This window comes from Electrophorus electricus, unplaced genomic scaffold (genome assembly GCF_041902795.1).
Source record: "Electrophorus electricus isolate QZ-2024a unplaced genomic scaffold, ASM4190279v1 Scaffold27, whole genome shotgun sequence".
Taxonomy (NCBI): Eukaryota; Metazoa; Chordata; class Actinopteri; order Gymnotiformes; family Gymnotidae; genus Electrophorus; species Electrophorus electricus.
Genome location: NW_027658550.1, coordinates 289,219 through 433,397, shown reverse-complemented (window position 1 = coordinate 433,397; position 144,179 = coordinate 289,219). Strand labels below are relative to the sequence as shown.

The 144,179-nt window shown below is 41.1% G+C and overlaps 1 protein-coding gene and 2 pseudogenes across 1 annotated transcript; 2 read left to right on the top strand and 1 right to left on the bottom strand.

Moving 5' to 3' along the window:
* The first annotated feature begins 75,587 nt into the window (after positions 1–75,587).
* LOC145655505 (TOG array regulator of axonemal microtubules protein 1-like) lies at positions 75,588–90,099 on the top strand. Its single transcript, XM_081709041.1, has 13 exons — positions 75,588–76,681; positions 82,299–82,362; positions 83,720–83,851; positions 84,102–84,436; positions 85,273–85,438; positions 85,534–85,746; positions 87,205–87,322; positions 87,540–87,645; positions 87,947–88,182; positions 88,565–88,723; positions 89,050–89,176; positions 89,647–89,759; positions 89,952–90,099. Exons 1-13 carry the CDS (start codon positions 75,647–75,649, stop codon positions 90,097–90,099), a joined length of 2,952 nt encoding a protein of 983 aa, XP_081565167.1. The 5' UTR covers positions 75,588–75,646.
* Positions 80,684–81,674, top strand: LOC145655549 (TOG array regulator of axonemal microtubules protein 1 pseudogene; annotated as a pseudogene).
* A 15,420-nt stretch (positions 90,100–105,519) lies between the features above and the next one.
* On the bottom strand, positions 105,520–113,734 carry LOC145655504 (cytochrome P450 2K1-like; annotated as a pseudogene).
* Between the last annotated feature and the right edge of the window lie 30,445 nt (positions 113,735–144,179).

The window sequence follows — 144,179 nt, the reverse complement described above, 5'->3', positions numbered from 1 at the left end:
GAAAAGAGTTACCTTGTTACCTTGCTAGCTAACAGTTAGCTAGTAACAATGCCATCAAAAGTAGTTCTCCACTGATACAAGATAGCTAAGAGAAGTTTGGCTCGGAATGTGACTGATTGAAAAACAAAAATACATCACAAATAGCGTTATGCAATAATACCTAACGTGCATACATCAAATACAAACAGTCCCCAATGCAAACCTCTTTTACAAGGCAGCTATTTAGCGTCTGCTACTTCTGCAAAACAAACTCAGTCTTGCATGTTAGTGTTAGCTATCCAGCTAGCTAGGCATTGCTCCAGGACAGGTTTTAGTATAGCCAAAATAATTTGATTGCCTGTTAATTTTTTTAAAAGGTTGATGTAGTGATGTGACGTTTTACTAAGCGTGCCCTGATAAAAAGCTAATAAAATAGCTAAGGGCCAGATTCTGTTATATCATTAGTTAATGTCGTGTCCGTTGATGCAGGAAAGAAGAGACAGGAACCAATGCGTTACCCTGTGGCCTTTTATTAATGCAGAGCTCTGGAGATGTCACTTCACAACACAGTGCGAGTGAGATCTAAAGCATAACTTTGCAACAGACAGACTTATATTTCTCTCGCCTTGTGACACTTCTGCTTTTGTGTTTTTCCATCTCAGCCGTCACCTCTGTTTGACCGTCTCGTACACGTGTCTTCTTGCATAATCACACATATGCACGTCTAGGGCATTTCCTGTTATGTCTGGACATACAGTAATTATTTTATTTATTCAAGGATTAGTCCTATTCCATTCTGCGCATTATTCTCTACTAGTGTAAGCTTAGCATTCATTTAATTTCTGAAACCCCACAATTCCCCCTTTTGATCTCTACAAAGAGATCACCAATCACACTCCTTTATTCTGGCATCTCCTGTCTCTACGTCCCTTTCCCCCTGTATCAGTGGCATCATCGTGGTACCCTCATGCACATCTTTCCTTTCTATCATAGCTGAGATTAGTCTAACCATTAACGCCCTAATACATGGAATACAGCAGCACCCGCATGTCACAGCAATTCCCGTGAATGTGGCTAATGAAACCATCAATGACACAATTAAGTCTTTCCACTGACCGAACCGGCTCACCATCCAGGATTCCAACTGGTTGTTTATGCCTGAATTCTCATGCATTTCCTCTGATAGGGTCTTCAAACCATCCAATGCTCTACTAACTGACCCATCCGGAGCGGTATTATTAGGAATGAATGTACAACACATATCCTCAAGCATAGCGCAGACGCCCCCCTTTTCCGCCAACAACATATCTAATGCCATACAATTTTGCACCGCTATCAGTGAGGTTGGTCCCAGCTGATCTCTAAGTCCTTGCACTGCATCCCTAGTCAGGTTGGCTAGCCTGAGGACATTATAATGTACATAGTTAATCCGATCCACATTTTTATTTGGAGTAATGGGGAATAATGCGGAAAGTATCGGAATATTCTCAAATCCCCCTGCTATCTGGTCTGCTAACTTATACCTGTCCGGAACTCCACGAGGTATTTCTATTGCATCTATGTATGTGGGGGTATTCCTTGTTAAATCAAAATGGTTTGCCTTTCGCTTCTGTCTTGCTGCATCAGTTACCGGGTCCCTGTGTAGTTTTTTGCCTATCAGTAATAAAGGAGCTGCTAACCTGACCATGGCGCATGTCCCCTCCGAGTTCTCTGGCATGTTAACAACCAAAGTCATCCTTCCACAATAATCATACAATCCTGCTCGTGCCCATGAACCCACAGACTCGTTCCCAGTGACTGTGCGGTTACACCGCCGGGATGTGCCCCAAGCGTACTTGAGGTGTGCTTGAACTTCTAACGAAGCAAGTGTAGTTCCCCTCCCCCTTTTTGGGTGAAAATAGTCCTGTTCTGGTTCTGTTACTGATGGGGGGGAAAATAACGCTCAAAGTGTCACAATTCTTAGGGTTTCTTTCCTTAGTCAGGCCAATCATGCACACATAACCCTTGGGGTCTTTTTGTGGGAATAGGGGTGCCGGGGTTGTTATAAGTCTGGGTCTTGTGGCTGCACATGCTACACATCCACCAATCTCTACCCCCATTCTGCTTCACCGTCTTGTTCTTAATGTTTTAATCCTTTCCTACTGCCATGCTATTATTTAACCCAAGCGTGACCAAACTGTAAATGGAAACACACAACACAATACACCAACAAATAATCAAACAACACAATTGTCCAGAAGTCATCACTGGTGTTCTGTTCTTCTTACTTCGGGGTCTAAGGGTGGACTACCTTCACCCTTTTGCTCCCGGGGATTATTCTGCCCCTTCTGTGTGGGAGTGAACACCTGACCCGTCCGGGTCAGGTGAGTTAGGTGATGTTTCAGAAAGGTCCCTTGCTGTCTCTTGCAGACTCCTCTGCCGTGACACTGTGGCGGCGCACTGGCTCAGATGAAACCATGTTTCCCCTTTACCCTTCAGGCCTACGGCGTGGCTGGTTCTTTCTGTCACCTGGAATGGACCTGTCCACCTCGGCTCACTCCATTTTCTCTGTCTGCTCCCCGTCCGGTCCCCCTCCTGCGTGGAGAAAGCTGAAACGATACTTTGCAATTCATTAAAGTATGATGTGTGTGTGAGATGTTTTTGTTTTCTCATTTATTGTTAAGGGTCCGTGGGGTCCTGGAAATCCTCGACCTGTCTGCAATTCAAAAGGGGTAAAACCAGTTGTTGCATTTACTGAACATCTCATTTGCATTAATGCCAAAGGGAAGGCGTCAACCCAATTTAATTTTGTCTGTGCACAGATTTTGGCCACTTTGTTTTTCACATTTAGATTCATCCTTTCCACCTTACCTTGAGACTGAGGATGATACACTGCCCCAAATGAATGTTTCAGACCCAGCATTTTCTCTAACTCCTGCAAATTGCGCGCTGTAAAATGAGTGCCATTATCTGATCTCACCTTTCTCGGAAACCCATGGTGAGGAATGTACTGGTTCACCAGGAACTTTACCACTGAAGCACTGTCTTCCCGTTTTGTTGGCCACGCTTCCGTCCACCCTGTGTAGTTGTCTACGCGCATCAATACGTACGTGTACCCCTGTGCTGAGTCCACCATGTCTGTGTAGTCATTTACTATCTCTTCCCCTGGTGTTAATGACAACGGATACTTACAGGGTGCCACCTTAATTGTAGGTTTGGGATTGTACTGTTGACATACTCTACATGTCCCCTGCACTTTATGATAGCTACTCTTTCTGGTCCCTGCAAGGCCTTTGCCAGCTCCCTCATTTCTGCCTCATGTTTAATTGGTTTGTTTCCCGCTGTCCTAAACCCTGCTCTCATCCATTGTCTTAGCTCCACATGTGCTGCCCCTACCGTGTAAGCAGAGTCAGTATAAATATTCACTTCCTTGCCCTTTGCTAACTTCAAGGCCTCCACTACTGCCATTACCTCAGCTCGCTGTGCTGATTGCTAACCTTTCAGCCTTTCTGCTTTCACCGTCCAAAATTCATCTACTTCTCCCTGTGTTTCTGCCACCACTGCACACCCTGCTTTTATATCCCCGTATGGTCCTCTAAATCCACATCCATCGGTGAACATGTTCCCTGCTCCTGGAATTGGTTCTCCTTCTAGGTCTGGTCTCACCTTCTCCTGCTTTTTGACTTCCTGTTCGCACTGATGAGGCTCTTCTCCTCCCATCATGTCTGCCATGTTGATTCGTTCATGCGTGTACGTGATGTGTGGTGCTTCCAAAATTTTGCTGATCCTCTGTTGCCTTAGTGCTGTCAAGGCGAAGGCTTGTGAGTTCACGTATGCTATTACACTGTGTGTGGTTAGTACCGTGATTGGATGTCCCATTACCAGATGCGCTGTTTTCTGTATGGCTTTAGCCACTCCTGCTGCATGTTGGGTGCATGTTGGGTGTCTTTTTTCCATGTTGTCTAGCTGTGTGCTCACATGCATGAGTACTTGTCTCTCTCTCCCTTTCTTAGCTCACAATCTGATTCCAGTTTTTTCAGTCCTATCAGGTAACATGGAAAGGATCCACTTCCAATCCATGTAGACTCTCCTCTGGTGTCCCCCAGGGCTCAGTATTAGGCCCTCTTCTCTTTGTATACCTGTTCTCTTGGTGATGTAATATCTTCTCATGGCTTTTCCTACCACTGCTATGCTGATGACACCCAATTATTTCTTTCTTTCCCACCCTCCGATACGCAGGTCTCCAGACTTATCTCAGCATGCTTGACTGACATTGTGTCATGGATGACAGCCACCACTTGAGGCTCAACCCCAGTAAAGCCGAGCTTATGTACATCGAGAACTCCCTGGTATCACTATCTGAAGCTGCTCGTAGCCTGGGCATAACTTTGGACAACCAGTTGTCATTCTCTACTCATATTTCAAATCTGACCTGGTCTTGCAGATTTCTCCTTTGTAGCATACGAAGGATTCGGCCCTTTCTTTCACAGGAAGCTGCCCAGGTAATTGTGCAGTCTTTTGTAATCTCAAAGCTAAGCTACTGCAACTCGCTACTTGCTGGTCTTCCTCTAAGAGCCATCAGCCCTCTACAGCTTGTCCATAATGCAGCTGCATCACTGGTCTTCAATCTTCCTAAATTCATATGTCACTCCACTGCTGCGCTCACTTCATTGGCAGTATGAAGTAACTGACCACATCAGATTTGAAATCTTGATGCTTGCATACAAAGCCAAAAATGGACCAGCCGCTCTATACATTTTGTCAATTGTCAAAGCCCGGTCCACATTCACCCCAAAATCCAATTACACCAACGACCCTCAAAACAGTCCCAACACATGGGAGTGGGAAAGCCACACAGGATAGAGGGCCATTCTTCCTTCTCCCTTTCACAGGTTAGTTTATAAAAGGGAAATGTGATGGCATAATCTAGCATTAGGCTATTAGCATCCAGATGCAGCTAGATTAAGGTAGAACCTGGTCCTTAACACTGATCTTGGACAATTTCATTCTTTTTTGAACCATAACATTAGCCATTATACAACAAAGGCCAAACTGGAGTCAGTGTAAAGGAGCCACTTCTACCAACATCTTAACAGATCAAAGTATAAATCCTTTCATATGTGTCAAAAACCAACCCTGGCATCACTGAGCCATCTCAAGAGGTGAGGGAGGAGCTTCACAGTATTTACACTACACAGAAGGTGCCCCTTCATAGGTAATGACATGATATCAGACAACAAATATGTTCCTTTTTGTTCCCTGCAATGTTGACAGGAGTCAGTCCAGAACAGGGCTGCACAAATAAGTATACAGTAATGAGCAGTGAAGATGATGTCTTGCCACAACACAATGGCAATCCCAGTACGCCCTGCCTTATCCATTGTGCGTAAAGAGAGGCCAAACCTTTATTTTCTATTCTGTAGAACGCTTAAAGAAATAAAATAAACTCCTTCCACACTCTTTATTCTTTGCTCTCGCATAGTGTTAATTTATAAAATAAAGGATACAACATAGACATATGATGATATTAATGCAAAATACTCTCTTGGAGCCCATGTGTCTTGCAGGGGTCCCAGTGAAAAAGAACCTGAATTTGTTTAAGTCACCCATCCACACATTCCATAAGGCGAAGAGAGCCACAATCTTCGGTCAAGTTGACATGGGCTGATTATGGGTCCTCGAGCAAAATGGCACCTGTTGGGTTGCCAGTTTGTCACTGATGACGTGAGTGAGTATTAACATACATGTATTGGGTAAAGTGCTTGGGGGGGGGTCCCTTTAATGGGCAGATTCATTTCCTCAGCCATACATTTTCAGTCTCATTTTAGTTCCATTTCTTCATCTTCATTGACTAATTTTTTTTTTAAACTGTCACCTCAGTTCCCTTGTTCCAACTTTAGCTTTACCTAATAAAAAAAAAAACACCTCACATATCTGGACTTTCATTTGAATGCTTTTTATTCCAACTCGGTGCATGAGCTGAAGGTTCGTCTGTCCTGTCTCTCTTCTCAGTTGCAGACAATACAATATTTGCAGGTTTCTCCCAGGAGAAAGGCATGCTGGGATTCTAGTAAAGAGCTACACAGGATGTATGAAATGGCAGGAATGCCACACCCTTAGTATGTGTGTGTTCATGTTTCAAATGTGTAAGTAAAACTCTTTACAATGTCTCGTGTAATAAATCAAAATCCTGTAGAATGGATCTTGGGCTGAACTGGTTCTGTTGGCCCTTCTTCGTTACCTAAACAGGTTGGAAAGATGACCATACAATTGCCACAGTCTGCAGGGGTAGTACACCATAAGCAACATAATTACATCAACTCCAAAATCAATACTAAACATTATTCAAATAAATACATAAAATTCTTAAAGTTAAAATTGGGAATTGCTACAGGTTTGAAGGCCAGTTTTCAGTCTGGCAATAGCAAGACCCAAGATCTGCGGTGATGTTTTAATATTCAACTGTGTGCTCCATTTAAACTCAACCCCAAATTATTCTAGTGATTCCAGACTAGATCTTTTTGTTTGGTACAATCAAAAAGAATTGTGGTACAGCATTAAACAGGTTTAGCCCCAGTATTTATAAATGGCTTCTTTGACACACTTACCATCGCTCGACCCAAGATAAATAGATGGTGTCCTGATAATGGAGGAAGACCCATGGATGGTGTCATCTGAACTGACTGACAGGTGACTTTTTTCTCACCATTGTGAGCAGTCTACAGTGCTTCAATCTCCTATGAAAATGAAAACAAGGAGTTAACCAGGATCTCACAAGTGCACAAAGCCATTCTTTTAAAACATAACATGAAAGTGCTAGCTAGCTGCAATGATAGTGTGTGTGTGTGTGTGTGTGTGTGTTTGAGAGAGCGTGAGTAATATATCCACTTTACCCTAAGCTGATGCAGGTTTTTCATCAGCCCCTTCATTGATTGAAAGATTCCATCCACATTTTTTATCATGCGCTGCCGTATGCTTGCTCGTGATTGGCAGGGCCTCGTTTCATGCCTCAGCATCTCCAGGTGTGAACGGCCTTTTGGTGACTGGCAAGGCATCTCCTGCCCTTCTTGCTGTGAGGACAATGATGTCACTTTCTGCTTCTGACTGGCAGCCTCTAAAGGATCCAAGGATCCAAGGATCAACAGTCTTAGTGTCCTGACTGGCAGAACACAAAGGGTGCAAAAAAGTTGGTAAATATCTGAGCCTGCTAAAATTCTATTTATAAAAACACCACCACCACCACCACCAGAAATATACTGTTTAACTATCATAGTGCAACAATGACTGTGTAACGGAGTGTAACAAATTCTTACCATCTTGAAGAGCAGCATCAGCCATTTTAGCTCGTCCTCCCACATAACCCTGCCCACCAGTATGCATGTAGGCTTCTGATTGGTCAGTTGGGATAGCTGTTGATCCTTGCTTGGTGGCTTCACTGCCTCCAGAGGCCGAGGAGATGGTCTTTTCTAACAGGTTCTTCCATCTGTGGAAACATCGCTAAAGCCATCAGGTCCCAATTTCTACAACAGCACAATGTTGTTAAAATCATCTGAACATAAATGGCCTGACACCATAAATGTTATCACAAAACAGACACAGCAGTGCTGACTGGTTGACCTTGATGAGAAGATGGTGGGTCAGAGAGAGACAAAAAAACAAACTCACGTGTTTTTCTCAGAGGAAGTCCCAGCCACCAGCTCGTATATCTGTCTCTCTGATGTACTGATCACATACAAGGCCTTGTTATCTGATAGAGAAGAGCAGGTTGTCAAACAATGTATTCAAACTAACCCACATGCAATTTCTAACTGGCTTCTTAATTTTTTAAAAATAAAATAAAGACATAGTTATTCCAGACCCATTCATCTATTCTGGCTATTCATAGCTGTAAGAATAACTACAAATATACCTGTAGCCACAGATCTGACAAGAGATGAATCCAAGCGAACAACGGGGCAAAAGGGGGTTTTGAGGTCCGTGTTCCTACCCCAAACCCCACCCAGTGAGCGCGCTGGACATCGCAAGATCAAACGGTCACCTGAACCCCTTTGGAGCAGCACCAACATGTCTGAGAGAAGCAGAGCATGAATGTCTGGACACACACACACACACACACACACACACACACACACACACACACACACACACACACACACACACACACACACACACACAGAGTGAGAATGGACCTGTCAAGTAATCATTTGCAAGAGGAAAAACAAAAATGTATGCAAGCTTGCACACAGATCATTGAAAGCATCCATTCACATTAAAAGTCCTTGAAACATGTGTATACACACGTATGAACATACAGGCAGATGCAGGTGTACACACACACACACACACACACACACACAGTTATTCAGACCATGTCATGTGTGAGGTAGCAGGGAACCAAATAACTCCAAGTCAGCATAGCACCATGCTCTCAATAGCTGCATTCCCCAGAGTTAACAGTGATTTGTTCAGCTGTGATGATCTCTTACCTATAGCTTTATCTTTGTTAACTTTCCAAGTCAACGCTCCTTCGTGGATCAGTTTTTTAGTGGTCAGGTCCAGATTCTACATAGAAAAAGAATATAGTTAATAATTCATACTCTGGATCAGGTGCTCCAAGACCAGAGAAGCTGTTTGGAAGGCAGATGGTGGATACATAGTAAGGCCGTACCTTGAACTGAGCAGCGACAGGACTGGCCTGCCTCTCCAGAGGGGACAAGTCTAGCCTGCGCTGATAACGGCTGAGCTGTCGCCGGTGCTCCGTCTCCCTGACGACCTCATTGACAGCTCGTAGTATCCCACGGCAGCACGCCTGTGCCCTCAGCAATGGCTGCAGGTCTGGAGAACCAGCTGTTGTGGGGGCACATACTAGTGTTAATCCAGGAGAAAGGGTGTGTGTGCTTGCCTCCTTGGTAAGCTGGTATGTGTGTGTATACTGAAGTGTTTTCATGGTTCAATACATTGTATGTGAGTGTTTCTATACATGCCTTCTGTGTGTCTGATGATGTTATCCAGCAGCAAGGGGTATTTGGTGAGTCTCTGCATCTCAGACACTAGAAGGTCCTTTAACTGTAGTCGGCGGCAGTGAGGGCTGGCTTCACATTCCTAACACACACACACACACACACACGAATGAGCCAAGGACATCTAAGTCCAAATGTGGATTCTGTTGACTGCAACACCAATTTATACCTAAAACAGCATCACTAGAAGTTATGTGCTGCAATAAAAGTCAAATCTAAAAGACTGGATAGTCTCCAATTCAAAATATGGGTCAACCAATTCACAACCCAGCCCACTAACAAATATGGCAGAAGCTCTAGTGTTTGTAGGTTTGTCCAAAGGCTTTATACCTCTAAAAAGTGTTACCTGTATAAGGTGCGCGAAACGCGGGTCTTTGCGTTTATTTTTAATGAGCTCCAGTGCCTGACTCTGCTGACTGCACAGGTGAGACACCTGCTCCTGGAACTCCTCTCCTGCAGCGTCTTCAAACTAACACGCACACACACAAACACATTAGCTACTGACATATCAAGTAAAGCAACAAGTATATCCCACACTACACAGAACAACCACTTCATTTTAGACAGCACCAAAAGATGATGTGAACTAGAAAGGGAGTAACACTAGCCAGCTCTCACTCTAGACACCATGATGTCTCCTATGCCTTGAACTATAGGAGAGTCCCTCAGCCTCTTCATGGACTCACACAGATTCGCTGAAACACAAATGCAACACCACAAAACAGAATCTGTTTAAGCGAGCCAGTGTGTATGTGGTTTGTTAGAAAGTTGTGTCAGTGGGCAACAAAACTCTACTTGTGTCATGAAGGCCACCGCAGAAACAACATGTACAGCCTCCAGTCCATACCTGCTCACAGTAATGGCATGGTGCCAATAGCTGATATTGTTCTGTCATTAAATTCCCAGTTTGGGTGGCTTTTACACTTCTTTAATCTTGATTATGATTTAGACACCAAGTAGGCTTCAGAAATTTAGGTTTGAAAACACACTAAGACAAATGGAGCGGATTTGCACGCACGCACACACACGCGCACACAGAGAGACTGACCATGAAGACTGTAGACCTGGGGCAGGTTGGGGAAGATACAGGAAAGTTCTTCGACGGTCAAAAGGTTCCTCATCTTCTGGAAGAACACCTGATCGAGAACCCTGAGAGTCCGCAGGTGAGACGCTTCCGTTGTGAACAGCTCTGAGGAAGAGGATATAGCAAAGTCACTACAATTTCTTACAAACGTTACACAATTCAGAATTCCACATGTTCATGAGTCAGGATAGAATTACCATATGTGCATAATAAATAGAATACTGTATGTTCAAAAGATTTAGTAGCTATTTAGTTTAAGTTAGATCAGTAAATAATTTTTTTTCATTTTACATGTTAACTGTGTACTGGGAGTTGTCTTTTATAGTCAGTTGCTGTGCACCACATTTGCTGTTTTACCATATATGACAGCCTGCCGTTCGATCTCCCGGGAGCCGAGAGAGGCGAGTGTGTGCGGCTCCACTGTCTCCTGCCAGTTCTGACAGTGGACCGTGTCCTCTTCCAAAGGAGGTGCATCAGGCAACAACGCCAGTGGTGTATCCACACTCCTACAGGAAGAGAAGGAGGCATGGGGAAAGAGAGAAAGAGAGACAGAGCTTCAGCAGCAACTAACTAAGATAAATCAAGGTGATGGATATGGATGTTAAAGAACTGGACAGCAGGTGTGCATGTGTGCTCATTAGCATCAGACTAATGAGGTGTATATAGTTATAATTACATCTCAGTCATGCTCATGGATCTCTGCATCCTGGTGCAAGGCGGTGACATACCTGTCCAGAGTAGATGCTGTAGGCCGGAAATTCATGGCTCAGGAACCTCAGCAGCTCTTCCACTAGTGTGTCTAGTGAAATATGTTCAATGTTGGATGATCTCCTTAGTGTTCGTTTCAGTATCTGTTCATTCAGCTGAAGAACACCTTTTCTGAACGGGTTATCAGACGCAACAATGGTCCTTAAAAAGTCCACATTACCTATTATGATGTAATAAACGGAGGTGTGAGAGCTGCAGTAGTGATCTAAGCCAGTTAGCTAGCTAGCTATGTTCTTGTCCAGACACTTTAATGCCTCATGGCTGGTGCAATGACACAATATTCAACATTTCCTTCTGATTCTACTTTTAATTCTGTGACATTAGCTAAGCAACTATAAAGCTACTCGTCCAAAAATGCCAGTGTCGTTAGACGTATCAAAACGTATCAAACATAGCTTTAGCTAGGCTAGCTAATCAGACCTTCTATGAAACAATCACAACTTAGTAAATTCATAGTTGTTAATCACAGTAAAGTGTTTTTTCTTTTTGTTGTTTGAAAAGAGTTACCTTGTTACCTTGCTAGCTAACAGTTAGCTAGTAACAATGCCATCAAAAGTAGTTCTCCACTGATACAAGATAGCTAAGAGAAGTTTGGCTCGGAATGTGACTGATTGAAAAACAAAAATACATCACAAATAGCGTTATGCAATAATACCTAACGTGCATACATCAAATACAAACAGTCCCCAATGCAAACCTCTTTTACAAGGCAGCTATTTAGCGTCTGCTACTTCTGCAAAACAAACTCAGTCTTGCATGTTAGTGTTAGCTATCCAGCTAGCTAGGCATTGCTCCAGGACAGGTTTTAGTATAGCCAAAATAATTTGATTGCCTGTTAATTTTTTTAAAAGGTTGATGTAGTGATGTGACGTTTTACTAAGCGTGCCCTGATAAAAAGCTAATAAAATAGCTAAGGGCCAGATTCTGTTATATCATTAGTTAATGTCGTGTCCGTTGATGCAGGAAAGAAGAGACAGGAACCAATGCGTTACCCTGTGGCCTTTTATTAATGCAGAGCTCTGGAGATGTCACTTCACAACACAGTGCGAGTGAGATCTAAAGCATAACTTTGCAACAGACAGACTTATATTTCTCTCGCCTTGTGACACTTCTGCTTTTGTGTTTTTCCATCTCAGCCGTCACCTCTGTTTGACCGTCTCGTACACGTGTCTTCTTGCATAATCACACATATGCACGTCTAGGGCATTTCCTGTTATGTCTGGACATACAGTAATTATTTTATTTATTCAAGGATTAGTCCTATTCCATTCTGCGCATTATTCTCTACTAGTGTAAGCTTAGCATTCATTTAATTTCTGAAACCCCACAATTCCCCCTTTTGATCTCTACAAAGAGATCACCAATCACACTCCTTTATTCTGGCATCTCCTGTCTCTACGTCCCTTTCCCCCTGTATCAGTGGCATCATCGTGGTACCCTCATGCACATCTTTCCTTTCTATCATAGCTGAGATTAGTCTAACCATTAACGCCCTAATACATGGAATACAGCAGCACCCGCATGTCACAGCAATTCCCGTGAATGTGGCTAATGAAACCATCAATGACACAATTAAGTCTTTCCACTGACCGAACCGGCTCACCATCCAGGATTCCAACTGGTTGTTTATGCCTGAATTCTCATGCATTTCCTCTGATAGGGTCTTCAAACCATCCAATGCTCTACTAACTGACCCATCCGGAGCGGTATTATTAGGAATGAATGTACAACACATATCCTCAAGCATAGCGCAGACGCCCCCCTTTTCCGCCAACAACATATCTAATGCCATACAATTTTGCACCGCTATCAGTGAGGTTGGTCCCAGCTGATCTCTAAGTCCTTGCACTGCATCCCTAGTCAGGTTGGCTAGCCTGAGGACATTATAATGTACATAGTTAATCCGATCCACATTTTTATTTGGAGTAATGGGGAATAATGCGGAAAGTATCGGAATATTCTCAAATCCCCCTGCTATCTGGTCTGCTAACTTATACCTGTCCGGAACTCCACGAGGTATTTCTATTGCATCTATGTATGTGGGGGTATTCCTTGTTAAATCAAAATGGTTTGCCTTTCGCTTCTGTCTTGCTGCATCAGTTACCGGGTCCCTGTGTAGTTTTTTGCCTATCAGTAATAAAGGAGCTGCTAACCTGACCATGGCGCATGTCCCCTCCGAGTTCTCTGGCATGTTAACAACCAAAGTCATCCTTCCACAATAATCATACAATCCTGCTCGTGCCCATGAACCCACAGACTCGTTCCCAGTGACTGTGCGGTTACACCGCCGGGATGTGCCCCAAGCGTACTTGAGGTGTGCTTGAACTTCTAACGAAGCAAGTGTAGTTCCCCTCCCCCTTTTTGGGTGAAAATAGTCCTGTTCTGGTTCTGTTACTGATGGGGGGGAAAATAACGCTCAAAGTGTCACAATTCTTAGGGTTTCTTTCCTTAGTCAGGCCAATCATGCACACATAACCCTTGGGGTCTTTTTGTGGGAATAGGGGTGCCGGGGTTGTTATAAGTCTGGGTCTTGTGGCTGCACATGCTACACATCCACCAATCTCTACCCCCATTCTGCTTCACCGTCTTGTTCTTAATGTTTTAATCCTTTCCTACTGCCATGCTATTATTTAACCCAAGCGTGACCAAACTGTAAATGGAAACACACAACACAATACACCAACAAATAATCAAACAACACAATTGTCCAGAAGTCATCACTGGTGTTCTGTTCTTCTTACTTCGGGGTCTAAGGGTGGACTACCTTCACCCTTTTGCTCCCGGGGATTATTCTGCCCCTTCTGTGTGGGAGTGAACACCTGACCCGTCCGGGTCAGGTGAGTTAGGTGATGTTTCAGAAAGGTCCCTTGCTGTCTCTTGCAGACTCCTCTGCCGTGACACTGTGGCGGCGCACTGGCTCAGATGAAACCATGTTTCCCCTTTACCCTTCAGGCCTACGGCGTGGCTGGTTCTTTCTGTCACCTGGAATGGACCTGTCCACCTCGGCTCACTCCATTTTCTCTGTCTGCTCCCCGTCCGGTCCCCCTCCTGCGTGGAGAAAGCTGAAACGATACTTTGCAATTCATTAAAGTATGATGTGTGTGTGAGATGTTTTTGTTTTCTCATTTATTGTTAAGGGTCCGTGGGGTCCTGGAAATCCTCGACCTGTCTGCAATTCAAAAGGGGTAAAACCAGTTGTTGCATTTACTGAACATCTCATTTGCATTAATGCCAAAGGGAAGGCGTCAACCCAATTTAATTTTGTCTGTGCACAGATTTTGGCCACTTTGTTTTTCACATTTAGATTCATCCTTTCCACCTTACCTTGAGACTGAGGATGATACACTGCCCCAAATGAATGTTTCAGACCCAGCATTTTCTCTAACTCCTGCAAATTGCGCGCTGTAAAATGAGTGCCATTATCTGATCTCACCTTTCTCGGAAACCCATGGTGAGGAATGTACTGGTTCACCAGGAACTTTACCACTGAAGCACTGTCTTCCCGTTTTGTTGGCCACGCTTCCGTCCACCCTGTGTAGTTGTCTACGCGCATCAATACGTACGTGTACCCCTGTGCTGAGTCCACCATGTCTGTGTAGTCATTTACTATCTCTTCCCCTGGTGTTAATGACAACGGATACTTACAGGGTGCCACCTTAATTGTAGGTTTGGGATTGTACTGTTGACATACTCTACATGTCCCCTGCACTTTATGATAGCTACTCTTTCTGGTCCCTGCAAGGCCTTTGCCAGCTCCCTCATTTCTGCCTCATGTTTAATTGGTTTGTTTCCCGCTGTCCTAAACCCTGCTCTCATCCATTGTCTTAGCTCCACATGTGCTGCCCCTACCGTGTAAGCAGAGTCAGTATAAATATTCACTTCCTTGCCCTTTGCTAACTTCAAGGCCTCCACTACTGCCATTACCTCAGCTCGCTGTGCTGATTGCTAACCTTTCAGCCTTTCTGCTTTCACCGTCCAAAATTCATCTACTTCTCCCTGTGTTTCTGCCACCACTGCACACCCTGCTTTTATATCCCCGTATGGTCCTCTAAATCCACATCCATCGGTGAACATGTTCCCTGCTCCTGGAATTGGTTCTCCTTCTAGGTCTGGTCTCACCTTCTCCTGCTTTTTGACTTCCTGTTCGCACTGATGAGGCTCTTCTCCTCCCATCATGTCTGCCATGTTGATTCGTTCATGCGTGTACGTGATGTGTGGTGCTTCCAAAATTTTGCTGATCCTCTGTTGCCTTAGTGCTGTCAAGGCGAAGGCTTGTGAGTTCACGTATGCTATTACACTGTGTGTGGTTAGTACCGTGATTGGATGTCCCATTACCAGATGCGCTGTTTTCTGTATGGCTTTAGCCACTCCTGCTGCATGTCGGGTGCATGTTGGGTGTCTTTTTTCCATGTTGTCTAGCTGTGTGCTCACATGCATGAGTACTTGTCTCTCTCTCCCTTTCTTAGCTCACAATCTGATTCCAGTTTTTTCAGTCCTATCAGGTAACATGGAAAGGATCCACTTCCAATCCATGTAGACTCTCCTCTGGTGTCCCCCAGGGCTCAGTATTAGGCCCTCTTCTCTTTGTATACCTGTTCTCTTGGTGATGTAATATCTTCTCATGGCTTTTCCTACCACTGCTATGCTGATGACACCCAATTATTTCTTTCTTTCCCACCCTCCGATACGCAGGTCTCCAGACTTATCTCAGCATGCTTGACTGACATTGTGTCATGGATGACAGCCACCACTTGAGGCTCAACCCCAGTAAAGCCGAGCTTATGTACATCGAGAACTCCCTGGTATCACTATCTGAAGCTGCTCGTAGCCTGGGCATAACTTTGGACAACCAGTTGTCATTCTCTACTCATATTTCAAATCTGACCTGGTCTTGCAGATTTCTCCTTTGTAGCATACGAAGGATTCGGCCCTTTCTTTCACAGGAAGCTGCCCAGGTAATTGTGCAGTCTTTTGTAATCTCAAAGCTAAGCTACTGCAACTCGCTACTTGCTGGTCTTCCTCTAAGAGCCATCAGCCCTCTACAGCTTGTCCATAATGCAGCTGCATCACTGGTCTTCAATCTTCCTAAATTCATATGTCACTCCACTGCTGCGCTCACTTCATTGGCAGTATGAAGTAACTGACCACATCAGATTTGAAATCTTGATGCTTGCATACAAAGCCAAAAATGGACCAGCCGCTCTATACATTTTGTCAATTGTCAAAGCCCGGTCCACATTCACCCCAAAATCCAATTACACCAACGACCCTCAAAACAGTCCCAACACATGGGAGTGGGAAAGCCACACAGGATAGAGGGCCATTCTTCCTTCTCCCTTTCACAGGTTAGTTTATAAAAGGGAAATGTGATGGCATAATCTAGCATTAGGCTATTAGCATCCAGATGCAGCTAGATTAAGGTAGAACCTGGTCCTTAACACTGATCTTGGACAATTTCATTCTTTTTTGAACCATAACATTAGCCATTATACAACAAAGGCCAAACTGGAGTCAGTGTAAAGGAGCCACTTCTACCAACATCTTAACAGATCAAAGTATAAATCCTTTCATATGTGTCAAAAACCAACCCTGGCATCACTGAGCCATTTCAAGAGGTGAGGGACGAGCTTCACAGTATTTACACTACACAGAAGGTGCCCCTTCATAGGTAATGACATGATATCAGACAACAAATATGTTCCTTTTTGTTCCCTGCAATGTTGACAGGAGTCAGTCCAGAACAGGGCTGCACAAATAAGTATACAGTAATGAGCAGTGAAGATGATGTCTTGCCACAACACAATGGCAATCCCAGTACGCCCTGCCTTATCCATTGTGCGTAAAGAGAGGCCAAACCTTTATTTTCTATTCTGTAGAACGCTTAAAGAAATAAAATAAACTCCTTCCACACTCTTTATTCTTTGCTCTCGCATAGTGTTAATTTATAAAATAAAGGATACAACATAGACATATGATGATATTAATGCAAAATACTCTCTTGGAGCCCATGTGTCTTGCAGGGGTCCCAGTGAAAAAGAACCTGAATTTGTTTAAGTCACCCATCCACACATTCCATAAGGCGAAGAGAGCCACAATCTTGGGTCAAGTTGACATGGGCTGATTATGGGTCCTCGAGCAAAATGGCACCTGTTGGGTTGCCAGTTTGTCACTGATGACGTGAGTGAGTATTAACATACATGTATTGGGTAAAGTGCTTGGGGGGGGGTCCCTTTAATGGGCAGATTCATTTCCTCAGCCATACATTTTCAGTCTCATTTTAGTTCCATTTCTTCATCTTCATTGACTAATTTTTTTTTTAAACTGTCACCTCAGTTCCCTTGTTCCAACTTTAGCTTTACCTAATAAAAAAAAAAACACCTCACATATCTGGACTTTCATTTGAATGCTTTTTATTCCAACTCGGTGCATGAGCTGAAGGTTCGTCTGTCCTGTCTCTCTTCTCAGTTGCAGACAATACAATATTTGCAGGTTTCTCCCAGGAGAAAGGCATGCTGGGATTCTAGTAAAGAGCTACACAGGATGTATGAAATGGCAGGAATGCCACACCCTTAGTATGTGTGTGTTCATGTTTCAAATGTGTAAGTAAAACTCTTTACAATGTCTCGTGTAATAAATCAAAATCCTGTAGAATGGATCTTGGGCTGAACTGGTTCTGTTGGCCCTTCTTCGTTACCTAAACAGGTTGGAAAGATGACCATACAATTGCCACAGTCTGCAGGGGTAGTACACCATAAGCAACATAATTACATCAACTCCAAAATCAATACTAAACATTATTCAAATAAATACATAAAATTCTTAAAGTTAAAATTGGGAATTGCTACAGGTTTGAAGGCCAGTTTTCAGTCTGGCAATAGCAAGACCCAAGATCTGCGGTGATGTTTTAATATTCAACTGTGTGCTCCATTTAAACTCAACCCCAAATTATTCTAGTGATTCCAGACTAGATCTTTTTGTTTGGTACAATCAAAAAGAATTGTGGTACAGCATTAAACAGGTTTAGCCCCAGTATTTATAAATGGCTTCTTTGACACACTTACCATCGCTCGACCCAAGATAAATAGATGGTGTCCTGATAATGGAGGAAGACGCATGGATGGTGTCATCTGAACTGACTGACAGGTGACTTTTTTCTCACCATTGTGAGCAGTCTACAGTGCTTCAATCTCCTATGAAAATGAAAACAAGGAGTTAACCAGGATCTCACAAGTGCACAAAGCCATTCTTTTAAAACATAACATGAAAGTGCTAGCTAGCTGCAATGATAGTGTGTGTGTGTGTGTGTGTGTGTGTTTGAGAGAGCGTGAGTAATATATCCACTTTACCCTAAGCTGATGCAGGTTTTTCATCAGCCCCTTCATTGATTGAAAGATTCCATCCACATTTTTTATCATGCGCTGCCGTATGCTTGCTCGTGATTGGCAGGGCCTCATTTCATGCCTCAGCATCTCCAGGTGTGAACGGCCTTTTGGTGACTGGCAAGGCATCTCCTGCCCTTCTTGCTGTGAGGACAATGATGTCACTTTCTGCTTCTGACTGGCAGCCTCTAAAGGATCCAAGGATCCAAGGATCAACAGTCTTAGTGTCCTGACTGGCAGAACACAAAGGGTGCAAAAAAGTTGGTAAATATCTGAGCCTGCTAAAATTCTATTTATAAAAACACCACCACCACCACCACCAGAAATATACTGTTTAACTATCATAGTGCAACAATGACTGTGTAACGGAGTGTAACAAATTCTTACCATCTTGAAGAGCAGCATCAGCCATTTTAGCTCGTCCTCCCACATAACCCTGCCCACCAGTATGCATGTAGGCTTCTGATTGGTCAGTTGGGATAGCTGTTGATCCTTGCTTGGTGGCTTCACTGCCTCCAGAGGCCGAGGAGATGGTCTTTTCTAACAGGTTCTTCCATCTGTGGAAACATCGCTAAAGCCATCAGGTCCCAATTTCTACAACAGCACAATGTTGTTAAAATCATCTGAACATAAATGGCCTGACACCATAAATGTTATCACAAAACAGACACAGCAGTGCTGACTGGTTGACCTTGATGAGAAGATGGTGGGTCAGAGAGAGACAAAAAAACAAACTCACGTGTTTTTCTCAGAGGAAGTCCCAGCCACCAGCTCGTATATCTGTCTCTCTGATGTACTGATCACATACAAGGCCTTGTTATCTGATAGAGAAGAGCAGGTTGTCAAACAATGTATTCAAACTAACCCACATGCAATTTCTAACTGGCTTCTTAATTTTTTAAAAATAAAATAAAGACATAGTTATTCCAGACCCATTCATCTATTCTGGCTATTCATAGCTGTAAGAATAACTACAAATATACCTGTAGCCACAGATCTGACAAGAGATGAATCCAAGCGAACAACGGGGCAAAAGGGGGTTTTGAGGTCCGTGTTCCTACCCCAAACCCCACCCAGTGAGCGCGCTGGACATCGCAAGATCAAACGGTCACCTGAACCCCTTTGGAGTAGCACCAACATGTCTGAGAGAAGCAGAGCATGAATGTCTGGAACACACACACACACACACACACACACACACACACACACACACACACACACACACACACACACACACACACACACACACACACACACACACACACACACACACACACACAGAGTGAGAATGGACCTGTCAAGTAATCATTTGCAAGAGGAAAAACAAAAATGTATGCAAGCTTGCACACAGATCATTGAAAGCATCCATTCATATTAAAAGTCCTTGAAACATGTGTATACACACGTATGAACATACAGGCAGATGCAGGTGTACACACACACACACACACACACACACACAGTTATTCAGACCATGTCATGTGTGAGGTAGCAGGGAACCAAATAACTCCAAGTCAGCATAGCACCATGCTCTCAATAGCTGCATTCCCCAGAGTTAACAGTGATTTGTTCAGCTGTGATGATCTCTTACCTATAGCTTTATCTTTGTTAACTTTCCAAGTCAACGGTCCTTCGTGGATCAGTTTTTTAGTGGTCAGGTCCAGATTCTACATAGAAAAAGAATATAGTTAATAATTCATACTCTGGATCAGGTGCTCCAAGACCAGAGAAGCTGTTTGGAAGGCAGATGGTGGATACATAGTAAGGCCGTACCTTGAACTGAGCAGCGACAGGACTGGCCTGCCTCTCCAGAGGGGACAAGTCTAGCCTGCGCTGATAACGGCTGAGCTGTCGCCGGTGCTCCGTCTCCCTGACGACCTCATTGACAGCTCGTAGTATCCCACGGCAGCACGCCTGTGCCCTCAGCAATGGCTGCAGGTCTGGAGAACCAGCTGTTGTGGGGGCACATACTAGTGTTAATCCAGGAGAAAGGGTGTGTGTGCTTGCCTCCTTGGTAAGCTGGTATGTGTGTGTATACTGAAGTGTTTTCATGGTTCAATACATTGTATGTGAGTGTTTCTATACATGCCTTCTGTGTGTCTGATGATGTTATCCAGCAGCAAGGGGTATTTGGTGAGTCTCTGCATCTCAGACACTAGAAGGTCCTTTAACTGTAGTCGGCGGCAGTGAGGGCTGGCTTCACATTCCTAACACACACACACACACACACACATGAATGAGCCAAGGACATCTAAGTCCAAATGTGGATTCTGTTGACTGCAACACCAATTTATACCTAAAACAGCATCACTAGAAGTTATGTGCTGCAATAAAAGTCAAATCTAAAAGACTGGATAGTCTCCAATTCAAAATATGGGTCAACCAATTCACAACCCAGCCCACTAACAAATATGGCAGAAGCTCTAGTGTTTGTAGGTTTGTCCAAAGGCTTTATACCTCTAAAAAGTGTTACCTGTATAAGGTGCGCGAAACGCGGGTCTTTGCGTTTATTTTTAATGAGCTCCAGTGCCTGACTCTGCTGACTGCACAGGTGAGACACCTGCTCCTGGAACTCCTCTCCTGCAGCGTCTTCAAACTAACACGCACACACACAAACACATTAGCTACTGACATATCAAGTAAAGCAACAAGTATATCCCACACTACACAGAACAACCACTTCATTTTAGACAGCACCAAAAGATGATGTGAACTAGAAAGGGAGTAACACTAGCCAGCTCTCACTCTAGACACCATGATGTCTCCTATGCCTTGAACTATAGGAGAGTCCCTCAGCCTCTTCATGGACTCACACAGATTCGCTGAAACACAAATGCAACACCACAAAACAGAATCTGTTTAAGCGAGCCAGTGTGTATGTGGTTTGTTAGAAAGTTGTGTCAGTGGGCAACAAAACTCTACTTGTGTCATGAAGGCCACCGCAGAAACAACATGTACAGCCTCCAGTCCATACCTGCTCACAGTAATGGCATGGTGCCAATAGCTGATATTGTTCTGTCATTAAATTCCCAGTTTGGGTGGCTTTTACACTTCTTTAATCTTGATTATGATTTAGACACCAAGTAGGCTTCAGAAATTTAGGTTTGAAAACACACTAAGACAAATGGAGCGGATTTGCACGCACGCACACACACGCGCACACAGAGAGACTGACCATGAAGACTGTAGACCTGGGGCAGGTTGGGGAAGATACAGGAAAGTTCTTCGACGGTCAAAAGGTTCCTCATCTTCTGGAAGAACACCTGATCAAGAACCCTGAGAGTCCGCAGGTGAGACGCTTCCGTTGTGAACAGCTCTGAGGAAGAGGATATAGCAAAGTCACTACAATTTCTTACAAACGTTACACAATTCAGAATTCCACATGTTCATGAGTCAGGATAGAATTACCATATGTGCATAATAAATAGAATACTGTATGTTCAAAAGATTTAGTAGCTATTTAGTTTAAGTTAGATCAGTAAATAATTTTTTTTCATTTTACATGTTAACTGTGTACTGGGAGTTGTCTTTTATAGTCAGTTGCTGTGCACCACATTTGCTGTTTTACCATATATGACAGCCTGCCGTTCGATCTCCCGGGAGCCGAGAGAGGCGAGTGTGTGCGGCTCCACTGTCTCCTGCCAGTTCTGACAGTGGACCGTGTCCTCTTCCAAAGGAGGTGCATCAGGCAACAACGCCAGTGGTGTATCCACACTCCTACAGGAAGAGAAGGAGGCATGGGGAAAGAGAGAAAGAGAGACAGAGCTTCAGCAGCAACTAACTAAGATAAATCAAGGTGATGGATATGGATGTTAAAGAACTGGACAGCAGGTGTGCATGTGTGCTCATTAGCATCAGACTAATGAGGTGTATATAGTTATAATTACATCTCAGTCATGCTCATGGATCTCTGCATCCTGGTGCAAGGCGGTGACATACCTGTCCAGAGTAGATGCTGTAGGCCGGAAATTCATGGCTCAGGAACCTCAGCAGCTCTTCCACTAGTGTGTCTAGTGAAATATGTTCAATGTTGGATGATCTCCTTAGTGTTCGTTTCAGTATCTGTTCATTCAGCTGAAGAACACCTTTTCTGAACGGGTTATCAGACGCAACAATGGTCCTTAAAAAGTCCACATTACCTATTATGATGTAATAAACGGAGGTGTGAGAGCTGCAGTAGTGATCTAAGCCAGTTAGCTAGCTAGCTATGTTCTTGTCCAGACACTTTAATGCCTCATGGCTGGTGCAATGACACAATATTCAACATTTCCTTCTGATTCTACTTTTAATTCTGTGACATTAGCTAAGCAACTATAAAGCTACTCGTCCAAAAATGCCAGTGTCGTTAGACGTATCAAAACGTATCAAACATAGCTTTAGCTAGGCTAGCTAATCAGACCTTCTATGAAACAATCACAACTTAGTAAATTCATAGTTGTTAATCACAGTAAAGTGTTTTTTCTTTTTGTTGTTTGAAAAGAGTTACCTTGTTACCTTGCTAGCTAACAGTTAGCTAGTAACAATGCCATCAAAAGTAGTTCTCCACTGATACAAGATAGCTAAGAGAAGTTTGGCTCGGAATGTGACTGATTGAAAAACAAAAATACATCACAAATAGCGTTATGCAATAATACCTAACGTGCATACATCAAATACAAACAGTCCCCAATGCAAACCTCTTTTACAAGGCAGCTATTTAGCGTCTGTTACTTCTGCAAAACAAACTCAGTCTTGCATGTTAGTGTTAGCTATCCAGCTAGCTAGGCATTGCTCCAGGACAGGTTTTAGTATAGCCAAAATAATTTGATTGCCTGTTAATTTTTTTAAAAGGTTGATGTAGTGATGTGACGTTTTACTAAGCGTGCCCTGATAAAAAGCTAATAAAATAGCTAAGGGCCAGATTCTGTTATATCATTAGTTAATGTCGTGTCCGTTGATGCAGGAAAGAAGAGACAGGAACCAATGCGTTACCCTGTGGCCTTTTATTAATGCAGAGCTCTGGAGATGTCACTTCACAACACAGTGCGAGTGAGATCTAAAGCATAACTTTGCAACAGACAGACTTATATTTCTCTCGCCTTGTGACACTTCTGCTTTTGTGTTTTTCCATCTCAGCCGTCACCTCTGTTTGACCGTCTCGTACACGTGTCTTCTTGCATAATCACACATATGCACGTCTAGGGCATTTCCTGTTATGTCTGGACATACAGTAATTATTTTATTTATTCAAGGATTAGTCCTATTCCATTCTGCGCATTATTCTCTACTAGTGTAAGCTTAGCATTCATTTAATTTCTGAAACCCCACAATTCCCCCTTTTGATCTCTACAAAGAGATCACCAATCACACTCCTTTATTCTGGCATCTCCTGTCTCTACGTCCCTTTCCCCCTGTATCAGTGGCATCATCGTGGTACCCTCATGCACATCTTTCCTTTCTATCATAGCTGAGATTAGTCTAACCATTAACGCCCTAATACATGGAATACAGCAGCACCCGCATGTCACAGCAATTCCCGTGAATGTGGCTAATGAAACCATCAATGACACAATTAAGTCTTTCCACTGACCGAACCGGCTCACCATCCAGGATTCCAACTGGTTGTTTATGCCTGAATTCTCATGCATTTCCTCTGATAGGGTCTTCAAACCATCCAATGCTCTACTAACTGACCCATCCGGAGCGGTATTATTAGGAATGAATGTACAACACATATCCTCAAGCATAGCGCAGACGCCCCCCTTTTCCGCCAACAACATATCTAATGCCATACAATTTTGCACCGCTATCAGTGAGGTTGGTCCCAGCTGATCTCTAAGTCCTTGCACTGCATCCCTAGTCAGGTTGGCTAGCCTGAGGACATTATAATGTACATAGTTAATCCGATCCACATTTTTATTTGGAGTAATGGGGAATAATGCGGAAAGTATCGGAATATTCTCAAATCCCCCTGCTATCTGGTCTGCTAACTTATACCTGTCCGGAACTCCACGAGGTATTTCTATTGCATCTATGTATGTGGGGGTATTCCTTGTTAAATCAAAATGGTTTGCCTTTCGCTTCTGTCTTGCTGCATCAGTTACCGGGTCCCTGTGTAGTTTTTTGCCTATCAGTAATAAAGGAGCTGCTAACCTGACCATGGCGCATGTCCCCTCCGAGTTCTCTGGCATGTTAACAACCAAAGTCATCCTTCCACAATAATCATACAATCCTGCTCGTGCCCATGAACCCACAGACTCGTTCCCAGTGACTGTGCGGTTACACCGCCGGGATGTGCCCCAAGCGTACTTGAGGTGTGCTTGAACTTCTAACGAAGCAAGTGTAGTTCCCCTCCCCCTTTTTGGGTGAAAATAGTCCTGTTCTGGTTCTGTTACTGATGGGGGGGAAAATAACGCTCAAAGTGTCACAATTCTTAGGGTTTCTTTCCTTAGTCAGGCCAATCATGCACACATAACCCTTGGGGTCTTTTTGTGGGAATAGGGGTGCCGGGGTTGTTATAAGTCTGGGTCTTGTGGCTGCACATGCTACACATCCACCAATCTCTACCCCCATTCTGCTTCACCGTCTTGTTCTTAATGTTTTAATCCTTTCCTACTGCCATGCTATTATTTAACCCAAGCGTGACCAAACTGTAAATGGAAACACACAACACAATACACCAACAAATAATCAAACAACACAATTGTCCAGAAGTCATCACTGGTGTTCTGTTCTTCTTACTTCGGGGTCTAAGGGTGGACTACCTTCACCCTTTTGCTCCCGGGGATTATTCTGCCCCTTCTGTGTGGGAGTGAACACCTGACCCGTCCGGGTCAGGTGAGTTAGGTGATGTTTCAGAAAGGTCCCTTGCTGTCTCTTGCAGACTCCTCTGCCGTGACACTGTGGCGGCGCACTGGCTCAGATGAAACCATGTTTCCCCTTTACCCTTCAGGCCTACGGCGTGGCTGGTTCTTTCTGTCACCTGGAATGGACCTGTCCACCTCGGCTCACTCCATTTTCTCTGTCTGCTCCCCGTCCGGTCCCCCTCCTGCGTGGAGAAAGCTGAAACGATACTTTGCAATTCATTAAAGTATGATGTGTGTGTGAGATGTTTTTGTTTTCTCATTTATTGTTAAGGGTCCGTGGGGTCCTGGAAATCCTCGACCTGTCTGCAATTCAAAAGGGGTAAAACCAGTTGTTGCATTTACTGAACATCTCATTTGCATTAATGCCAAAGGGAAGGCGTCAACCCAATTTAATTTTGTCTGTGCACAGATTTTGGCCACTTTGTTTTTCACATTTAGATTCATCCTTTCCACCTTACCTTGAGACTGAGGATGATACACTGCCCCAAATGAATGTTTCAGACCCAGCATTTTCTCTAACTCCTGCAAATTGCGCGCTGTAAAATGAGTGCCATTATCTGATCTCACCTTTCTCGGAAACCCATGGTGAGGAATGTACTGGTTCACCAGGAACTTTACCACTGAAGCACTGTCTTCCCGTTTTGTTGGCCACGCTTCCGTCCACCCTGTGTAGTTGTCTACGCGCATCAATACGTACGTGTACCCCTGTGCTGAGTCCACCATGTCTGTGTAGTCATTTACTATCTCTTCCCCTGGTGTTAATGACAACGGATACTTACAGGGTGCCACCTTAATTGTAGGTTTGGGATTGTACTGTTGACATACTCTACATGTCCCCTGCACTTTATGATAGCTACTCTTTCTGGTCCCTGCAAGGCCTTTGCCAGCTCCCTCATTTCTGCCTCATGTTTAATTGGTTTGTTTCCCGCTGTCCTAAACCCTGCTCTCATCCATTGTCTTAGCTCCACATGTGCTGCCCCTACCGTGTAAGCAGAGTCAGTATAAATATTCACTTCCTTGCCCTTTGCTAACTTCAAGGCCTCCACTACTGCCATTACCTCAGCTCGCTGTGCTGATTGCTAACCTTTCAGCCTTTCTGCTTTCACCGTCCAAAATTCATCTACTTCTCCCTGTGTTTCTGCCACCACTGCACACCCTGCTTTTATATCCCCGTATGGTCCTCTAAATCCACATCCATCGGTGAACATGTTCCCTGCTCCTGGAATTGGTTCTCCTTCTAGGTCTGGTCTCACCTTCTCCTGCTTTTTGACTTCCTGTTCGCACTGATGAGGCTCTTCTCCTCCCATCATGTCTGCCATGTTGATTCGTTCATGCGTGTACGTGATGTGTGGTGCTTCCAAAATTTTGCTGATCCTCTGTTGCCTTAGTGCTGTCAAGGCGAAGGCTTGTGAGTTCACGTATGCTATTACACTGTGTGTGGTTAGTACCGTGATTGGATGTCCCATTACCAGATGCGCTGTTTTCTGTATGGCTTTAGCCACTCCTGCTGCATGTCGGGTGCATGTTGGGTGTCTTTTTTCCATGTTGTCTAGCTGTGTGCTCACATGCATGAGTACTTGTCTCTCTCTCCCTTTCTTAGCTCACAATCTGATTCCAGTTTTTTCAGTCCTATCAGGTAACATGGAAAGGATCCACTTCCAATCCATGTAGACTCTCCTCTGGTGTCCCCCAGGGCTCAGTATTAGGCCCTCTTCTCTTTGTATACCTGTTCTCTTGGTGATGTAATATCTTCTCATGGCTTTTCCTACCACTGCTATGCTGATGACACCCAATTATTTCTTTCTTTCCCACCCTCCGATACGCAGGTCTCCAGACTTATCTCAGCATGCTTGACTGACATTGTGTCATGGATGACAGCCACCACTTGAGGCTCAACCCCAGTAAAGCCGAGCTTATGTACATCGAGAACTCCCTGGTATCACTATCTGAAGCTGCTCGTAGCCTGGGCATAACTTTGGACAACCAGTTGTCATTCTCTACTCATATTTCAAATCTGACCTGGTCTTGCAGATTTCTCCTTTGTAGCATACGAAGGATTCGGCCCTTTCTTTCACAGGAAGCTGCCCAGGTAATTGTGCAGTCTTTTGTAATCTCAAAGCTAAGCTACTGCAACTCGCTACTTGCTGGTCTTCCTCTAAGAGCCATCAGCCCTCTACAGCTTGTCCATAATGCAGCTGCATCACTGGTCTTCAATCTTCCTAAATTCATATGTCACTCCACTGCTGCGCTCACTTCATTGGCAGTATGAAGTAACTGACCACATCAGATTTGAAATCTTGATGCTTGCATACAAAGCCAAAAATGGACCAGCCGCTCTATACATTTTGTCAATTGTCAAAGCCCGGTCCACATTCACCCCAAAATCCAATTACACCAACGACCCTCAAAACAGTCCCAACACATGGGAGTGGGAAAGCCACACAGGATAGAGGGCCATTCTTCCTTCTCCCTTTCACAGGTTAGTTTATAAAAGGGAAATGTGATGGCATAATCTAGCATTAGGCTATTAGCATCCAGATGCAGCTAGATTAAGGTAGAACCTGGTCCTTAACACTGATCTTGGACAATTTCATTCTTTTTTGAACCATAACATTAGCCATTATACAACAAAGGCCAAACTGGAGTCAGTGTAAAGGAGCCACTTCTACCAACATCTTAACAGATCAAAGTATAAATCCTTTCATATGTGTCAAAAACCAACCCTGGCATCACTGAGCCATTTCAAGAGGTGAGGGACGAGCTTCACAGTATTTACACTACACAGAAGGTGCCCCTTCATAGGTAATGACATGATATCAGACAACAAATATGTTCCTTTTTGTTCCCTGCAATGTTGACAGGAGTCAGTCCAGAACAGGGCTGCACAAATAAGTATACAGTAATGAGCAGTGAAGATGATGTCTTGCCACAACACAATGGCAATCCCAGTACGCCCTGCCTTATCCATTGTGCGTAAAGAGAGGCCAAACCTTTATTTTCTATTCTGTAGAACGCTTAAAGAAATAAAATAAACTCCTTCCACACTCTTTATTCTTTGCTCTCGCATAGTGTTAATTTATAAAATAAAGGATACAACATAGACATATGATGATATTAATGCAAAATACTCTCTTGGAGCCCATGTGTCTTGCAGGGGTCCCAGTGAAAAAGAACCTGAATTTGTTTAAGTCACCCATCCACACATTCCATAAGGCGAAGAGAGCCACAATCTTGGGTCAAGTTGACATGGGCTGATTATGGGTCCTCGAGCAAAATGGCACCTGTTGGGTTGCCAGTTTGTCACTGATGACGTGAGTGAGTATTAACATACATGTATTGGGTAAAGTGCTTGGGGGGGGGTCCCTTTAATGGGCAGATTCATTTCCTCAGCCATACATTTTCAGTCTCATTTTAGTTCCATTTCTTCATCTTCATTGACTAATTTTTTTTTTAAACTGTCACCTCAGTTCCCTTGTTCCAACTTTAGCTTTACCTAATAAAAAAAAAAACACCTCACATATCTGGACTTTCATTTGAATGCTTTTTATTCCAACTCGGTGCATGAGCTGAAGGTTCGTCTGTCCTGTCTCTCTTCTCAGTTGCAGACAATACAATATTTGCAGGTTTCTCCCAGGAGAAAGGCATGCTGGGATTCTAGTAAAGAGCTACACAGGATGTATGAAATGGCAGGAATGCCACACCCTTAGTATGTGTGTGTTCATGTTTCAAATGTGTAAGTAAAACTCTTTACAATGTCTCGTGTAATAAATCAAAATCCTGTAGAATGGATCTTGGGCTGAACTGGTTCTGTTGGCCCTTCTTCGTTACCTAAACAGGTTGGAAAGATGACCATACAATTGCCACAGTCTGCAGGGGTAGTACACCATAAGCAACATAATTACATCAACTCCAAAATCAATACTAAACATTATTCAAATAAATACATAAAATTCTTAAAGTTAAAATTGGGAATTGCTACAGGTTTGAAGGCCAGTTTTCAGTCTGGCAATAGCAAGACCCAAGATCTGCGGTGATGTTTTAATATTCAACTGTGTGCTCCATTTAAACTCAACCCCAAATTATTCTAGTGATTCCAGACTAGATCTTTTTGTTTGGTACAATCAAAAAGAATTGTGGTACAGCATTAAACAGGTTTAGCCCCAGTATTTATAAATGGCTTCTTTGACACACTTACCATCGCTCGACCCAAGATAAATAGATGGTGTCCTGATAATGGAGGAAGACGCATGGATGGTGTCATCTGAACTGACTGACAGGTGACTTTTTTCTCACCATTGTGAGCAGTCTACAGTGCTTCAATCTCCTATGAAAATGAAAACAAGGAGTTAACCAGGATCTCACAAGTGCACAAAGCCATTCTTTTAAAACATAACATGAAAGTGCTAGCTAGCTGCAATGATAGTGTGTGTGTGTGTGTGTGTGTGTGTGTTTGAGAGAGCGTGAGTAATATATCCACTTTACCCTAAGCTGATGCAGGTTTTTCATCAGCCCCTTCATTGATTGAAAGATTCCATCCACATTTTTTATCATGCGCTGCCGTATGCTTGCTCGTGATTGGCAGGGCCTCGTTTCATGCCTCAGCATCTCCAGGTGTGAACGGCCTTTTGGTGACTGGCAAGGCATCTCCTGCCCTTCTTGCTGTGAGGACAATGATGTCACTTTCTGCTTCTGACTGGCAGCCTCTAAAGGATCCAAGGATCCAAGGATCAACAGTCTTAGTGTCCTGACTGGCAGAACACAAAGGGTGCAAAAAAGTTGGTAAATATCTGAGCCTGCTAAAATTCTATTTATAAAAACACCACCACCACCACCACCAGAAATATACTGTTTAACTATCATAGTGCAACAATGACTGTGTAACGGAGTGTAACAAATTCTTACCATCTTGAAGAGCAGCATCAGCCATTTTAGCTCGTCCTCCCACATAACCCTGCCCACCAGTATGCATGTAGGCTTCTGATTGGTCAGTTGGGATAGCTGTTGATCCTTGCTTGGTGGCTTCACTGCCTCCAGAGGCCGAGGAGATGGTCTTTTCTAACAGGTTCTTCCATCTGTGGAAACATCGCTAAAGCCATCAGGTCCCAATTTCTACAACAGCACAATGTTGTTAAAATCATCTGAACATAAATGGCCTGACACCATAAATGTTATCACAAAACAGACACAGCAGTGCTGACTGGTTGACCTTGATGAGAAGATGGTGGGTCAGAGAGAGACAAAAAAACAAACTCACGTGTTTTTCTCAGAGGAAGTCCCAGCCACCAGCTCGTATATCTGTCTCTCTGATGTACTGATCACATACAAGGCCTTGTTATCTGATAGAGAAGAGCAGGTTGTCAAACAATGTATTCAAACTAACCCACATGCAATTTCTAACTGGCTTCTTAATTTTTTAAAAATAAAATAAAGACATAGTTATTCCAGACCCATTCATCTATTCTGGCTATTCATAGCTGTAAGAATAACTACAAATATACCTGTAGCCACAGATCTGACAAGAGATGAATCCAAGCGAACAACGGGGCAAAAGGGGGTTTTGAGGTCCGTGTTCCTACCCCAAACCCCACCCAGTGAGCGCGCTGGACATCGCAAGATCAAACGGTCACCTGAACCCCTTTGGAGTAGCACCAACATGTCTGAGAGAAGCAGAGCATGAATGTCTGGAACACACACACACACACACACACACACACACACACACACACACACACACACACACACACACACACACACACACACACACACACAGAGTGAGAATGGACCTGTCAAGTAATCATTTGCAAGAGGAAAAACAAAAATGTATGCAAGCTTGCACACAGATCATTGAAAGCATCCATTCATATTAAAAGTCCTTGAAACATGTGTATACACACGTATGAACATACAGGCAGATGCAGGTGTACACACACACACACACACACACACACACAGTTATTCAGACCATGTCATGTGTGAGGTAGCAGGGAACCAAATAACTCCAAGTCAGCATAGCACCATGCTCTCAATAGCTGCATTCCCCAGAGTTAACAGTGATTTGTTCAGCTGTGATGATCTCTTACCTATAGCTTTATCTTTGTTAACTTTCCAAGTCAACGGTCCTTCGTGGATCAGTTTTTTAGTGGTCAGGTCCAGATTCTACATAGAAAAAGAATATAGTTAATAATTCATACTCTGGATCAGGTGCTCCAAGACCAGAGAAGCTGTTTGGAAGGCAGATGGTGGATACATAGTAAGGCCGTACCTTGAACTGAGCAGCGACAGGACTGGCCTGCCTCTCCAGAGGGGACAAGTCTAGCCTGCGCTGATAACGGCTGAGCTGTCGCCGGTGCTCCGTCTCCCTGACGACCTCATTGACAGCTCGTAGTATCCCACGGCAGCACGCCTGTGCCCTCAGCAATGGCTGCAGGTCTGGAGAACCAGCTGTTGTGGGGGCACATACTAGTGTTAATCCAGGAGAAAGGGTGTGTGTGCTTGCCTCCTTGGTAAGCTGGTATGTGTGTGTATACTGAAGTGTTTTCATGGTTCAATACATTGTATGTGAGTGTTTCTATACATGCCTTCTGTGTGTCTGATGATGTTATCCAGCAGCAAGGGGTATTTGGTGAGTCTCTGCATCTCAGACACTAGAAGGTCCTTTAACTGTAGTCGGCGGCAGTGAGGGCTGGCTTCACATTCCTAACACACACACACACACACACACATGAATGAGCCAAGGACATCTAAGTCCAAATGTGGATTCTGTTGACTGCAACACCAATTTATACCTAAAACAGCATCACTAGAAGTTATGTGCTGCAATAAAAGTCAAATCTAAAAGACTGGATAGTCTCCAATTCAAAATATGGGTCAACCAATTCACAACCCAGCCCACTAACAAATATGGCAGAAGCTCTAGTGTTTGTAGGTTTGTCCAAAGGCTTTATACCTCTAAAAAGTGTTACCTGTATAAGGTGCGCGAAACGCGGGTCTTTGCCTTTATTTTTAATGAGCTCCAGTGCCTGACTCTGCTGACTGCACAGGTGAGACACCTGCTCCTGGAACTCCTCTCCTGCAGCGTCTTCAAACTAACACGCACACACACAAACACATTAGCTACTGACATATCAAGTAAAGCAACAAGTATATCCCACACTACACAGAACAACCACTTCATTTTAGACAGCACCAAAAGATGATGTGAACTAGAAAGGGAGTAACACTAGCCAGCTCTCACTCTAGACACCATGATGTCTCCTATGCCTTGAACTATAGGAGAGTCCCTCAGCCTCTTCATGGACTCACACAGATTCGCTGAAACACAAATGCAACACCACAAAACAGAATCTGTTTAAGCGAGCCAGTGTGTATGTGGTTTGTTAGAAAGTTGTGTCAGTGGGCAACAAAACTCTACTTGTGTCATGAAGGCCACCGCAGAAACAACATGTACAGCCTCCAGTCCATACCTGCTCACAGTAATGGCATGGTGCCAATAGCTGATATTGTTCTGTCATTAAATTCCCAGTTTGGGTGGCTTTTACACTTCTTTAATCTTGATTATGATTTAGACACCAAGTAGGCTTCAGAAATTTAGGTTTGAAAACACACTAAGACAAATGGAGCGGATTTGCACGCACGCACACACACGCGCACACAGAGAGACTGACCATGAAGACTGTAGACCTGGGGCAGGTTGGGGAAGATACAGGAAAGTTCTTCGACGGTCAAAAGGTTCCTCATCTTCTGGAAGAACACCTGATCGAGAACCCTGAGAGTCCGCAGGTGAGACGCTTCCGTTGTGAACAGCTCTGAGGAAGAGGATATAGCAAAGTCACTACAATTTCTTACAAACGTTACACAATTCAGAATTCCACATGTTCATGAGTCAGGATAGAATTACCATATGTGCATAATAAATAGAATACTGTATGTTCAAAAGATTTAGTAGCTATTTAGTTTAAGTTAGATCAGTAAATAATTTTTTTTCATTTTACATGTTAACTGTGTACTGGGAGTTGTCTTTTATAGTCAGTTGCTGTGCACCACATTTGCTGTTTTACCATATATGACAGCCTGCCGTTCGATCTCCCGGGAGCCGAGAGAGGCGAGTGTGTGCGGCTCCACTGTCTCCTGCCAGTTCTGACAGTGGACCGTGTCCTCTTCCAAAGGAGGTGCATCAGGCAACAACGCCAGTGGTGTATCCACACTCCTACAGGAAGAGAAGGAGGCATGGGGAAAGAGAGAAAGAGAGACAGAGCTTCAGCAGCAACTAACTAAGATAAATCAAGGTGATGGATATGGATGTTAAAGAACTGGACAGCAGGTGTGCATGTGTGCTCATTAGCATCAGACTAATGAGGTGTATATAGTTATAATTACATCTCAGTCATGCTCATGGATCTCTGCATCCTGGTGCAAGGCGGTGACATACCTGTCCAGAGTAGATGCTGTAGGCCGGAAATTCATGGCTCAGGAACCTCAGCAGCTCTTCCACTAGTGTGTCTAGTGAAATATGTTCAATGTTGGATGATCTCCTTAGTGTTCGTTTCAGTATCTGTTCATTCAGCTGAAGAACACCTTTTCTGAACGGGTTATCAGACGCAACAATGGTCCTTAAAAAGTCCACATTACCTATTATGATGTAATAAACGGAGGTGTGAGAGCTGCAGTAGTGATCTAAGCCAGTTAGCTAGCTAGCTATGTTCTTGTCCAGACACTTTAATGCCTCATGGCTGGTGCAATGACACAATATTCAACATTTCCTTCTGATTCTACTTTTAATTCTGTGACATTAGCTAAGCAACTATAAAGCTACTCGTCCAAAAATGCCAGTGTCGTTAGACGTATCAAAACGTATCAAACATAGCTTTAGCTAGGCTAGCTAATCAGACCTTCTATGAAACAATCACAACTTAGTAAATTCATAGTTGTTAATCACAGTAAAGTGTTTTTTCTTTTTGTTGTTTGAAAAGAGTTACCTTGTTACCTTGCTAGCTAACAGTTAGCTAGTAACAATGCCATCAAAAGTAGTTCTCCACTGATACAAGATAGCTAAGAGAAGTTTGGCTCGGAATGTGACTGATTGAAAAACAAAAATACATCACAAATAGCGTTATGCAATAATACCTAACGTGCATACATCAAATACAAACAGTCCCCAATGCAAACCTCTTTTACAAGGCAGCTATTTAGCGTCTGCTACTTCTGCAAAACAAACTCAGTCTTGCATGTTAGTGTTAGCTATCCAGCTAGCTAGGCATTGCTCCAGGACAGGTTTTAGTATAGCCAAAATAATTTGATTGCCTGTTAATTTTTTTAAAAGGTTGATGTAGTGATGTGACGTTTTACTAAGCGTGCCCTGATAAAAAGCTAATAAAATAGCTAAGGGCCAGATTCTGTTATATCATTAGTTAATGTCGTGTCCGTTGATGCAGGAAAGAAGAGACAGGAACCAATGCGTTACCCTGTGGCCTTTTATTAATGCAGAGCTCTGGAGATGTCACTTCACAACACAGTGCGAGTGAGATCTAAAGCATAACTTTGCAACAGACAGACTTATATTTCTCTCGCCTTGTGACACTTCTGCTTTTGTGTTTTTCCATCTCAGCCGTCACCTCTGTTTGACCGTCTCGTACACGTGTCTTCTTGCATAATCACACATATGCACGTCTAGGGCATTTCCTGTTATGTCTGGACATACAGTAATTATTTTATTTATTCAAGGATTAGTCCTATTCCATTCTGCGCATTATTCTCTACTAGTGTAAGCTTAGCATTCATTTAATTTCTGAAACCCCACAATTCCCCCTTTTGATCTCTACAAAGAGATCACCAATCACACTCCTTTATTCTGGCATCTCCTGTCTCTACGTCCCTTTCCCCCTGTATCAGTGGCATCATCGTGGTACCCTCATGCACATCTTTCCTTTCTATCATAGCTGAGATTAGTCTAACCATTAACGCCCTAATACATGGAATACAGCAGCACCCGCATGTCACAGCAATTCCCGTGAATGTGGCTAATGAAACCATCAATGACACAATTAAGTCTTTCCACTGACCGAACCGGCTCACCATCCAGGATTCCAACTGGTTGTTTATGCCTGAATTCTCATGCATTTCCTCTGATAGGGTCTTCAAACCATCCAATGCTCTACTAACTGACCCATCCGGAGCGGTATTATTAGGAATGAATGTACAACACATATCCTCAAGCATAGCGCAGACGCCCCCCTTTTCCGCCAACAACATATCTAATGCCATACAATTTTGCACCGCTATCAGTGAGGTTGGTCCCAGCTGATCTCTAAGTCCTTGCACTGCATCCCTAGTCAGGTTGGCTAGCCTGAGGACATTATAATGTACATAGTTAATCCGATCCACATTTTTATTTGGAGTAATGGGGAATAATGCGGAAAGTATCGGAATATTCTCAAATCCCCCTGCTATCTGGTCTGCTAACTTATACCTGTCCGGAACTCCACGAGGTATTTCTATTGCATCTATGTATGTGGGGGTATTCCTTGTTAAATCAAAATGGTTTGCCTTTCGCTTCTGTCTTGCTGCATCAGTTACCGGGTCCCTGTGTAGTTTTTTGCCTATCAGTAATAAAGGAGCTGCTAACCTGACCATGGCGCATGTCCCCTCCGAGTTCTCTGGCATGTTAACAACCAAAGTCATCCTTCCACAATAATCATACAATCCTGCTCGTGCCCATGAACCCACAGACTCGTTCCCAGTGACTGTGCGGTTACACCGCCGGGATGTGCCCCAAGCGTACTTGAGGTGTGCTTGAACTTCTAACGAAGCAAGTGTAGTTCCCCTCCCCCTTTTTGGGTGAAAATAGTCCTGTTCTGGTTCTGTTACTGATGGGGGGGAAAATAACGCTCAAAGTGTCACAATTCTTAGGGTTTCTTTCCTTAGTCAGGCCAATCATGCACACATAACCCTTGGGGTCTTTTTGTGGGAATAGGGGTGCCGGGGTTGTTATAAGTCTGGGTCTTGTGGCTGCACATGCTACACATCCACCAATCTCTACCCCCATTCTGCTTCACCGTCTTGTTCTTAATGTTTTAATCCTTTCCTACTGCCATGCTATTATTTAACCCAAGCGTGACCAAACTGTAAATGGAAACACACAACACAATACACCAACAAATAATCAAACAACACAATTGTCCAGAAGTCATCACTGGTGTTCTGTTCTTCTTACTTCGGGGTCTAAGGGTGGACTACCTTCACCCTTTTGCTCCCGGGGATTATTCTGCCCCTTCTGTGTGGGAGTGAACACCTGACCCGTCCGGGTCAGGTGAGTTAGGTGATGTTTCAGAAAGGTCCCTTGCTGTCTCTTGCAGACTCCTCTGCCGTGACACTGTGGCGGCGCACTGGCTCAGATGAAACCATGTTTCCCCTTTACCCTTCAGGCCTACGGCGTGGCTGGTTCTTTCTGTCACCTGGAATGGACCTGTCCACCTCGGCTCACTCCATTTTCTCTGTCTGCTCCCCGTCCGGTCCCCCTCCTGCGTGGAGAAAGCTGAAACGATACTTTGCAATTCATTAAAGTATGATGTGTGTGTGAGATGTTTTTGTTTTCTCATTTATTGTTAAGGGTCCGTGGGGTCCTGGAAATCCTCGACCTGTCTGCAATTCAAAAGGGGTAAAACCAGTTGTTGCATTTACTGAACATCTCATTTGCATTAATGCCAAAGGGAAGGCGTCAACCCAATTTAATTTTGTCTGTGCACAGATTTTGGCCACTTTGTTTTTCACATTTAAATTCATCCTTTCCACCTTACCTTGAGACTGAGGATGATACACTGCCCCAAATGAATGTTTCAGACCCAGCATTTTCTCTAACTCCTGCAAATTGCGCGCTGTAAAATGAGTGCCATTATCTGATCTCACCTTTCTCGGAAACCCATGGTGAGGAATGTACTGGTTCACCAGGAACTTTACCACTGAAGCACTGTCTTCCCGTTTTGTTGGCCACGCTTCCGTCCACCCTGTGTAGTTGTCTACGCGCATCAATACGTACGTGTACCCCTGTGCTGAGTCCACCATGTCTGTGTAGTCATTTACTATCTCTTCCCCTGGTGTTAATGACAACGGATACTTACAGGGTGCCACCTTAATTGTAGGTTTGGGATTGTACTGTTGACATACTCTACATGTCCCCTGCACTTTATGATAGCTACTCTTTCTGGTCCCTGCAAGGCCTTTGCCAGCTCCCTCATTTCTGCCTCATGTTTAATTGGTTTGTTTCCCGCTGTCCTAAACCCTGCTCTCATCCATTGTCTTAGCTCCACATGTGCTGCCCCTACCATGTAAGCAGAGTCAGTATAAATATTCACTTCCTTGCCCTTTGCTAACTTCAAGGCCTCCACTACTGCCATTACCTCAGCTCGCTGTGCTGATTGCTAACCTTTCAGCCTTTCTGCTTTCACCGTCCAAAATTCATCTACTTCTCCCTGTGTTTCTGCCACCACTGCACACCCTGCTTTTATATCCCCGTATGGTCCTCTAAATCCACATCCATCGGTGAACATGTTCCCTGCTCCTGGAATTGGTTCTCCTTCTAGGTCTGGTCTCACCTTCTCCTGCTTTTTGACTTCCTGTTCGCACTGATGAGGCTCTTCTCCTCCCATCATGTCTGCCATGTTGATTCGTTCATGCGTGTACGTGATGTGTGGTGCTTCCAAAATTTTGCTGATCCTCTGTTGCCTTAGTGCTGTCAAGGCGAAGGCTTGTGAGTTCACGTATGCTATTACACTGTGTGTGGTTAGTACCGTGATTGGATGTCCCATTACCAGATGCGCTGTTTTCTGTATGGCTTTAGCCACTCCTGCTGCATGTTGGGTGCATGTTGGGTGTCTTTTTTCCATGTTGTCTAGCTGTGTGCTCACATGCATGAGTACTTGTCTCTCTCTCCCTTTCTTAGCTCACAATCTGATTCCAGTTTTTTCAGTCCTATCAGGTAACATGGAAAGGATCCACTTCCAATCCATGTAGACTCTCCTCTGGTGTCCCCCAGGGCTCAGTATTAGGCCCTCTTCTCTTTGTATACCTGTTCTCTTGGTGATGTAATATCTTCTCATGGCTTTTCCTACCACTGCTATGCTGATGACACCCAATTATTTCTTTCTTTCCCACCCTCCGATACGCAGGTCTCCAGACTTATCTCAGCATGCTTGACTGACATTGTGTCATGGATGACAGCCACCACTTGAGGCTCAACCCCAGTAAAGCCGAGCTTATGTACATCGAGAACTCCCTGGTATCACTATCTGAAGCTGCTCGTAGCCTGGGCATAACTTTGGACAACCAGTTGTCATTCTCTACTCATATTTCAAATCTGACCTGGTCTTGCAGATTTCTCCTTTGTAGCATACGAAGGATTCGGCCCTTTCTTTCACAGGAAGCTGCCCAGGTAATTGTGCAGTCTTTTGTAATCTCAAAGCTAAGCTACTGCAACTCGCTACTTGCTGGTCTTCCTCTAAGAGCCATCAGCCCTCTACAGCTTGTCCATAATGCAGCTGCATCACTGGTCTTCAATCTTCCTAAATTCATATGTCACTCCACTGCTGCGCTCACTTCATTGGCAGTATGAAGTAACTGACCACATCAGATTTGAAATCTTGATGCTTGCATACAAAGCCAAAAATGGACCAGCCGCTCTATACATTTTGTCAATTGTCAAAGCCCGGTCCACATTCACCCCAAAATCCAATTACACCAACGACCCTCAAAACAGTCCCAACACATGGGAGTGGGAAAGCCACACAGGATAGAGGGCCATTCTTCCTTCTCCCTTTCACAGGTTAGTTTATAAAAGGGAAATGTGATGGCATAATCTAGCATTAGGCTATTAGCATCCAGATGCAGCTAGATTAAGGTAGAACCTGGTCCTTAACACTGATCTTGGACAATTTCATTCTTTTTTGAACCATAACATTAGCCATTATACAACAAAGGCCAAACTGGAGTCAGTGTAAAGGAGCCACTTCTACCAACATCTTAACAGATCAAAGTATAAATCCTTTCATATGTGTCAAAAACCAACCCTGGCATCACTGAACCATTTCAAGAGGTGAGGGAGGAGCTTCACAGTATTTACACTACACAGAAGGTGCCCCTTCATAGGTAATGACATGATATCAGACAACAAATATGTTCCTTTTTGTTCCCTGCAATGTTGACAGGAGTCAGTCCAGAACAGGGCTGCACAAATAAGTATACAGTAATGAGCAGTGAAGATGATGTCTTGCCACAACACAATGGCAATCCCAGTACGCCCTGCCTTATCCATTGTGCGTAAAGAGAGGCCAAACCTTTATTTTCTATTCTGTAGAACGCTTAAAGAAATAAAATAAACTCCTTCCACACTCTTTATTCTTTGCTCTCGCATAGTGTTAATTTATAAAATAAAGGATACAACATAGACATATGATGATATTAATGCAAAATACTCTCTTGGAGCCCATGTGTCTTGCAGGGGTCCCAGTGAAAAAGAACCTGAATTTGTTTAAGTCACCCATCCACACATTCCATAAGGCGAAGAGAGCCACAATCTTGGGTCAAGTTGACATGGGCTGATTATGGGTCCTCGAGCAAAATGGCACCTGTTGGGTTGCCAGTTTGTCACTGATGACGTGAGTGAGTATTAACATACATGTATTGGGTAAAGTGCTTGGGGGGGGGTCCCTTTAATGGGCAGATTCATTTCCTCAGCCATACATTTTCAGTCTCATTTTAGTTCCATTTCTTCATCTTCATTGACTAATTTTTTTTTTAAACTGTCACCTCAGTTCCCTTGTTCCAACTTTAGCTTTACCTAATAAAAAAAAAAACACCTCACATATCTGGACTTTCATTTGAATGCTTTTTATTCCAACTCGGTGCATGAGCTGAAGGTTCGTCTGTCCTGTCTCTCTTCTCAGTTGCAGACAATACAATATTTGCAGGTTTCTCCCAGGAGAAAGGCATGCTGGGATTCTAGTAAAGAGCTACACAGGATGTATGAAATGGCAGGAATGCCACACCCTTAGTATGTGTGTGTTCATGTTTCAAATGTGTAAGTAAAACTCTTTACAATGTCTCGTGTAATAAATCAAAATCCTGTAGAATGGATCTTGGGCTGAACTGGTTCTGTTGGCCCTTCTTCGTTACCTAAACAGGTTGGAAAGATGACCATACAATTGCCACAGTCTGCAGGGGTAGTACACCATAAGCAACATAATTACATCAACTCCAAAATCAATACTAAACATTATTCAAATAAATACATAAAATTCTTAAAGTTAAAATTGGGAATTGCTACAGGTTTGAAGGCCAGTTTTCAGTCTGGCAATAGCAAGACCCAAGATCTGCGGTGATGTTTTAATATTCAACTGTGTGCTCCATTTAAACTCAACCCCAAATTATTCTAGTGATTCCAGACTAGATCTTTTTGTTTGGTACAATCAAAAAGAATTGTGGTACAGCATTAAACAGGTTTAGCCCCAGTATTTATAAATGGCTTCTTTGACACACTTACCATCGCTCGACCCAAGATAAATAGATGGTGTCCTGATAATGGAGGAAGACCCATGGATGGTGTCATCTGAACTGACTGACAGGTGACTTTTTTCTCACCATTGTGAGCAGTCTACAGTGCTTCAATCTCCTATGAAAATGAAAACAAGGAGTTAACCAGGATCTCACAAGTGCACAAAGCCATTCTTTTAAAACATAACATGAAAGTGCTAGCTAGCTGCAATGATAGTGTGTGTGTGTGTGTGTGTGTGTGTTTGAGAGAGCGTGAGTAATATATCCACTTTACCCTAAGCTGATGCAGGTTTTTCATCAGCCCCTTCATTGATTGAAAGATTCCATCCACATTTTTTATCATGCGCTGCCGTATGCTTGCTCGTGATTGGCAGGGCCTCGTTTCATGCCTCAGCATCTCCAGGTGTGAACGGCCTTTTGGTGACTGGCAAGGCATCTCCTGCCCTTCTTGCTGTGAGGACAATGATGTCACTTTCTGCTTCTGACTGGCAGCCTCTAAAGGATCCAAGGATCCAAGGATCAACAGTCTTAGTGTCCTGACTGGCAGAACACAAAGGGTGCAAAAAAGTTGGTAAATATCTGAGCCTGCTAAAATTCTATTTATAAAAACACCACCACCACCACCACCAGAAATATACTGTTTAACTATCATAGTGCAACAATGACTGTGTAACGGAGTGTAACAAATTCTTACCATCTTGAAGAGCAGCATCAGCCATTTTAGCTCGTCCTCCCACATAACCCTGCCCACCAGTATGCATGTAGGCTTCTGATTGGTCAGTTGGGATAGCTGTTGATCCTTGCTTGGTGGCTTCACTGCCTCCAGAGGCCGAGGAGATGGTCTTTTCTAACAGGTTCTTCCATCTGTGGAAACATCGCTAAAGCCATCAGGTCCCAATTTCTACAACAGCACAATGTTGTTAAAATCATCTGAACATAAATGGCCTGACACCATAAATGTTATCACAAAACAGACACAGCAGTGCTGACTGGTTGACCTTGATGAGAAGATGGTGGGTCAGAGAGAGACAAAAAAACAAACTCACGTGTTTTTCTCAGAGGAAGTCCCAGCCACCAGCTCGTATATCTGTCTCTCTGATGTACTGATCACATACAAGGCCTTGTTATCTGATAGAGAAGAGCAGGTTGTCAAACAATGTATTCAAACTAACCCACATGCAATTTCTAACTGGCTTCTTAATTTTTTAAAAATAAAATAAAGACATAGTTATTCCAGACCCATTCATCTATTCTGGCTATTCATAGCTGTAAGAATAACTACAAATATACCTGTAGCCACAGATCTGACAAGAGATGAATCCAAGCGAACAACGGGGCAAAAGGGGGTTTTGAGGTCCGTGTTCCTACCCCAAACCCCACCCAGTGAGCGCGCTGGACATCGCAAGATCAAACGGTCACCTGAACCCCTTTGGAGTAGCACCAACATGTCTGAGAGAAGCAGAGCATGAATGTCTGGAACACACACACACAGTTATTCAGACCATGTCATGTGTGAGGTAGCAGGGAACCAAATAACTCCAAGTCAGCATAGCACCATGCTCTCAATAGCTGCATTCCCCAGAGTTAACAGTGATTTGTTCAGCTGTGATGATCTCTTACCTATAGCTTTATCTTTGTTAACTTTCCAAGTCAACGGTCCTTCGTGGATCAGTTTTTTAGTGGTCAGGTCCAGATTCTACATAGAAAAAGAATATAGTTAATAATTCATACTCTGGATCAGGTGCTCCAAGACCAGAGAAGCTGTTTGGAAGGCAGATGGTGGATACATAGTAAGGCCGTACCTTGAACTGAGCAGCGACAGGACTGGCCTGCCTCTCCAGAGGGGACAAGTCTAGCCTGCGCTGATAACGGCTGAGCTGTCGCCGGTGCTCCGTCTCCCTGACGACCTCATTGACAGCTCGTAGTATCCCACGGCAGCACGCCTGTGCCCTCAGCAATGGCTGCAGGTCTGGAGAACCAGCTGTTGTGGGGGCACATACTAGTGTTAATCCAGGAGAAAGGGTGTGTGTGCTTGCCTCCTTGGTAAGCTGGTATGTGTGTGTATACTGAAGTGTTTTCATGGTTCAATACATTGTATGTGAGTGTTTCTATACATGCCTTCTGTGTGTCTGATGATGTTATCCAGCAGCAAGGGGTATTTGGTGAGTCTCTGCATCTCAGACACTAGAAGGTCCTTTAACTGTAGTCGGCGGCAGTGAGGGCTGGCTTCACATTCCTAACACACACACACACACACACACACGAATGAGCCAAGGACATCTAAGTCCAAATGTGGATTCTGTTGACTGCAACACCAATTTATACCTAAAACAGCATCACTAGAAGTTATGTGCTGCAATAAAAGTCAAATCTAAAAGACTGGATAGTCTCCAATTCAAAATATGGGTCAACCAATTCACAACCCAGCCCACTAACAAATATGGCAGAAGCTCTAGTGTTTGTAGGTTTGTCCAAAGGCTTTATACCTCTAAAAAGTGTTACCTGTATAAGGTGCGCGAAACGCGGGTCTTTGCGTTTATTTTTAATGAGCTCCAGTGCCTGACTCTGCTGACTGCACAGGTGAGACACCTGCTCCTGGAACTCCTCTCCTGCAGCGTCTTCAAACTAACACGCACACACACAAACACATTAGCTACTGACATATCAAGTAAAGCAACAAGTATATCCCACACTACACAGAACAACCACTTCATTTTAGACAGCACCAAAAGATGATGTGAACTAGAAAGGGAGTAACACTAGCCAGCTCTCACTCTAGACACCATGATGTCTCCTATGCCTTGAACTATAGGAGAGTCCCTCAGCCTCTTCATGGACTCACACAGATTCGCTGAAACACAAATGCAACACCACAAAACAGAATCTGTTTAAGCGAGCCAGTGTGTATGTGGTTTGTTAGAAAGTTGTGTCAGTGGGCAACAAAACTCTACTTGTGTCATGAAGGCCACCGCAGAAACAACATGTACAGCCTCCAGTCCATACCTGCTCACAGTAATGGCATGGTGCCAATAGCTGATATTGTTCTGTCATTAAATTCCCAGTTTGGGTGGCTTTTACACTTCTTTAATCTTGATTATGATTTAGACACCAAGTAGGCTTCAGAAATTTAGGTTTGAAAACACACTAAGACAAATGGAGCGGATTTGCACGCACGCACACACACGCGCACACAGAGAGACTGACCATGAAGACTGTAGACCTGGGGCAGGTTGGGGAAGATACAGGAAAGTTCTTCGACGGTCAAAAGGTTCCTCATCTTCTGGAAGAACACCTGATCGAGAACCCTGAGAGTCCGCAGGTGAGACGCTTCCGTTGTGAACAGCTCTGAGGAAGAGGATATAGCAAAGTCACTACAATTTCTTACAAACGTTACACAATTCAGAATTCCACATGTTCATGAGTCAGGATAGAATTACCATATGTGCATAATAAATAGAATACTGTATGTTCAAAAGATTTAGTAGCTATTTAGTTTAAGTTAGATCAGTAAATAATTTTTTTTCATTTTACATGTTAACTGTGTACTGGGAGTTGTCTTTTATAGTCAGTTGCTGTGCACCACATTTGCTGTTTTACCATATATGACAGCCTGCCGTTCGATCTCCCGGGAGCCGAGAGAGGCGAGTGTGTGCGGCTCCACTGTCTCCTGCCAGTTCTGACAGTGGACCGTGTCCTCTTCCAAAGGAGGTGCATCAGGCAACAACGCCAGTGGTGTATCCACACTCCTACAGGAAGAGAAGGAGGCATGGGGAAAGAGAGAAAGAGAGACAGAGCTTCAGCAGCAACTAACTAAGATAAATCAAGGTGATGGATATGGATGTTAAAGAACTGGACAGCAGGTGTGCATGTGTGCTCATTAGCATCAGACTAATGAGGTGTATATAGTTATAATTACATCTCAGTCATGCTCATGGATCTCTGCATCCTGGTGCAAGGCGGTGACATACCTGTCCAGAGTAGATGCTGTAGGCCGGAAATTCATGGCTCAGGAACCTCAGCAGCTCTTCCACTAGTGTGTCTAGTGAAATATGTTCAATGTTGGATGATCTCCTTAGTGTTCGTTTCAGTATCTGTTCATTCAGCTGAAGAACACCTTTTCTGAACGGGTTATCAGACGCAACAATGGTCCTTAAAAAGTCCACATTACCTATTATGATGTAATAAACGGAGGTGTGAGAGCTGCAGTAGTGATCTAAGCCAGTTAGCTAGCTAGCTATGTTCTTGTCCAGACACTTTAATGCCTCATGGCTGGTGCAATGACACAATATTCAACATTTCCTTCTGATTCTACTTTTAATTCTGTGACATTAGCTAAGCAACTATAAAGCTACTCGTCCAAAAATGCCAGTGTCGTTAGACGTATCAAAACGTATCAAACATAGCTTTAGCTAGGCTAGCTAATCAGACCTTCTATGAAACAATCACAACTTAGTAAATTCATAGTTGTTAATCACAGTAAAGTGTTTTTTCTTTTTGTTGTTTGAAAAGAGTTACCTTGTTACCTTGCTAGCTAACAGTTAGCTAGTAACAATGCCATCAAAAGTAGTTCTCCACTGATACAAGATAGCTAAGAGAAGTTTGGCTCGGAATGTGACTGATTGAAAAACAAAAATACATCACAAATAGCGTTATGCAATAATACCTAACGTGCATACATCAAATACAAACAGTCCCCAATGCAAACCTCTTTTACAAGGCAGCTATTTAGCGTCTGCTACTTCTGCAAAACAAACTCAGTCTTGCATGTTAGTGTTAGCTATCCAGCTAGCTAGGCATTGCTCCAGGACAGGTTTTAGTATAGCCAAAATAATTTGATTGCCTGTTAATTTTTTTAAAAGGTTGATGTAGTGATGTGACGTTTTACTAAGCGTGCCCTGATAAAAAGCTAATAAAATAGCTAAGGGCCAGATTCTGTTATATCATTAGTTAATGTCGTGTCCGTTGATGCAGGAAAGAAGAGACAGGAACCAATGCGTTACCCTGTGGCCTTTTATTAATGCAGAGCTCTGGAGATGTCACTTCACAACACAGTGCGAGTGAGATCTAAAGCATAACTTTGCAACAGACAGACTTATATTTCTCTCGCCTTGTGACACTTCTGCTTTTGTGTTTTTCCATCTCAGCCGTCACCTCTGTTTGACCGTCTCGTACACGTGTCTTCTTGCATAATCACACATATGCACGTCTAGGGCATTTCCTGTTATGTCTGGACATACAGTAATTATTTTATTTATTCAAGGATTAGTCCTATTCCATTCTGCGCATTATTCTCTACTAGTGTAAGCTTAGCATTCATTTAATTTCTGAAACCCCACAATTCCCCCTTTTGATCTCTACAAAGAGATCACCAATCACACTCCTTTATTCTGGCATCTCCTGTCTCTACGTCCCTTTCCCCCTGTATCAGTGGCATCATCGTGGTACCCTCATGCACATCTTTCCTTTCTATCATAGCTGAGATTAGTCTAACCATTAACGCCCTAATACATGGAATACAGCAGCACCCGCATGTCACAGCAATTCCCGTGAATGTGGCTAATGAAACCATCAATGACACAATTAAGTCTTTCCACTGACCGAACCGGCTCACCATCCAGGATTCCAACTGGTTGTTTATGCCTGAATTCTCATGCATTTCCTCTGATAGGGTCTTCAAACCATCCAATGCTCTACTAACTGACCCATCCGGAGCGGTATTATTAGGAATGAATGTACAACACATATCCTCAAGCATAGCGCAGACGCCCCCCTTTTCCGCCAACAACATATCTAATGCCATACAATTTTGCACCGCTATCAGTGAGGTTGGTCCCAGCTGATCTCTAAGTCCTTGCACTGCATCCCTAGTCAGGTTGGCTAGCCTGAGGACATTATAATGTACATAGTTAATCCGATCCACATTTTTATTTGGAGTAATGGGGAATAATGCGGAAAGTATCGGAATATTCTCAAATCCCCCTGCTATCTGGTCTGCTAACTTATACCTGTCCGGAACTCCACGAGGTATTTCTATTGCATCTATGTATGTGGGGGTATTCCTTGTTAAATCAAAATGGTTTGCCTTTCGCTTCTGTCTTGCTGCATCAGTTACCGGGTCCCTGTGTAGTTTTTTGCCTATCAGTAATAAAGGAGCTGCTAACCTGACCATGGCGCATGTCCCCTCCGAGTTCTCTGGCATGTTAACAACCAAAGTCATCCTTCCACAATAATCATACAATCCTGCTCGTGCCCATGAACCCACAGACTCGTTCCCAGTGACTGTGCGGTTACACCGCCGGGATGTGCCCCAAGCGTACTTGAGGTGTGCTTGAACTTCTAACGAAGCAAGTGTAGTTCCCCTCCCCCTTTTTGGGTGAAAATAGTCCTGTTCTGGTTCTGTTACTGATGGGGGGGAAAATAACGCTCAAAGTGTCACAATTCTTAGGGTTTCTTTCCTTAGTCAGGCCAATCATGCACACATAACCCTTGGGGTCTTTTTGTGGGAATAGGGGTGCCGGGGTTGTTATAAGTCTGGGTCTTGTGGCTGCACATGCTACACATCCACCAATCTCTACCCCCATTCTGCTTCACCGTCTTGTTCTTAATGTTTTAATCCTTTCCTACTGCCATGCTATTATTTAACCCAAGCGTGACCAAACTGTAAATGGAAACACACAACACAATACACCAACAAATAATCAAACAACACAATTGTCCAGAAGTCATCACTGGTGTTCTGTTCTTCTTACTTCGGGGTCTAAGGGTGGACTACCTTCACCCTTTTGCTCCCGGGGATTATTCTGCCCCTTCTGTGTGGGAGTGAACACCTGACCCGTCCGGGTCAGGTGAGTTAGGTGATGTTTCAGAAAGGTCCCTTGCTGTCTCTTGCAGACTCCTCTGCCGTGACACTGTGGCGGCGCACTGGCTCAGATGAAACCATGTTTCCCCTTTACCCTTCAGGCCTACGGCGTGGCTGGTTCTTTCTGTCACCTGGAATGGACCTGTCCACCTCGGCTCACTCCATTTTCTCTGTCTGCTCCCCGTCCGGTCCCCCTCCTGCGTGGAGAAAGCTGAAACGATACTTTGCAATTCATTAAAGTATGATGTGTGTGTGAGATGTTTTTGTTTTCTCATTTATTGTTAAGGGTCCGTGGGGTCCTGGAAATCCTCGACCTGTCTGCAATTCAAAAGGGGTAAAACCAGTTGTTGCATTTACTGAACATCTCATTTGCATTAATGCCAAAGGGAAGGCGTCAACCCAATTTAATTTTGTCTGTGCACAGATTTTGGCCACTTTGTTTTTCACATTTAAATTCATCCTTTCCACCTTACCTTGAGACTGAGGATGATACACTGCCCCAAATGAATGTTTCAGACCCAGCATTTTCTCTAACTCCTGCAAATTGCGCGCTGTAAAATGAGTGCCATTATCTGATCTCACCTTTCTCGGAAACCCATGGTGAGGAATGTACTGGTTCACCAGGAACTTTACCACTGAAGCACTGTCTTCCCGTTTTGTTGGCCACGCTTCCGTCCACCCTGTGTAGTTGTCTACGCGCATCAATACGTACGTGTACCCCTGTGCTGAGTCCACCATGTCTGTGTAGTCATTTACTATCTCTTCCCCTGGTGTTAATGACAACGGATACTTACAGGGTGCCACCTTAATTGTAGGTTTGGGATTGTACTGTTGACATACTCTACATGTCCCCTGCACTTTATGATAGCTACTCTTTCTGGTCCCTGCAAGGCCTTTGCCAGCTCCCTCATTTCTGCCTCATGTTTAATTGGTTTGTTTCCCGCTGTCCTAAACCCTGCTCTCATCCATTGTCTTAGCTCCACATGTGCTGCCCCTACCGTGTAAGCAGAGTCAGTATAAATATTCACTTCCTTGCCCTTTGCTAACTTCAAGGCCTCCACTACTGCCATTACCTCAGCTCGCTGTGCTGATTGCTAACCTTTCAGCCTTTCTGCTTTCACCGTCCAAAATTCATCTACTTCTCCCTGTGTTTCTGCCACCACTGCACACCCTGCTTTTATATCCCCGTATGGTCCTCTAAATCCACATCCATCGGTGAACATGTTCCCTGCTCCTGGAATTGGTTCTCCTTCTAGGTCTGGTCTCACCTTCTCCTGCTTTTTGACTTCCTGTTCGCACTGATGAGGCTCTTCTCCTCCCATCATGTCTGCCATGTTGATTCGTTCATGCGTGTACGTGATGTGTGGTGCTTCCAAAATTTTGCTGATCCTCTGTTGCCTTAGTGCTGTCAAGGCGAAGGCTTGTGAGTTCACGTATGCTATTACACTGTGTGTGGTTAGTACCGTGATTGGATGTCCCATTACCAGATGCGCTGTTTTCTGTATGGCTTTAGCCACTCCTGCTGCATGTTGGGTGCATGTTGGGTGTCTTTTTTCCATGTTGTCTAGCTGTGTGCTCACATGCATGAGTACTTGTCTCTCTCTCCCTTTCTTAGCTCACAATCTGATTCCAGTTTTTTCAGTCCTATCAGGTAACATGGAAAGGATCCACTTCCAATCCATGTAGACTCTCCTCTGGTGTCCCCCAGGGCTCAGTATTAGGCCCTCTTCTCTTTGTATACCTGTTCTCTTGGTGATGTAATATCTTCTCATGGCTTTTCCTACCACTGCTATGCTGATGACACCCAATTATTTCTTTCTTTCCCACCCTCCGATACGCAGGTCTCCAGACTTATCTCAGCATGCTTGACTGACATTGTGTCATGGATGACAGCCACCACTTGAGGCTCAACCCCAGTAAAGCCGAGCTTATGTACATCGAGAACTCCCTGGTATCACTATCTGAAGCTGCTCGTAGCCTGGGCATAACTTTGGACAACCAGTTGTCATTCTCTACTCATATTTCAAATCTGACCTGGTCTTGCAGATTTCTCCTTTGTAGCATACGAAGGATTCGGCCCTTTCTTTCACAGGAAGCTGCCCAATGTGTAATAATATTTCTTGTTTTTGTTCAGGAGATGTGCAGACATTATCTGCTGTATTATTTTTGTGGCTGCCATTGTCACCTATATTCTTATTCGCTCCCTGGGTAAGAAACATTTCCAACTACACTTTCATTGGGGAAAAAAATCATTATTATTGTGGGCTCAAGCGGAAGGTGTTTTACCCATGTATGGCTTGTGAGATATCCTTCTAACGGAGGTTCTAACACAGCGTGGCTGCTTGGAGACTCTCGTCATGTCGTGTTGCCCCAGAACTCCACTGGGATGTTTTGTGGAGCTGGAGTCAATGTGTAAGTCCCTCACATACTGGATTGGTATTTATATCTTCACAGGAATACCAAAACAGCACACCCAGTATGTAAGGAACACCGTCAGTATTCTTTCGAATGGACTTTAGTGAGTCGGACTAGGGTTACAATGGAGCTGTGCAGGTGCAAATCATGTGGAAACATGAAACATCAACAAGACAAGATGGGTTAGACTTTAGCTTTAAGATTTTCATGATTGGCACTGCACAGCAACAAGTGGAACCAATCAAATCACTTGTGTTTAATGATTGTCTCTAAACCAAGGGGTCCAAACTCATGTCTAGGAGTGTCACAACACTGCAGAGTTTATTGGTTACCCCTGTCAAATTCACCCTCGAAGAAAGAACACTTAGCTGGGTAGTGTTGTGACTCTTCAGCACTGAATCCTGATACACATACTCAAAAAATTGAATAAAAATTGTTTATTTAATTGGCTAATATTCATGTGTCAAGCTGCATTTGTTTCCTGCATCCTCTCGTGTTTCAGTGACAAACCAAACGTCCTCTACTTTGACCTTCTGAAGTGTGCCAGAGCAACGACAGAAATGGACGCCACTCTAGAGGGTCTCCAGTGTCCAACCACTCAAGTGAGATTTCCATACAAATGTCCTGTTGACATTGTACAGAAACCAAACACGTATGTCAGTAGCCTTTTAGAAATATGCACATGAGACTCATTTATTACAAAACAGTTTAGCATGTAATATGTGAATGCCAGTTTGTAATTCTGGGGGCTTGGGTCTCTTTTCGCTGCTTGGTTTGGGAGCCTTTTGCTGTATCATGCAATGAACAATGTGTAAATAGTGTAGATAGAAATTAAAAAAAGCAACACTGTGTTTAGCTACTCAAATAAGATCTCCTTCACTCTGTGTGTTTGTGCGTTGGTTTGCAGGTCTGTGTTAAAAAATGCCCTTCAGAGTTCTGGAAGTTGCCCCCAGAGGCGTATGCCCCAAATGCCCTGCCTAAAGACTTCTTTCAGCAGCAGTATTGTGACCCTAGACTTGACCTCGCCCAAACCACATTGGTAAAACCTCACACTGCAAATAAGCAATGTAACCAGCTTCATCTCTGAGAAATAAACCTTCACCTCACTCTTGACAGAACAGAATTTGTCGTATCAAAAGTCTTTGCAATATGCAACTCTTTGTACATGTAATTCATGCATTGGCTTAGCCACTCACGCATACATAGCATTTGTGCATACATAGCATTCTGCATGTTAATGAGATTTTCACATGCATTTCCACTACAGAGTGTCCAAGACATCCTCAATCAAGAGCTTTGTCCATATTTCTACACCCCAAGTAAACCAGGTACAGACAGCAGGATTACACAACTACCTGTCTATTTGTCCATTCTGTTTTGTAACAGTTTGACTATGCTATGTACCAAAACATAACCAAACCACCAGGAAAGTACTTATACCTGCAGTGATAAGTCAGCAGGTTTAATTGTTAGTCATATTATTTTCTGTCTCTCCCTCCACCCAGAACTAGGGAGATGTCTGCCTAGCTTTGACTGGCAGGACGTTCCTCCAGACTTCTCTCTCCCTGGATTCGCTTCCGTTTATGAAACAGTCGAGCACATAAAGGGATCTATGGAGTAATCCTTCACACACACTCACACACACATTTCACTCTCAAGCTACTACACATATGCCAATCATCAGGACTATATTGTTTTTATTTCCACTGTGATGTTTCTGTCTCCTCTAGTGGAGGGTCTGGAGCGTAACGACGGCACCGTGCAGAGACCATACCACATGCCCAGGTCTCTGTGGCAAATCCTTCACAAGAGAGACAGCTTTCTCCCTTAATGAATAAACCATCCAGCATATATTTGAGTCTTTTTTCTGTTGTTGTAACTGTAAAACTGTTCTCAACAGCATTTCGACCACTGTTTTGTTCAAGAGAGATCTGACGGGGCGGCCTCTGGACTGATCCAGTTTTGACCGAACGGCAGACACACACTGGATGTTCTGGCAGACATTTACATATCTGGCTGGACCTTAACCATGTTGCTCTGTTTATTTGATACGCCTGCTCTTTTCATATACCGCACTGCTTATTGTGTAGGAGTAGGCTTGTTCCTAAATGTGGAGTATATGAGAGGCTTAAGGGGAAGTTGATATATTTAATTGAGTTTTAGTTCATTGCCAACTGCTCTCATTATGTGTGAAAGATCACATTTCATGGGATGCTACAATATATTTTTTTTAATTCCTGAGTGTAATAATGTCACGATTGGCCACCCTCCTGGACTCCCTGTTTCCGTGGTTTCACGTCTTGCGCTGCAGGCTGCTCCCCCCTGCAGCGTTGGTCAAGACGGGTAGACGCTTACCTGGGATCTCGTCGTTATCAAAATAAACGTGACCCTGCTTCTTCCGGGAACGACGAGATGCCCGTGTACAGGCAGCCACGACCAAGGCACACAGCAGGGTTTAAATACATGAACTAGAAACGAGGGACAGGTGTACGCAATCAGTGTGAGGACAAAATGAAACCGTGGAACGGAACAAAACACAAGACATGGAAAACACGGAACACGGAAGGGACTGATCGTGACAATCAGCATAGATTATTTAACACAAAGATTCAGAACTGCTGGTGCGGTGTATTTAATCATCTAATATAGACACCAGTACCTCCACTAAATCCTGCCATAATGATATCAACATCAAATGCAAAAAAAGTAATTTTGTTTACAATAGTGAATCTAACACCAAAAAAAAAGCCAAACAAATGTGAATGTGTGGAAGCTTGACTTGGAAAAAAGACAATGAATCGGCCATCAAGTCTACAACAAAAGCATGCCAGCTAACATTGGTACTCACCCCAACCTGCCTTTGCACTGTGCAATTCCAGCAGTCTTAAACATTGTTTTGCATTTCAAACTGTACAAGACGATGCATCTGAAACCTTGACCAAACTCCATGGCACAGTGCTCCATCGATAGTTGTTCTCAATATCGGACTACATGATACAGATTTTCTGGAAACTATCATGCTAGATCATTAAGATATTGTGCTTTTGTCACAAAAATGTGACATCAAAAAGGCATTCTATCTGCTGCCACAACTGCACAAAATATTTTTGTGTCCCACATACTTCATGCTCATTTTGCTATACCACTGTTATTTGTAGTTGGCATGTGAGCTATGGCAGGCTGTTCCCTATTGGTTGTTTTTATACGCGTGTTGCGTATATGTGTACTGCGAGATTTTAGAGCAAAATTTCTGACACTGCATGAGGAGACATGAGATGCCCAGTCCAACATTTCAGTAAAAAAAAAAAAAAAAGTCAATCATTCATATTTTGAAGCACTATAGACTTTTTATGGTCTGAAGCTATAGTGGAATGGTTTTCCAGGCTGGAGGAGGTATGAAGTGAAAACATGGACTCGATCATCTCCACGTGTGGACTCTGTGTCCAGCAGGGCCTCTCCAGGAGCCTGGATAGTGACCGATTTGTCCCCTCTGCTGTCCCTGCTCTTAGAGCGGTGCCTGTCTCTCCGATCCCTGAAACACCACCACACACGCATGCGCACACAGATGTATATAAACATTTATATACACAGTATACTCCAAGTTGGTACATAAAGCAACATAAAATGGATAATCGTTAAATAACGATACGGTGGTACCCTCAGTGTTTGCAGTAGTGTACATTCACATTTGTATGTTCTAGACAAAACATCAATGCCCACCCACATTTAGGCAAAAGGGAAGAATGTCGGGAAATGGCATACGCACCTGTGCTTGCGAGAGCTACGGGAATGGGAGGACTTGTAGGAGTAGCCCGAGTACTGTGACTCGTTGTCCATGTCTGGGGCCAGTGGGCGGGGTTTGTGGACCCCAGCTCCGCCTCCTGGAACATTTTGTTGCTATGCCCAGTTGAGTTTTGCGCTCTGAGATAGATTTAGAGGATAGAGCCAGCGGCAGCTGCAGCAGTTCAACCTTACTCCTGAGAGAATCTATTTTGAAGGCTGAAGAGGAGGAGGAGGACTAACCTGAGGGAGGAAGAGTAATAAGTATACCTTTAAAGCAAATACCATAATCCAGAGCAACACATCTCAGAGTGAACACGCTCCCTGTTAATCAAACCAAAGACTGGTGGTGTCAGCACAAAGCTCTATCTGCTCTTAAAGGTGAGCTACAAGTGCCCACAATTTCACTACAATCTGTTCTCATTCAGAATGAACAAGTGCATATAAAATCAGAGCAACACCATAATATGTAGAGATCTATAAAGATCTGTTTTTATATATTTCAATGAATCCATTAATGTCCCAGAACAGTGATAGTATAAAATTGAGTCACATTTTGAAAATGAACATCTTGAATACACACTGAAAATTGAAACAAAGGTTGTAGTCTTCATCTATTAATTGAACTGTGCAAGAATAATGAACAAACCAGAAAATAGCATTACACACCACTTCACCTTCAAGGTATTAAATGTTTTTCACCCTAAGGAAGCAATTTACAAAAACAGGCTCATCGTTCAACAACTTTGTGAATCGGTACTTTCACAATTCTCACACTCACCACAAGGTCTCATCACTCTCTCACACACACACACACACACACACACACACACCAGCCATCTCCCATCATCTCCAGGGTTACCAAGCTTGGCTCTTACCAAAGGAATGAATAAGAGGGTACAGGAGCAGTGAACAGTGTGGGGGCTAGGTTTCTATGGTTACATGACCTTTAACCACACAACCCTATTTCTGGGGAGAGCAAAAATATGTCAGTGAGCTGTTCGTATGTTTACCTGGGTCTGTGTGTGTGGTCAGCTCTAAAATAACAGCAGCAACTGTCATTGAAGAAGCTGTTGTGTGTGCCTGAGTAGGTACTAAACACATTCTTAAGAATAGTGACTCTTAATCCAATTCCTTTAATGAAGAACCACAACTTTCCTCACTTTCTATTTCTAAATGTCTGTCCCCTTCTCTCTGATTGGCTGTATATGAAGGGAACGCAAGCTTTCCTGATTAGGAAGCCAAAAACACAGACCTCCTCTTTCTGCTGTGTCTGTGTGCATGCACTTCTTACTCACCCACTTGTCAGGGATTGTTTACAAAACTGGTAATACAGTCAAGGATACCATTTGTCGAGGGCAGACTCCCAACACATGCCACGCATCAATCTCAAATAGGGGCTCTTGGATTCTCTCACACACACACGCTTCTCACAGGAATTGTAAAAACAGTAGGCCTACGTTTGAACAGAATAGAATGGGACCATAACCCCATGCATTTTATAATAAAGGTTAGAATAAAAACTCATATATAAAAACATAACTCTCGAAGAAAATTAAGAGATCAGTCCCAATCAGTATCTCTGCATTTGGCAATGATTTCAATTCCACAGTCTGTTGAATTCCACCACATGTACAGCTCTTTGTATTTAATGAGATTCTGATTAGGTAATCAAAGCTTATTTAACAAGCAGTGTGAAAGACTGGTGGAGAACACCTGAAGATGCATGAACAAGCTGCAATCAAAATCTGAGATATTCCACCAAATACTGATTTCTTAACTAATCCTAAGTTAAAACATTAGTACCATGAATGTGTTTTCTTTGCATTATTCTGTGGTTTGGAAACAATGCATTTTTTTTTTTGACCCATTGTCATTTTGTAGGTAGGTGTAAACCATCAACAGTGATCTCAAATTACTTGTCGCCAAGCGACGTAACCAGCTCAGCGGATCATTGTCTGCACAGGGTAAGGCCTAAATGCCTCAGAGTAACAGTGGACAAGAATTGCAGGGGAGGTACTCAGGGCGCCCCCAACACCCACGCAAAGACAGGCCGAGGCTTAGAGGCCTTCATTGAAAAGCTCGAATGCTGGGACTGGACCAAGTTTGGTACAGTAATCAAAATATCCATGAATCTAAGGCAGTTTACGCCGCACCTACATTTAAGAAAAGTTTAAGTTGGTGTTCGATTGTAAATACATAACCAGGACTATCTACATCCCAGCTTTTGCAACAACTTAAGTCGCTGCTTGACACACAGTATCGGTTCTCTCTCGCGTTTACTGGAGTTAGGCGAGCTAAGGATTAAATCGTAGCCAAACCCATTTTCCAATGAAGACTGCAATAAGGTATGGTGGAAACAGTTTGCGTCTACTGATACAAAGATTACTGCTGTAAGCATACATTAAAACATGCACTTCAAGCCACCAAAACAATAAACAAGTGAAATGAGTGGAAACATTAAGAATTATTTTATTGAAATCAAGTATTTGGGTTTAAGAAACAATTTGACGAGACTCCACACAAAGGAAATGAAAGAATACCCAGCAGGGTTCATCAATCCGGTTCCATTTTGTTTGCATGTCAGCACCGAGTTCACCGTATTCCAATAACCCGATCCACCAATACGCCAAGAACTATTAAATTACTGCAGGCTTAGAGCACAGCGACGCGGACAGGACAATGCGACGCTTAAAATGAGTTTTACTTGGCTCCAAAAGTTAAAAGGTGAAAAACACAAAGCGAAGACAGGCGTCGTTCCCTCAATTCGCTGTGAGGGGAAAAAAGACTACAAAAATTAGGCGACTTGCCTTTCTTTGCGAGGGGCTACATCCGAATGCTAAGGACCTTGCGGCACAAAGAAAATCCAAGCGCAGGGGTTTTCCAGACTGGAATAAAATGCACTTTTCAACATCCACGTCGTGAAATTTTGCAAAACACTGCCCAGTTCTATGGAAATAAAGAAAGTAATCCTTAAAGGCAATACGTTACATCTTAAGATCAGTGCAATGTAAAATCCATGATCCGTTCCCAACTCTTCCACTATGCGTTGGTTCAATGCCTTGAGCCCCGCTGCGTGTGTGAATACTATCATTCATCACCCAGACACTTGCGAATCAGAGCTATTCGGCTGGAAAACCATCCAAATGAAGAGCGTTAAGGATCATGGAGAGAGCATAAAACGTATGCTTTACTTTCCATTACGGCATGCATAATATTGTTTCACCTAAGCATATAATTTATCCTCACTCTTATACGCTTGAGCAGTTTTAACGCCACGTTTCTTTACACTCACTATTAGACAACAGGCGTACTCGTCGCACTTTCTTGTCTGTTCCTTTGGCCGTGCACCTTCCCTAAACCAAACAATTCCACTCCGTTTTCCCCTGTTTTGCCTGCGGGAACAGCTACTCATCTGTTATTCACAGAAACACATATTTCCGTCTCCTTCATTCAAACCGTGGCTACTACACCGACTACGCCCCATGCCAACACTTCTCCTCCCCCATGTTCCTTGTGTCGCCCCGCCGTCCCAAACTCCCGATCCCTTTCCTCAATATTCTACAGGTTATCACTCACCGAATATACAGCTTTCAATCGTTGTTCACCCTATTCTACCATACTACTTCAGATCATAGTTTAGGTCATTATTTAACCGCCTGCTTCAGCTTCATTTTTTTTTTTTTTTTTGTAGATTTGATTCTTTATTGATCGTTGACCGACTGTTATCTGGGTTGCGGGCCACCTTCAATACAGCAGCGTTGTATTTAGAAAGCGATCCTAGAGAATTAGGACAGCTAACGTAAACTGCATGGCGCAAAAGATGGCCTGTAGTCCTTTGGGTTTTTCTCCGGGATCATTCTCTGATTGGGTATGGTAGGCTCTGAGTTTAATTATTTTTGCCTTAGATTCTGTTAATTCAAGGCTTCTTGTCTGAACCTTGTCTGATCCTCTTCTTTGAGGAGAAGGTTGCAGCAATCCGCCGGTCCTTTTCCTCTGTTCCCATTCTTCCAGCCAGTGTTCATTCCTGTACATCCAACTCTCTGGCTTCTTTTTCCCCTCTCTGCTCAGAAAAACTCTTCAACTCCTGACTTCCAGCAATCCGACATGTCCGCTGGATCCCATTGCCTCCACTCTGTTCTAGACGATCTCAAGAGATCTGCATTCTGCATTCAGAACCACCAGGGTGGTACCAATCCTCAAGAATGCCACACTCAACAGCACCAACATAACCAGTTACAGACCAGTATCACTTCTCTCTTTCCTCTCAAAAGCCCTTGAACGAGAAGTTTACAATTCATTATCTGGTTTCCTCACACAGAAGTAGCTGCATGATCCCCATCAGTCTGGCTACAATCCAGCACATTCAACAGCCCTCATAGCAGTGACTGCGAATCTTTATGCTGCTAAAGCTGCCAAACTGTCTTCTGTCCTGATTCTTCTGGACCTTTCAGCAGCCTTTGACACAGTAAACCACAACATTCTCCTCTCTGTTCTCTCCAGCCTTGGTGTGACTGGCTCTGCATGGAAATGTTTTCAGTCCATTTAGGTAACATGGAAAGGATCCACTTCCAATCCATGTAGACTCTCCTCTGGTGTCCCCCAGGGCTCAGTATTAGGCCCTCTTCTCTTTGTATACCTGTTCTCTTGGTGATGTAATATCTTCTCATGGCTTTTCCTACCACTGCTATGCTGATGACACCCAATTATTTCTTTCTTTCCCACCCTCCGATACGCAGGTCTCCAGACTTATCTCAGCATGCTTGACTGACATTGTGTCATGGATGACAGCCACCACTTGAGGCTCAACCCCAGTAAAGCCAAGCTTATGTACATCGAGAACTCCCTGGTATCACTATCTGAAGCTGCTCGTAGCCTGGGCATAACTTTGGACAACCAGTTGTCATTCTCTACTCATATTTCAAATCTGACCTGGTCTTGCAGATTTCTCCTTTGTAGCATACGAAGGATTCGGCCCTTTCTTTCACAGGAAGCTGCCCAGGTAATTGTGCAGTCTTTTGTAATCTCAAAGCTAAACTACTGCAACTCGCTACTTGCTGGTCTTCCTCTAAGAGCCATCAGCCCTCTACAACTTGTCCATAATGCAGCTGCATCACTGGTCTTCAATCTTCCTAAATTCATATGTCACTCCACTGCTGCGCTCACTTCATTGGCAGTATGAAGTAACTGACCACATCAGATTTGAAATCTTGATGCTTGCATACAAAGCCAAAAATGGACCAGCCGCTCTATACATTTTGTCAATTGTCAAAGCCCGGTCCACATTCACCCCAAAATCCAATTACACCAACGACCCTCAAAACAGTCCCAACACATGGGAGTGGGAAAGCCACACAGGATAGAGGGCCATTCTTCCTTCTCCCTTTCACAGGTTAGTTTATAAAAGGGAAATGTGATGGCATAATCTAGCATTAGGCTATTAGCATCCAGATGCAGCTAGATTAAGGTAGAACCTGGTCCTTAACACTGATCTTGGACAATTTCATTCTTTTTTGAACCATAACATTAGCCATTATACAACAAAGGCCAAACTGGAGTCAGTGTAAAGGAGCCACTTCTACCAACATCTTAACAGATCAAAGTATAAATCCTTTCATATGTGTCAAAAACCAACCCTGGCATCACTGAGCCATTTCAAGAGGTGAGGGACGAGCTTCACAGTATTTACACTACACAGAAGGTGCCCCTTCATAGGTAATGACATGATATCAGACAACAAATATGTTCCTTTTTGTTCCCTGCAATGTTGACAGGAGTCAGTCCAGAACAGGGCTGCACAAATAAGTATACAGTAATGAGCAGTGAAGATGATGTCTTGCCACAACACAATGGCAATCCCAGTACGCCCTGCCTTATCCATTGTGCGTAAAGAGAGGCCAAACCTTTATTTTCTATTCTGTAGAACGCTTAAAGAAATAAAATAAACTCCTTCCACACTCTTTATTCTTTGCTCTCGCATAGTGTTAATTTATAAAATAAAGGATACAACATAGACATATGATGATATTAATGCAAAATACTCTCTTGGAGCCCATGTGTCTTGCAGGGGTCCCAGTGAAAAAGAACCTGAATTTGTTTAAGTCACCCATCCACACATTCCATAAGGCGAAGAGAGCCACAATCTTGGGTCAAGTTGACATGGGCTGATTATGGGTCCTCGAGCAAAATGGCACCTGTTGGGTTGCCAGTTTGTCACTGATGACGTGAGTGAGTATTAACATACATGTATTGGGTAAAGTGCTTGGGGGGGGGTCCCTTTAATGGGCAGATTCATTTCCTCAGCCATACATTTTCAGTCTCATTTTAGTTCCATTTCTTCATCTTCATTGACTAATTTTTTTTTGAAACTGTCACCTCAGTTCCCTTGTTCCAACTTTAGCTTTACCTAATAAAAAAAAAAACACCTCACATATCTGGACTTTCATTTGAATGCTTTTTATTCCAACTCGGTGCATGAGCTGAAGGTTCGTCTGTCCTGTCTCTCTTCTCAGTTGCAGACAATACAATATTTGCAGGTTTCTCCCAGGAGAAAGGCATGCTGGGATTCTAGTAAAGAGCTACACAGGATGTATGAAATGGCAGGAATGCCACACCCTTAGTATGTGTGTGTTCATGTTTCAAATGTGTAAGTAAAACTCTTTACAATGTCTCGTGTAATAAATCAAAATCCTGTAGAATGGATCTTGGGCTGAACTGGTTCTGTTGGCCCTTCTTCGTTACCTAAACAGGTTGGAAAGATGACCATACAATTGCCACAGTCTGCAGGGGTAGTACACCATAAGCAACATAATTACATCAACTCCAAAATCAATACTAAACATTATTCAAATAAATACATAAAATTCTTAAAGTTAAAATTGGGAATTGCTACAGGTTTGAAGGCCAGTTTTCAGTCTGGCAATAGCAAGACCCAAGATCTGCGGTGATGTTTTAATATTCAACTGTGTGCTCCATTTAAACTCAACCCCAAATTATTCTAGTGATTCCAGACTAGATCTTTTTGTTTGGTACAATCAAAAAGAATTGTGGTACAGCATTAAACAGGTTTAGCCCCAGTATTTATAAATGGCTTCTTTGACACACTTACCATCGCTCGACCCAAGATAAATAGATGGTGTCCTGATAATGGAGGAAGACCCATGGATGGTGTCATCTGAACTGACTGACAGGTGACTTTTTTCTCACCATTGTGAGCAGTCTACAGTGGTCTGCTTCAATCTCCTATGAAAATGAAAACAAGGAGTTAACCAGGATCTCACAAGTGCACAAAGCCATTCTTTTAAAACATAACATGAAAGTGCTAGCTAGCTGCAATGATAGTGTGTGTGTGTGTGTGTGTGTGTGTGTTTGAGAGAGCGTGAGTAATATATCCACTTTACCCTAAGCTGATGCAGGTTTTTCATCAGCCCCTTCATTGATTGAAAGATTCCATCCACATTTTTTATCATGCGCTGCCGTATGCTTGCTCGTGATTGGCAGGGCCTCGTTTCATGCCTCAGCATCTCCAGGTGTGAACGGCCTTTTGGTGACTGGCAAGGCATCTCCTGCCCTTCTTGCTGTGAGGACAATGATGTCACTTTCTGCTTCTGACTGGCAGCCTCTAAAGGATCCAAGGATCCAAGGATCAACAGTCTTAGTGTCCTGACTGGCAGAACACAAAGGGTGCAAAAAAGTTGGTAAATATCTGAGCCTGCTAAAATTCTATTTATAAAAACACCACCACCACCACCACCACCAGAAATATACTGTTTAACTATCATAGTGCAACAATGACTGTGTAACGGAGTGTAACAAATTCTTACCATCTTGAAGAGCAGCATCAGCCATTTTAGCTCGTCCTCCCACATAACCCTGCCCACCAGTATGCATGTAGGCTTCTGATTGGTCAGTTGGGATAGCTGTTGATCCTTGCTTGGTGGCTTCACTGCCTCCAGAGGCCGAGGAGATGGTCTTTTCTAACAGGTTCTTCCATCTGTGGAAACATCGCTAAAGCCATCAGGTCCCAATTTCTACAACAGCACAATGTTGTTAAAATCATCTGAACATAAATGGCCTGACACCATAAATGTTATCACAAAACAGACACAGCAGTGCTGACTGGTTGACCTTGATGAGAAGATGGTGGGTCAGAGAGAGACAAAAAAACAAACTCACGTGTTTTTCTCAGAGGAAGTCCCAGCCACCAGCTCGTATATCTGTCTCTCTGATGTACTGATCACATACAAGGCCTTGTTATCTGATAGAGAAGAGCAGGTTGTCAAACAATGTATTCAAACTAACCCACATGCAATTTCTAACTGGCTTCTTAATTTTTTAAAAATAAAATAAAGACATAGTTATTCCAGACCCATTCATCTATTCTGGCTATTCATAGCTGTAAGAATAACTACAAATATACCTGTAGCCACAGATCTGACAAGAGATGAATCCAAGCGAACAACGGGGCAAAAGGGGGTTTTGAGGTCCGTGTTCCTACCCCAAACCCCACCCAGTGAGCGCGCTGGACATCGCAAGATCAAACGGTCACCTGAACCCCTTTGGAGTAGCACCAACATGTCTGAGAGAAGCAGAGCATGAATGTCTGGAACACACACACACACACACACACACACACACACACACACACACACACACACACACACACACACACACACACACACACACACACACACACACACACACACACACACACACACACAGAGTGAGAATGGACCTGTCAAGTAATCATTTGCAAGAGGAAAAACAAAAATGTATGCAAGCTTGCACACAGATCACTGAAAGCATCCATTCACATTAAAAGTCCTTGAAACATGTGTATACACACGTATGAACATACAGGCAGATGCAGGTGTACACACACACACACACACACACACACACACACACACACAGTTATTCAGACCATGTCATGTGTGAGGTAGCAGGGAACCAAATTCCAAGTCAGCATAGCACCATGCTCTCAATAGCTGCATTCCCCAGAGTTAACAGTGATTTGTTCAGCTGTGATGATCTCTTACCGATAGCTTTATCTTTACTAACTTTCCAAGTCAACGGTCCTTCATGGATCATTTTCTTAGTGGTCAGGTCCAGATTCTACATAGAAAAAGAATATAGTTAATAATTCATACTCTGGATCAGGTGCTCCAAGACCAGAGAAGCTGTTTGGAAGGCAGATGGTGGATACATAGTAAGGCCGTACCTTGAACTGAGCAGCGACAGGACTGGCCTGCCTCTCCAGAGGGGACAAGTCTACCCTGCGCTGATAACGGCTGAGCAGTCGCCGGTGCTCCGTCTCCCTGACGACCTCATTGACAGCTCGTAGTATCCCACGGCAGCACGCCTGTGCCCTCAGCAATGGCTGCAGGTCTGGAGAACCAGCTGTTGTGGGGGCACATACTAGTGTTAATCCAGGAGAAAGGGTGTGTGTGCTTGCCTCCTTGGTAAGCTGGTATGTGTGTGTATACTGAAGTGTTTTCATGGTTCAATACATTGTATGTGAGGGTTTCTATACATGCCTTCTGTGTCTGATGATGTTATCCAGCAGCAAGGGGTATTTGGTGAGTCTCTGCATCTCAGACACTAGAAGGTCCTTTAATTGTAGTCGGCGGCAGTGAGGGCTGGCTTCACATTCCTAACACACACACACACACACAGACGAATGAGCCAAGGACATCTAAGTCCAAATGTGGATTCTGTTGACTGCAACACCAATTTATACCTAAAACAGCATCACTAGAAGTTATGTGCTGCAATAAAAGTCAAATATAAAAGACTGGATAGTCTCCAATTCAAAATATGGGTCAACCAATTCACAACCCAGCCCACTAACAAATATGGCAGAAGCTCTAGTGTTTGTAGGTTTGTCCAAAGGCTTTATACCTCTAAAAAGTGTTACCTGTATAAGGTGCGTGAAACGTGGGTCTTTGCGTTTATTTTTAATGAGCTCCAGTGCCTGACTCTGCTGACTGCACAGGTGAGACACCTGCTCCTGGAACTCCTCTCCTGCAGCGTCTTCAAACTAACACGCACACACACAAACACATGAGCTACTGACATATCAAGTAAAGCAACAAGTATATCCCACACTACACAGAACAACCCCTTCATTTTAGACAGCACCAAAAGATGATGTGAACTAGAAAGGGAGTAACACTAGCCAGCTCACTCTAGACACCATGATGTCTCCGATGCCTTGAACTATAGAAGAGTCCCTCAGCCTCTTCATGGACTCACATAGATTCACTGAAACACAAATGCAACACCACAAAACAGAATCTGTTTAAGCGAGCCAGTGTATATGTGGTTTGTTAGAAAGTTGTGTCAGTGGGCAACAGAACTCTACTTGTGTCATGAAGGCCACCGCAGAAACAACATGTACAGCCTCCAGTCCATACCTGCTCACAGTAATGGCATGGTGCCGATAGCTGATATTGTTCTGTCATTAAATTCCCAGTTTGGGTGGGTTTTACACTTCTTTAATCTTGATTATGATTTAGACACCAAGTAGGCTTCAGAAATGTAGGTTTGAAAACACACTAAGACAAATGGAGCGGATTTGCACGCACACACATACGCTCGCACACAGAGAGACTGACCATGAAGACTGTAGACCTGGGGCAGGTTGGGGAAGATACCGGAAAGTTCTTCGACGGTCAAAAGGTTCCTCCTCTTCTGGAAGAACACCTGATCGAGAACCCCGAGAGTCCGCAGGTGAGATGCTTCCGTTGTGAACAGCTCTGAGGAAGAGGATATAGCAAAGTCACTACAATTTCTTACAAACGTTACACAATTCAGAATTCCACATTTTCATGAGTCAGGATAGAATTACCATATGTGCATAATAAATAGAATACTGTATGTTCAAAAGATTTAGTTGCTATTTAGCTTAAGTTAGATCAGTAAATAACTTTTCATTTTACATGTTAACTGTGTACTGGGAGTTGTCTTTTATAGTCAGTTGCAGACTAAACCATTCATATAGGATTATATGATGGAAAGTATTAACATGATTATATATGAATCATTACATATGAATCACATGATAATACATGATCAAATAATATTTTCCATCACACAAGCAACTGAACAAGAAGGTCGGTGTGGGCCATGGCGACCCCAGCAAGTACTACAACAAGGAGCTGAAGCTAGCCAAGTCGCTTGCGCTTGTGCTTGTGTTGTTTGCCGCCAGCTGGCTCCCACTGCACATCCTGAACTGCATCACACTCTTCAGCCCTGGTTGCGAGAAGCCCATGTTCCTTCTCTACATCGCCATCCTGCTCACCCACGGCAACTCCCCCGTCAACCCCATCGTGTATGCATTCCGCATCAAGAAGTTCCGCACGGCGTTCCAGCGGCTCTGGAAGCAATACTTCTGCTGTAAGGAGGCTCCTCCGATCGACACACAGATGAGTGAGAGACTAGACAAAGATCACTTCTGTCCTGGTACTCCGCTGGAGCACAACATTTGACTGGATCCAGGGGACTTTCTGAGCAAACTGAAATGCTTGCTTCTATAAATCATGTCTATTTTGAATGTAATTCAGTGCTTTACTGCAAATGCCACTGAGTGCATTTACCCCTGCAAAGGGAAATAAGACTCCTATGTAAAATGTCACGTAAACGTTTATCAGTGTTCGGCTCTACATCGCACAAAGCAAAACCCAGATTAATTAATTAATTAATCTGGGCAAATGAACAGCTTTATCAGATTTCTATTTTTTTTTTTTTATGTCAGTGTAAGTGGAATATGGGCTCTCTTGTTCTGCAGCCGGGCAAAGAGGACAAGGTTTTAAGATCAGGTCCATTGTAGAGAATTCCCCCGATTTCACTGATCCCATATAGCAATTTGTTTGTTTGTTTGTTTTTCATATGCTTTTTTGTCCTTTTTTACATAATCACATTATTATTATTGTGCATGTGAACACTTCAGTTCACTTATTGACAAACTGATTTTTACCAGTAATCAGGATCTTGTAGATGTATACATGCTCAGAGTGTGCTGTTGTCAGAGTCTGCTCCCATTGTAACTTATTATGAAACATTATAACTCCACTGGGACAAGAGGGGGAGGCTAGAATATGGAATTAAATCATTTATAGTGGCAAACAGATATGTGGTGTACAAGACATTTTTAAATAATTCTTTACTCAGTGATCAAAGTAGTTCTTTCTAACTAGTCCACAGGTATCATACAAATATGAAAAACAGTATTCTTTGCACCACTCTGCTATCCAAAGTGTGCAATCATGATGGTGCATCATCTCATTATAAAATATTATTTATAGTCATCATGATTTTTTATTTATCAGAACACACTTAAATGAGTAACTTTGAATGTGTACAATATACATTAATAGTAGTTAATTTCAAGCATTTATTTGATACTAACTTCAAAATGCAGTTTTAATGAGGATATGTTAGGAATGTTAAAGACAATGCACACTATACAATTATATATATATATATATATATATATATATATATATATATATATATAAAAAAATAAAAGGGCTGCTCATTAATCACATAAAAATACAAATTTGGTTTCCACAATAACTACTCACCAATGATGTACTTCATTTATTCATTTGCCTACTACATACAATGAAGTATTTATAGTTATGACATTGCTTAAGAATTGCACTAATGGAACAATACATTTATATAGTCTGACATTGATTAATAGCATTATAGGCCATTATAGTGTAGCATTTCTAATAGGCAAAATTAAGGCCATGCAAACGCACACAGACATTTCCCAAACATTTTATACAGGCACCAGAAACAGGTTTTGACATCCAGATTTTGCCTTTCAGCTCTGTGTTTGTAAGGGAGGAGCAATGCATGCAAGTAAGTAGTGCTGGATGACTTCAGGAAATGATCACTTAATTCATGTTTATTCAGCTCTTGTCTCCACAGGACATCAACTAGCCCATTTGACTTTTTTTGTAACTGCTGTATAATTTATGTTGTATTCAGGGTTCAAACGTTAAATAATTATATAATCCAAAACAGTAATATTCAGTTATACATTTTCTCTAATTTAATATCCCCTTTGCTATAACATTCAAATGAATACTGGAGCCATGTATTCTGGAGGCATTGTAAGCTTTTTCAGTATAGTAGCCAACATGTAGCCATGTTGAAAACAAAGCTTTCTCTATGAAACACACCAAGACTTGGACAAAGTCACCAAGATATTTATGTCCTCTCTGACTAAAGCTTGTCAGTAATGCACTTATGAAGATGCATCAACCATAAAAAAATAAAGTGAAATCATAACTAGGAATTTTTTTTAACATACCATTTTTTTTTTATACTTGACTCAGTGTTTGCTAGTGTTCCTCACTTTATTATGTTTCATTAGCTCTCTGCCCAAATACAGTGTGAATGAAGGAATCACACCAGTATAAAGTACAGTATGTACATAATTGTTGGTAAACAACTGTGGGATTGCAATCAGTACAATTGTACATTATTTCTTATTTCATTATTTCTGAGTAAATGGAAATAATGAACTAAGTCTGTTTCTGGTTTTCACTTTATTTGTGCCTTTTATCCTTATTCCTCTGCATGCGTTTAAGCATCTCTGCTTTCTTGAGACACTGCTAAGACATAAGGTAATGCTCCAATGGTGATGGTAATGATGATGATGTTAAAATAATAATAATAATAATAATAATAATAATAATAATAATGCCTGATCAACAAAGCTATGAAGGTTGGGTGTAGAACAGTAAGGAGCCCGGCAGAAGAAGATCTGATAGAGCGATTGGGTTTGTAGTCAAGAAGATCAGATAGTTTAGGTGTTGGACGATGGAGAGCTTTGTATTTGAAAAGGAAGATTTGAAATGAATGTGGTACTTAACAGGAAGCCAGTGAAAATCCTGGAGGATGGGTGTAATGTGCTGGTGTACCTGGGATTGAATGAGAAGACAGGCAGCAGATTTCTGACCCATCTGAAGCTTGTGAAGGAGAGAAGGGCTAATGCCTGCAAGGACAGTGTTTCAGTAGTCTGAGAGGCTAGAGATGAAAGCATGAATGAGAGATTTATTAGCAGACGGATTTTGGATTTTAGTAATATTACAGGTGAAAGAAGTACATCTTAACAGTAGCATGAACATGGGTGCCAAGTTCAAGTTCAAGTTCGGTTTATTCGTCACATACATAGTCATACACAGTATAACACGCAGTGAAATGGTGGAGAGTGCTCTGTCCAAACTGAGGAAGAGAACCAGGGGTGCATAGAGAAAAAAAATATATATACAGATAAATATATATTTTCTATGTATGTACAAAATATATTAACAATGTATGTACAATATATGTATATTATGATTATATACACAATGTACAATGTACAAATGAAAGAATTGCACTGAGGATAACACCCAGGTTTCTAACCAGGGGAAGGGGACATAGCTATATCATCAGTGGTTAGAGTGAAAGAACCAGTTTTACTCAGGATTGATTTTGAGCCTATGATAAGCTCGGTCTTGTTGCTATTTAACATAAGAAAGTTGTGTTTCATCCAGAGTTTAATTTCTGAAAGATATGCTTCTAAGTGATTGAGTGGTAGATGTAACTGATTTGGTCCTGAGAAAGATCTGGGCTTAGCGATGGAAGTCCAGTTTGAAATGATGTTTGATATGTCTGAGAGAGAGTATGTAAACTGATAGAAATTCAACTGAGGTATAGGTGGTTCTTGTACAATGCTTGATTTTATAGTTTCAGAAAGGCCCAAATAAACTGCTTCTCACAAACTTCCACAGGGCATAATTATTAATTAACTCTTTAACTCTAAAACCAAGCATTTGACAAAAGCACCTAAAAAATTCTAACTACTCTGATTGCTAAATAAAACAGGCTTTTGGGGTTTGGCACTGGTCTATTCCTTTTTTCTCTTATTTAGGTTTTATTTTACCAATATCCTCTATTTACTGAAATCTTCTATCTGCTGCATGCTCTTAATAACTTATTAAATACTAGTTGCGGAGGAAGTCTATTGTGTTTGACAGCCATTTCAGAAACGCCCAGTGTAAAGTCAAGAAAGGCAGACGTGCGAAATTTGCATGACCCACATTTCATTTAGTTGACGAATTGGTCAAGTGTGGCTCATTCAGAATAAATGCGTTTTATTGCCCTCTAGTGGATAAGCAGAGAATAGCACCCTACAACAAAAACGTCAAGTAATTCCTAATGGAAACAACAGGCCAATAGAGCACAAAGGAGTAAACCCGAGTTACCTGGTTGCATATATAACTCTTGGTGTCAATACCAAAGTCAACTTTGCATCATGCTTCTACCTAGCTATATGTTGGTTTTTTTCACGAAAGGCTCCAACACACGTTTCTTGATTTCCTACTACAGTGATCCCTGTATTTCTACAGTAGTCTAGATCATTGGTATATTGGACTCTAACCTACTGTACTGGGAATACTAGGACGTATTCTATGAGAAAATGACAAAGCACTTTTGTAAGTCGCTCTGGATAAGAGCGTCTGCTAAATGCCGTAAATGTAAATTTACTGGAAGAAAACATGTTTATTTTTATTAGGCGTTATTAACCGTCAAATGTCTACCATAGGTGGTGGCACGTATTTAATATATCCCTGAAGTGATTTTTCACAGCAATGTTTGGATTTGCTTAAGGTAGACTAATTGTAGGATTCTGTGTAACTTTGTTGCATGGACTATATAAAACAGGTCTACATTTATTGCATTACATTACATAACTAGCTCCGTTGTGAATGTAGTTTCATAGGTAGCATCTTCGTCAAAAATATAATCGATAGTTGTTTTTTTTTCCACCAAGGCTGTACGTTTCCGAATTTGATGTAAAACATACTTATAGAAAAGAAGAGAACTGGTAATTTAAGATAATTTCAAAAGCATCGAAAACAAAAGAAAAGCATCGGACGTAGTCTAAAGATCCTATCAGAAACTAATAAAAAAATAGCAGCTAAATAGACACTGACATGAGATGGAGTACTGTAGCTTTAACGAAAGCATCAGCGGACTATTTTGTTGTCTTGGCAGCCCAACCAAATCAACGAAACGGGGATCCTGGCTGTGTTTTGTAGCCAAGATATAATTTTAAATATTACATTGTAAATGCTACTGTGTTACTTACAAACACTACAGCCAGCAAATGACTTTTGCCGCTGTGTAGTTAGCTCGCTAGCTAAGGCAAATACACTCAGCACTGATGGCGTGTTTGGCTTTACACCGTCTAACGTTAGCTAACCTATCTATCCTGGTTCATTAGGTTAACGCTAGCTAACTAGCTACTTACAGTTGCACTGGATCTGACTGTCTAGGTTTTATTATTGTAGCTACTCCGTAACAAAAAGTAATCTCAGAATTGTATAGGTAGACCTAATATACCTTCAAATACTTTATTACTTTGACGGTAATAGCATGGAACAGTCACACAAGAGAGTAGTTAGCGCTGGGAAGGCGAAAAACAAGCTACCCTGGGAGAGGTCTTGCCTCCCATGTTTAGTAAACAAGCAGCCTTGCAGTGCATCAAATGCAAAGGTATCTGATAATGTGAATGATTGCCTCATGAAGTTAATTTTACATGCACACACAGAATTACAAAAAAGGAAAAATAAGGTTAAAAATTAGAGAATGTACTATTTTGAATGCAGCTCCAAACTCAACAAGCTACTTTACCTTTTTTTTTCTTTATGTAGCTGTGAATCTTATTTATTTGTGTTAGGCTACAAGTTGTTTTCTATTCCATATTCCAATTTCCATCAATATATTGTAGTATTTGTGTGAAACCACCAAATTGATAAATCTTGGAATAGCCTACTGTCTTCTCCCATAGCTGTATTGGAAGGATTTAAAAATGAAAGAACCTGAAATACTAAATTGCAGTTGAATAAAATAACCTAACCTAAACTTTGTATTCTTTTAGACAGGATTAATGTACTGTCAGGTGTTTTATCTTCAAACTCAAGTCTTCACCATATCCAGATTCCCCCCTGATTTAACAGACTGGTCAGAGAGTAGGACCTAACAAATAGAAAGGATTCACTAGAGAGGGTCGGTTGTCAGAGAAAAGAGAGACAGTGTGCTGTTCTGGTTACAACCTCCCACGAAGCAGAAAGGGACCAGTGGGTTAAAAGGGTATGACATATCTTGTTCACCTGAAAGTAATTCATGACATGTGCTGACCCCAAAACTCTTTGGTAAACTGCACAACATGGGGCATTATAGTAGATATAACAGGGAAGATAAAAACACTTTCAAAATCGCAGACACAGATGTAATCAAACGCCTAATGTTCCAAGCATTAGTGCAAGATGTTTAAAATATATTTTACATACAGCTGAATTGGTAAAGCTAGGTATCTATCTTAGATTAATTTTCTTGCATGGTGTAGCTAACATTATAACATTGACTCACACTAAAATGATCTTTAAAATATCTACAAAGTGTTTGTAACACTACATGTTTCTTGGCAACATATCTACAACATTTAGTTTCCATTGTTAGAAAGGTTGTCTTGTTTGGCGTTAAGAGATAATTTATCATATTCCCAAAGCAGACATTGTGATAAAGGTCTCACTGTTCCCTGTGCCTGCATGTGAAGTTTGTCTTAATTAAGCTGTTGAAACCTTAGGGAACTGTTTCTTCCTTGCCACTGAAAATCACCTTGCGTGTTTACTTCAAGCTCAGCGAGGCAATGGCATCCTGTTGACTTATTTCTCCTTTGTAAGCACGCAAACAGTAAAAAGGTGGGGTTTTGTGCAAAACATATGTAACTGTTTTTAATAATCTGGGGTCAGTGTGTGCTTTTCTAGAGTTGTTTCACAAGCATTTTAGTGAAAAATATATTCAAACTGAATTCTATCCAATCTATCTCTCTAATGTCTCTAATAATAGGGCCGTGTGGTTTTGCTTATGGAAACCAGGCAGTTAGACAGTGTGTTGAATGTTTAATGAAGGGAGAAGATTATGAAGTCTTGGGTAATGTTATCACTGTGGAATTAGACACCCGTCTTGTTTTTATACCTCTTGGTGAAAAAAAATGACCCCTGAGAAGTTCTGATCAAAGGAATCTAGAAATTTTATAGACAAAATTTAAGATATAACCAAAGATGAAAGTTACAGCCTTACATTTCTTACATTACTGCCCTTCTGCAGACCTGAACTGTTTTGCCTAATGTGTAAGTTTTGAGTCACTTCATTTTTATAACATGACCCCCCCCCCATTATTTTTCATGTTGAACTGTTTCAGTACTATTTTCATTGTAATTTAGTTGCATAAAATTGCACAATGTCCTGTACATTTTTGTTAAGAAAGCATTGTGTACTGAGCTACAACAGAACAGATGTCCAATTAAAATAAAGGAATATCATGGTTAGCTACATGCTTACTTATAAATGTTCAATAATAAGGGACTGTTTTTTGTTGTTGCTGCTTTAGTTTAGTGTGGAAGATCTCACTACCTCCTTGAGGCTGAATCAGTTAGTTAGCCAACAACTTTAAAAACGACTAATACGTTAAAGTTAAATACAAGCGGAAATATCGTACCTACTCGGTTAGAACGCATTGGCTTCTGATGAAACGTTAACACATTGAGTGAGCTGGCTAAAATAGCTAAGTAGCTAGCTAACAGTAATGTTTATTACCGCCGTAGCTAGGTTAGCTAGATAGAACCAAGTTAACGTGATTATACAGCAAGGAGACCATAAATAATTGTTAAGCTACCAGCACTTTAAGAAAACCATAAACATTCTAAGTATCTTGCTAAAAACGTTTACTTCTTAGTTCTTTGCTCAACCTAGCTATTGACCTTTACAAAGCTATCTATCTATCTATTTATCTATCTAATAATACTTAAGTCAAATGTTAAAAATCAGAAGGTCATTCACAGTAGCTGCTCATGGCCGAGATCAAATCACCTGTCTGAATCCTGATGATGCTAGCTAGGTAGCTAGCTAGACGGGTACCATTAGCTTGATGACATGCTAACGGCTCGCTATTGTGGTTAATGTTCGCAAGCTCGCTAGCTAACTACAGTTGCTGCTAAAAATAAACTTTGCCAGGATGTGCCGACTGTCTATGTAACGTTAGCAACAAACTAGTCCAGCGCGCTCTACTACAATCAAGCAGTGTGAAAATATTACGAAACTGATGTTAATTACCTGTATTCAACCTTTTGGATGTGCCAACGAGGTCTAATGTATCGCAGTAGCGGAGATCAACACGCTAGTGACAGAAGCCTTGAGCGTTTGTCAGGAAAAACAAACACAAAAGAGGTTCTGTCTGCGTAACTTCCGGGAGAAGGGTGCACTAAATAGCACTCCAGAAAAAAACAACAACCCAATCACATTACCATTTCAAAATGTGCATGTCACAAATGTCATTTTCCCTATATAGTATGTGTTTATAATTCAATTTGCTTTATACCACGCGCCTCTTTCTCTTTAATCTCTGTTCCACTACACAATAAGGTAGTGGTGTGATTAGTTGTGGTAGGCTGTAAGAGCTTCTTTGTGGATGTTGAGACAAGATTTGTTTTTGTTATTGATCTTTTTCATGTATATACAGTCTTTGGCATATGATAACTGCTGCTGGAAACTAGAAATGTAATATATTTCAATCGCCTAGCATATTTACATAACTGTTCTGTTAACTGAGTGGTACAATTTTTATCCTATACTGATCGCACATCAGACTGGAGCATATTTATGCTAGATTCCAGTTTGGCATGGCATGAATGAGAAAGCATGATTAGTCTATCCAACATGCTGTTTCATAAATTGTAGTGTGACGAAATGTGTGCATTTGTTAGTGAGGGCAGAAGTTAAACACACAGCCATGTTGCATGAGTTACACGTCATTGTCACTAATTACTTGGGAATGGGCCACCAAAAAATCCAGCTAGAAGCAGCCCTGTTATCAAAAGCGTATTGATGAAAGACTAGAAAATAGCTAACCCAAATACAACATGCACACTACAGTATAAATGGCAGTATATACATTTCACTGGGGATAAATATCAAGATGTAGACGTATACAATATGTAGAAGTAAATGAAACATTTTACAGTATACAATTCTATTTGCAAAATGAATTAAAATTTGTGACATGTAAGGTACAGTTTTGTAAACATGACAGTTCACTAGGCTGTGTGAATTGCTTCAGCAGTAATTACATTTCTAAGTTTTTCCTAATTCCTAATCACTATTTGCTCCTAAATGACTCCTTTCTTACTGATATTTTGATCTCATTGCTTATTTTGTTGTTGTGCTGTCTGGTGTTGACCATTTAAGGACAGATACCTCCTTCAAGTCTTGATTCCTCTTGAGGATTCTTTGTTACACCCATAGTTTTACCTTGCCAATGTCACCTTTGGCTTGCTCAGTGGGGGGTCCAGACTCTGACATCAGTAAAGCTGTTTTGTTACAATGAATGTAGTAAAAGGTGCTACAGAAATAAATTTGAATTCAATTGAACTGGTTTTCATCAGGACTGCAGAGGATTGTGGTTCAGCAAAGATATGCCATTGGGAAAGAAACAGGTCAGATGCTGGTTAGTATTGGTTTTGAATGCTTTAAAGTGTTTTCCATTGGGGAGTTTCTGAAATAAGTGACATCCAGGTGAAGGGATTTGCAGAACTTTTGGAGTTTCTAGACTGATGAAGCTCAGCAAGGAATGAGAAAGAGAAAAGAGAGAAAGAGAAAGATGACTTTCTGAGCGCACTCAATGATATGCTGCAGCTGGTTTCTGGACTGTGCATTAGTGGAGCCTAAAATGTAATTAAGCTTTTGATTAAGACATACCTGCGCTTCTGTACTTTCTTTGTAATAGTAGAATCCTGCATCTGAAATGAATTTGCAGGATTCCACTGCATTGACCAGTTTCTTAATGACTAATGAGGAGGGTGCAAGAGGATGCTTCCTGAAGTACATTATAATTTCCACATCTTGGTGGTGTTGAGATCCAGGTTGTTTAAGACACAGACACACTAAATTAGGTATATCTGGGAAAGTTCACTATTGGCTCACTCTAGGCTTAATTCTAAAACTAAAATATATATTTCTTTAACTTCACTTGGGATTCTCTGAACCTATGTAGACCCAGAACTAATGTATGCATCTGGTGTCTACAAAAAAGCTACAGTTCAGAATTACAAAATAACTCTATTTAATACCAAACATAGTTTGGAATCTGGAGGGTTCCATACACCCTGGAACATAACATTGTTTTAGTGTGGATGCAAAAGATGCAAAAGATTTGAAATTACCCACAAACCACGGACATACGAGTGAAATTTAGAAAACCTGCTGAGCTTTTTTTTTAGAGTACAGACATCCATTGGGATTTTATACCATGTAAATGTCCTTAAACAGAGATATGGACGCAGAATAACGTTATTGTGAACAGCTACACATAAGAAGAGTTGTTGTATCGTTATAGGCCATTTGAATGAACATAATTTATGGTCCAATACGGTCAAGCATATTTGGTCACAATTCCCATATTTTCACGCGCGAGGTCGAATCTTCGCGGTTACGAGAACTCGCGTCACCATGGAAGCAGTTGTTTTTTGACATAGTGTTTTTTTGATTCCAGACGATGAACTGTGATGAACGATGGTCTGAGAAGAAAATTCCGAGCAAGTCTATGTGTTTACATATACCCAACTTTCAAGATCGTACTGGAATTCAAAAGAGGAAAGTGCTTTTTATTCTTGTTGGAGAACACAGTCTTTGTAAATATCCTAATTGTCAACAATACTGGACAGTGTTGCTTGAACTGTAGCGTTACTGCGATTGCGATTGCTAACCTAGGTTAACTAGCTTAGCTAGTTAGCTAACGGATTCTTTCCAAGTTGAGCTCCTGACAAACTGACTTGGTGATATAGCACCTATCCAACACGCTGCTGAAGTGCGCTAGCTAGCCAACTGGCTATATTGCTTTTCCAAATCAGTGATTGGATCAATGAGTCTGATCAATGATGATTTATGCGCTAATATCGCCGGAGTTACACGAACAACTCCTTGATCACGAGAACTACCAGAGCCGAACAAATGGGGTAGAAGAGCTGAAGAACATTATTTCAGAGCTGGACTTGAAAACCGTTTCCTCTGACAGTATTGTGGAATTCATCAATTTTTTACGTAGACTTCTGGATGATACAAACTTCAAAGTCTTGTATGGCACTTTACAGGTTATCAGCCTCCTGGTTCAAAACCTGGACTACGCCGTGGACAGACATTATAAACAGATTGTATGTGTGGCCCTCAAAACTTTGGGGGACGCACGGACTGTTCCCCGGAATGAGTACATGAATATTTTTCGTCACCTCATGAGGATTGTAGGTCCACAGAAAGTTTTGGAACTTGTAATAGGACAGCTAAGGCACAAAAATTCCAGAGTCAGAGAAGATGTCATCAACATCATCACAGCTGCTATGCTCACACACCCCAGAAAAGACTTCAATATCCCTAATCTGTGTTCTGTAGTGGCTCCTTATCTTGCAGACAATAAAAAGAGGGTCCGACATGCGGCTCTGGAGCTCTTTGCTGTTTTTGACTGCTGTCTTGACACAGGAAAAAAACAGCTACTCATGAAGGCCATTGACAGGTTGGACTTCACTGGAGATGTGGAGGGACTTATGGCTGCAGTACAGGCACGAAGAGCCAGACATATTCTCCCCCGATTGTCTGCAGATGGTATGGTGGAATACGCACTGGTCATCCCCAAGCCTGGTCAACGGCGAATACCTCAGTTTGGCTCTGGAGCTGACCTGAACTGGGTTATTAATGGAGGGAAAGTTAACAGTGCACAGAGCCACCACACAGAACCAGATTCGGATCGACTGAGTGGCTACGGCAGCTTTGGTTCTCTTACAGATGGCCTCCAGTCACACAAGAGAGTAGTTAGCGCTAGGAAGGCGAAAAACAAGCTACCCTGGGAGAGGTCTTTCCTCCCATGTTTAGTAAACAAGCAGCCTTGCAGTGCATCAAATGCAAAGTTATCTGATAAGGTGGGTGATTACCTCATGAAGTTAATTTTACATGCACACACAATTACAAAAAAGGAAAAATAAGGTTAAAAATGAGAGAATGTACTATTTTGAATGCAGCTCCAAACTCAACAAGCTACTTTACCTTTTTTTTCCTTTATGTAGCTGTGAATCTTATTTATTTGTGTTAGGCTACAAGTTGTTTTCTATTCCATATTCCAATTTCCATCAACATTACTTCTTACATTACTGCCCTTCTGCAGACCTGAACTGTTTTGCCTAATGTGTAAGTTTTGAGTCACTTCATTTTTATAACATGACCCCCCCCATTATTTTTCATGTTGAACTGTTTCAGTACTATTTTCATTGTAATTTAGTTGCATAAAATTGCACAATGTCCTGTACATTTTTGTTAAGAAAGCATTGTGTACTGAGCTACAACAGAACAGATGTCCATTTAAAATAAAGGAATATCATGGTTTGCTACATGCTTACTTATAAATGTTCAATAATAAGGGACTGTTTTTTGTTGTTGCTGCTTTAGTTTAGTGTGGAAGATCTCACTACCTCCTTGAGGCTGAATCAGTTAGTTAGCCAACAACTTTAAAAACGACTAATACGTTAAAGTTAAATACAAGCGGAAATATCGTACCTACTCGGTTAGAACGCATTGGCTTCTGATGAAACGTTAACACATTGAGTGAGCTGGCTAAAATAGCTAAGTAGCTAGCTAACAGTAATGTTTATTACCGCCGTAGCTAGGTTAGCTAGATAGAACCAAGTTAACGTGATTATACAGCAAGGAGACCATAAATAATTGTTAAGCTACCAGCACTTTAAGAAAACCATAAACATTCTAAGTATCTTGCTAAAAACGTTTACTTCTTAGTTCTTTGCTCAACCTAGCTATTGACCTTTACAAAGCTATCTATCTATCTATTTATCTATCTAATAATACTTAAGTCAAATGTTAAAAATCAGAAGGTCATTCACAGTAGCTGCTCATGGCCGAGATCAAATCACCTGTCTGAATCCTGATGATGCTAGCTAGGTAGCTAGCTAGACGGGTACCATTAGCTTGATGACATGCTAACGGCTCGCTATTGTGGTTAATGTTCGCAAGCTCGCTAGCTAACTACAGTTGCTGCTAAAAATAAACTTTGCCAGGATGTGCCGACTGTCTATGTAACGTTAGCAACAAACTAGTCCAGCGCGCTCTACTACAATCAAGCAGTGTGAAAATATTACGAAACTGATGTTAATTACCTGTATTCAACCTTTTGGATGTGCCAACGAGGTCTAATGTATCGCAGTAGCGGAGATCAACACGCTAGTGACAGAAGCCTTGAGCATTTGTCAGGAAAAACAAACACAAAAGAGGTTCTGTCTGCGTAACTTCCGGGAGAAGGGTGCACTAAATAGCACTCCAGAAAAAAAAAACAACCCAATCACATTACCATTTCAAAATGTGCATGTCACAAATGTCATTTTCCCTATATAGTATGTGTTTATAATTCAATTTGCTTTATACCACGCGCCTCTTTCTCTTTAATCTCTGTTCCACTACACAATAAGGTAGTGGTGTGATTAGTTGTGGTAGGCTGTAAGAGCTTCTTTGTGGATGTTGAGACAAGATTTGTTTTTGTTATTGATCTTTTTCATGTATATACAGTCTTTGGCATATGATAACTGCTGCTGGAAACTAGAAATGTAATATATTTCAATCGCCTAGCATATTTACATAACTGTTCTGTTAACTGAGTGGTACAATTTTTATCCTATACTGATCGCACATCAGACTGGAGCATATTTATGCTAGATTCCAGTTTGGCATGGCATGAATGAGAAAGCATGATTAGTCTATCCAACATGCTGTTTCATAAATTGTAGTGTGACGAAATGTGTGCATTTGTTAGTGAGGGCAGAAGTTAAACACACAGCCATGTTGCATGAGTTACACGTCATTGTCACTAATTACTTGGGAATGGGCCACCAAAAAATCCAGCTAGAAGCAGCCCTGTTATCAAAAGCGTATTGATGAAAGACTAGAAAATAGCTAACCCAAATACAACATGCACACTACAGTATAAATGGCAGTATATACATTTCACTGGGGATAAATATCAAGATGTAGACGTATACAATATGTAGAAGTAAATGAAACATTTTACAGTATACAATTCTATTTGCAAAATGAATTAAAATTTGTGACATGTAAGGTACAGTTTTGTAAACATGACAGTTCACTAGGCTGTGTGAATTGCTTCAGCAGTAATTACATTTCTAAGTTTTTCCTAATTCCTAATCACTATTTGCTCCTAAATGACTCCTTTCTTACTGATATTTTGATCTCATTGCTTATTTTGTTGTTGTGCTGTCTGGTGTTGACCATTTAAGGACAGATACCTCCTTCAAGTCTTGATTCCTCTTGAGGATTCTTTGTTACACCCATAGTTTTACCTTGCCAATGTCACCTTTGGCTTGCTCAGTGGGGGGTCCAGACTCTGACATCAGTAAAGCTGTTTTGTTACAATGAATGTAGTAAAAGGTGCTACAGAAATAAATTTGAATTCAATTGAACTGGTTTTCATCAGGACTGCAGAGGATTGTGGTTCAGCAAAGATATGCCATTGGGAAAGAAACAGGTCAGATGCTGGTTAGTATTGGTTTTGAATGCTTTAAAGTGTTTTCCATTGGGGAGTTTCTGAAATAAGTGACATCCAGGTGAAGGGATTTGCAGAACTTTTGGAGTTTCTAGACTGATGAAGCTCAGCAAGGAATGAGAAAGAGAAAAGAGAGAAAGAGAAAGATGACTTTCTGAGCGCACTCAATGATATGCTGCAGCTGGTTTCTGGACTGTGCATTAGTGGAGCCTAAAATGTAATTAAGCTTTTGATTAAGACATACCTGCGCTTCTGTACTTTCTTTGTAATAGTAGAATCCTGCATCTGAAATGAATTTGCAGGATTCCACTGCATTGACCAGTTTCTTAATGACTAATGAGGAGGGTGCAAGAGGATGCTTCCTGAAGTACATTATAATTTCCACATCTTGGTGGTGTTGAGATCCAGGTTGTTTAAGACACAGACACACTAAATTAGGTATATCTGGGAAAGTTCACTATTGGCTCACTCTAGGCTTAATTCTAAAACTAAAATATATATTTCTTTAACTTCACTTGGGATTCTCTGAACCTATGTAGACCCAGAACTAATGTATGCATCTGGTGTCTACAAAAAAGCTACAGTTCAGAATTACAAAATAACTCTATTTAATACCAAACATAGTTTGGAATCTGGAGGGTTCCATACACCCTGGAACATAACATTGTTTTAGTGTGGATGCAAAAGATGCAAAAGATTTGAAATTACCCACAAACCACGGACATACGAGTGAAATTTAGAAAACCTGCTGAGCTTTTTTTTTAGAGTACAGACATCCATTGGGATTTTATACCATGTAAATGTCCTTAAACAGAGATATGGACGCAGAATAACGTTATTGTGAACAGCTACACATAAGAAGAGTTGTTGTATCGTTATAGGCCATTTGAATGAACATAATTTATGGTCCAATACGGTCAAGCATATTTGGTCACAATTCCCATATTTTCACGCGCGAGGTCGAATCTTCGCGGTTACGAGAACTCGCGTCACCATGGAAGCAGTTGTTTTTTGACATAGTGTTTTTTTGATTCCAGACGATGAACTGTGATGAACGATGGTCTGAGAAGAAAATTCCGAGCAAGTCTATGTGTTTACATATACCCAACTTTCAAGATCGTACTGGAATTCAAAAGAGGAAAGTGCTTTTTATTCTTGTTGGAGAACACAGTCTTTGTAAATATCCTAATTGTCAACAATACTGGACAGTGTTGCTTGAACTGTAGCGTTACTGCGATTGCGATTGCTAACCTAGGTTAACTAGCTTAGCTAGTTAGCTAACGGATTCTTTCCAAGTTGAGCTCCTGACAAACTGACTTGGTGATATAGCACCTATCCAACACGCTGCTGAAGTGCGCTAGCTAGCCAACTGGCTATATTGCTTTTCCAAATCAGTGATTGGATCAATGAGTCTGATCAATGATGATTTATGCGCTAATATCGCCGGAGTTACACGAACAACTCCTTGATCACGAGAACTACCAGAGCCGAACAAATGGGGTAGAAGAGCTGAAGAACATTATTTCAGAGCTGGACTTGAAAACCGTTTCCTCTGACAGTATTGTGGACTTCATCAATTTTTTACGTAGACTTCTGGATGATACAAACTTCAAAGTCTTGTATGGCACTTTACAGGTTATCAGCCTCCTGGTTCAAAACCTGGACTACGCCGTGGACAGACATTATAAACAGATTGTATGTGTGGCCCTCAAAACTTTGGGGGACGCACGGACTGTTCCCCGGAATGAGTACATGAATATTTTTCGTCACCTCATGAGGATTGTAGGTCCACAGAAAGTTTTGGAACTTGTAATAGGACAGCTAAGGCACAAAAATTCCAGAGTCAGAGAAGATGTCATCAACATCATCACAGCTGCTATGCTCACACACCCCAGAAAAGACTTCAATATCCCTAATCTGTGTTCTGTAGTGGCTCCTTATCTTGCAGACAATAAAAAGAGGGTCCGACATGCTGCTCTGGAGCTCTTTGCTGTTTTTGACTGCTGTCTTGACACAGGAAAAAAACAGCTACTCATGAAGGCCATTGACAGGTTGGACTTCACTGGAGATGTGGAGGGACTTATGGCTGCAGTACAGGCACGAAGAGCCAGACATATTCTCCCCCGATTGTCTGCAGATGGTATGGTGGAATACGCACTGGTCATCCCCAAGCCTGGTCAACGGCGAATACCTCAGTTTGGCTCTGGAGCTGACCTGAACTGGGTTATTAATGGAGGGAAAGTTAACAGTGCACAGAGCCACCACACAGAACCAGATTCGGATCGACTGAGTGGCTACGGCAGCTTTGGTTCTCTTACAGATGGCCTCCAGTCACACAAGAGAGTAGTTAGCGCTAGGAAGGCGAAAAACAAGCTACCCTGGGAGAGGTCTTTCCTCCCATGTTTAGTAAACAAGCAGCCTTGCAGTGCATCAAATGCAAAGTTATCTGATAAGGTGGGTGATTACCTCATGAAGTTAATTTTACATGCACACACAGAATTACAAAAAAGGAAAAATAAGGTTAAAAATGAGAGAATGTACTATTTTGAATGCAGCTCCAAACTCAACAAGCTACTTTACCTTTTTTTTCCTTTATGTAGCTGTGAATCTTATTTATTTGTGTTAGGCTACAAGTTGTTTTCTATTCCATATTCCAATTTCCATCAACATTACTTCTTACATTACTGCCCTTCTGCAGACCTGAACTGTTTTGCCTAATGTGTAAGTTTTGAGTCACTTCATTTTTATAACATGACCCCCATTATTTTTCATGTTGAACTGTTTCAGTACTATTTTCATTGTAATTTAGTTGCATAAAATTGCACAATGTCCTGTACATTTTTGTTAAGAAAGCATTGTGTACTGAGCTACAACAGAACAGATGTCTATTTAAAAAAAGGAATATCATGGTTTGCTACATGCTTACTTATAAATGTTCAATAATAAGGGACTGTTTTTTGTTGTTGCTGCTTTAGTTTAGTGTGGAAGATCTCACTACCTCCTTGAGGCTGAATCAGAAAAACTGTGGCACAAACTCTGGTAAGTAAATGTCTCTTTGTTTTCTCTTTGTGTCCTCTATTTTAGATTTGTCCTATTTTCTTACTAGGTTTTCAACATACAACCTATAAATACATGTTGATTTGTATTCCCATGTCTCTTGTGTCTTTTACTGTTTCTGCCTTTACTCATGCTTTCATTTTCACACCTTAAATTAGCAGCTAATTATCTAGCTAATTAGTGTGTGTGTGTGTGTGTGTGCGTGCGCGTGCGTGCGTGTGTGTGTGTGTGTTAATTTATCTGGACATTTGTCCTTGAACATGCCACCCAGACTTGTAACATGTAGGTCAAGACATGAAATGAAAATGTTAACTCATTGTTAAGTTTTAAATGTGTATGAGTACATGGAATACATTGAAGTGGGTTTCTATCAGTATTCGGACTGCTGCTATTAATATGGGCGTTCTTCAGTACTTTTCAATATTCCTGTACTTTATGGAAAAAAAATTTGGCATCATGAAAAATATCCTAAAATCCACACCGAAGCATTAACACAATGTAGCAGTGTGTGGATTATGAAACATGGGAGTAGTATTTATTAGAAACACTAGAGGAAGTCTGAATTTGAGTGTATTTCATGCTCCAGTACTAATTTTAGCAGTGATATGTTTGTAGATGACTGAGTAGAGCACACTAGAGTGGGCACCATGACCACCCACATGCAGGGTGGGTTTACGGTGAAACACATTATTTGTTGGGCAGTTTTGTTTAGCCTAGGATGATAATGCTTCCTACCATTGATATAGAAGCTTAGTATAATACTGGCTATACATGTATATTGATTATAGTTGTCACTTTGTCATTATTTTAACCCGCCCCAACAAACAAACAAAACATTGTCATGTTGCTTTGCTGGCTTCTGATACCACATCTAGATGGCTGCAAACGCAATCATCTATATAACATGGCTTCTTTAATATGCTGGGTGAAACAAGGCCAGTGTTGAGCTCTGGTGTGCTGCAGCGGTCTGTGTGATGTAAGGAATTTGTGATTTTTACCAAGTCCTATTTTAGTTGGCATTGACATTATAAGACTGCAGGCAAGACTAGACTTGAATCTTTTATTGCAGTCTGTTGATAAAAGATCCCACCTGCACTGTTCAAATCCAAGAAGAGCCTACAGAGGTCTCCTGTAAACAATGTAACCATATGATTAAGTTTTCTTAAAATTATGTTAAAGTCTTTAGTTATAAAATCTAAATTGCTATTGCTCACTTTTTGTTTACCGCTTAGTTGTTTTTTGGTATGCATTTGTAGTCTGATGTGTGCCTATTAGTTACATATGCTGAGCTGATGCTTCAAATTGTCCTCAAGTTTCCTGTTTCTGTTTCATTCTCCAGATTCAGTAGAGCCTTTCCAGCCCGATGCTCCAGGATGGAAAAGAGAGACAGTGGGTAGACTTTGTCGAAGCGGTAGCCTTGGTGCGGACCCAGATATTTTAAAAGCAGCTAATCTCAGTGATTCTGACAGAGGTGACTTGTTGATGTTGATTTTACTTTATTTATATATACAAAATGTAGAAAATAGCACATTTGCATAATTTTTGCAATAGATTTGTTTTGTTGTAAAATATTGCTAAATAGAATAATTGGAATCAAGGCATCACTTGACCATAAACTTCACTCACTGAGTGTCAAATGAAAGGAGCTACTGAACATTATTTGCTGCCAAATGAATAGTCATGGAAGATTCTCTTGAGAATAGATGCTCTTTTCCATACAGGTTTGCCCAAAGCCAACCGCTTGCTGTCTGGTAACCCCAGTGTAGAGCGCACCTTTTCAGTTCCTTCCAATCCACCCCCCCCCGGGTCTTTTCTGCTGCCCTCCTACCCTCTGGCCACTCTTCCGGGAGTGCAGCTGACTCCCACCCTGCCTCGTAGATGCCATGCAAACTCCTCACTGTCCATGTCCAATACATGGCCCAACAAGCGAGATACGATCCCTCGTCACAGGGACCCCAGCTCATGGGGGGATAAAACAGGTGAGGGCATAGCTACATTGCTTAGAAAATGTGTCTTTGTTCAGTGGGAAACTGCCAAAGCATTTTTGGCTCTTCAGTATTTAGCAGTGTCAGAATTAAAAATGAATCATACTGAAATATCAAATTGTATTGAAATGTAAGATTTCAGGATTCAATTTAAAAAAAAAAAGAAACTGAATCATTGTTGGGTCACACATTTACATGAGCTCTACTTAATCTGGAATGGATGTCTTGCTTTCAGTTATTCTTTGTTATATCTTTGTGATATCTAATCACATTTTGAGTAAGAACTTGATAGTTGGTAACAAGGATGCCAATTACAGGATGAAAATGTAAACTGTTTACTGTGATTGTAATGCAGCTGCCTTCACTTTTGACTGGTGTGTTTCTCCATATGTGAAGTACACAGAGGTTGATGTGGCTTTGCCTTAAACTGACACTTTTTTACCACCATGACAGGAGTTTTTGGCTTCACTGGTGCTCCCTGCTACCCTGGAGTGACTCTGTCCCCAGAACAGGAGGAGTTGGTAAGAAAACCCCCCAGGGAGCCACTGATTGGGGTGTATGGCCATGCTGTTTCAGCTGGCCATATGGATTCGGAAGAAAGCACTGAGCCAGAAAAAGCAGCGGTGAGACAATGTTTATTTTGTTTTATTGAACAATCTGCTAATATTTATTGATTCCCTTTACTTTAATCTTTCCTAACTTCAGCAGTGGTTTTTGAATGTGCTGTTGATATGGAATGACTTTGTTGCCAGTTTGACAGTAAAATTTTGATAAAATAACGATTTGACAAGATTTTAATGCAAATTGACTCCTACGTTGCATAATTTCAGTCCGGTCCTCCAGGTTCTGATTGACAGTCTTGAATAGAGATGCTATGTGGTTATTCATGTATGTGTATTTGTTGGAGAGGGTAAAGCCGTTTAGGTTTGCAAGGGTTAAGATGCATCAACATCGTCTGGAGCAGCAAGAAGTTCCGCCTATACAGGGGGAGTGGCAGAACATGCAACGATTGAAGCAGAACTTTAGACACATGGCATTTGACGTGGGCTCAGACGACACGGCATCTCTGAAAGGTAACGGTTGACCTCAATGAATGCTCCTCCTCGTGCTTACTGAGACTCATGGAAGCTCTGTAGTCACCATAGCCTGTTAATCTCCTTCCCATCAGATTTGCAGCGCAACGGTAGTGTTCTAGCATCCACGAAGGCTGAACTCCTGGATGATTTGCCCTCGAGCCCCAACAGCACACACGCACCCAGAAGCCTGGTCAAAAGTTTCATTCATCCCAGCCCTCCCACGGCTCCTTCCAGACGCATGCTGCCACGACGCCAACAAGCCCCCAGTCTGAACAGAGCATGTCCACCCCTTTCAAACTGCTCTGGTGAGTGTCACCTGTTATTCTGCGCTTCATGCATGGTCACTGCTCTTGAGTAAATAGATTTGCTCTAAACGCTGTATCACACAATTGTGTTTTAAAGGCCCTGCACAGTTGTTTGTTTAAAAATGCAAAAAAACAAAAAAAAAAACAACCATATATATTCCAAAGAATGTTAAATATTCCAGTCACCTTCCTACTATCATTTTTTTAAACCATAAAACGACATTAAAAAGAGTGTTGTCCTTTTACCATTCTGCTGTTTGGGCGTGGACCTCAGAGGATTCATTGACAGCCTCTGTGTGAAAAGCTATTAGGGATTTTGGTCAACAGCAGAATCCTTGCTGTGTTTAAATAGACTAATCAATTAGAGGACACCACAGTTCGTATTTTAAGAATACATTTATAGCAATATCATCTGTGCATTTATTACATATTGATCATGTTTACATTAAAGCTATTAAGGAACGTTAGCTAACTAGCGTATATTCGGCTGGTTAATCAGGTCTAGCTAACAGGCTTTGACTACGCACGGAGAGAGCTAAACATGGGACAGGCAGAGACTGGTGGCAATTTCAAATAGTGTTGGTGTATCATAACGTTATAAAAAATACATTTGTTGACCCAAATTGCACAAAATTAGCAAACGTTTGCATGTACTAACGTTTTGTTATATTTTCCATTACTTGCTACGGTATTGAATAAAGTGTCGAATGAAAACAATGGCTGTTAATTAATATCAAAGACTTACTAACTTATCAATATTACCTCCAGTAAGTGTGGGGAAAGGTGTTGTGTTTCAGTTATAGTCGGCAGGCAAATCTAGAGCTGTATTGAGCTCAGTTTGCAAATTATTTCACAGTAAAATGCTTGCTACAAACTCTTGTATTGGGTGTCACTTAGACCCCAGAAAGAAATTTGAGCAACCTTGATTTGGTCTTGTTTTCTGGAATAAAATGTAGAGTAACCCTTTTCCCGTTTGTATACAAAAACTGAGCATTTGTATGTACATGTCATCTCTGTTCCTTGAAAAGAGCTATGTGCAGTGATTGAAGTGTAGTAGGGTCAGTTGATTTCACAGTTCATGTATATGCAATATTACATAGCTTATGATTCCCTATAGTCAATTAGTGTTATCTGTGACATCAAAGATAACACCACATAAAGTGTAAGTCCTAAATAGAAGTTAGGCGGTATAGAAAAAATAAAACAATTAGAGGTTGTTTTATGCACTCTACAATGCCCAATAACTACTGAACTGAAGCAGAAGTATGAAGATAATCACATACTTCCAGCTAATACAACATTTTGAGTAAGGAGAAAAAATACTGTGCAAGGCCATTAAATGTAGTTGGCCATCTTGAATAATGTTATGTTTTGCAGTCAAGTTGATTTGAAACAAAGTTGAACTGGTAGCCCTAAAATAAGTAGTCAGTTTGTTTGTGGTGCGGTATTCCTCTTTAGATGAACTCACACCAGGAACCCCCAGGAAGAATCCCCATGAGCAGCTGGCTTTGCGGCCGTTCTCTAAACCGGACCTTGCTGTCACTCAGAGCTTCAGACTGCTTAGCTCTGATGACTGGTAAATCTCATACCTGTAAAATTATGACGCATTTGGCTAGGGTCAAGTAAAACAGTTTAGTAATTTATGATTTTCTGCATATATGATACATATGCTTAGAAATTAGTAAAGTGATTTTATCACTATCACTTTTTTCCTTTTGTCCCCTCTTTCATAATCTTTTTTCAGTTATGATAACCTACTTTTACAGTTTGTGTTTGTCCAATATTTCATACAGGGAGAAGAAGATTGATGGCCTGATACTCATGCGTAGTTTAGCACGGTATCACTCTGATGTGCTTAGTAGTAGGCTTCATGATGTCTGCCTTGTTCTTAATCAAGAGGTAAGTGACTATATCTGCTCACTATTGCGTCTGACTCCTTGTAACTTCCTGTGAATCTGTCTGATTCCTAAAATTAACCTATAATACCATTAAATTTTTTGTCATACACCATCAGCCTATGTTATTGAGACATTGCTGCCAAAAACTACACAGATCTTTCAGTAAAGTTAGTATAATGCTTGAAATTATTATAAAAATAATTTTCATCTAAGGGCATTTTAGATGCCATATTTAACTGTAATAATGAGTGATGAAGCCATTTCTTGGCATAACACAAGCTGGAATGTCTTCCTTCCCCCAGGTTCAGAACCTACGCTCTGGAGTGTCACGCGTGGCGGTGGTGACCTTGGGAGAGTTGTACTCTGGCCTGCAGAAAAGTATGGACCAGGAGGTGGAAGCTACAGCCAAGGTCCTCCTCCACAAAGCAGGAGAGTCCAATGCTTTTATTAGGCAGGATGTGGACACAGCCCTGGACTGCATGGTGCAGAACTGCACCCCCACCCGAAGCATGAACGCTCTTCTCGCTGGAGGACTCGGGTCAGTTAACTTGCAGTTAGCTTTCAGCTATAGCTTTCATCTAGCTGCAGCAGTCAAGAGGCCAACAAATGAGAGCGCTTTGGCTGCTGTTTGCTATTATTTTCACTTATCCTTTGGTGTTTCGAAATGTTTTTTGGCATTGGACAGTATTTTTGTTGATTTATCCTCTTAAAGATTTTTTTTAAAGCCATCAAATAGAATAGGATAATTTGATTATGCCTTTAGTTCATAGATAAGTGTATTAAGTTACTTTAAAGATGAAAGAGTTAAACATTGCACTGTATACATTGACTAGATTACTACATATTTGTTATTATGTCATACTTTTTTGAGTGCCTTTAAATATTTCCTTCTCTTTTCTCGTTTGTGTTCTCCTCAAAAGTCATTTGAATGCTGCAGTAAGAAAGTGCACTTCTCAGCATTTGGCTACTTTGATAGAAAAGATTGGCGCTGACCGCTTATTGTCTGGGACAAAAGGTGTGACTAATCGAATTCTACCTGCAGTCTCCAAATTGGCGCAAGACTCTTCCCAAGAAACCAGGTTGGTACCAGGATCAGATGGAAAACTATCAAAGCTTTTCACATGCCCAGATAGTAATCTTTTGGTTTATTCTTTTAGTCTCCCAACTATGACACTCTGAAGTCAGCAAATGCAGCTAAATTGTAGAGTAATAGAAGTTTTTTAGACACAGAGTGTCTTGGCAACTGGAATTGTGTCCTGGTAAAATAAATATACTAATAAATATTGGACTCTGCTTAATTGTAGTAAATGTAGTAGACTGGTACAATTTGTTGGTGTGCTGTGAGTCACCCTTAAGTTCCTCCCTCATGGTTCTCTCATGGGAACGGGGCTGTTATTTGTCTCAGGTACTTTGGTCGCCGCATGCTACTGTTCCTTTCGTCTCATCACGACTTTGATAAGATGGTGGAAAAGTACATCCCTACCAAAGACCTGCCCACCATCAGGGCCACTGTCCTCACTCTGAAATCCAAGGTGACAATTCAGCACATATATTTGTATATATGATTAGGATTTTTAATTCCATTCAGCCACTATGCTGTAAGCTTACTGACTAAACAAAGCTTATTCACTAAACTTATTCACAGTATTAGTGAAACCCACCTCAGAGCTGACAAGGTAGACAAATGTTTTAAACAAATACTAAAGTACAGAGCAGTGCAAGGCACCACACATTGTACACAGCAGTATGTATATACAGCAAATATATTAAGCCAAAATCATATATTAAAGATGTCAGTGTACAAAAAGATGAGGCAATACAGTTGTCTCCTAGTAAATAGTTTGTGATCTCCCATTATAATAGTTCAAATATTGTATTTACAGTAAGGTATAGATATTGCACAGTGCAGTCCCAGACCCAGTAGTTAGAAACAAAGTATGAAAGAACATTTGGTCTTCATTATCTGGAGAGTCATCACCCAGTGATGCTGATGTGGATTTAGGTCCCGGGTGAGAAGCCTCAGGATACCCCTTCAGCTCGAGGCAGGCGCTATATCCCTTGCGGTGGAATGAGGTATGCCTCCTCTATAAACCGTCAACCTCAGATTGTCAGCAGGTGAATTTTTAAACAATCAAAGCAAAAAACATGAGTTCCTATTGAAACTGCTTTAATCTTTCTACTTTTTGATGGTGATTATGTTGTTGTTATTGTTGTTGTTGTTGTTTTAAATTTATTGTAACCACATTAAATTTCTTTTTATTACAATAAACCAATCCTTACATTTTCTCTCTTGTTGTGTGTGTTCAGCAAAGATGCCAGCAAAGCACAGGTCCACAGCATTGCAGACAAGACCAAGTACATCAAACAGCTTAAATACACAGACAGGACAAGGTCCAGGTGTGGGATCCTCCCAACTGTACGTGGCGGGCCAAACCACATGACTCGCGGGAGATGAGCGTTCTGTGACACTTATTGCCAAGGTGCTATTTAAACAGACTGTGAGCACACAAGGGGTCACTGACTTATGGCATGAAGCTGAACTCAGAATCAGAACAGAATGACCTCAGCAGCACTCTAGGAAGCCAATCTGATATATTCAACACTTGCTGTCTGCAGAGATGCTGAGAAGTGCTTTGCCAATTCTGTTTGATGTGTTATGAGTTATGCTTAGAGTTATGATGCCCACAAGCTGCTGTCATTTGAGGTGCATTAGTGCTGGAGGACAGGTGGAGTTTAGCAAGTAAATATGGTTGTAGCCATATTATCAACAAGGATAATGGAGTTGAGCCTGTGCAGACTTTGCTAAGATGTTGTGTATACATTTGGCTGTCAGCTGGGCCATGCACTGAACTGACCAAGTATTTTTTCTTTAACTGGAATAAAAAAATGTAAATGTTTTCAAGAATAACACGCTTCATGTGATGTTTTATGGTTTATTGTTTAAAAAATTAATGATATAGAAGTCTATTTTGGTCATGACATCAGTATGGTAAAAAATTAAATACTGGAATTAATTAAAAAAATTAAATACATGGAACAGGATAATCACAACATGATTATACAACAAATTTAATTTATATATCCAAAATGTATTAATTTTATGAGATACAATCTAGTAGTTCCTTTCTTTGATATGAAAAATATTTTGTAAAAGGGTGCTATCTGTTGTAGTTACTGATTCTTATTTTCACTTCTTATATATATATTCCTGTTAGATCATATAGAAAATTGGTCATTGTTAGTATGGCATACTCCCTTGTGTAACCCTTTTCTTTGACACGCCACCCAGCACAATATCCTTAGATTCAGCCTTAACCTTTAGGTCCTTATATGTATTGACACCCACAGTATAAGCTGTGCAATGACTGATAAATTATTTTTGCTTTATACACACTACTCCAGTGTGACATTTATTTCTGTGTTCCTTTCAATAAAAAATAATCACATCATTGTGGTACAAAGTTTCTTCAACAAAATTCCCTTGCTAAACAAGAGAATTCATTCTAAAAATGTGGATGTTGGCAGCTGTCCCTAAACATTGTCAATTCACATCAGAGTGTAACTGGCAAACTGTCAAGACTACTGCAGCTACACATTCTTCTGTTTGAAAATGTGTGAAGATGATCACTGTAGATCATTGAGGCACCTCTATCACTGCAGATCAAACTGCCACTGATTTTACCCCTGATTTCCACTACCTGAATGCACAGACTTTCATTCTTAAAAGGAATGAACTGAAATAAAATGCTATTTGAAAATAATTATTGCTCATACTCTGGGGAGCTCAGATTAGATTTTAGGACATTCTCATTTACAAACAGTCTATCTATTTTTCTATTTTTATTTTTCACTATCTCAGGAAATTGCCTATGTTTATAAATGCTTACAGCTGATGTCTGTCATGAACTGAAACAAAAAAGGGGTCAATCTGACATTTTAGAACTTGAAAGTTGTACAATGGATAAGATAATGTTGTCTTGACATCATGCTCAGAACAAAGAAACAGTAACCTCCCCAAGAAGCAAGAAACCTCCAGCATACACTTCCAAAAAGGCTCAGTAACTGGCAAAAGTGGCACAGTGACTTCTGTTGAGCTGTAACTCACAACCGCAAGGGCCTCTGTGAATTATGACTGCAATCTGAAGCATTAGTGCCTTTAATCTCATGAAAAAGCCTTAGCAGCACGCAGCCCATTGTCTGAAATAAGATAACCCAGCGCAACCTGGTTTTATGTGATAAAGGAGCCCTGACAAACAGAAACACAAGGTGTTACCTTTTTTGGCACATGTATGAAAAGCATGTGCAACGCACAATTATAAGTCAAGGTGAATCCCTGTGTAAAAGGACTGGGAAAAGTGAAATATATACTGGAGAGTGTGATGAATAATTAGGATCTTCTGAGTCTACTATATGGCACTTCTATTAACACTTATAATCATATCCATATTCTGCTATACAGTATCCATACGATGAGGGGTGGTGCCTGTGGTAGATTATGTTATATAGTTGTGCCTATAGTATTTGATTTGCTCCCCTGATAAGCCTTGTAATCCTGGAAATCCCTGCATTGTCATTTTAGTCACTCACTGGGAAGAGGTTGAGTTTTGTTAGAAGTTACAAGAGGTGGGTGTGGATTGTTTTACTTAGCCTTTATTGTTCTGCCAGTTCTGCCAGAGATTAAATCAAACAATATCACATGTGATATTGCTTTTATACAACAGTTCCACAAGTGCCATTTATTAGTTAACACTAATAATCTACAATATGTTATGATTTGTTTGTTTATTTACTAATTTATTTGGTTCTGTCAACACAAATAGCTCCGCAAATGGACTGGTACTGAACTGTCACCAAACAACACAAACATTTTCCCATAGGTTGCTACTTTGTGGAGGTTTATGTTACCACAGGCCGGCTACTTTTATAATGTACATTTATCTGCATGTTCCCATTTATTGTGCAAACAGAAAAATATGAGTCTGTTGACAAATCATTTGATGACGTGACTCTGATGAGATAACAGCAAATGTTACAATCTAAGATAGATAACAATTGTAATTAAGGGTTAATAAAATGCACTTGTAAAGCAGAGTACCATTATACTCTATATCAGCACTCATGAAATCTCTATCGTCTAATCAAAGAACTAACTGTTCTATAATAAACAATATCATTGGATTTTAATGTTGAGCTGAGTTTTGGTCTGTCTTGTTCTTGTTACTTTTACTTAATTTTCACAATAATACACACAACCATTTACATGGAACTCCAATTTCATTGTGCCAACCCTTCCGTTTTTGCACAATAAAAGATGTCTAAAAATGACCGCAACACACATTCCAAAGTCATAAAAAATATGTGATTGCGCTGGAAGTGACAGAGTGTACCTGGAGTCTCATTCAACCTCTTTCTTGATATTCTGCTGGAGATGCTTCCGAATTGACCTGTAAGAGGATAGAAACTGTCTGGGGGTTTATGAAACAGCCAGTGATAGAATGCATGTGTACATGTGTTTTGTATGAGAGAGAGATCGCAAGAGAGAGATGTAGAGAGATCTGGCTGCTTGCCCAGATTTTGGATATATAGCCTTAATGTTTAGCAGACACATTTAGGCCAAGATTTGCCACAACATGACAACAAATATGCCATGACAAGATTGGTTCATTTAGGCCAAGGCTAAATCTGATCCTGGCATTTCATCAGCATTTCTCCTGTGATATTTTATAGTGACACTTAATAAGGCTTGTAGAAATACAACCACCCAGAACCTTCAACTTCCCAAGAATCATTTTATATAATGTGAATGGTTAGTGGCTTTCATGGCTATGCAGAGACAATGGAAAGACCGTAGGTCCACCAAAAGCTTTAATCAGCTACTTTGGGTGGACCCACTTGCACATGAAAGCAGTAATTTAAATATTCAATCCATTAACTGCTTTATAGTTATGCAATTGTCTCCCCTCTATGATCACCACATCTGTCAGAGCATTTTCCCCTAGTCCTGTCTGAAGCAGAGCAGAGCCCTGATCGATGCTATTGTTTTTTGGGCAGGCTTTAGCAAGTGATTGCTTTCTCTTTACACGCTTCTCAGAAAAGACACGTTCTTTGTCTTGTGTTACTCAAAGGTGGTTCTGTGTGCTAAAACAACATCTTGACCTTTCAGCGATGCTGCCACACTGAAAAACAGAAGGCCAAGAAAAAAACAGCTTCTATTCTTAGACTCTCTGGCACTCTAAGTGCTTGCTGATACCTTGCTGACTGCAGTATTTCCTACACCTTTCCAACTGAGAGGCTCCTGAACTTGCAGCACCTCTGTCAATTAATCAATTGCATAACAAGAGTTCATCCACTCTATAATTGAGGGAGATACCCCCTCTAATCATTAACGCTCATCATTACAAAGACCATTAGTGTAAGCTGATGAAAAATTACTATTGGTCCTGATCAAACAAGGTTTCATAGACTTTAATGAGCACAGCAGACGCAAGGCTACACTGGGGGTCTGCAGCCTTTTGTAGTGCTTTTATTTTTAGGACTCATGTAAGGTGGTGCATCACCACCATGTGCATTGTAAGCTGTTGCCTTGGAAACAGGAGAAGCCATAGCACTGGCTGTGCAATGTTGCATCATTCATTGTTATAGCTTTCAAGAAAGCCCAGGTTGAGGAAATCATACATTCAAGCTTTAATGCATGCTTTCATACTAGTGCATAGTCCCAAAAAGCATTTGGAAATGGATGACAAACAGTGGCCACTGCATCCTCCTTAAGCCCAGAAAGCAAGAAGAAATTCTGAATATTGCAGCTAAGAAACCAATTTGTCAGTAGATCCAAATTTGGAAGACATTTCATGCCATGTCTGGTGTTCTTTGCAGTGATGACCAGTCTTACCTAAGCATTTCATTATTCACTGCTGATTTCCAGATATTTGTCACCTGGGATGCCCTACAGTGCTCCTTGCAGTCATAAGCACAGTTGCCCAATGAAATTCATTCAAACCAAGCTTCATTCAGCTAACTGACCTCTGGAAAGAAAAGGTGATCACAGCAGAGTACAGCTAGAACAGAGATAACCATTCTCAGGTCAGTTCAACTTCACAATCTCTTACCCTCTTTTGTACCAGGCCACATTTAAAGTGAATAAAAGTAAGAGGTAACTTGGCATCATTTGGTAGCAAGATTTGTTAACCACTAGACTGATTAAACTGTGCTTTATGTGCAATTATTTCTGAGGATACAAAGCACTCAATTAATCAGAATTTTTTGATGTTCATATTGTCTTCTATATTAAAGCAATTAAAATGTTGGTGGACTGATTCCATTTTCCAGCACAGTAATTTAGCCTTTATGTACTTATTCATGTGGAGCCAGACTATGATAAATCTCTCTCTCACACACTCACTCACTCACACACTCACTCACACACACACACACACACACACACACACACACACACACACACACACACACACACACACACACACACACACACACACACACACACACACACACACACACACACACACCCACATAGCAAGTCATATGATACAGGACAAAAAAAGGTGCAGTAATTTTCTAATATGCAGTGTGAAGCACACTCTACGTTACCATGAACATCACAATTCCCCCTACAATTTTTTGCAATTTAAAAAAATATGCTGGGTGAAGTGATGTGTAACTCTGGACACATGATTCAAAGTAAACAATGCTTCGTCATGCTTCTCCACACCAGCCACTCCCCCACAGCAAGGGATGTTGGTGGCAGGGGACAAAAAAAACAGAGTGGTTTAACTAAATCCTTCTAATTGAACAGAATATACCACAGCAAAATTCGATGAAAGATGCAGTTCTTTTATTACAGCTCTTTTACACATGTCCATATTGAGAAACATGTCATTTTAAGTCTGCTGGCCTTAATATTTTATACATGGATGCAGCAGCTGGGAAGAGAATGTTTTTGTCAGTTGCTCTTCAGTTGTCCAGAGAGTACAGACAGCACATACCCTGGAACAAATGCAATTTCCCTCTTCATTAAAATGATTGTTTTTTTATTATTATTATTATGCCAGAAATGGTTTCCAGCAACATGCTTTCCTTTCTCAAAACTGTGTTTGGACCACTCAAGGACCTATATTCACCCATTCCTCAGGCTATTTAAGTCTTTTTTTTTCATAATCTTAATGCATATTCCATATGCAGGTTGTCAAGGTTCAGATGGCTTCCTGGACAGCAAAATGAAGGTTAAATGCACATTTATAATCAGTATGGAATAATGCATTCCATTTTGTGATTAGCGATAGACGTGGTTATTTTTACTCCATCCAGATTAATGAGGTCCATATTCTTATTGGTCCAGTTTCCCTAGAATGTTTGCATTTCTCCAGATTATTTGTCTTTGTATTGCTAATCCTAGCAAGCATTGTTATTATTACAAACTCAGCCTGTATTTAATCATCTTTTTTATTCATTTAGTCTTTTAATCATCTTTTCTTATACAGACACATACATAATAAGAGATGTGCAAAATGTATGATGTATAGTCCATGTATCATATCCAAGAGCCTTTTATCCCTTTTAATGCCTTTTAAAAATCTTTTTTCCAGTGGCATATCAGAGTGTGATTCCTGCTATGCCAAAAGTATTATTACATATTTTTTCCTTTGGCTAGTTTCTGTTCCCATCTCTCCAGACTGCAAGCGTCCTGTGCTGTCCCATTTCTCTTTCACATTCTCTCTCTCTCCTGCCCTCTCTCTCACTCCAATAATAGCATACTTCCTGTGGCTCCTGTAGTTCCATTACTAACTGTAACGCTCTCTGAGATCCTAATCATGCTGCATCAAGTGTAGGTAGACACAAAAGCAAAGGGACCCAGTAAATTTTCATATGGTAGTTTACACCAAGATTTGTTTGGAGATCTGTTTTCTGTTGTGATATGTGGAACTGATATTAGCTTTTGATGAATTGCTATAAAGAAATATTATGAACCCATAGAGGGGTGTCATCATTTTTATTTGAAATATGAATGGATGCTGAGGAACACAAAGGTGGGAATACATGTGTAGGTTAAGTCAGGTTACAGTGTGATAAATCACTCCCACCGTCATTTAAACATGCTTTTCTAACCATAGTTTACTATACCATGTAATGGACACCTGAGTCTTAAGGTGGACCCCTAAAGCTACCAGTAAAATGACACTCATGAGTTAGGTGATGTTTCAGCAAGGTCCCTCGCTGTCTCTTGCAGACTCCTCTGCGGTGACTCTGCGGCGGCGCACTGGCTCAGATGAAACCACGTTTCCCCTTTACCCTTCAGGCGTACGGCGTGGCTGGTTCTTTCTGTCACCTGGAATGGACCTGTCCACCTCGGCTCACTCCATTTTCTCTTGATGACTCTCAGCAGCACCCAGTCCCTAACGGGTATCGTCTGGGTTTGTCTGCTCCCTGTCCGGTCCCCCTCCTGCGTGGAGAAAGCTGAAACGATACTTTGCAATTCATTAAAGTATGATGTGTGTGTGAGATGTCTTTGTTTTCTCATTTATTGTTAAGGGTCCCTGGGGTCCTGGAAGTCCTCGACCTGTCTGCAATTCAAAAGGGGTAAAACCAGTTGTTGCATTTACTGAACATCTCATTTGCATTAATGCCAAAGGGAAGGTGTCAACCAAATTTAATTTTGTCTGTGCACAGATTTTGGCCACGTACGTGTACCCCTGTGCTGAGTCCACCATGTCTGTGTAGTCAATTACTATCTCTTCCCCTGGTGTTAATGACAACGGATACTTACCGGGTGCCACCTTAATTGCAGGTTTGGGATTGTACTGTTGACATACTCTACATGTCCCCTGCACTTTTGAGGAGAGACCACAGGTTCTCAATGGGACTAAGATCTGGGGAGTTTCCTGGCCATGGACCAAAAATGTCAATGTTTTGTTCACCGAGCCACTTGGTTATCATCATTTTGGCCTTGTGACATGGTGCTCTGGAAAAAGCATCCCACTAGCAAGTCTGGGTTTGACATCCTAAGACGGCGGCTTCGTAGCTAGCAAGCTATAGCGCCAACTAGCTACTGAAACTCTGCATTTCCATACAATTATGTCGCTATTAACAAGATAGCGAAGATTAATTAGCTACTTTGTTTCATTCTTTGGAAAGGTGCCATTTATAGTGATATAGATGGCTACTTATGTGGTGTTGCTTAAACGTACAGGTTTGATGGTATAGATTGACTTTTGCTAGCTAATATAGAGCTAACTAGCGAGCTAATAGAAATAGCTAGCTAGCAGAAAACGTTCGCCATTAGCGATCACAAAACCAGGTACAACTAGGAAACTCATTGCGCTCCATTGGTTGCCCGAACAGTTACATTTCTAACAGTGATTTAATATCGGTACTTACTTAATACTTTTGTTGTTTTTATTAATTTAACTGGTGGAGTTTCTGTCAGCCACGACCCTCATGTTTCTCCAGTGGTGGTGTTCATCTCTGCCCATCTGAATTATTGCATTTAACTACTTGTTGTTTCACGTTGACATTTTTTTTTTTATCGGGGACACTGAGTGTATATAAGCAGATATGATTTCTTTTCCGCCATCTGTTTCCATCTTCTTGCTGTCCATGATTTTTCTTCAAAAGAGTGGACATATTCCAGTTAGCTAGACTCTCTCTCCAGATACCGTTTTAGACAGATAAACGTCGGCTGGCCCTAAATGATGGCTTTGGCTCAACGTCCACGATAAAGCGTCAAACTATTGGCTGTGGAAAAACAACCAGTTTAAGACAAGACATGCGGTGCGTAAAGATACGAAAGATCTTAAACGTACCGCTTGTCTAAACAGACTTTTGGGGGATATGAATAAGCATAAAACGGACAAGTAAGACACATGAAAATGACCATTGCCAGAGTGAAGGACAACTGATATTCAAGTCAATTATATTTAAAGGTATTTCAACGCAGACGTCGCCCCTGTGTGGCGAACTGTGTTAACCCTGAGTGACCGTGTTAATAGAGTTATGGTTACTGCACAATATTTTATCTTTTTAACCTATCGTCCTTCTTTTTTAAACAAAGTAAAAGCGCATATGAAAAATCTACATATGCTTTCTACTTTATATATATAAATTATATTGGCTGTGGAACCAAAGTATTAATCAATCTTTTTTCTGGAAAGCCCAGTAATATGAAGGCAACCTAGCTTTAGGAGGCTCAGTGAATGTTTACTTTGCATTTCTTGACTGACAGGAGAGCATAATCTCTCCTGTCTTGGACAATAAAGCATTCGTGTGAGTATTACTGAAAAACACTAACCATAAGAGAAAAAAGCGTATTTTTTTCAATTGTTGTGTCCTGTGTTCGTTTGGTGTGTGTGTGTGTGTGTGTGTGTGTGTGTGTGTGTGTATCCATAAGACAAGCTTCCACTGTTGACAGCATTTGACCTCACCCTCAACCACTCTCCTCCGACCCACAAAGCGGCCAATGTTCTGGACCTGATCTTCACCTGTACCACCACAACATCGGACATCAGTCACCCCCCTCCACCTCTCGGACCATCACTTTCTATCCTTCTCTCTCTCCCTTCCTTCTCTTTCCATCCTGTCCTCTCCAACATGTTCCTCCTTCCTCCATCACAATCTGCACTCCATAACTCCCTCTTCCCTTACTTCTACTGTTTTGTCCACCCTTCCTCACCCTGACTCTCTGTCTTCTCTCTCTTTGGATACAGTTACAAATTCTTTCATTTCTACACTCTCCTCGTTAATGAATCTTCTGTGCCCTCTCTCCTCTAGACTTGCTAAGTCCTCCCCACCTGCCCCCTGGCTAACAGAAACACTTCGCTGCCACAGGAGAGAACGAAGGACTGCAGAGAGGCGGTGGAGGAAATCTCACGTAGATTCAGACCTCAGCTCATACAAGTCTCTCCTTTCCAAGTTCTCACTGGAAGTAACATCTGCAAAGTCATCCTACTACAGAGAGAATTTCAAATCATCAGCATCTGATCCACGCAAGCTCTTCACTATTTTTTCTTCTCTCCTTAATCCTCCCCCTCCCCCTCCTTCCTCTTACTCTTACTCTGGAGGATTTTATCACCTTCTTTGAGGAGAAGGTTGCAGCAATCCGCCAGTCCTTTTCCTCTGTGCCCACTCTTCCAACCAACATATATTCCCCAACATCCAACTCTCTGACCTATTTTTCTCCTCTTTCCTCAGATTAAATTCTTCAACTCCTCACTTCCTGCAATCTGACTACATGTCTGCTGGATCCTCTGTTCCAGACAATCGCAAGAGATCTGCTTCCTTTCATCTCTTTCATCATCAACAACTCCTTATCTTCTGGATGCGTGCCTACTGCATTCAAAACCGCCAGGGTGGTACCAATCCTCAAGAAGGCCACACTTGACAGCTTCAGTGTTACCAACTACAGACTGGTATCACTTCTCTCTTTTCTCTCAAAAGCCCTTTAAAGCAGTTTATAATCAATTCTTTTTTTCACCCAGAACCAGCTGCATGATCCCAACCAGTCTGGCTACAAACCGGCACAGGTGACATGGAGAGGATCCACATCCAAACCATGTAGACTCTCCACTGGTGTTCCACAAGGCTCAGTATTAGGCCCCCTTCTCTTCTCTTTGTATACTCATTATCTTGGTGATGTAACATCTTCTCATGGTTTCTCCTACCACTGCTATGCTGATAACACTCAATTATTTCTTTCTTTTCCACCCTCTGACATGCAGGTCTCCAGATGTATCTCAGCATGTTTGACTGACATTGCGTCATGGATGATAGCCCACCACTTGAAGCTCAACCCCAGTAAAACCGAGCTTCTGTTCATCCCAGGTACTCCCAACCCTTACCATGACCTCACTGTTTCCTTTGAGAACTCCCTAGTATCACCATTCGAAGCTGCCTGTAGCCTGGGCGTAACTTTGGACAACCAGTTGTCGTTTTGAACTCGTTTCTAATCTAACCCGGTCTTGGAGATTCCTCCTTTGTAACATATGATGGATTCGACCCTTTCTCTCACAGGAAGCTACCCAGGTGCTTGTGCAGTCTCTTGTGATCTCAAAGCCAGACTACTGCAACTTGCTACTTGCTGGTCTTCCTCTAAGAGCCATCAAAGCTCTACAAGTTGTCCAGAATGCAGCAGCACGACTGGTCTTCAATCTTCCGAAGTTCACACATTACGCCACTGCTGCGCTTTCTTCACTGGCTTCCTGTAGCTGCACGCATCAGATTTAAAACCTTGATGCTTGCCTACAAAGCCAAAAATCGACCAGCCCCTTCATACATGAGGTCAATGGTCAAAGCCCAATCTATACCTCGAGTAATTCGAACCTCAAGTACGGCTCGGCTTGAAATACCTTGCTTCAGGTCTCATGGATGACAAGCATCGAGACTATTTTCTGTCTTGGCTCCAAGATGGTGGCATGAACTCCCACTTCCTGTCCGGACAGCAGAGTCCCTTGCAGTCTTCAAATGCAGACTGAAGACCCATCTATTTGCAGAATATTTAAAGGACAACTGACACTGCTCCCATATTGACTGACTAAATTAATACTTTTTGTAGGGTATTGTTTATGTTGTTTAACAAACTCTAGCACTTATTGTTTATAGCACTTATCATTGTTTAAGATAGACCTTATGTATTTTGTACTTCTAGTTATTAGCATTCATCCCTGTATTCTACAGTATTCTAGTTCATTGGTATGTCTGATTCTAAACTACTGTACTGTACTTGGATATATTCTATGAGTAAATGACAAAGCACTTTTGTAAGTTGCTCTGGATAAGAGCGTCTGCTAAATGCCGTAAATGTAAATGTGTGTGTGTGTGTGTGTGTGTGTTCCATTCTAGATCCACTTCTAGATTCCATTACAGAGTTTCATGTTTGCAGAAAATCAGGAGACAAGACTCTGCCCACCCTGAGGAGAAATAAAAGAGGGAAGAAGCTAGAGGAAGAGAGAGATGTTCTCTTGAGTTGTTTGTTAGCAGTGTTGATGGTTGGCTTAGTGTATGACTTTGCTTCCCATGTTGACTTTGCACTAGCAGTTTGTTTTTGCCGTTGTGTATTTGTATATGTTCCACTTTGTTCCCTTTGTTGTGTTTCACTGGTAAGTAGGAAGTGACTGCCATTTTGTTTGGGGGGTGGGTTTGCTCTGTGTTTTCCACGTAGTGTAGTTGTATGTGTATTTTTCTTTTGTCTGTTTAGGTTTAGTGAGTTATTTTGGCCTGTGTCACTCCTGACGTTATAATCCAGTGTTACACTGTCTCTTATATATATATATATATATATATATATATATATATATATATATATATATATATATAATATCATACTGTCTATTGTACAATACACTGTATATCATTGAACTGTTTTGGTTTGTCGCTGTCTGACTTCATTTCCACTATTCCACTTGATTTGTGGTTTTTATCACATTTCCTCTTACGACCTGGAGCCTTAAATGTTGTCACAATTTTCATTAATAATTTTACAATAAGCATTTAAATATGCTTTAATTGGGGTGCATGTACATAAAGCTTCTCAATGCTTATCTAGGATTTGTTTGTCAGTGTTGTAGATGAGACAAAAATATCACCTTAGGTTAGCACTCATGCTTTGAGAAGCTTTAAGAATATAGGCCTAGATTTAGTAAAATTAAAGTTTAGTTAAGCCTCTTTTCCTGTAAACATTCTTTTAGTTACCTCAACACCACCTATTTTTCACACACATACTGTTAGCTTTAGTCTTTGAGCAAGTAGTATACTCTAGTATCTGAAACAACAGAAAGGACAAAACAATATGAGCTGAAAACAGAAGAAAATGGAAATATAATGCTCTGTAAGTGTATGTAGCATTTAATATGAGAGTGCGCTGACCAAACATGCTGCAATGAACAGGTGATGCCTTTAGGATGTGCAGATTGTGGGGACATTCTGTTTCATGAATTCTAATGGTTTTTTTTAAATACCTAAATTGTTATTACTTTTCTATCATTACTTTTGCACTGTTAGAATAGATCTGTATATATCTATGATAAACTGTGGACCTCCGTAATAGGCATGCTACAGCCCTAGCTACAAAATCTAGATAATTTTCTGGTGTCAGATGATCTAATCTGGTCAATGATGGTCAAGATAGTTGAAAAGCTGGACATCCAGGCAATAGATGTACTTTATGCTATTAAATCATCTGATTAAACTGGTAGACTAGCAAAAGCTACGTTTTGTTTCAGGTTTGATGGTTTAGCCACAATTTCCAACTGGACAGCAGGTCCAGCAGCATAAACAACTTGACCAAGCTATTCAACCAGTATGATTGAGCAGTTGGGTCATACTGGTCAAATCTCAATCTGATTATACTGGGCAACCAGTTTGGTCATTGGTTATGCTGGCCAACTATCTTGTTCTTATCTTATCTGAAGTGTAATGCTTATAGATACATACAAAACATTCTTAATTGTAGGTATTTATCCAGAAACCAGAGTTGTATTATGCAGCATCTCTTTAGATTGAATACTATTCTGTAAAATAGTAGGCAGGTATTTAGACAGAACCTGAATTGTGTTAAATGGGATTTATATCAGCGTTTGTAAGGCTGCGATATGTACAACCTAGCATAAATAAATACGCTAGAATGTATAGCACGAATAGCCAGCCATGATAAAACCATGGTAACCTAAAAACGTACTTTTCACTTGGTTGTTGTTGCTTCCCGCTGGTCTCATTGAAGTCCAATCGCCTCTGTGTCCTCTGGAAACAGCACTTCTGTTGTGTTGGGAATGGATTTGAAGCATTTTTGAAGTTGCATGTGTTTTCTGAATTTGCACCGGGTTGTGTTGTCATTTTGATGAATGTGCTTTATGTATTTGCATTGCGTTTGTGAAATGTATCGCAAGTGTTGTCATTTTGATGAATGTGCTTTATGTATTTGCAGCACGATGGGTCTTCCCTGCAACCGTAGTGGGTGTGGAGTGTGAATCAAGCTCCAACTTTGCTAAAATGAAAATGTAAATAAAACATTTTCTCTCTTGCACTTTATGTATGTTCTTTAGAAAGGCTCTTCGTTCGGCTCTACATTCCTTCACTTACACACAACCCCACACCTGTTCCACCTTCTAGCTTGCCAAATGAGAGTAGGGAGGATTGGGAACTTTCTGCTCACCTACCCGACAGGCAAACCTAAAAGCCACCCTGAAATCATGTGATGAGCGACCCCAGCCCTTAAATTCTGACTCGAGATACCCTAACACAAAATCGATTCCGGTTGAGTCTAAAATGAGAAACTCCAAAACCAGTGGCAATGCTTAACAAGTGCCTTTGACCTTGCTATTCAACCATGCCATCTGATGGACAGCAGTGGGGAAGTCATTTTACATTCTCAAAACCTAACCCCAACAACATATACAATGTGTCATCGCAGTGCTATTGAAAATCTTGGGATTATGAGTGAGTGAGCTCTCATAGAGCTCCTAAAATGATCCAGTTCAAGGGTGAACTGTGACCTGATCCTGAACTCAACTCAACAAACAGGTAACGGGGTCAGCATGGTCTACTTTGATGCCAGTTCGCTGTGTGTTATCATACTACCTGACCACAGAATGACATTTAGGCAAATCCAGTCTAGTTCAATGATTATTTAGGACACACTTCCCTTTCAGGAGTCCCAGTTTAGTGTTCCAAAATCCATGGCATTTCCCTTTTGGCTCTATTTAGTTGTTAATCAATTTTTTTTTCTCTTTCTAGTTTTGTGGTAGCTTGGTGGTTAAGGTAGTTGACTTGTAATCAGAAGATTGTGGTTTCAAGCACCACTGCTGCCAGGTTGCCACTGATGGGCCCCTGAGCAAGACCCTTAACCTTCAGTTGCTCAAGTTGTACTCAGTCATAATTGTAAGTTGCTTTGGATAGAAGCATCTGCAAATGTTATTTGTGGTTTTTCTACAACAATTACTATACCTATAGCTTCATTTTAGTTGGTTCCATATACTCAAGCCCTGTTTATTTACTATATATGTTTATTAACATTTAATTTACCATATAATGCAGGATTCACTTTCATTTTTATAATCCCTGCATACGTGATTAGGACTCTGACTAACCATAACCTGAGTGAGACTGAATTAATATAAAGCTTTTTTTAAAGTAATTACACTTCAATTATAATTAACATATTTCCCTACATTTAGCATGGTGCCCTGGTTAAAGGTATTTTGACAAATTTAAAACATACATTGCTACTATTTCAATCCACTAACAAAAAACTTGATCATCTTAGGGAGGACAAGATGCAACAATTTCTATCAAATGTTTCCAGATGATGAGAGTGTTTACAGTGAAATGCATCATACCTTGTGCAGTAGAAATATTAGACTTTATTTGAAGATTATGGCAAAACAGAGGCAGACTTCCCATGTTGTTCATATGTGTCACACTACTGTCAGATGAAACATTTGTAATAATGTATATACGAATTATACTGAGGGATGACTATGAACTTGACTTGGCATGAAAAACTAAAAGCACTGTTAATATTTACTGTAAATTATTAAGGTTCATTCACATATAAGAAATCATACATTTATTATAAAACTGAATGTTACTCAGCAATATGAATGATGAGGGTTTAATTTTAGGTGCCAAGTGTTGGGGCAGATAAGTGAGTTACATGTGAATGTGTTGGTCACGTGTGATGAACTTTGAAATCCAGGTTGCACCAGTGCCTGTGAATTTTTAAATAGTATTTTGCCAATATTATTCCAACCTTGAATGTAAATACTACCCTTACATGTTAAAAGTGAATGGATTATGCCAAGTAGTTTACTGCGCTGAGCTTATGGGGAGAGGGGTCAACGTGAAGCCCACAGCTGGCATGAGGTCCAACTGTTCCTCAGACACGCCAGGTGAAACGAAAGTGCTGCAGAAGAGTGGCGAAGAAGAGGAACAGCTCCATCCTGGCCAGACTCTCTCCCAGACACACCCTACGCCCTTAACAGACACACAGACAGACATTTAAAGTACAACATGAAATCTGGAGCACCAGATCAATGACAGAAAATGATTTCAGTGCACCTCCACAGAAGGGCATGAAGGCATCTCTCTTAATGAAGTGTCCCTACTCATCGAGGAAGTGTCCTGGATTAAAAGTGTAAGGGCTCTCCCACTCATTCTCATCCTTCAACACGGATGTCAAAAGAGCAAATACACAGGTTCCCTGGAAAGAATCACAGTTTTAGCTTAAGCAGGAAGCTAGTGACAGCTTTCTCTGGTATGACAACAGTGCAAAATTTAAATTTACGCAGCCATTTTGTCATGTCTTTGTTATATTTATAAACCAGCCAGTTTCAGCTCTCAGTCTCCTACGTACATTTAATAATTTTATCCTATGCATGCTTTTGTTGTATTGCTTTTAGACTCTTCTCAGTTAATCTAACAGCCTGACCTTCTTGATGAAGAAGCCTTGGAAGTTAATATCACAGGTAGTGGTGTGAGGGAGACTCATGGGTACTATGTCTGCCAGTCTCTGTGTCTCATGGATGACTGCATCTGTGTAAGGCAGGTTCTTGTGGTCATCCAGCACTGGCTGGCGGCCTCCAACCACCCTGTCAATCTCCTGTTGTACCTGATCTGGAGCACAACAGAAGATATTGTCTCGTGTTTTTAAGAAGACAAAAGCAATCAACTCTTTCAATATTACAATATAAACAAATACAAGAAGCAACCATGGTAAACCCTCAAACACCATCAAGCACCTCTTTGTCTTCCTCATTGGAGAAATGTCTTGGACACTGGATATTCACATTGCAGTTGGAATTCTTACCTTGTATGTGGGGGTACTTGGCCATTAAGCAGAATGCCCCAGTGGAGCGTTGTGCTGGTTGTCTCAGTACCAGCAGCAAACAGGTTGGAAACAGTTTGAAGGAGATTCTGTGCATGGAACAATGAGTTCTTTTTTCCAGCCTCCTAACCAATAATCAGAAGGGATCAATTAGTCAGCCAACATAAGAGACCACTTTCTTCCATCAGAGTACAACTGAGTAATACCAGGGATCATATAGAGAGATGTTTGAAAACCATCAAACCACTGGCTTTTTCCATACCAAGCCTAATCAGCTGGCCTAACAGTGAACCAATTCAACAAGCATGAAAAGGTTTTCTTAAGAAGTCCCATTTTATTTATATTTTTAAGGAACCAGTTTTGCTGTGCTAAAACCTATAAAGAAGCTTAAAATCATAAGGTTCCATTTATGCTTGCCAACTTAAGCCATTGTTTCATCCATGTTCATTTGTATGGTGGCCAGGAAGACCCAACATGCTGCAACTACATTAAACACATTCATCAAAACACATGTGCTACATTTCAGAAATGCAATGCAAATTCATGAATGTTATACAAATTCCAAAAACATTTTATTCAAAATGACAACATATGCTACATTTCAGAAATGCAGTGCAAATTCAAAAAACACATGCAACTTCAGAAATGCTACAAATCCAGTCACAACACAATGAAAGTGTTGTTTCAGGGGGACACAAAAAGGGGTTATTCAACCAAACAGCCAGTGAAAAGTAATTTATATTTGTGATTTCCAAAGTTTTGTCACTGGTGGTACAGAATGAACAATTGGCCTATTTGTGCTTTGCATTCTTGCACATGTTTGGTTGTAAAGAATGCAGCCTTAAAGAACACTGATAAAACAAAATCCCAACTAACAGAAATATAAACCTGATCCTGCCAGTTAATAACTAGCTAGATGCATTCAGAGTGTGTTACTATTTTAAACTCCAGTTCAGCCTAAAGAGATTCTGTCGAATACAACTAGGTTTCTGTCCATATACCTACTTTTAGAGCGTTATTGATTTCAAACCATATTTTGTATGTATGTAAAAACAACACACTTGAGATTAACTAGTAAGAATAAGACAATTGACAAGATGGTCACTGTAGCAGACCAGTTAAACTATCAAACCTGAACAAAAACATAGTGTATCCTGTAAATTAGTAACACACTCTGAAGGTAGCTAGCTAGCTAGCTAACTAACTACGTATTAAGCCAGAAACATAGTCGCGTTAAATGGGATTTTTTTTTTCATCAGCGTTCTTTAAAGCTGCATTACAACCTAGCAGAATTAAATATGCAAAACTGCTGAGCATGAATAGATCAGTTGTTCATTCTGTATCAACATAATCCATAACAAACGATATAACCATGGTAATCACAAATATAAATATTTTTCATTAGCTACTCGGTCACCACTGGTCTCATAGGAGTCCATTCCCTCTCCGTGTCCTCAGAAACATGTCCGTCGTGTTGTAGCTGTTATTTGCAGGGTTTCTGAAGTTGCATGCGTTTTTTGATTTTGCATCACGTTTCATTTGCAGCACAGTGGGTCTTCACATTCATCGTACATTTGTGTTATTTTTAATTTTATTTTCTGCAATCTGAACAGTGTTACATTTAACTTTCCACTGAATTAAGAGAGTCAATCAAGGACACTCTGCCAATTGTAAACGCAATGTGTATAAATACTGCTATTATCAATGTTTAAACACCAGTTAAAGAGGTGTATACCAAGCTTGAAACAGGTGTTTGACAGTTCATGACTGAACTTGCTTTGGAGCAAGGGAAAGACATTCCTGTCTCCCATGAATATTGCCCCTATCTGTATTGTGAATTGTGTGATTTTTGTGTGCTTGTTTTTGTCCCACACAGAGCATCACGCACACATGGACAATGTTCCAGGCTGCTGGAACTGTCCAAATGCCCCATAATAAGAAGTGATAACGGCCTTTTGAAAGCCAACTTTGATGTTGTCATTCTTGTGACATAGCGAACAGGGAATTCCTTTACACAGTGTGACAATCAGGCTTCCCACACTCATAGAGCTCCTTGTGCAAGTATAGTCAATTAAGCAAAACATGTTAATTTTGTTAGTCTTTCCACTACTGCTTCCACTTACTGTAGTACTAGCAATTAAACTTCACATCTAGTAGTTCTCTAGGTAATGCTGTCAGTTATTAGGGATCCCTGTATGACCTTTATTCTCATTTATCCTGTCTGTTTTTAAAAATGATATTACCTATATGAATCAATACATTAATTCCTTTAGAATTGGTGATTAGTTGCTAAACATCCTATCGATTGTTGATCAAACTCAAAATCTCCCACTGAGATGCAAACGAGAGTTTTCTGTTTCACCATTTGGCAGCCAGATAGTGCTACTGAAGCACTTTGAATTGCCACAGTATATGAAAAGTGCTATATAAATTAACTTAAGTTGCCTATTGATTAAAGGTCAGATTGAGTCGTCTTCTAGTTAGTCCTGTAGATTACTTTTGTTTTCTAAACAAATATTCTCATTTGTTTTATCTGGTTTCTCTCTTTATTCCCTCTATTCTTCAATGTATTATACACTATGCGATTGCTGATTAGTTCAACGTTCCATTAGCTGTCAAGTTTGTGGCTTCACTGGTGGCATTTCTAACCTGTGGTGGATGATCACGAGTTAGACAACTTGCGACTTCCAGTTGAGACTGATTAAAATATTTCCATATGCGATGGTGCCCCATTAATTTACTATAACTATAACAAATTTGATGAGTGCAGAATTATAAATTAGGAGTTCATACCACTACAGAGGTCATATGGATACTCCAAAATATGAGTGGTTGTATATGCACTATGTACAAGATAAAACTTGACACATTAAGCATTTCTGTATACAGCACAAGAAGGACATACCACGTTTTGTTTGCATGCTAGAAAACAGTCAATAAAGCCTCTGCACTCCTGAGGGTTCAGGGTCTCCTGGAGGCTGTGCACAAGCTGCATTATATCCTTCAGAGTTTTTTCACAGTTTGCCATGATAATTTTCCAGTCCTTTAGCCAGAGCCGAAGCCAGGGGAACATATTGTAAAGCTACAAACACACAGATTAACATTTTGTTATGTGCCTCCTACATTTATCCATACATCATCCTATCTTTGTGTCTCTTGCTTATTCAAAAACATAGCAGGGTACCTGTATAGAAGCTGAACCAGTGATCCTGATATTCTCATTGCTTCGGTTTACCATGTTTTGGAACCGAGGATCACTGTATTCAAACCTGCTTCCATATACAATGGCTGAGGTGATATTTGAGGCATTTATACAATAACCAATAACAGGATGTTAAATGTTCCCATATATTACATTTTGGATAAATGGATAATTACATTATGGATAATTTGGATAATTACATTTTTGGCTCAACTACAAAAAATAGTTACTTCTGGTAAGAGTAAAATAGAAAATATATACTTATGTCTCTTACCCTTAAAGTTCTCCACCACTTCCCTCAAATTCCACATCTCTTCTATGATTCTCTCTTCACTCCCTCTCTTGCCCTGCCCAAAGTCCTGCAGGGTGCTAAGGGCAAAGCGCCTCATCTCTTTCCAGTTCTCACCATTAGAAAACAGAATTCCTTGATCATAAACAGAAATCATTAAACCTTTGTTGTTAAACAGCTAAATGTCAGCGAAATGCCATAAATGTAAATGTAAACACAAAATGCAGAATGGTTTTTCATCTTAACTGTGAGACAACTGCATGTTTTTACAATATTTATATAAAACAGGTATTCATGATGAAACACACATTGGGAAACTGCTTATGATCTATTCCAGTGCAAAACCAAATTATAACCATGATTAATAAGGAAAATAACATAAAATAATAATTGTCTTCAGAAAATGGCCTTTTATGAAGAACATTGCTGGCCTGGCTTCCCTCTGGCTGTTTCACAACGGTTTCCCCTTTTCTCCTAATTCTTCTCTTACACTTTAGTCATGCTCTTTCACCATGAATCTTGTTTTATTAATGTTTCCCTTGTTGGTGTCACTCTGGGTGACTTCTCCTTCAGGATATAAACACCTCCCCTGCCCTTCTTTTGGAAAATCTGATCACACCTCCATCCTTATCCTGCCTGCATACAGACAAAACTCAAACAGGAAAAAAGGTTTTCTGATCAGTCTATCAATGGAGTGCAGAGGCCACCTTCACACTTCAGGACTGCTTTGAAACCACAGACTGGTGGATATTTTGTGACACAGCTGGCACTAACATCAATGAATTCTCAGACATATGTGGAATAGACTTTGCATGATCACTGACTACAAAGGAAGTTGGTACTGTGATAGGGGGGTTGACCTCCTCACTTGCAGAGAAGCTAAATGCTCATTATGCTCGGTTTGAGGAAAACATCCCCCTTGCTGCAAAACTCCCAGTAGATCAGGAGAGCTTTGTGTCTGAGGAGGTCAGATCCTTTAAGGCAGTTAACCCACGCAAGGTACCTGGTCCACAATTGGATACTGGACTACCTGATATGCAGACCCAAGGTGGGGAAAGTAGAAAACAGCTTCTCTTCAACACTGACTCTGAGCACAGGGGCTCCACAGGGTTGTGTGCTCAGCCCCCTCCTGTACTCCCCATTTACACATGACTGTGTAGCCAAACACACATCTAACATCATCTTCAAGTTTGCTGATAGCACAACCATCCTAGGCCTCATCACAAGGGGAGACAAGTCAACCTACAGAGACAAGGTTAGTGCTCTATCAAAGTGTTGCTACGACAACATCCTCCAGCTCAATGTCAGTAAAATGAAGGAGATGATTGTGGACTACAGGAAGCTGCATTTGGGTGGTCACTCTCGCCTATACATCAACGTATCCCAAGGGGAAAGAGTCGGTTGAGTTTTTCGGTATACACCTCACAGATGACCTCACCTGGTTCAACCACACCAACACACTGGTGAGATCAGCCCAACAGCACCTCTTCTTTCTGTGAAGGTTCAGGAGGTTTGGCCTGCCGCCTGACATTTTCACCACCTTTTATAGATCTAAAACAGAGAGCAAACCCACAGGTTGCATCACTGTCTGGTACTGCAGCTGCACTGCAAGTGACTGAAGGTCCTCCAGAGAGTAGTGAGGACTGCAGAATCCATCATAGGCCACAAACCTCCAGCCTTACAGGATAGCCATCAGTCCTGCTGCTTGGGGAAAATGAAAATGATGCAGCTAGACAGTAGCCACCCAGCACACAGCCTGCTCACTGTGTGTCACAGGCATCGCAGTTCCCACGGCGACATATTTACGTGCTTGGTTTGGTTTCTGTCCCTGGTATACTTGGCTCGGTTTTGTCAAGCTCTTGTTTTGGTTTCGTTCTGTTCCACCCCCGAGCCTGTATCCCCAGCTGTAATTATGTTCACCCGTGTCTGGTAATGTTTATCTGGATCTTCATCAGTCTTGGTTATTTAAGCCCTGTTTTGCTTTCCAGTTTGTCGGTTATTTTGGTTTGCCAGTTGTGTTTAGATTTGGTGTTGCTGTTGCTGTCATTGTCTCTGTTACTTCCTAGTTAGTTTCCTGAAGTCTACCTCATTCTGTGCTGATGAACAGTTTCTACCCTCCTATAAGGCTCTTAAACAGGATGTGAAACAGTTAGTCCTTAGTATTAGTTCTTGGCAGCACACCACTACTTGAACATTTCCACATAGTCACTATTAACATACAGGGTGTAGTTTATCTACAGATTACCCTGGGCTAATATATTCAATAGCAGGAGGCTCCTTATTAGGACTCTTCTGAAGTCTAGTCACCATCTATTCTGAAAAAAATCAAAACAAAAAAGTAAATAAATAATGAATGAAAAACAAATAATTTACCTAATTAAAATTTAAATAGTACCATGATCAACTCACACACACATTCCATCATCTAAATTGGCTGAATAAGGTTTTCTGAATCCTTGGCTGAAGTCATAGAATATGGGACTGATGTCTCTTGTCTCCAAATTCTTCTGCATGATTCACCAGTGCTTGTTTGACAGTTTGATATCCTGTCAGGACAACTACTTTCTTTGGACCAAAATACACAGTGAATATGGATCCATATTGTTTTGACATCTGCAAACACAAATTGGATGGATAAAAAGTTTTCTGTTAATACAATGTACTCTATACAATGGGTTGATGGATTTTTTTGAATTTTAAGTAAAGACACTGCCATATTTATTTATTTAGTTAGGGTTTCAGAAGTAATAATCACATTGTTGAACTTGTGACTTTATGAGTCAAGACTGATTTAACATAGTCCTTAAATAATAATTAATTCATTAATTTTCCCTGCTAATCAGAGTGGTGCGGTAACGTGCGGTGGCCCGAGTGCCGTAGGGGGAGCGGCAGGACGCACAGACTCCTCCGACTGGGACGAACATTTATTCACATTTAACATGAAACACTAACGGCACTCACAAGAATCACTCACGACTGATACAAACAAGAAACGATTAACATTAAACACATACGGTGAACACTAATACAGTGAACATTGACTATGTTACAGCACACGTTACAGAATAACCAACCGCTACAGCACGCACTCTCCCTCGACAAAAAAAGTAATTCCTAGCGGGGGGTGCATGAACATCCTCTGCACCTCTGCCTGGATCCCAGGATATTGGGGAGAGGACCGTTGTCTGCGTCTTCTCCGGAGGTAGAGGGGAACAGCCCCAGGAATTTCTTGGGGGGGGCCTCAGGCGGTTGAGCCCGGGCCAGGGAGGACCGAGGGGCACCACAACCACCAGAAAGAGGGCGGTTGCGTGGAGCCAGCGGGATCTCCCAAGACCCTTCTCCTCAGCTGACTCGCCAGCGAAACTGGAAAGGTCTGCCCAAAGCCTCAGAGGCAACCCGCCTCTGGGACGCTCTTAGAGCAGCGGGAAAGAGGAGGACCGTTTAGGGATGTCTGGAACCGGGGCGGACGTGCACCCCCGCGTGTCCGCTGAGGCCTCGGACACGACAAGGAGCCTGCGGGGACGGCGGGCGCCACGTCACAGCGCCTTGTGTTTGTGTGTTGGTGCTATTGTGTGTTTCTGTTTGCGCCTTTTGTGTTTACAGGCGCAACGTGTGGTGGAGTGTACCGGACTGCCCCGAGAGAGGCAGGGAAGCTGCCTTTCTCTCTCTCCCCGCGAGGTCTCTCTTGCTGGCGGCACCTGGCCCGCCTGGGCGCCGGGCACTGCCATGCTGTGTTTGTGTGTACGTGTACACGGTACCTGGAGGTTCACGTTCATTGGACGGATGCGTCGGGATCCGCGCCCCTTGGGAGGGGCTTCTGTCACGGAACGCTCGCCTCCCGCGATTCACGTGGTTCGACCCGCCATGTGCAGTGGGAGGACTGTCTTGTCTGTAACCACACCTGCACCTCGTATATACACCTGCACCTTAATGTATATAAAAGCGTGTTAAAGTGTGCAGGATGTTGGTTATTGTTGGCGTAATGTCTGAATGTAATGTGTTTGTTAGATGTATTCTTGTGTATCGTGTTTGTTTAACTTTAACCATTTCATGTTCCTTGTTTGTGATAAGCGTGCCATTGTGTCGTTTGTTAATAAATGTTCGTCCCAGTCGGTAGAGTCTGTGCATCCTGCCCCTCGCCCTACGGCACTCGGGCCGCCGCACCTTACAGGTGCCCCAAGTAATCTTATCATTTTTGATTGCCAATTTATTGAGGTGATCATAACACTATATTTGTGACAATAGCTGTTGTAAAAAATGCTATATACCAACTAGCTAGCTATCTTCTCCGTAAACTAGCTACTGTTAGCTCACACCTACGTTCCATGCAAACATTATTGTAAAAAGTAGAAAAATGAACATTATGAAAACTATTCCAGTGTTTAATTAATATCACTTCCACTTTGTAAATATTTCTACCATGTGAGTCATGTATCTGTGACTATCATGAACAATTGCATCATTTCCTAGATGAGGCAGATGTAAAAGGAGACATTTACAGCGAGGCATTACTTAGCCATTGTTGTAAAACAATTATTTTGTAGCCTTCTTGTCATTTTACTACCTTAACCCTTTCCTTTTATAAGCTGTTTTTTAATCAGTAACAATTTATGAAACATTAGCTAACCTACTAATATGCAAAAAATAGGCTTGTCTTCATAGCCAGAGTACACATATTATACTGTTACTGTTCCATATTACACAGGGTACTGTTCTGAATGTTTCTTGTAGATAATGGTCTAATGAATCATTGCTTGGTCTTACTAAATGCTACGCTGTCTGCCAGTTCACACAAGCCACCTGTTGCAGTGTTGCTGTCAATGTATGTCAATTAGAATTCTGTCAGTGGAGGTGCTGATGCCATCAGGGGCTGCTGTGTTCTCGCACACATAGCTGGCACTAAATAACAGGTCTAAACCAAGTTAAGAATGCACTCTTCTCGGTAAAATTTAATTTTTAGCTCTGAAAATGACCAAGGTGTGGACCTCAGTGACCTCATAGCTAGCTATGAGCATGCTCCTAAAGTTAAAGGGGAACTTCATGGATTTGACTAATTTTCTTTATCATTCAATGATTTAGACATAAACAAAGTTATTAAGAGTTTTTTGGTGTGAAATGTGCATTTCTAGACACATTTAGTAATTAGCTGTCAGAGTAGTTCACAGTGGTAGTACTAGAACCACACGTTGTGACGTCTACACTGCAAAAATAGTCACTTAATCTGTTCTCCAAAATGAGCAGTATCTGTCTTCTAAGTTTGTATATGATGATGGTAAAAGAGTGATAAACTTTAAAAACTACATCTTTGGGTCCTATTTTTCCTTACAACATCCTCCATGTGTCTCTCCATCCTACACCTCCTGGTTCTTCTGCTTGTGTGTGTGTGTTCAGTCACTCTCCTTGCATTCAACCAACCAGCAGGTCAGCAGGTGTAGTGTTACGATAGAAATGACAAGTCACCATTTACTACATAATTAATGTGAAGTAGCCCTATTTTGTTAGAATAACTTGAAAGTAGTCTAAAAATGTCATTTTATTTATTTTATTTTTTTAATGCCCTGGCCAGTATTCTTTGGCTGCACTTTAGGGGGACATTGATTTTATTTTTCAATTTTCATTAGTGATGTCACATACGTCATTGTTTGTATGCAGACCTCTACAGGATTTTATATTTGAAGGTTCAGTTTTACAACTAGCTGACTGGGGATTTAGGAACGACAATATCACAATATTTTTTACTAATATCAGCCTTTATCCAGTAGACTCAGTATAATGTGCAAACAGCAGTAAGATGTTGTAAAGGGATTGTGGGGCAAAACATGGGTGCAAATTCACAGAGCTGATGGACCTGGAATGTGGAACAGGTTGCACTGAATGGTGGGAGATGCTAGAGTGACGCTGAAAGGACAAAAGCTGAATGTGACATCATCAGGAACAAGGCGCGATTAACAGTACTCATTAAGTGACGATTTATTAATGAAACACACAAAGAAAACAAAGCAGCTTCAAATAGAAGCAAAAGAAAATAAATGAAAATAAAATAAAATTAAAAACAAGCAGGAACGCTACTAAATGGTGGGCAGGCTCAGCAAAGCCTGTAACAGCAGGGTTAGGGACCATCAGTAGGGTCAGAGCTGATGAGATAGCACCTCTTTTATATCTGAGGTCAATTTTTCAACTAGGAGTGAGATATTGTATTTATTTGATGCTATGAGTTTATGTATTTGTGTTAACATTTTCTGAGGTTTAATTTAGTGTAGTTATATATATGGCTAGGGGGAGTATGGTTACAAAAGTGTCTGATATTGACTGTTTTCTTTAAAACATCTTTGTACAAATTGAAAGTGACAGTTATCTGGTATGTTGTATTTTTCTGACGTCAAAGAAAATACCAGAGAATAACTGTGCCCGGCTGATTATACCTCTCTGCCTCCATGTGCAAAATACAAAGGGTTTGTTATTGATTAAAAACATGGGATTGTTCCATAAAGTTTGATCATAGGGAGAATAGATGCAATTAAGAATTTTGTTTGAAATCTACCAAGTATTCAAGGTAGTACTTATTGTATTGTATTCATAACATTTCAATTTTTTAATAATTTTGTTTATGAATGGAATGCTATTGATGCCTACTTCTTGAATTAAGCTCCTCAATGTCTAATCATGATTGGTTTAAATTACTTGTCCAGTGTCTGATGTAAAGCAATTGGTGGGAAAAGAAGTAGTAATAAAAATTTGTATTAATAAATAAATTTAATTTTGAGGTTGACATTCAGGTACATGCTGATGGCAAACACCTAGAAATCACAGAGGGGGAGAGTTAGAGAGTTAGTGTGCACCTTCTGCAGTTGTTTGACACATTTAGGTCCTTTTCAGGATACGAGATTAACTGGTCCAACTTTTCCAACTGGTCAGCTCTTACATCTTTGAACAACATGGCCAGTTCAATTTAACTACCCTCCTTATTTCCTGTTAATGATTCATTTAAATACCCGGGGTTTGATTCTTTCTTCTTTATCAGTGATGGCAATGGAGATGATTTATATAGGTGGAGCTCACTGAGAACATCTCTGGGATAAAAATGAATATACTTCTACAACTCAGCTATCATTTTTACATACTCCTGATTTACCTCCCACTCCCTGTATAAATGACATAGGCTACCGTGATTTGGGCTGGCATTTCAACAAGCAAAATGGCTCAGTTTTTTGGCTTGATGCATCATTGTTTATTCAAAAAACCTTTTTCCATAACTCTTTTTCACATTTTGACTTTAGCAATATTCTGACTTTTCCATCTCATCCTAGCGTAAAAATCTTTTTGTGATATTTGGGTGTTTGGGCTTTTTCCAATTCTGCAAAAACTTTGTGGACAGAAACCCCACTACTGATGGTGTCTAACCCTGTTGAGGGTCCCTAACCCTACTGATGGTCCCTAAACCTGCTGATGGTGCCTAACCGAGTTTACGGAGGCAGTAGGAGGGTTTATTGGAAAACTGGTGGACGAAATGATTCCAAGAGCCACCATAAAGACATTTCCCAACCAGGGTGAGAAAAAAACCATCTGCAAGCCTCTGAACTCTCACACTACTGCCTACAACGTGGGGCTCATCAGGAACATGAACAAGTACAAGTCTGTGGCATACGGAAAGCACAGGGCGGTGAGAGAGCTGAATCAGCGCTATGGGAGGAAACTAGAGTCACAGTTCCAGCAGAGTGGCTCTAGATCCCTGTGGCATGGACTATGGATAGATACATAAATATATATACCTACAGAGAGACAGATAGACACAAACCTACCGATAAATACCTGCAGATGGATGGACAGATACATACATAAATATACATACCTATAGATAGATAGATAGACACATACCTACCGATACGTACCTATAGATGGATAGACAGATACATAAACAACTATACATACCTAAAGAGCGATAGATAGATACATACCTATCAATACATACCTGCAGATAGATAAAAACATAGATACATACCTGCAGATGGATAGACATATACATACATAACAATACATAACTATAGAGAGAGATAGATAGGTACATACCTACCAATACATACGTGCAGATAGATAAATACATAGATACATACTTTCTGATACATACCTGTAGATGGATAGACAAATACATACATAACTATACATACCTATAGACAAATAGATAGATACATACCTACCGATACGTACCTATAGATATCTATCTATAGGTACGTATCGGTAGGTATGTATCTATCTATTTGTCTATACAGATACATAAATAACTATACATACCTAAAGAGAGATAGATAGATACATACTTACCGATACATACATGAAGATAGATAAATACATAGATACATACTTACCAATACAGACCTGCAGATGGATAGACAGATTCATACATAGCTATACATACCTATAGAGAGAGAGATAGATAAATACCTACAGATACATACATGCAGACAGATAATACATAGATACATACTTACCGATACATACCTGTAGATGGATAGACAGATACATGCATTACAATACATACCTTTAGATAAATACATAGATACATACTTACCGATACATACCTGTAGGTGGATAGACAGATACATACAAAACTATACATACCTACAGACAGATAGATAGATATATACCTACCGATACGTACCTGCGGATACATACATAACAATACATACCTATAGAGAGATAGACAGATACATACCTACCGATACATACCTGCAGATAGATAAATACATAGATACATACTTACTGATACATGCCTGCAGATGGACAGACAGATTCATACATAACTATACATACCTATAGAGAGAGAAATAGATAAATACCTACAGATACGTACGTACGTATAGATGGACAGACAGATACATAAACAACTATACATACCTAAAGAGACAGACAGATATATACCTATCGATACATACCTGCAGATAGATATATAGATATACACTTACCGATACATACGTGCAGATGGACAGACAGATATATACATAACTATACATACCTATAGACAGATAGATAGATACATATCTACCGATACATACATAACAATACATACCTATAGAGAGATAGACAGATACATACCTACCGATACATACATGCAGATAGAGAAATAGATACATACGTAGCGATACATGCGTGCAGATGGACAGACAGAATCATACATAACTATACATACCTGTAGAGAGAGAGAGAGATAGATAAATACCTACAATTACATACCCATAGATGGAAAGACAGATACATAAACAACTATACATACCTAAAGAGAGATAGAGATACATACTTACCGATACATACCTGCAGATAGATAAATACATAGATACATACTTACTGATACATGCCTGCAGATGGACAGACAGATTCATACATAACTATACATACCTATAGAGAGAGAGAGAGATAAATACCTACAGATATGTACCTATAGATGTATAGACAGATACATAAACAACTATACATACCTAAAGAGAGAGCGACATATACATACCTATCGATACATACCTGCAGATAGAAAAATACATAGACACCTACTTACCAATACATACCTGCAGATGGATAGACAGATACCTACATAACAATACATACCTATAGAGAGATAGATAGATACATACCTAGCGATACATACCTGCAGACAGATAAACACATAGATATACACTTACCGATACATACCTGCAGATGGAAAGACAGATACATACATAACTATACATACCTATAGACAGATAGATAGATACATACCTACTGATACATACGTGCAGATAGATAAATACATAGATAGATACTTACCGATACATACCTGTAGGTGGATACACAGGTACATACATAACTTTACATATCAATAGAGAGATAGATAGATACATACCTACCGATACATACGTGCAGATAGATAAATACATAGATACATACTTACCGATACATACCTGTAGGTGGCCAGACAGATACATACATAACAATACATAACTATAGACAGATAGATAGATACATACCTACCGATACGTACCTGCGGATACATACATAACTATACATACCTACAGAGAGATATATAGATACATACCTACCGATACCTACATGCAGATAGATAAATACATAGATACATACCTAGCGATACATAACTGCAGACAGATAAATATATACACTTACCGATACATACCTGCAGATGGACAGACAGATATAGACAGAACTATACATACCTATAGACAGATAGATAGATACATACCTACCGATACGTACCTATAGATGGATAGACAAATACATAAACAACTATACATACCTAAAGAGAGACAGACAGATACATACCTATCGATACATACCTGCAGATAGATAAATACATAGATATACACTTACCGATACATACCTGCAGATGGACAGAGATATATACATAACTATACATACCTGTATAGAGAGAGAGATAGATAAATACCTACAGTTACATACCCATAGATGGATAGACAGATCCATAAACAACTATACATACCTAAAGAGAGATAGATAGATACATACTTACCGATACATACGTGCAGATAGATAAATGCATAGATACATACTTACCGATACATACCTGTAGGTGGATAGACAGATATATACATAACTATACATACCGACAGACAGATAGATAGATACATACCTACCGATACATACATGCAGATATATAAATACATAGATACATACCTGCAGATGGACAGACAGATATAGACAGAACTATACATACCTATAGACAGATAGATAGATACATACCTACCGATACGTACCTATAGATGGATAGACAAATACATAAACAACTATACATACCTAAAGAGAGACAGACAGATACATACCTATCGATACATACCTGCAGATAGATAAATACATAGATATACACTTACCGATACATACCTGCAGATGGACAGAGATATATACATAACTATACATACCTGTATAGAGAGAGAGATAGATAAATACCTACAGTTACATACCCATAGATGGATAGACAGATCCATAAACAACTATACATACCTAAAGAGAGATAGATAGATACATACTTACCGATACATACGTGCAGATAGATAAATGCATAGATACATACTTACCGATACATACCTGTAGGTGGATAGACAGATATATACATAACAATACATACCTATAGAGAGATATAGATACACACCTACCGATACATACGTGCAGATAGATAAATACATAGATACATACTTACCGATACATACCTATAGATGGATAGACAGATATGTATGGTTATGTATGTATCAATAGAGAGGTAGATAGATACATACCTACCGATACGTACCTATAGATGGATAGACAGATACATAAACAACTATACATACCTAAAGAGAGATAGATAGATACATACCTACTGATACATACCTGCAGATAGAAAAATACATAGACACCTACTTACCAATACATACCTGCAGAAGGATAGACAGATACATACATAACAATACATACCTATAGAGAGATATAGATACACACCTACCGATACATACGTGCAGATAGATAAATACATAGATACATACTTACCGATACATACCTATAGATGGATAGACAGATATGTATGGTTATGTATGTATCAATAGAGAGGTAGATAGATACATACCTACCGATACGTACCTATAGATGGATAGACAGATACATAAACAACTATACATACCTAAAGAGAGATAGACCTATCTAGAGATACCTATCGATACATACCTGCAGATACATAAATACATAGCTACATACTTATCAATACATACCTGCAGATGGATAGACAGATACATACAAAACAACACATACCTATAGAGAGATAGATAGATACATACCTACCGATACATACTTACAGATAGATTACATATATACATACCTATAGATGGATAGGCAGATACATACATAACTATACATATCAATAGAGAGATAGATAGATACATACCTACCGATACATACATGCTGATAGATAAAAACATATACATACTTACCAATGCATACCTGCAGATGGATAGATACATACCTATAGATACATACCTGCAGACAAATAGCTAGATCCATACTTACTGATACATACCTGTAGATGGATAGACAGATACATACCTACCAATACATACCTACAGATAGATACATATATACCTACTGATACATATGTATAGATAGATACTTACAGTGAGAGAGATAGATACCTACCAATACATACCTACAGATGGACAGATGCTTACCTACCAATACATACCTGCAGATAGATATATAGTTACATACCTACCGATATAGATAGATAGAGCGATAGATACATACATACATACAGACACATAGATACAGATAGATGCATACATACATACGTACATACACAGATAGATAGATAGACACTTACATACAGATACATACATACATACATACATAGATACATCCAAACATACATACGTACATAGATACATACATACATATATACATACATACAGATACATAGTTACAGATGGATACATACATACAATCATACACAGATACATATTTACAGATAGATAGATAGATACAGATACATAGTTACAGATACATAGATACATACATACAGATACAAACATACATACGTACATAGATAGATAGATACATACATAAATACAAACAAGCATACATAGATACATAGTTACAGATGGATACATACATACATACATACATACAAATACATAGTTAGATAGATACATACATACATACACAGATACATAGTTACATACGTACATAGATACATACATACATACAGATACGTACGTACATACATACGCAGATAGATAGATAGATAGATAGATAGATACATACATACATACACAGATACAGTACAGATACTTACATACATACACAGATACAGTTACAGATACAGATACACAGATACACAGATAGATACATACATACATAGATACAGATAGATACGTACATAAATAGATACATAGTTACAGATAGATAGATAGATAGATAGATAGATACATACATACACACACAGATACATAATTACAGATACACAGATGCATACATACATAGATAGATACATACAAACATACAAAAGTAATTAGATACACGTAGGAAGACAAAGAAGAATTTTAGGTCTACCTTTGATATCGAAGAAATCAAGAATTGTCCTAACTATCCAATATGAGGAAAAGGCACGCAATCGTTATTTTGCAGTGTCGGTTTGCGCTCTGACCGTAATGTCAACACCGCGTGCAGTCGGACCTTTATAAAATAACTTGTTCTATTCTGTCTCACACACACACACACACACACACACACACACACACACACACACACACACACACACACACACACACACACACACACACACAGTGACGTCATATACACCACTGTGTCGTTTTAGCGTGATTAAAATAGGCTACTCACAGGACTGTTACGGATCTTTTGCTTTGACTAGCTAGGTTAGCTAAATCAGCTAGGTTAGCTAGCTAGCTAACTATTCGACGAAACTGAGTATACAAACGCAATGGTAAAAACCTGTGGTAAAAAGACCAAAACCTTAAGTAAATTGTTAACTGTTAAAAAATAGATTTCTAAAGCCTGGATTATGAAATATTGGGAGATAGAGGCGACAATGCAGCGCTAAAGACAAAAAAGCAATTTTAACCGCAGTTATGAGTGGCAGCACCAGCAATCGCAGGTGTGAGTGGCATTATATTTACATTTACCCTCCACATCCTTTGTGTCTGTATATTCGTCCTCGATGCGTCCAGTACACCATCTCCAGAAACGCCTCATTTTTCCTCTGTCCTCTTCAGTGACTTTCCACAGACTGATTTGTAAAGGTGTTCATGGGATTCCCCTCACATGTGACATCAGGCCACAGGACATATGGGGTTCTAAAGTTCCAAGAGTGTAGATGAGTTGTTTTTCTTTGAATTTCCTAATTTCATTGCTGCCATAGCAACAACTGGCAATGCAAACAGACGTGTCATTAATGCAGTGACTCTACCTCAACCTGGATTGATTAACCATGTACGGCTCACCGGAGACTGTGATACATATAACATCCCAAAGTGTACTTCATTCTGAGCAAAATCTAACTAGCCTCATTACTGCTGAACTATGAGGGGCCCTTTAGGGAGAAATCAGGGAAACACGACTTGTACATACATATGAAACATTTTCACATAAATAGCCTACTACTTACATTTGTGTATAATAATTTAAACTTGCATATACACGCACTTGCCCACTCAATCCCTGGTGCGTAAACATAGAGTTGCACTATGCTTATGTTGGTATGGGGATGTCTGTGTGTATATAACAATTTTCTGTGCGCCCGGAAGTCATTTCATTGTAACTTCAAGGCAGATATTTAACATGTGTACAGTGCGTATAATAGACAGAGGAAGACTGTTGAACTATTAATATTACGACAGTTATTGACATTTGTGTAATAAGTAGTGCTTCTCTTAATGACAAATGTAACTTTTCCCATATAGAATTGTGTGCTTTATATTGTTTGGAGGAACTTTTTCTTCTCATTTAGAAATATGTTCACTAAGTGCTCAGATTGTCTTATTATTTATTATGCTCAGTCTCAGCATTTTTGGCAGATTTCACCACGTTATTACGAACGTGGATACGTCATCTTATAATTATAAGCAGTGTGAGATGTGAAGCTAAGCGAATCACATGTGCAGAATTTCTAACAATAGCCTGTTTTGTATAGCCTGGCTAACTGACCAATCAGTGAAATTAAATGTGGCTGCTGAGCTTGTTGCAGCTGGGTCAATTTAATTTGATTTAATTGTGTTTAATTTTAAACTCAGCTGCGTGCCATGAGACACAAGTTAATCTGAGCATTTTTTTTTGTTCTAGCTGTAAGATAACGCCGACTTAACCTAGCCATGTTTTAGTTCGCTTGAAATAATTGAGGTTCATCGCTAGAGGGTGCTGTTCACTTTTTTTCTTTTTTCTTTTTGTATTATTGATCAGGAAAAAACTGAAATAGATGAGGTGGACGTTTTCTATGTATGATATGGAATTTGAGTATATGAGTGAATGTTACTATGTAAATGTGTAAGAATTTGTGGATAAGATTATTATGAGATTATTTATAATCAAACGACTACATTATACAACCACATCTTCCTTTTATTTACATATAATACAGATATTTTATTTACAGAGCAGCTCCTCATTGGTTCAGCTCAGAAGCTTCTTTTTGATGTCCTCTTTCTCCAGGTACTCCTGCAGAATTTGTAGATAAGATTATTATGAGATTATTTATAATCAAATGACTACACTATGCAACCACATCTTCCTTTTATTTACATATTATACAGATATTTACAGATATTTATATTTTACTTACAGAGCAGCTCCTCATTGGTTTGGCTCAGAAGCTTCTTTTCAATGTCCTCTTTCTCCAGGTAGTCCTGCAGTTTAGGCATCTCATCTGCCAACCGCCTGAGGGCAGAAGAGACGTGGTGTGAAGCTTAGCCTGCTGTTAAAGGCTACAGATATAGTACATCTGTGAGGCTAAAAGCGCTTATTATATGAAGCCTTATAGAGGTCATTTGGAATGATCTCTTTCGATCAACCCTAATGTAACCCTTACAAACTTTCATGAACTCATTTGAATAACACTACCATAGCCCTTAAGAACTTTCCTAAAATTTTTTAGGATGTTCTGAACAGATTATCTCTTAAAGGTTAAATCCCTCAAAGGTCTTAGTCCTGCTCATCCCACATGCTGATGTGTGAGTGAAACAGTGCAGAGGTGTAGAGACCTGGACTTGGCGGCATGCAGGGCTTTCCTGGCAATTAGTGCTGCCGGAGAACCAGAACATGCTTCCACATCCAGTATATTTTACTCCAGTTATTCTTTTTATGAGCCTACACACACACACAAACACACACACACACACACACACACACACACACACCACACATTGGCTTTTACTTTGCTTAAAAAAGGAGGGAAGATAGGTTAAAAAAGAAAATATTGTGCACTGACCATAACTCTATTAACATGCTCACTCAGAGTTAACACAGATCACCACACGGGGGTGATGTCCGAGTTGAAATACCTTTGAATATAATTTACTTGAATATCAGTTTTCCTTCAATCCGGCAATGGTCATTTTCATGTGTCTTACTTGCCTGTTTTATGCTTATTCATATCCCCCAAAAGTCTGTTTAGACAAGCGGTACGTTTAAGCTCTTTCGTGGTGCATTTGACATACGAGTTTATCTTTTGCTCATAATGCATTAATGACATTTACCATCTCCAGTTAACAATTTACTTCAGGTTTTGGTCTTTTTACACAGGTTTTTACCATAGCGTTTGTGTACTCAGTTTCGTCGAATAGTTAGCTAGCTAACCTAGTGCCTGTGTGTGTGATAGTTAGGACAACTCTTGATTTCTTCGATATCAAAGGTAGACCTAAAATTCTTCTTTATGTCTTTCTGTGTGCATGTATGTTTGTATGTATCTATCTCTCTATAGGTATGTATTGTTATGTATGTATCTGTTTATCCATCTACAGGTATGTATCGGTAACGTACCGATGGATAGACAGTGAGGGAAGCCCATTGTAGGTATGTGACCTACAACCTTCACCTGTCTGTCTTTAAGTGGGTTTCCCCTAAGGCTGGATTTTAAGGCCCTGTTTTGGGTCTACACTGAACACCATCAGTCCATCCAACAGTCCATCATCTTAGCCATTCATCTACCCACCTCTGCCCTGAAGTCATTCCCCTCAGTCCTAGCTTAGCTAGGTCCTCCCTCCTTGTTTGATCAATCTCCCTCTCTTTTTCTATCTAGCTCTTTGTTTTTTCACATTGCACAAGAAACGTTTGTGCGCAATTAGACACGCACGCACGCACGCACGCACAAACACGCACACACACTCGTGCTCACACGCACACACTCGCGCGCGCACACACACACACACATGCACATGTGTACACACACACACATATGCTGTACTGACTCTGTAGTCTAACTCAGAGCATTTTAAATTTAAAAAATTCCATTGAGATTAAGCTGCAAAACCACATCTTTAATTTGAGAAATTAACATCAATAATGGATGAACTATACAATAATAACTGCTCAGTTTGTTCTGAATCCTCTTATTTAACGGGACCATGAGTAACTGGCCCCATGGCTGCTTGTTTCTCAGCCAGCTGTTTGTCATTACGTTATTAGATCCTGCACTAGAGAGCTAGCAAAGGTCTAGAACAAACCCATTTAATACACAAAAAGGTCTGGAGTAAACGCCTTCACATCACTTAGAGTGTGGCCTCCTTATAGACTGTCTTGTAGGTGTAGTGATGGAGTACCAAACTCCCTCTCATTAACTGTAAACCTGGAATGTATTTATGATGGCCAGTAACCTGAATTTCCAACACCCTAGACAATGCAGACTCAGTACGGTATGCTGCCTTCTCTATTCAATTGCCGTTAAGGGTTCTTATTGATGGGTTGGGATTATAGAATTATGGTGTATTAACAGATTATTGCTTCTGTGTGCTTTGGATGACATGCCCAAATCCACCTGAATATGTCAAAGCCAATCCAGGTGGTGTTTATATGAGTAAGGTTTATATGAGTAATCTTCATCACTGCCCACTGGTTCTCTGGCAGCTCCAAGCGCAGACATGACGAGCGTGAAGAAGTGGGCGCCTTCGCCTCTCCGGGTCCTACACCTGTCCGCCAGGCTCTTCTCACACCCACGCGCTTCCAGTCAGTGGGGGCGGCCTCCCACGACCCCCGCCCACAGCACTTCTCGCGGACGTGCAATGCTGTGCACTTCCTGTGTCAAATGTATGGGTTCGGCGTGCCACTCTACAACGTGCGCTATCATACCAACACCAATGGCTTACTCTGTGTCAACTACAGCGTGCTGGTACCAGGGTTATCCGAACCGTTCTGCGGTGCTGCCGAAGTTCTCCCCTGCCCCAACAACAACAACATGGAGGAGGAGGCCCACCACACCGCAAGGCCATGGGTCATGCCTAGAGTTACTGCTGTTACTTCTCAGTTTGAATAAGTTTGGTTCATTTTGTTGTTTGAATTCTCATGTTTACCGATGTTTTATGTTATGTTTTTTCTTAAGTTGTATAATGTTTTAATTATGCAGTAAGAGTTTCCAGTTTGTAAAGGCTTTTTGTGGTTTTTGCATGTAGATGAGTTCACAATTTTGACTGTGTTGCACATTAAAAAAGAAAGTTGTTGGATACATTTCTCCCTCTTTTCCCACAGATATTAAAAATGTTTTCATTGACTGGGGGGGGGGGGGTTTACACCTGTCAAAGCGTAATGCAAGTGTCCTAATGTGAGCTTGGGCAGGACAGAAACCTCCCATGGAGCAGAACAGCAAAAGCTCGTTTAATTTTCATTTTCAGTAGGTATACAGACCGTGAAAATGGGGCTTCTGGCTTTTTGGGTTTTAAGCAGGAAGTGTCAGAAAAGTTACCACAGGGATAACTGACTTGTGGCGGCCAAGCGTTCATAGCGACGTCGCTTTTTGATCCTTCGATGTCGGCTCTTCCCATGATTGCGAAGCAGAATTCACCAAGCGTTGGGTTGTTCACTCACTAACAGGGAACGTGAGGTGGGTTTAGACCGTCATGAGACAGGTTAGTTTTACCCTACTGATGATGTGATGTTGCAACAGTAATCCTGCTCAGTATGAGAGGAACCGCAGGTTCAGACATTTGGTGCGTGTGGGATTATGACTGAACGCCTCCAAATCAGAATCCTCCCGGACCCCAGTGAGCAAAGACACGTGTGAACGGACCAGGGATTCAGTTGCAAAGCATGTTTGTGGAGAACCTGGTGCTAATTGACCTTAAATGACCTGATTCTGGGCCAGGTTCTTGTGAGTGGCAGAGCAGCTACGTTGCTGCGATCCATTGAAAATTAGCCCTTGATCCAATCTAAGAGGTTTAGCCCGAGGAGGGGGGCTTAAGTGTGGTCCCTAAAGGGTCGGCTGGTGCGCTGCATTCCTGGAGGTCTGGAGCTCCGGAATGTAGCATGGGACATGGTGAGGAGTGTGTCCAGGTGAGTATGTGCTGTGCTGGGCATGAGTGATGGAGCGTAGTGCCCTGGAGGTATGGATGTTCCATAAGGGGAAATGATGTGGAGTGTGCCCAGGTGAGGATGCACTTAGTCGAAGCTTTCTCTCTCCTCCTGCCGTATACTCCCCAACTCGTTGCAGTGCCGACGTAGAGCATGTGGCCGCACGTTTGCTTGCAGCGTCCAGTATTAGTATATCCTATACACACAAACCCCATTCAACCGCCCAGCACGGCTGTCAGAGGGGGTGTGTGACTGTCGATCTACAACAGGTGGTAGTAACACTGAAAGAACTTTTTTAAAGCCAGAATTTACCGAATTTATTTTTTCACATTACATTCTATATTACATAAAGTCATTTACTTCAGATCTCAAGGCAGAGCTGTATGGCAAATAGTAAATTGTTAATACAGATTTTTTTTTTGTATTATTAATAGGTTAATAATATTAGTTTATTCGATCAAGTAGGCTAACGCTGGGTATTGTTAACACCATCAACTACAATGTGTTTATTTCCTTACCTTTATTTACATTCTGAGTGTAAAATCTCATATTTACGTAAACATTCACATAAAAGATTCACAATCTTTTCATCATGAGTGGGCATACAGAGAAACCGCTTTCCCAACGCGTCAGTCCGACGGGACCCCAGAGTTTAGAGCATGGACCCCTTCAGTGCACTGGTAGCCTTTACCAGAGCTGAGCTCAAGACCTGCTCCACTGGGTTGAGCTCCGGTCCCGGTGACCAGAACAATTTAATCAAATGTGTTGTGTTTTTTGTTCCTCTCCAAGATGTTTCAGACGCCGATATTCAGATTTGAGTCTGAGCAAGTTGAGAAACCCACTATGAGGGTTTCTGGGTGCTCTGGAGGAGCATTCAGAAGTACTTGTGACTAGAGAAACACAGCCAACCACATAAACAAGAAATAATGTCAGTAATGTTTGCGGCAGGTGTTTCAAATGTGCCCAGACTCATATTCAAAAATATCCATGTTTCAACAGTTTGAAGGAGGCCATGACACGAACAGTCTGGTGGAAATTCCACAAGATATCAAACTCCACACTCACACAAACTAGTCATTCTCCCATTTGGAACAATCCAGACTTTACCATGAACAAAAATATTAAACTTTACCTCTTGGATAGAAAAAGGCATTACACACCTTAAACATATTTATCATAAGACTTCTTTCATGTCACGCCCACAACTAGCCCCAAAATATGGTATAGAAAGCCCCAGTTCCTACAATACCATCAGCTAAGATCACCTATGTGTTCAAAAATCAATTCCGATACCTACATCCATATCAGATTTTATAAACAAACATTCTTAATTCAAAAAACCTATTATCTAAGATATACAAAATAATAGTGAAATCAAATCTCACAGTTACTCTCCCATCGAGACAATGGGAGGAAGATTTATTACTAGCCCCCGATGCCACAGTTTGGATTAAAATGTGTAATAATAATTACCACATGACAGCAACACTAACCCACAATGTATTCAGTACAAAATAATACAGAGTACATTATACTACACATTGGATGTTTAAAATTGGTTTCACAAGCTCAGCAATCTGTACATATTTTACTCAAAACACAGCTGACGATTACATTCACATCACGTGGCAGAGCACACCTATCAAGCAATTTTGGCAAGTCATCATCACCAACATATCCCATGCTTTAAATAACCATATCCATCCAACACCATCTTTATTTCTCCTAGGAGATATATCATCAACCAATATGACAGGATACTATGTATAACATTATTATATTGATATAATAAAAATATTATTGCAAAAAAACAACAAACAAAAAAAACATACTCATGAACTGGAAAACAAAAAATAATATTAGTGTCACCCAATAGAAAAATCTATTGATAGACTATGTATCAATAGAATAATTCTATTAATTATTAATCAATAACAGAACCGATCATCTAGACTGGACACCATTGATAAAATCCATACAGAGCCAATCCATAAACGATAAATATCACACTCTAATACGTGTACATATACAATCCAACATACATGTACTCGCACATAACCATATATATATATATACATACATACATACATACATACACACACACACACACACACACACACACACACACACACACACACACACACACACACATCATTCCTGTAATGGTGCAGATGGCGAATACTTAAAAATATTCTATATACATTTTGCGTTTTTCTGTTCATCTGTCTGTCTTTTTTTAATAATAAAGCTCTAAAGGTCCTCTGATGGGGGGTAATAAATTAATATATTTATTTCTCCAGATTTCTAACTCTGAGAGAAAAAAAATGTCCTTTTACAAATTGCACCTCGGCTAGGTTTACATTCCAGGTGATTATTTTAGAATTCAAGGGGAGGAGCTGCAGGAGTTGGAAGAATTAATTAGGAAAAAAGAAGTTATCAGAGCAATAGAGGAATGAAACCCACGCAAGAATCCTAGAGCCGATGGTTTACCTGCTGAATTTCATAAGGTGTGCGTTAGTGAAATTGCTGATCTTCTAGCTGATGTTTTTAATGAAGCATTAGATGGGGGGCAATTGCATGATTCATTTTATCATAGTGTGATATCATTAATATATAAAAAAAGGAGATCCTTGTAAGTTGGATAATTGGAGACAGGTCAGCCTATTAAACTTGGAGTACAAAATTTGTGCAAAAATAATTGTTAATAGGATGTCAGAAATATTGAATGATATCATAGAGTTGGAACAGATATGTGCGATAAGAGTAAGATACATGTGGGATAGTTTAGGAGTAATAAGGAGTTTGGTTATTGAAGGGTCTGAGAGGGATTTTTATATAATAGGACTGGATCAGAAAAAGGCCTTTGATTATATTTCTAGAGACTACTTATGGTGTACATTGGAACATTATGGATTTCCAGAGAGGTTTGTAAATATGATTAAATTATTGTATAGTAAATCAAAAGTACAAATGAATGTTAATGGTGTGTTAACTGAAGATTTTGAAATACATAGAGGGGTTAAACAAGGATGCCCATTGAGTGCTGCATTATATGTCATCGCTATTAGCCCACTATTATATAAAATTAAAAATGATCAGCAATTACAAGGTGTTCACATGTTAGGTATGGAAAGATGGAAAATATCTGCGTACGCAGATGATGTGACGGCTTATGTCAAGAATCAAAATGAGTTTCATATAGTTAAAAGGCACTTTGAAATGTATGAAGTTGTGGCTGGAGCAAAATTAAATGAAAGTAAAAGTGAAGGGGTATGGATAGGAGATGGGCAACCTGTACCAATAGATGTAGAAATAAAAAATGAAATTAAAATATTAGGTTTGATGGTAGTAAATGGTAGATGTAGCGAATGGAATTGGGAGAAAAACGAGTGTGAAATTAAACTAGAATTGGGAAAATGGAGGGTGTCAAACTATAAGACTAGAATACAGGAGGTTAAGACCTTTATTTTTTCGAAATTGTTGTTTTTGGCTATGGTTTTCCCTCCGGATGAGAAATGTATTAAGAGGTTGAATAAAATGTGTGTTCGTTTTATTTGGGGAAATAACAGAAGTGACAAAAAGGGAAATTATGTACAAGTCAAAAGATAAAGGCGGATTAGGGGGAGTTGAGTTAGCTCAGAAATTAGAAAATGCCTTTTGCAAAAATGTAACGAAAGCTATATTTCGGAAAGCAATTTGGGTAGGAGATGTAAATCAGTGGAAAGAAAAGAGGCAAGTCAAGGAAACATGCTCCTTATTTTAAATTACTATATGGAGATTTTTTGTTTAAATATAGGCAGCTTAATATTGATTGGAATAAGTCCCCAAATAAAATGATATATAAAACAATACAAGACTGTGATTTTGGGGGAATGTCAATTATAAGGGTCTGACAGTGACAGAATGTGAAACCTGTGTTAAAAATGTACAGTCTAAAAGTATCTCGGAAAATGTTTGAGATACTGCATGGCTTATATCTGTTGGAAGATTGCCTGTACGATGTAAAATTGCATAGCCGATGAAATGATAGAACATATATTACTGCAGTGCACAAGGACTATTGAAATTTGGGAGAAAATGAAAGGTATTGGGTTTAAATGGGATCATAACAGGAAAAGTATTATGTATGGAGTGTTTAATGAGAATTTGACTGAGAATGTGAAGGACCTTTGTTGGATGATTGTTTGTGTGCCAAATTCGAAGATTTGGAAAACACGATGTAAGATGATTATTGAGCAATGTATAATACCTGCAGAAATAGTTTTTAAACAGATTGTGTGTGAGTTAAAAAGGTTGAAGACGTTTGATATGAGAGGAAAAATTCCCTGGACTCTTTGACATATAAATGGATGTATACCTAATTTACAGATGTAAATTGTATTGTTAATTATTAATGTATAGAGTGAAGGTAGTCTGTGTCCTCTGGTAGATATTGTTTGTGAGGTTTTTGTGATGGAGGGTTTGTATTGAATTGAATTGAATTTTCTTAATAAAGTCAATTTAAAAATGGAGAAAGGCGGTCCTAGAAACATTATTTATTTACATGAGCTTTGAACGAGAGAGTGGGATCCATAACTCCAAGATCTTTAACCGTTAGATAAGATGTGATTGGGAGACCATTGAGGTTCATTGAGTAATTAGACAGTGGGGACCTAGCTAACTCTGGGCCTAATAGAAACACCTCTGAATGTCTCCGAATGTTAGAAATTAATTAAAAATACTAATGTCAATGTATTTACGACACATGCATTTAGGACATGTAATTTTTTCAATTATGCTTGCTACAGAATTAACAGTCAAACGTTCAGTGACTTTGCATGCAGAGTTGTAATTCTGCTTATTACTAGAACTGTGGCTAGAATCAAAATCAACGCTAGTGTCGTTCCTAAAGCCATTAGACTCCTGAACTCTGGCTAACTCCAATTCCAATTCAGATTCCAAAATGGGCACTTTTATACATGCTTATAGACAGTCACACACACACACACACACACACACACACACACACACACACACACACACACATACATACGTACCTACATACATACATACATATCTATACAGACACTCACACATTGTTTTGCATCGGACTAGTGCTGAAGTCAAACGTCACACAAATAAACTATGCACTCCTGTTGCAGTCTTGCACATTATCCTACTTGCTGCTAGAGTACTGTACTAAACCAGCACTGTACTCTGAACTGTTCTGGCTGCTACCGGTGACTGCTATGTTCAGGGTAGCATATCACTGATTGCTATGCACAACTCGCTTTACATATGCCCAGTACTGTGTACTGTACTAAATTGCACTGTCTACTCATTTTGTATTTTGTATTTGTCCTGTCCTGTATTTATTATTGTTTATTTAATGTTTATTTAATGACATTTTGCAGTATATTGGACTGTTTGCACTTGTGTAGCATGTTGTCTGTTGCACTGTTGTTTTTATGTTGCACCATGGTCCTGGAGGAACATTGTCGTGTTTTTTTTGTGTACTTGTATATAGCTGAAATGACAATAAAACCTCTTGAACTTGAACTTGAACTTGAAGTCCCTCCGGACAGGCCAAGCCCTACAGCCTAGAACTGGGCTGCAGGATCAAGCAGCGCCTGTGGGAAGCACTCTTCTGTCCGACTCTGCGAGAGGAAGTGAAGCCTGATGGACAGTTCAACGTGACTGAGACCTTCTCTACTCCAATTTTCAACAGCTTCGTGCTGCACTTTGAAGTGGACATGAGTGGAGAACCCATGCCTGAACAGCCTAAGAAGAAAAGCCGAAGACACTGACTTTATTATTATTATTGTGATTGTTATTGTCATCCTTGTTTGTATTATTACTATTATTCTTCTTATTCTTATTATTATTGTGATTGTTGTTATTAACTTTTTATATTCTATATGTATAGTTTCTGTATTGTTTAAAATTTGTTTAAGCTTTTCTTAATTTTAAATTTACTCAATCAGTCTGTCCCTTGTAAAATAATTGTGCAATAGTTCATGAGGTCATTGTAATAACATTTAAAATTATTTTGCATTATAATAAATTTACTGTAAATAACAATAACTTTAAATGTCTAAATTGTTAGAACTGTACATCTTTTTTCTAACGTTACAAAAAAAACGTTTTCTAACGTTTTCTAATGTTTCTAACGTTAGTGCCGAATGTTAGCTAATGCATTATGATGAGCCTATCCTTTTTGAGTTACTTACTGAGATCATTCTCATAGCAAGTTCATTACACCTTGTGTACTTGTTGTAGTGCAGTGAGCAGTTTCAATCTTAGTTACAATCTTAGTTATCAAAGACTCATTCCACCAAACCACAATACATCAGAGAGCTGTTTTGCATGTCAGAGCATCTTCACCTTGAGCCACAAAGTTAAATAGCTTTTAGGCCTGGTTCAGGCTTCAGTTCTTACTTCACAGTATTCTCACTGCTGAGCTGAGTATAGAATTCATTTTCTGAAAATAAATGTTTTCCCTCAGAATAGGGAGACATATCTAAAGTTGTGGGGCACAGCAGAACCACTTCAAACTGGCAGTGTTTGAGTGCTGTCGTATGGCAGATTAGGTCTAGTGGAGCTCATTTGATGGTACAGATAAGAAATTTGGCTAACATTACTGAAGGGCACTGTTCAGAGTGCTAGATGACTCCAACATAAGCCCTTAATGACAATTGACATAAACATACTTGAACATTTATAAATGCTTATGCCAACAAGCATCAGCTGACATTAAAAGCTGCTTTTGACATCTTTGATATCAAGTTAACATAACTATAATCAAGTGGCACATTTTTGGTAAGATTAGGAGATGTAATAACACTAGGTGGGGAGAAATTACATCACACATTATAACAACTGACTTTGCAGTTATGTGGGTTTTTTTTTTTTTTTAACTAAAATTAATTTTTAACAAAATGTTTAATTAATAAAATATTTTATTATTTAATCCTTTAATGAACCATCTTGTTCTTCAGGTCAGTGAAGACCTGCCAAAAATACTGCGGGTCATTGTTAATCTGCAGCATCTTGCCACTCATGCGGTTAGCAATGTCCAGGGATCGGGCCCAGAAGGCCCCTTTGTTTTCCTCCACCAGGAAAGCTTTGGCTGGGTAGCTGATCTCCTCACACATGTAGGAGCAAGACACATACAAGCATGTGAGCAGGACGGCCTGCAGCTCCTCCTTGGTGGCCACCTCAGCTGAAATGATGTCGCGGCACAGCATGTAGAGAAAGACCACGGTGCTTGGAATGAGGAAGCTTTGCTCCTGCCATTCTGTCAGTGTCACGTAGCGGTCCACAATGCGCAGCCACTGCACAGGCTCGTCAGCAGTCAGGTCCTTCAGCAGGCAGCAACGCCGGCACAAGAACACACCCAGGCATGTGAGCAGCTCGTTGGTGGAGGACTGCATGAGCAGTCTACGCATTCAGTGCTGGCCTGGCCCAGCCTTTCAGGCTTACTCGCAGTGGGGGACTGGGTTAAAGAAACATCACAAAAGACAGTTCACAACTGAAACCGGATTATGAGTGATAACAGTGGGCTCCATTTAAACTCAACCCAAAATAATCCCAGTGATTCCAGACTAGAGCTTTTTTTTTGGTACAATCAAAAAGAATTGTGGTACAGCATTAAACAGATTTAGCCCCAGTATTTATAAATTGCTTCTTTGACACACTTACCATCGCTCGACCCAAGATAAATAGATGGTGTCCTGATAATGGAGGAAGACGCATGGATGGTGTCATCTGAACTGACTGACAGGTGACTTTTTTCTCACCATTGTGAGCAGTCTACAGTGCTTCAATCTCCTATGAAAATGAAAACAAGGAGTTAACCAGGATCTCACAAGTGCACAAAGCCATACTTTTAAAACATAACATAAAAGTGCTAGTTAGCTGCAATGATAGTGTGTGTGTGTGTGTGTGTGTATGTGTGTGTGTGTGTGTGTGTGTTTGAGAGAGAGTGAGTAATATATCCACTTTACCCTAAGCTGATGCAGCTTTTTCATCAGTCCCTCCATTCTTTGAAAGATTCCATCCACATTTTTTATCATGCGCTGCCGTATGCTTGCTCGTGATTGGCAGGGCCTCGTTTCATGCCTCAGCATCTCCAGGTGTGAACGGCCTTTTGGTGACTGGCAAGGCATCTCCTGCCCTTCTTGCTGTGAGGACAATGATGTCACTTTCTGCTTCTGACTGGCAGCCTCTAAAGGATCCAAGGATCCAAGGATCAACAGTCTTAGTGTCCTGACTGGCAGAACACAAAGGGTGCAAAAAAGTTGGTAAATATCTGAGCCTGCTAAAATTCTATTTATAAAAACACCACCACCACCACCACCAGAAATATACTGTTTAACTATCATAGTGCAACAATGACTGTGTAACGGAGTGTAACAAATTCTTACCATCTTGAAGAGCAGCATCAGCCATTTTAGCTCGTCCTCCCACATAACCCTGCCCACCAGTATGCATGTAGGCTTCTGATTGGTCAGTTGGGATAGCTGTTGATCCTTGCTTGGTGGCTTCACTGCCTCCAGAGGCCGAGGAGATGGTCTTTTCTAACAGGTTCTTCCATCTGTGGAAACATCGCTAAAGCCATCAGGTCCCAATTTCTACAACAGCACAATGTTGTTAAAATCATCTGAACATAAATGGCCTGACACCATAAATGTTATCACAAAACAGACACAGCAGTGCTGACTGGTTGACCTTGATGAGAAGATGGTGGGTCAGAGAGAGACAAAAAAACAAACTCACGTGTTTTTCTCAGAGGAAGTCCCAGCCACCAGCTCGTATATCTGTCTCTCTGATGTACTGATCACATACAAGGCCTTGTTATCTGATAGAGAAGAGCAGGTTGTCAAACAATGTATTCAAACTAACCCACATGCAATTTCTAACTGGCTTCTTAATTTTTTAAAAATAAAATAAAGACATAGTTATTCCAGACCCATTCATCTATTCTGGCTATTCATAGCTGTAAGAATAACTACAAATATACCTGTAGCCACAGATCTGACAAGAGATGAATCCAAGCGAACAACGGGGCAAAAGGGGGTTTTGAGGTCCGTGTTCCTACCCCAAACCCCACCCAGTGAGCGCGCTGGACATCGCAAGATCAAACGGTCACCTGAACCCCTTTGGAGTAGCACCAACATGTCTGAGAGAAGCAGAGCATGAATGTCTGGAACACACACACACACACACACACACACACACACACACACAGAGTGAGAATGGACCTGTCAAGTAATCATTTGCAAGAGGAAAAACAAAAATGTATGCAAGCTTGCACACAGATCACTGAAAGCATCCATTCACATTAAAAGTCCTTGAAACATGTGTATACACACGTATGAACATACAGGCAGATGCAGGTGTACACACACACACACACACACACACACACACACACACACACACAGTTATTCAGACCATGTCATGTGTGAGGTAGCAGGGAACCAAATAACTCCAAGTCAGCATAGCACCATGCTCTCAATAGCTGCATTCCCCAGAGTTAACAGTGATTTGTTCAGCTGTGATGATCTCTTACCTATAGCTTTATCTTTGTTAACTTTCCAAGTCAACCGTCCTTCGTGGATCAGTTTTTTAGTGGTCAGGTCCAGATTCTACATAGAAAAAGAATATAGTTAATAATTCATACTCTGGATCAGGTGCTCCAAGACCAGAGAAGCTGTTTGGAAGGCAGATGGTGGATACATAGTAAGGCCGTACCTTGAACTGAGCAGCGACAGGACTGGCCTGCCTCTCCAGAGGGGACAAGTCTAGCCTGCGCTGATAACGGCTGAGCTGTCGCCGGTGCTCCGTCTCCCTGACGACCTCATTGACAGCTCGTAGTATCCCACGGCAGCACGCCTGTGCCCTCAGCAATGGCTGCAGGTCTGGAGAACCAGCTGTTGTGGGGGCACATACTAGTGTTAATCCAGGAGAAAGGGTGTGTGTGCTTGCCTCCTTGGTAAGCTGGTATGTGTGTGTATACTGAAGTGTTTTCATGGTTCAATACATTGTATGTGAGTGTTTCTATACATGCCTTCTGTGTATCTGATGATGTTATCCAGCAGCAAGGGGTATTTGGTGAGTCTCTGCATCTCAGACACTAGAAGGTCCTTTAACTGTAGTCGGCGGCAGTGAGGGCTGGCTTCACATTCCTAACACACACACACACACACACACGAATGAGCCAAGGACATCTAAGTCCAAATGTGGATTCTGTTGACTGCAACACCAATTTATACCTAAAACAGCATCACTAGAAGTTATGTGCTGCAATAAAAGTCAAATCTAAAAGACTGGATAGTCTCCAATTCAAAATATGGGTCAACCAATTCACAACCCAGCCCACTAACAAATATGGCAGAAGCTCTAGTGTTTGTAGGTTTGTCCAAAGGCTTTATACCTCTAAAAAGTGTTACCTGTATAAGGTGCGCGAAACGCGGGTCTTTGCGTTTATTTTTAATGAGCTCCAGTGCCTGACTCTGCTGACTGCACAGGTGAGACACCTGCTCCTGGAACTCCTCTCCTGCAGCGTCTTCAAACTAACACGCACACACACAAACACATTAGCTACTGACATATCAAGTAAAGCAACAAGTATATCCCACACTACACAGAACAACCACTTCATTTTAGACAGCACCAAAAGATGATGTGAACTAGAAAGGGAGTAACACTAGCCAGCTCTCACTCTAGACACCATGATGTCTCCTATGCCTTGAACTATAGGAGAGTCCCTCAGCCTCTTCATGGACTCACACAGATTCGCTGAAACACAAATGCAACACCACAAAACAGAATCTGTTTAAGCGAGCCAGTGTGTATGTGGTTTGTTAGAAAGTTGTGTCAGTGGGCAACAAAACTCTACTTGTGTCATGAAGGCCACCGCAGAAACAACATGTACAGCCTCCAGTCCATACCTGCTCACAGTAATGGCATGGTGCCAATAGCTGATATTGTTCTGTCATTAAATTCCCAGTTTGGGTGGCTTTTACACTTCTTTAATCTTGATTATGATTTAGACACCAAGTAGGCTTCAGAAATTTAGGTTTGAAAACACACTAAGACAAATGGAGCGGATTTGCACGCACGCACACACACGCGCACACAGAGAGACTGACCATGAAGACTGTAGACCTGGGGCAGGTTGGGGAAGATACAGGAAAGTTCTTCGACGGTCAAAAGGTTCCTCATCTTCTGGAAGAACACCTGATCGAGAACCCTGAGAGTCCGCAGGTGAGACGCTTCCGTTGTGAACAGCTCTGAGGAAGAGGATATAGCAAAGTCACTACAATTTCTTACAAACGTTACACAATTCAGAATTCCACATGTTCATGAGTCAGGATAGAATTACCATATGTGCATAATAAATAGAATACTGTATGTTCAAAAGATTTAGTAGCTATTTAGTTTAAGTTAGATCAGTAAATAATTTTTTTTCATTTTGCATGTTAACTGTGTACTGGGAGTTGTCTTTTATAGTCAGTTGCTGTGCACCACATTTGCTGTTTTACCATATATGACAGCCTGCCGTTCGATCTCCCGGGAGCCGAGAGAGGCGAGTGTGTGCGGCTCCACTGTCTCCTGCCAGTTCTGACAGTGGACCGTGTCCTCTTCCAAAGGAGGTGCATCAGGCAACAACGCCAGTGGTGTATCCACACTCCTACAGGAAGAGAAGGAGGCATGGGGAAAGAGAGAAAGAGAGACAGAGCTTCAGCAGCAACTAACTAAGATAAATCAAGGTGATGGATATGGATGTTAAAGAACTGGACAGCAGGTGTGCATGTGTGCTCATTAGCATCAGACTAATGAGGTGTATATAGTTATAATTACATCTCAGTCATGCTCATGGATCTCTGCATCCTGGTGCAAGGCGGTGACATACCTGTCCAGAGTAGATGCTGTAGGCCGGAAATTCATGGCTCAGGAACCTCAGCAGCTCTTCCACTAGTGTGTCTAGTGAAATATGTTCAATGTTGGATGATCTCCTTAGTGTTCGTTTCAGTATCTGTTCATTCAGCTGAAGAACACCTTTTCTGAACGGGTTATCAGACGCAACAATGGTCCTTAAAAAGTCCACATTACCTATTATGATGTAATAAACGGAGGTGTGAGAGCTGCAGTAGTGATCTAAGCCAGTTAGCTAGCTAGCTATGTTCTTGTCCAGACACTTTAATGGCTCATGGCTGGTGCAATGACACAATATTCAACATTTCCTTCTGATTCTACTTTTAATTCTGTGACATTAGCTAAGCAACTATAAAGCTACTCTTGTCCAAAAATGCCAGTGTCGTTAGACGTATCAAAACGTATCAAACATAGCTTTAGCTAGGCTAGCTACTCAGACCTTCTATGAAACAATCACAACTTAGTAAATTCATAGTTGTTAATCACAGTAAAGTGTTTTTTCTTTTTGTTGTTTGAAAAGAGTTACCTTGTTACCTTGCTAGCTAACAGTTAGCTAGTAACAATGCCATCAAAAGTAGTTCTCCACTGATACAAGATAGCTAAGAGAAGTTTGGCTCAGAATGTGACTGATTGAAAAACAAAAATACATCACAAATAGCGTTATGCAATAATACCTAATGTGCATACATCAAATACAAACAGTCCCCAATGCAAACCTCTTTTACAAGGCAGCTATTTAGCGTCTGCTACTTCTGCAAAACAAACTCAGTCTTGCATGTTAGTGTTAGCTATCCAGCTAGCTAGGCATTGCTCCAGGACAGGTTTTAGTATAGCCAAAATAATTTGATTGCCTGTTAATTTTTTTAAAAGGTTGATGTAGTGATGTGACGTTCTACTAAGCGTGCCCTGATAAAAAGCTAATAAAATAGCTAAGGGCCAGATTCTGTTATATCATTAGTTAATGTCGTGTCCGTTGACGCAGGAAAGAAGAGACAGGAACCAGTGCGTTACCCTGTGACCTTTTATTAATGCAGAGCTCTGGAGATGTCACTTCACAACACAGTGCGAGTGAGACATAAAGCATAACTTTGCAACAGACAGACTTATATTTCTCTCGCCTTGTGACACTTCTGCTTTTGTGTTTTTCCATCTCAGCCGTCACCTCTGTTTGACCGTCTCGTACACGTGTCTTCTTGCATAATCACACATATGCACGTCTAGGGCATTTCCTGTTATGTCTGGACATACAGTAATTATTTTATTTATTCAAGGATTAGTCCTATTCCATTCTGCGCATTATTCTCTACTAGTGTAAGCTTAGCATTCATTTAATTTCTGAAACCCCACAATTCCCCCTTTTGATCTCTACAAAGAGATCACCAATCACACTCCTTTATTCTGGCATCTCCTGTCTCTACGTCCCTTTCCCCCTGTATCAGTGGCATCATCGTGGTACCCTCATGCACATCTTTCCTTTCTATCATAGCTGAGATTAGTCTAACCATTAACGCCCTAATACATGGAATACAGCAGCACCCGCATGTCACAGCAATTCCCGTGAATGTGGCTAATGAAACCATCAATGACACAATTAAGTCTTTCCACTGACCGAACCGGCTCACCATCCAGGATTCCAACTGGTTGTTTATGCCTGAATTCTCATGCATTTCCTCTGATAGGGTCTTCAAACCATCCAATGCTCTACTAACTGACCCATCCGGAGCGGTATTATTAGGAATGAATGTACAACACATATCCTCAAGCATAGCGCAGACGCCCCCCTTTTCCGCCAACAACATATCTCATGCCATACGATTTTGCACCGCCATCAGTGAGGTTGGTCCCAGCTGATCTCTAAGTCCTTGCACTGCATCCCTAGTCAGGTTGGCTAGCCTGAGGACATTATAATGTACATAGTTAATCCGATCCACATTTTTATTTGGAGTAATGGGGAATAATGCGGAAAGTATCGGAATATTCTCAAACCCCCTGCTATCTGGTCTGCTAACTTATACCTGTCCGGAACTCCACGAGGTATTTCTATTGCATCTATGTATGTGGGGGTATTCCTTGTTAAATCAAAATGGTTTGCCTTTCGCTTCTGTCTTGCTGCATCAGTTACCGGGTCCCTGTGTAGTTTTTTGCCTATCAGTAATAAAGGAGCTGCTAACCTGACCATGGCGCATGTCCCCTCCGAGTTCTCTGGCATGTTAACAACCAAAGTCATCCTTCCACAATAATCATACAATCCTGCTCGTGCCCATGAACCCACAGACTCGTTCCCAGTGACTGTGCGGTTACACCGCCGGGATGTGCCCCAAGCGTACTTGAGGTGTGCTTGAACTTCTAACGAAGCAAGTGTAGTTCCCCTCCCCCTTTTTGGGTGAAAATAGTCCTGTTCTGGTTCTGTTACTGATGGGGGGGAAAATAACGCTCAAAGTGTCACAATTCTTAGGGTTTCTTTCCTTAGTCAGGCCAATCATGCACACATAACCCTTGGGGTCTTTTTGTGGGAATAGGGGTGCCGGGGTTGTTATAAGTCTGGGTCTTGTGGCTGCACATGCTACACATCCACCAATCTCTACCCCCATTCTGCTTCACCGTCTTGTTCTTAATGTTTTAATCCTTTCCTACTGCCATGCTATTATTTAACCCAAGCGTGACCAAACTGTAAATGGAAACACACAACACAATACACCAACAAATAATCAAACAACACAATTGTCCAGAAGTCATCACTGGTGTTCTGTTCTTCTTACTTCGGGGTCTAAGGGTGGACTACCTTCACCCTTTTGCTCCCGGGGATTATTCTGCCCCTTCTGTGTGGGAGTGAACACCTGACCCGTCCGGGTCAGGTGAGTTAGGTGATGTTTCAGAAAGGTCCCTTGCTGTCTCTTGCAGACTCCTCTGCCGTGACACTGTGGCGGCGCACTGGCTCAGATGAAACCATGTTTCCCCTTTACCCTTCAGGCCTACGGCGTGGCTGGTTCTTTCTGTCACCTGGAATGGACCTGTCCACCTCGGCTCACTCCATTTTCTCTGTCTGCTCCCCGTCCGGTCCCCCTCCTGCGTGGAGAAAGCTGAAACGATACTTTGCAATTCATTAAAGTATGATGTGTGTGTGAGATGTTTTTGTTTTCTCATTTATTGTTAAGGGTCCGTGGGGTCCTGGAAATCCTCGACCTGTCTGCAATTCAAAAGGGGTAAAACCAGTTGTTGCATTTACTGAACATCTCATTTGCATTAATGCCAAAGGGAAGGCGTCAACCC

Coding starts and splice junctions, on each gene's coding strand:
- LOC145655505 (XM_081709041.1), top strand. CDS start 75,647: ATGATGATTTATGCGCTAATATCGCCGGAGTTACACGAACAACTCCTT. Junction 87,646..87,946: donor GCCTTGTTCTTAATCAAGAG/GTAAGTGACTAT, acceptor TCCTTCCCCCAG/GTTCAGAACCTACGCTCTGG. Junction 89,177..89,646: donor TCCTCACTCTGAAATCCAAG/GTGACAATTCAG, acceptor ATGTGGATTTAG/GTCCCGGGTGAGAAGCCTCA.